The sequence below is a fragment of the Sylvia atricapilla genome, chromosome 7 (assembly GCF_009819655.1).
Source record: "Sylvia atricapilla isolate bSylAtr1 chromosome 7, bSylAtr1.pri, whole genome shotgun sequence".
NCBI lineage: Eukaryota > Metazoa > Chordata > Aves > Passeriformes > Sylviidae > Sylvia > Sylvia atricapilla.
In genome coordinates, this window is record NC_089146.1 from 18,286,586 (window position 1) to 18,391,065 (window position 104,480).

Below are 104,480 nucleotides of genomic sequence, written 5' to 3' on the forward strand. Positions count from 1 at the left end.
ACCCTCAGGGGCACGGCTGCATCTGTAAGGCCAGAAATGAGATTCAGAAGCATTTAGAAGGGCTCAGTTCTGCACGGTGGAGGTGGAACCAGCAGTCCCCCGGGCAGGACCCACACCCGCCCCGCCGGTGTCTCGGCGGGCCGGACGCGGACGGCGCTCCCGGGGCTGGGGCGGGGCAGGGCGCTGTCCCCACAGCGCTGCGCTCGGGCGGCGGCTGCTGCGGCGGCGCGGCGGGCGGGCGGCTCCTCCTCCTCCTCCTCGGCGGGCGCAGCATGGCGGTCAAGGTGACTCTCCTACCCGCCGCTGGTGGCAGGAGGAGCCGGGCGGATCCCGCGCGGGCCCGGGGGCAGGCGGCCGCCGCGGGATTGCCGCGGGGGCCGGGGAGCGGCGCCGACGGGCGCGGCGATGGCGGGGCGGCCCCGGCGGAGCGGCAGCGCAGCCCCCGCCCGCCGGAGTGCCCCGGGGGCCGCGGGCCGGGGTCCCCGGGGCGGCGGGGCTGTGCTGTGGGGCCGGGGCTCGGCGGCGCTCGCAGCAGCCCGGTGCTGACAGCTGTCACCGGCGCGGAGCCCTGTGCCGTCCCGCGGCGGCACGGCGCGGTCATGGCTGAGGCTGGGCCTGTTGGGCTGACAGGGACCCCGGATTGCCTTTGGCCGGCGCGGCGGGGTGTATCTGCGCTCTGACAGTAGCCCGAATAAGCATTAATTTCCTTGTGTTTGCAGGTGCATTCAACCAAAAGAGCGGATCCCGCTGAACTACGAAATATTTTTTTGCAGGTAAAAGGAGCTAATGTTGTTTGAGTGTCAGACGTCTGTGTTTTGCCGTTCCAGCAGTTTGCCTGGCATCAAACGCATGTCGTGCTGGTGGGACACTTAAAAGTTCACTTTGCAGGGACACTGTATTAAAGGGGCTGTCAGGCATTGAGGAGAAACTGCTGCTGGCACAAATTGTGATAACCATTTCCAAATTATAATATTAAATAAGTTCCTGAACCATTTTCTGATTTTCTATAAGGCAAATAATTATAACAAAGTACTGCTGGTTTTTTTCTAAGTACACCTTTGTAGAATTCAAAAACATTCTTCTTCCATGGCTGCATGTTGTGTCCTTGGGATTTATATGTTTTCTTACAAATGATTGGGCCACTGGCAATGTTTTTAGAACATGAAATTGATTTGTCAAGATTTAAATATTTCATAATATTGTCTCTTGCAGGCCCTTAGAATTGACATATAGGCATAATAGTATGAAGGTTTCTCCACTCCTGTAGTTTTAGTAAAGCATGATCAGAAAGGAAAATCCAGTCTATCCTAAAACTTTGATGATAAGGTTTGAATCAGACATATGGAATAAGAGGAACAAGAGCTTTGGTTTAGGTCCATAATAGGGCCCCCAGTATTTCAAAATTACTAACATTTTTTTTTTTTTCTGCTAATGTTGAGTGTTAAACAGTATATTTAAGAAGCTTTTCACTATTTAAAAATTAAGAGTATAAAATTAGAGCTAGTACTGTGAATAATGAAACCTATTATTTAACTATTTATACCTATCTTTTGATTCTACTATACCATCTGACAGTTTCCATAAGTGATAAGTAGTCAGAGAGACTTTTTTGCCTGAGAGAGAGGAGTTATATCCCAGCCATAATTTTCATGGCCTTTTCTTACTGGATTACACTGTAACATTGCTGGAGTGCAAAAACTTAGAATGCTGGCATCAAACTGTGGAAGCTCAACATTTAGTTTCTAGTATAAAATACTCCAGCACAGGTTCATTTTTGATTGACGGGGCATTCAGCTTTTGTAGATAAAGATTACAGTAGAGCATGTTCATAAAATTAGAAACATCAAAATATAATTTTTAAAACATATATTAATACAGTATAAAAATGTGATTCTAGAATGTATTTTCCCAACTTTTTGCAAGATACTTTTGTGCATTTGAATGAAAAAAAGGTTAAATGAGGTGTCAAAACACTCTAATCAATTGTAAAAGTGAACTCTGTATGATTCTTGACATCCAATGAGTGGAAGGTCTTGCTTCTGGATATAAGCTGTTGAGGTTCTTGGTAGTGGTCATACAGAGAGCAGTGGAGAGGAAGAACATTGTACCACTGGATGCTGACATTTTCTTCCTGACAGTATTTGTTTTATTGACCTAAAATGCAGTCTGTTTTTTAAAATTGGCTTTTTGGTCTTCCCCAAAGTATGTCTGTCTTGTTTTCTTCGGAGAAATGTGCAAGTGAAGTTGTGGATTGTTTGGTGCTCTGGGGAATGAAAAATAGGAGAGCTCTCCTCTCTCCCTTTGAGTATCTGAGATTTGGCAGTTAAGAAAAAAAAAAAAAAGTTTAGAAAAAGAGCTTGTGTTTCTTTTGCATTCTGTTGAGTTTGAAATTGTATTTTTGTTTGATGCTTAGAAATCGAACTTAGTTGCAAGCTTTAAATCAAGAGAATCATTCTTTTCAAGACTAAGTTGCAGAAAGTCTTGTTACGAAATATTGCAGGTGTTTAGGGGTCAGATATGTTGTACTCTTTGCTGAGAGCGCTGGCCTCTTCTGTGAGCCTCAGCTAAAGGTCGTGCATTCCTTCCTAAATTTGGCTTCCCTTGGAAATGGTTAGAAGGGAAGATGTGAGCTCTAGGTCTTGTCACCATCCACCTTAATCATAGAGCCTACTTAAATTTCCTTCTGTACTTGCATGTCTTCTAATGTTATACCTGCCTCTCACTCTGCAGTTTATGTTGTATCTTAAAGGATATTTAATATAGACCTTTCTCTTCAGAATTTCTGAAGTGTGCTGTCTGCTTCTTCTAAGTGTTTTAAACTATAAAAAGATGAAGTTTGACTTGCATTAAAAAGATGTGCTATTTCTCTAAGTCCTGTAACTATGAAATGCATGCATTGAAATGTCATGTCTGTGCACCATCTAATAAGTTATCTCTTAGGTGTTTGCTAACCACAGGCTTCAGAAACAACCATCAAAGGACAAATGTTGTAACAAATTATCACAGAAGGATAAAAGTGTTGGGTGGAAAAACAGTTACCAGATTTCTTAGTGAATCTTCATTATTTTTCTTAGACAGGACACAGTCAGCCTTTAGAAAATATTGTTGAATTATTCCCTGCCCATTAAATTCAAGTGTAACCTGTTCAAGCAAGGTGGAGAAGGAAACAAAAAGAGATTTCCAAAGCATTGTTTCTGAAAGTGTGGTGTTACATAGCACCAGTTTATAAACGAAACTAGGGGGGTTGTATGTTTGTCTTATGTGAGGATGTTTTAAAAGTCTCATGGGAATTCATCAAGTGCTTACCTGAGGCAATCTACAAATGTATACTAAAATTTTGTGTTATAAAGTATCAGATTTCAAGACTGAGAAAACCACAGATTTAATCGATGTGTAATGTTTTATATTCAAATTAGGGTATAATTTAAAATTGGGCTAGAAGATTCCTGGCTTAAGTTATCTGGTGCGAGCATGGGACTAATGTATGTACATGTTTAGCTACTTTGTCAGGCCTTAATTTATTGACTTGCTGCCAAACACTTCCAAAATGCCATGACCTTCTCATATGGAGCTCAAAGTATCTGTCAGTTAATTATTTTGTCTCAAAATCTTTAAACAAAACTTCCCCCGAACAGTTTTTATAGTGGAGGGTGTTATTATAAATTATTATTTATGATAAACTCAGAGAAATTAGTGTCTGGAGAAAAAACGATGATGTTTAGGTTTTGACTGTTTTCGACACGCACTCTACTGTCATGCAGTTGATTTCATTGGTTCTTGAAGATATGCTCCATGCTCTGCATGTTTGATGACCTTCATACATAACCTTTTCTTTGGATTTCATGTCTTGCAGCAGAATTGTGCTTCGTAAGGCATTTTTCAGTCACCTGTGTGTACACCTGAGAAGAGAACCTTTCAGAGTTGATTCAAGGAAGCCACAGTTCCGCTGTGCTGTCATATTGGCAGTAGTGCTGAATTAAGGGATTCCTGTCCACTGCTTTGTGTTCCTGTTTTAGTGAAAATACTCGATTTTAGTTCTCCATAAATTCAGCAGTCTGGTTTAAAGTCCAGTCTTGCAAACAGCTGTCATCACAGCTGTAGGGTGGAAGAGGAAGAGGTGATGAGGTGATGTGAGGAGCTAATATTGTGGAAGAGATACGTGAGATGCTCAAACAAGCACTGTCTGTGTCAATTTTTCCTTAAAAACATTAGTTTCAGGATAAAAATTAATCTGAACGTTTATTTCTCACAAAAAGAGAAAAATAATTTATGTTTTCCAAAATTAATATAGTAAAGATCAGGAGCAATTGTTCAGAAGATACCTACCTCTAGAAATTGTAAGAAAATTTACGTGCTGTGTTTTCAGTGTAGCTGCAAATGGAATGCTGTAGCATGGTTGTAATTTTTATAGATTTTTGCAATTACCTGACAGTTTCTGAAATATGTAGTTGTCTTCTAATTAGAAGATACTGGTCATTATGTGAACACAACTACTGTACAGGGAAATCTGACTGTTGGCAGTATAAAACTAATACAGTAATGCCTTTCGTTTAATCCAGCCCTTTAATTTCAGAGCAGTTATGTGCAGAGAGTTGTGCACCACTTTAAGTTATATTCAGTAAAGGTACTAATTTGGTCATCACTGATAACTAGCATCTAAATGGATTAATTTTTGTTTGTGTGGCTTTGGTTTTTTATTTTTACTCTAGTATGCCAGTGTTGAGAAGGATGGCGAGCATTACATGACCCCAGAGGATTTCGTGCAGAAATACCTGGGACTTCATACAGATCCTCATCACAATCCTAAAACAGTGCAGCTGTTGGCTGGAGTGGCAGATCAGACTAAGGATGGGTGAGAATTTTGCTTTCCATGTGAAACTTGTAGTGCATTGTTAAATGTGTGAGTGCATGAGTTTGATAACTTCATCTTCTAAAATGCATTATTGATTTTATTACGCTTTAGGCTTATTTAAATGAAAACCTTTTCACAAGTACAATAGACTATAAATTTGTGAAAGCTGAGAAAAAGTTACGGTGTTTAGCACGGATATTTTTTAAAGCTAAGATTTATTTTGATGATATTTTGTAAAATTCTACAAAAGCTGAGGAAGTTGAGCAGCAGGTAAGTTAAGTGTAGTATAGTTGCCTTAGAAAAGTTTTTTTCTGTATGTCTGCATCCATCGTCAGGTGCTTTGTAGGGTCTTCAGTACCTGTAATTAAACACAAAAATATGGAAGAGCTTTCTTATTTCTGTAGTGTGCAATTCAAATCCAACCACTGAGGTATTTTGAAAAGTGCTGACTATTAGAAAAGAGACCCACTAGTGACTTTATGAAGGAAGAAGTTGTTTGACTAGTGAAGATCAGGTCACACCACATAAAACTTTTCCAGCTGTGCTTACTGATGCTCCTGCTTGCTTTCAGACAATTCCCTGAAACCAATTTACAGAATGCCTGCTCTGCTGAGGTAGTGCCCTCTAACTCATTTGTCTTCCAAGGAGCCTTCTCTTTTACTGTATGTAGGCTTCTAGTTTTGGCCTTGGATTGAAGTAGGAGGCCTGGACATTGTTAAAGTAAAGTGAGAAGGTTAAGATGGATCAGAGAAGAGGTCAAGAATGCAGAAGTGAGTGGTTATTTTTTTGAGAAGAAAATGCTGTTAAAATAGTGTAGAATACATTTGTAAATAGGTAAATATAACTTACTTTAAGTTGAAAGCTCCTTTATTTCCTTGGTTACTTAAATTCTGGCTTTGTTTTCCTGCATTCTGCTGTAGAACATTTTATTCATTTGCTTAGTATCCTGGGGGGCTGGCATAGTATCTGTGCTATGGAGCTGAAGTTGTATGTGCTGTGTACATCTTAATCTAAATGACAAATACAGGATTTCCTGTTTGATGTAATGGTATATGATTTTTCTTTTCATAAGGCTGCAGCACTTTGATAATATATTTGATAAATCTTAGTAACCTGTCTCTGTTTCCAATACATGGCTGCAGTTGTTGCTTTATTATGGATTTAAAAGGTAATTTTGTATGTATGTGTTCAAATAATAGTTTAATTGATGAAGTAAACCAACATGCTTAGCATATTGTTTCTTTGGAAGCTGTTGGTTATCTTTTATGGTGTGCATTTCTTTAGAAAATGTCTTATAAAGGGGTCTTTCTTACAGTAGGAAAGCAGTTTGTTTTAATGCAACAACAGAACTTTTAGGCATTACTTTTTGTTACTTTCTCTGTGAATAAGATTTTTGTTCTTTTTGATTTTTTGGTGTTTTTTTTTTAATTTGGGTAAAATTTGAAGTGAGGTAATCAAGTGTAGGTAAGTGTGCTTTACCACCTTCTTTATGGGAAGAGTGAATTTTTATTTTGCACTGCCATATAGTTCAAAGTGTAGAATGTTTATGTGTTTGAATACTTGTCTGAAACTTATTTCTAAATGTTTTAATCTATATTTATATTTAAATTTAATCTATATTTCATGTGAAGAATTTGTTATAGCCCCATTATCAACATCAGGAGTTTTTTACATTCATATTCTTTCATTTCTAGTGAGCTGTAATATGTCAAAATCCAGACTCTAATAACATGAATAACTATTGTAGTCTTCAACTGAATTCCAGGATTCGTTGCTTCTTTACAAGGACTTAGTTTTGAAGTCCAAGGAAGCATCAGCAGTCCTGTTCTGTACATACACTTTACATTAAATGGCAGTCCAGTGTTGTGCAGCAAGTCATTGAGAAGCTTTGGGTCTGTTACAAAATTTCATTCCTGCTATCATATTCTCTTAGCCTTGCTTGCCCTTGAAATAAATACTCCAGTGTTGATGGTTGCTTCCATTGTTAATATTTTTTATTTCTTTTAGGTTTAAGTTTGGCACTTTACAGAAACAGCACATTTTGGAACTGGCACTCTGTAGGCATGTGTTTAAAAAGTGTTTTTTACTTTTTTCTAATGGTCACTTGATCCTTATTTAACTGTTCCAGAGCACTGTTGCCTTCTCCCATTACTGCTGTACAAGACTGGTTTGCTTTAGTGGAACTCACTAAGGTAGTTCTTAAAACAGATGACTGTTCACTTTCAAAATGTTTATTTCTCATTGTTACAAGTTCATGTTCTTAGAAATTTATGTGATGCCCTCTAAATTTGAATTTGGTTTAAACTTGCCTGTTATCTATATGTACTGTTATCTACTACAATAGGATTTCACTGATGCTGAAAGCACTCCTGTGTCTTCAGGCTGCAGGCACTGGTTTTGAAATTAAGATAAATTCCCTCTCTGAAGAATGTACTTACATACATATATATGCTAAAATCAGCTAAAATATTTTCTTCCCCCTTCAACCCTTCAGAATTTCACAATAGTAATTCAGAATTGTTCATTTCAACTGCTTGTTTCTGGGTACTCTTTTAATCAGCTTATCATTCTTAAATCTGAAATGTGTTCTTAAGTGAAGTCCCCAAGAAAGAGTTGATATTTCACCTAATGTAGAGTCACAACAGAGCTATACATAATGTCTAAAAAACTATGTTGTGTGGGGAAAAATTAGAAAATACTTGTAGTAGGAAGAAAGGAAATATGGAGAAGAATTGCAAACACATGGTTTACTTTGTGTGCTTTTGAAGGGTAGCAGTACAGAAGAAATCAGAGGAAAATAAAATTCGTAAAATGTTACAGATAAAATGAAAGGTGAATGATTTTATATTATTATGGACTCTGTAATGCAGTGGGTTCACTGGATGATTCTTGAGTAGTGATTGAGTGGGAAGCTCCATCACTGTTTAATCCAGCTCCTGTTATCTCTGCCCTAGTGGCTAATGGAGGATCACAGAGGCAATCCCTGCTCTTAGGCATTGTAAGTTGGATAGGTGGAAAGGAAATTGGATGTGTCTATCTCCTTTTGCTGTAGGCCCTGCTGTAGTGAGACTGCTGAAGGCATCTTCTCTCAGGTTCAGGCTTCTACAAATGCATTTTGCAGAGATCAGCACTTGATTTTGTCAGTTATAAAGCTTCCTGGTTAGAAGTTAATTTGTGTGTCAGCTTTATGCATGTATGTGAGATGTATTTTGAAATGATTGTATTTACAATTATTTTAAAGGAACATTTGTTTCTTTGATACTAACCCTTTATTTATCAAGATCATCCTTTGGATGAAAATGACTTTGCACGTGAAGAGCCTTTCTCATATCTCTGATTTTTCTGGCTAAAATGTGGTAAATATGATGATTTTGTGTTTTCAGTATCTTAATTATTTTCAAAGTCACTAGGTTTTTTCCTGTGTTTCTTTTGCAGTGCATATATACAAGAATGTTAATATATTTAACCTTTTTAAAGTGTCTCAATTCTGCTTCATGTGTACTTAGAGAAAGACTAGATACAGTAATGAACAGTGTGAATATTTTGATTTTTCTTCTCTTTTTTTTTTTTCCTGTGGTGACAGACTTTGTACTTGGCTCTTTAGCAGTGAGCAGTAATGTTTGAAGTAATTACTATGAGCTAATGATCTCATATGATGAGTACTAAGTTGAGATCAATTATGTACATTTTCTAGGAAAATTTCTAGGAATCGGTGATATTCTCTGCTTTAACAGCATTTACTGATACATAGTAAATTTTTTGTTTAATATAAAAGATGTAATTGAAATTCTTATTCCCACTGATTATTTAATGCTAAAATATATATCCTGTCATTTATCCCTTTATTTTCTTGTGCCGACATTATCCCTTATCTACACTTAGTAAGATAATCTTAATCAAGTTTATCTTTCTGCAGCTTTTCATACATACAGCATTAGGATGCTTTCTGAAGGGTTTTTTATGTTAGTCAGAATAAGCAGCGTTCCTCTAGAAAAGTTACTTATTATCCTAATAAGAATCCTGTGCATACGTTTAAGTCTGAGTTAATATGTGGTGACCACAAGGAGTTGGATTTACCAATGCATCCTGAGTTGTGCACAGTGACTGCATACACAGCTCAGAATGTTGTGATCTGCTGTTACACTCACATCCTTCCTGCCTTGTCATGTCTGTCCTTGTTTTATGTTTGGCCCTTAATGATTTGGCCATTAATGTTATTTTTGGAGTGTAGTATTCTTTCATTATGCGTGTGTAACTTTTTCTGAACCTCTTTGGTTTTCATAAATGTTGCGTATTGTTTTAAGAAAATCTATGTTTTGTAGTGTATTTCTGTACTTGCATTACAGTATCTTTCCTTAGTAGATTTACTTACGTAGTAATGCAATAACAGACCTGTAAATTTAATGTTAGAATTTTTGTGGTATTTTTATGTCTTAATTTTCAGATGCTGATTACATTTATAATTAAAAAGTAATAACCTGTAGGTGTTTTGTAAGAATTCAGTGGCTTCATAGAGGAAGAAACTGAGTTGCATAATTGTTAACTTTTAAAATGTAACATACTTTCTAGAGTGTTAATTATTTTAAATCAAAATTTTATTTACTATTTGTATCACTTTTTTTGAGAGTATCAAATGCAGATTATCATTGGTATTATGAACAATTTAAAAAAAATCTTTATAACTTTCTGTTTTTCTTTCTAGGTTAATTTCCTTCCAAGAATTTTTGGCATTTGAATCTGTTTTGTGTACTCCAGATGCAATATTCATTGTTGCTTTTCAGTTATTTGACAGGAATGGCACTGGAGAAGTAACATTTGGTAAGAATACCTAAAGAAAAACAGTTTTAAGAAAGTGATTATAATAGTACCTGTCATAATAATGGTTCATGACCACATGTGCATAGAAATGCATTTTGTGCAGTACTGTACTGTTTCCCTAAGACTCTGCGTGAGTAGAACTTCTTTTTCTCTCTCAATTCAAACTTAAGAAGTATACAGAGACAAAATAAGTTTTTCTCTGTCTTCTTGAATCAAAGTTTTTCATTTTCCTGAAGTAGTAAATACAGTGATGTTCAGTGTCATCCTGAGTAAAATTCTATATCCTGGACTTCAAACTCCTTCAGCCATTGAGGGACTTTTAAGACATGGTATGGGTGAATCTTCACATACCTTTGAAAAACTGTCATTTCATACAGTAAGAGCTCAATACAGAAATTAGGGAGATCTGATAACTTGATTTCCTGTGGTAATGTTCTTTTTCTTGAGGAGCAAATCTTACTTTAATGTTTTAAGTGTAACTTATTACTTGATCATATATTTGCAAAATTAGGAAGAAATCTGGCCTTTGTTTTGTTACCTAATCACGTATGTTAGTAATTAGACCAAAGTCTTGAGGCTAACTATACTGCTTTGTGATCTTGCTAAATAAGTGTTACTAACAATGCAGTTTAAGGAGGATTAGGCTTTATTTTTAAATCTTCATGTTTATGAAAATTAGATAAATCAATGGTAAGAATTTTAATAAAATGGAATGAGAATTAAATGTTATTTCTATCCAAAATAATAAAGTACTCAATAAAGAAAATACAAACTATGCTTGGATTTGTAACCACTTGGTGTTTGTACTATTTCATTATTATGAAAATTGCTGTAACTTCTTGGGGAAAAAAGGCAAAGTCTTTTTATGGAAACAAATTGTTTGACTTACGATTCCTGTTAAATTACATCAGTAACTGAAGAGTCAGGTACTAAGCAGTTTGGGTGCACAACATCTTGAAAAGAAAATCTTAAAACTTAAATAAAGTCAGTAAATGCAGTCATTAGGAACTGGACAAACTACTACAACCAGTGTGACCATGTTAACAATGGTTTACTTAATAATACAACAATGGGGGTTTAAACTTGGTAGCTCTCATGAACATACTTGAAATAGCTGGTTCCATGACTGAACAATAAGCCATTTCAGGTAGTATACATATTCCTCAGTTAGAGTGAGGATTGTTATTTTTATATAATTTAAGTCTAAAAGAAAACACAAACGAGAAATTGTAAAATAGAAAATTGGTGTTTTTTTTCTGTATCTTCCTTGCTGATTTTTTTGTTAGGCTGATAAATCCTGAAAAGGAAATTCTTGAGGGAATTTTAAATTCACTACTGGTTTATTGGATTTTTTTACAAAATTAATTGCAATTATTACTGTATTTAACATTATGCTATTAACATAGTACATATTTTTTGTGCTACAGTTCACACATTCACTGCTGCTTTTTTGTCTTTGTTTGTTTGTAACATGTGCTACTTACTTTTACTTCAAACACATATCATACATATTAATACAACTGTGGAAAATGTGAATGATGATCTGTGACATCTTCAGAATGCAGTAACGCTGCAGTTAATTCCCAAGTCAGTCCTATGGGTGTTTTATAAATGCACCCTTTCATTTTCATACCACATAAGCAGCAAGGCACAGGGTTTAGTTTCATGTGAAAACAGGACAATATAGAAACATAAGTTTTAAAGTTAAAAGTTTTAGTAAATTATTGGAGCTGTACTGAAATGGAGTAAGTTTAGCCAATTGGTGTGAGAATCACTATCAGACAAGTCAGGTCTTCTATAGACTGTGTACCATATGCAGTCTGCACATAAACTCTGTTGGTTATGAGAGCAAATGCAAGTCAAGATTTTCTAGCTCAGATGAAATGCTCTGTGGATTTGATTGCATTGATGCCAAAGCCATCTCAAACAGTAAGTCTTGCCAGAAGCAACATGGATTTACTGAGGTTTTTCTGCACTGTGCATCCAGAGCAAGGGGTGGAATCAACTGGTGTCTGTTAGACCAGTTACTAGAACCAACACTGGCCTTGTGTGAGATAACATGTTCTCAAAAAATACTCTCTACTCAAATTTTCAGTTTTCTGGGGGAAGTTAAGTATGCTTGTTGAATTTTAGAACTGCCTCTGTTTTTGAAAGCAAGCTGCTGTAAGTGGGTCCACTTCTGTATAGGATTTATTTACTGACATGATTTTGAACCATTCTCAAACACTTCAGCATTTTACAGTCATCTTGACCCTCAGTCTGCTACTTGTCTCTTAAAACACTTAGCTTCCAGCTGTCCAGTGATGAAACTGTTGTGTCACAGAAGAACTGCCTTAAAAGAAGACTTCAGACACAATTTTGTAGAAATACTTACACATTAAGTTAATCGCTGTCTTTGTCTGCCATATCATATGTTGAAACATGAAGCCTTCTATCACTTTAATGTCATCTACTATTTTCTTACTGCTTTGGGACACTTTTCCAGGAACTTTGGATATCCAGAAGTCCTGTATGAATGACTGCCATAAAAGTGTAATTGGTATTCTGCAACATTTGTAAAGTAGATCCATTGCAAGAACAGGAAACGGGACCTTCTTTGCCCTAGCAAACTGCACAGCATGCTCAGTACTCTCTGTGTTACAGCTGCACTGGACTTGCTGTCAGCTTGGTGAATAAAAAGCAGTAAAATGACTATTTTAGTAACCCATTGATACAAGTGACAGTGTGGTTTAAACATGTTTTTAATCATGGAGAAATAGAGAAAAAGCATGTATTCCTAACCAAGTGCTCCTGCATCTTCATCAGTGCTTCCATGGTGAATATTTTATGCTAAATGTGTTGCTGCTGAGGCCTTACAATACTGCATTATCCATAAAATATTTAAATGCTAACAGCTAAAGCTGATGAAGACAAGTGGGGTTTTTTTTTTCAGGTTGTTGTCTGTAGCCAGAGAAGACTGACAAGCGCTTTGCTCCTTTGATTATGGGATGTATTGACTGTGGTACTTAACAGGAGTGAAATATTCAAAAACACTCCATAAAATTAACACTATTGTGCTAAGGAATATTATTTTTATTTCTTTTCTCTGCAGATCGTCTGACCTGAATTCAGGTTAAAGCAAACCTGAATATTAAATCTGCTGAAGCTCTTTGTTTTTTTCTTATGTTGAAGCAGATAATCTTTACTGTGTTTAAAAGGTGAAGTCTGTGATTATCTGCGAAACTTCTCTGAAAAATAAGTTGTCCAACTGGAAGTAAAAGGATTCTTTGTAATTTATCTCTCTGGCACACCATAGAATGATCTGGACTGCATCACTTTTAATTGGAATATACAATTTCTAGGCATTTTCCAGCTGTTCTTCCTTGTAGAGTCACCACAAAGAAAGCCATTCTCTGATGAACTAGAGAGTTTCACAGATGCTTTTTCAGTTAAATACACATGCTGGTATGGATAGAAAGATAGAGCTAAAATAGGTTTGTGATTATTCTGCATTCAGAATTATTTTGGAGATAATTGGAAAATATTTATGGAACTGAATTTAAGGCTTTTAAAAACATGCTGCACTCAAAATCTAATTACAAATATTTTGCAGGGTATAACATCTTCTTCAAAGGCATTGGGGAGAGGAAGGCGATCAGATGCCTCATAATGCAGCTATGAGAAAATTGTACAGTATTGGTGAACTGAAATAATAAACATCAATTTAATAGTTTCAGTATTTGAGTATCAGGGATAGTGAAGTTTTTGCCCAATCTGTTTTTAAGAAAAGTTTTAATCTGAGAGAGAAAATTCAGGTTTCCCTTAATCGGGACACAGAGTTTGAGAACACTGCAAGAAGATGAGCAAGAACAAAAGAAAGGAGTTGAATCGGTATTTATGCTTTGCTTATGAGTATTATTTCTCAGGGAACAGGGATCGGTTCTAGTACTCACTCCTTCACCATATCTAAAAGGGCAGTTGGGTTGAAAATGCTAGGATCTGGATTTAATCTTAAAAATTCTGCTTTCAAAAGTACTACTGGCAACCATAAAGACTGGAAATATATTCTAAAATACAAACAGAAAAATACAGTCACATGATTACAGACATGAGGACAGCATAGGAAAATCCATGTGTTCATCAAGTACTGTAAACCAGAACTGCTATTTTTTTTGGCCTCCTATGAGTTCTGCATTACATTCTGCTACATTTGTTGCCTGTTTTCAAAGTGTCTTTTGCATATAATGCAGATAATGTAGGAATATCACTGTTTAGACTTTTTTTTCCTTTTATTTTGTGTTACGTGATTTTTTTCAGGCTTCAAGTACAGTTTTGAATGCTTGTTTGCAATGCAGAACGGGAACCCCTCTTACTACTGCTACTACTACTACTAATTTTTTTTTCAAAACCATAGTTCAACAAGAGGGAACAGAAAAGGAGAACCTCCATGTTAAAATTATATGTATTGACAGCTTTTTATTATGGCTGTCATTCATCTTTCAATAGAATCAGTAATCTTTTTGAAATAAGAGTAGAAATAAAATGTAACTCTTTCTATTTAAACTTTCTCATGTAAAAGTAATTGTTGTATTACATTGCATCAAGTGCTACAAAAATGTCTTTTTGCCCTTAACTGTGGTTCCTTATTTTGTCCTTCAAAGTGAAAATATGCGCTTATCATAAATAGTGTACAATAGCAACATATAAATGTTAAAATTCATTTTGTACATTAGACGTGAATATGCAAAAATTGGACAGTAGATTACTGAGTAGGCAGATTTAAAGAAACCCAAAACAATCCTGTTAAACAAATCTTTACCATACTTATGCTGCTGCTTAAAGCTTACCACTTCTCTATTTTTGTGTCTCTAAGAAGTGTGATTGCTTTTTATCACTGATGTGAGGGAATGGCAAACTGTTAACAGGTTGATGGCACTAGAATTGTATGAGCTTTCCACTCTGCTTCTCGGGGAGCTGATAAGTCAAAATAAATAATAGGTACTGCCACGAGGTTTACTTGGAGTATTGAGCTCATCCCCACAGTGGGCCACCAACAAGACCTCATAGTGTTTATAATTTAAAGTATTCTTCCTCCTTATATGAAATTGATTATTGCCTGGAATCTTTGGGGTTTTGTATCGTTTTTCTGAGCCTGATAGGTAACAGTGTTTGATGGAAGTTGAGCCAGTCATGTGTGTGCTGCCTGCAGATAGCTGCTCCAAGCATCTATAATTTGTTTAAAATGATTGGGTGGGGAAATTCTGAAGCAATCTTGTGAGAATGTGTGTCGCCTTGGAGGTAATGTACTAGTACACTAGAGTAGTAGGTTTATTGTTCCTGGGGCTGATGGTAAGTTGAGTATGTCATCAGGCTTCTGACTTGTGTGCCTATCTGTGAAGAAAATGCATTACTATAAGCCTGGAAAGAAAGTTATCAGCTCAGTAGGAAAGAATTCCGCTACAGAAAGGTGAGCAAAGAGTAGAAGACATTAGTAAATGAGCAACATGTATTGACAGGGACAATGAATGCGTTCTGTAAAATGTCCTACTAAAATGAAAGGCTTGAAAAATAATTTGCTGTTTGCCCCCTGCAGAATAGCTCTGTTGGAAATTTGAAACACTTGTAGTTTATCTTAATTTAGAAGCATTACTAGGTTTTGACTGAGAAAGATGAAAAAAAAAAAGCAAAGCCAGCATCTGTACATTAATGTTGCCTCTTTTCTTTGTTGTCAGTGCTTTGCTTCCACTGTGAAAAAAAAATTAAAAATTGAACATTTGTTGATAATTCAGAATGGGAAAATGTAGGTGATGATCACATTGTGTATAATTTCGACATTGGCTGTTTGCTGCTTCTCGTCACACAAGTTGTTAGCTGTGGTGATGGCTGTTTCTGTTAATGTAATAGAAGAGCCAGCAGAATTGGATTATAAAGGTGTTGTTGGCATATTGTGAGGAAAGCACCGCTATTTGTGGGTAGCCGTAGTCAGTTTTAGCACCAAACAAGAGATGTTTGGGAATCACAGGTGGCTTTGGTAAATTGTTCAGTGTTTCCATGGGTTTAACTGGATCAGTTACCTTGGGTGGCGAGGCACTGGCATAGGTTTCTGAGAGAAGCTGTGAATGCCCCGTTCCTGGTAGTGCTGAAGGTCAGGTTGGATGGAGCTCTGAGCAACCTGGTCTAGTGGAACGTGCCCCTGCCCATGTCTGGGGGCTGGAACTGGGGGATCTTTAAGGTTCCTTCCACCTCCAGCCATTCCGTGGCTCAGTGATTTTCATAACAAGCACAGTTTTGCCTCTGTACCCCCAAGTGTTTCATAAACCAACCCAACTTGGAAGTAATGAAGCACTATATAGCAGTGTATATCTTCAAACCCACACTAATTTAATACATGCAGAATATACTGAGTGTGAGAAATTGCTGGAAAAGAGAAGTGAGTAAGGCACCTCAGTTTTCAGAGAGGCAGCAAGCTAGTTTGGATACTGTTCATTATAGCTAGTTTAGCCATTTCTGGAATTCATCAAGTACCAATACACTTAACTATTGAATATAAATTTATTAATTAATTAACTGTTATTTTTATATACTGAAGAATCTTGACTTGAGATATGTTGATGAGTAGTTGTAGATGTTTTTATGAAGAAAAAGATTGAGTGTAGGAAATTGATTCTTCGTTTTTTTAAGTAGTATACAGTTAAATGCTTGAGAGTTATGAAAACACCAGGGGCTTAAGTCTCACTAAAAACAAATGAAAATCTGTATCAGTGAACATGGATGAATAAGAAAATATAATTTTAAAGAAAAAAGTGAGGCTTTTTTATCTTTCTCTAAAGTTAAGAGAAGCAATTGTTGGAAACAAGTGAAAATAAGATTTAAATTTTCTGACTGCTTTAGCACATTCTTTTCTGGGTTTTCATTCATGGAGCTCAGTGTGTATTAGAAGTCAGTTTTACATACATGTAAGGAGTAGCCAGTTGGCACCGTGTCTCTACATTAGTAGCCAAGCCAGTAGAGTTGGCCTGTCTTCTGCTCTGTTTGAGCTTCATTGCCGTTTTGCAGGCTCCATAATGAGCTGCACTGATCTGTTTGTGTTTGTAGTACATGGAGACTAGCTTGGCCAGAAGCTGCAGTGAATTAGTGCTAAAGGGGAATTTAAATATGCATTTGCATTTCTTGATCTGCAACAGTAAATCTGCAACAGAACTTTCAGAGGAGGTATGGCAAAATAGAATAGTTTGGCACTGTGTGTTTGGTGCTTCTTTTTTTTCTTAACCCTCACCTTGCACATTGATACTGGTGAGTAGGCATGAGTAGACAGTTACAAACAGAATAGTTTTTTAGGTTCTTGTTGACCCTTAACAAGTCCTTTAGCCTAACTTGTGGTGGAAACTGGTTTAAACTGTAGGGTGTTGAATCTTGTGTTTGACCTTTACGTAAGGATTTATCACTAGCCATAATCTGCCCTTTGAATGTGTAATCTCAGTGTAACTGTGAAGGAGGTGATCTAGCCAAGGAATCCAACTGTATACCCCTGGTTTGAGACATATATTCTAGGCATGTCCTTTCCTTTTTTCACTGAAAAGATGAAAGCATATAATGGATTTCATAGATCTGCTCTAGAACTAATAGACTACAGAACTGGCACTATGAATGAATCAAGTAGTCCTTAAGCATAGAGAAATCAATGCATTTACTTCAAATAAATATGACTTGATTGAGTTATCAAATGATAAGTTCTTCTTTCTCATTGCGTTTTGTCTGGCAAAACTTTAAACATATAAAAGGTGTGTTATCAGCTAAATATTTTGTATTTTGTTTTAGGTTTTAATTTTATGCCACATTTTATTTTGTTGTTAGCAGATTCTAGGTTGGCAAACCATTTCAGTTACTGTGAGGGAGATCTTGGAAAGTGTTCATGTGCTATGGGTAGATGTCCTGTTATACAGTTCATGTGTTTGATAATCTGCACAAAAAGCAAGTTTGTTTTGCAGCATGGCAGTGCTGTGTATGAATAATGCATGGTGGTTTTCAGATGAGGTTTTTGCCTGAATTCAGATAATATGTTTCGCATTGAGATTTCAGTTGTACAGTATACATGTGGAGAATTTCATAATCTGAAATGACAGGTTTTTTCTTCATTTAAAGGAGGATATCTCCATCTTCACTTATCTTAAAACATTTTAATAACTGAGACCACCAATTATGTTTTATAGGATTGGATTTTTGTGCTAGGGCCCTATCAAAAGCATCTAATAACGTGCTTTCTGCTGAGTTAATGATATGTTTTAGATGTCATTTCTTATACCTATCTTCAATAGCCATATTCAGACAGTGTGATTGTAATAATCAAGTTTCAATCAAACCATACTTAGTATGACAAATATTGCCTGAGATTGTAGTGCAGGTATTTCTGCTCTTGATAAAGGGCTTAATTTGACTCCTGGCAGAGACAGAGAACCACTATTGATTCTTATAACAGAATGCAAAATAGTTTTTATTTGTCATGTATGAGGGAAATTGCTTCTTAATTAAAACTAAATAAAACGCTCACTCCATGTTTTTATGCAGTAATACAAAATGTATCATTTGTGTCTCAAATGTGTTCTTTTACAGGTCTGTAATGGTTTAGTTAGCAATTATTCTTAAGCTAAAAACACTTCTTAAACGGCTGCTGATGTAATATTTTTTTTGTCCTCCTGGAATGTTTGTAGATTTACTGTACCCCAAGGCTCACCTGTTGTTTTTCCCTCCCCAAAGCAAATGTCAAAGAAATATTTGAACAAACTCTTATTCATCTTCAAATCCCGTTCAACTGGGACTGTGAGTTTATTCGACTGCATTTTGGACATAACAGGAAGAAGCATCTTAACTATGCAGAGTTCACTCAGTTTCTTCAGGTCAGTTATTAACCTTGTTCCAAAGTTGGAACTGAAATTCATTTAACTTTTAATAATACACTAATACCATTAAAAAGTTTGAGTTTATTCTGGTAGTGATAATACTTATCTGATATTAATCCTGGCAGCTAATGATGAACTGTTACTTCTCCATACCAGTTTTGTAAGCAGTGTGTACTCATTGTGCTGTAACTTGAATACCATCCTTTAAAAGAATGGGACAAAACATACTGTTTATGAAGTTAACCATTTTACTGATTGTCATTAAACTGAGTTGAGGGTCTGCTTTTTCTGTGATAGGAATTCAGTAGCAAAGCTAAGCTCTACCAGAGAAAGTTAATGTTCTTAATACAGCCAGTTATTATTGACCATAAAAACTCCCCTGCAGAAGTTTTAGCTTCTGTAACATTTCTTTAGTTTTATAAACATTCTAATACTTATCACTTTTTTTCTCTCACTGGCATGCATGCTACCACACACATACTGTGAGTTCAGTCTTAAATGCAGCCAGCTAGCAGAAAGTAAATCTGGTTTCCTGTGATGTTGCTGAACTACCCTTTAGGGATTGGGCTTTAAAGAATTTAACTTCTTAAACTGTACTTTGTGATAAGCCAAAAAATTATAGTTAAAACATATTATGAATTGAACATTATACTAGAAGGTAGGAAGGGGAAATGTCATCTATAAAGGATGGAGAAAGAGCAAAGTGGGAGAAATCTACATTGTAATTCATGGAAAGGAGGTTCACAGAGTTGTTGGTAATTGCACTGAATTCCATAAATTAACATACAATGACCAACTTGTGATATAACTTAAAATTGCGTGTCTAGTTGACATGAAGAAAAATAGATTATGCCCTTCTAGAGCTGCCTTTGATGCAAGAAAAGTTTTGTATGTACTATCTTAAATGTAAGGAGTGATAGATGTGCCTTGACATAATTTGTAATTATTCTTCAAGATAAAAATACCTCATAGGATCACAGAATATTTTGGGTTGTAAGGGACCTTTAAAGGTCGTCTAGTCCAACCCCCCTGCAATCTGCAGGGATGTTTTCAAGTAGATCAGGTTGCTCAGAGCTCTCTGACCTTGAGTGTTTCTAGGGATAAAACATCTACTACTTCTCTGGGCAACCTGTTCCAGTGCTTTGCCACCCTTATTTTGTTTAAAATCATTATCCATTGTCACAGCAAGCCCTACTAAAAAGTCTGTCACCATCTTTCTGATAAGCCCTCCATAAGTATTGAAAGGCCCCAGTAAGGTCTCCCAGGAGCCTTCTGTTTTCTTTTTCTCTCCAGGCTGAACAGCCCCAGCTTGGAGCCTTTTCTCATGGTGGAGGTGCTCCAGTCCTCTATCATTTTTATGGCCCTCCTCTGCACCTGCTTCCAAAATGATTTGTTGGGAAGTCAGAGCAGAGTTATAAATGTCTATTCTGGTTTTATGTTTGTTTTTCCAAGATACTGCCATGTAAGATACAGTAGCCTCTTACTGTCATCATATAATAAAAACCTTTAGTAGAGGAGGCTGGTATGGGTTGTAGTAATTTCAGTATTTACGCTATTTGGATACTTTTGTCCCTCCTTTTTTATATAAGATTGTTTTCCTCTTTTGGTCTCACACTGTCTTTCATGGTTTGGGACTTTATTCAGAGTGGGTTTGTTGTACCCTGATCTAGAAAATGTTGTTCATGACATTATGAGAGTTGAGAAATTACTGTAAAGGTGATACAAGCTAGGTGGTTTGCCCTCTTCTTACTGTCTGTCAGAACATGGTTATTTTTTAGTGGCTTCTAGAAGTCTGAATGACAGCTGAATGGGCTTTATTGTTTGCTTGAATAGAAGGAAACAACTTTTTCTGGACATAGAACTTACAACTATCATTATTATCTTGAGGTTAGGTTACCACAGTGATCTTTGTATGAAGGTTTTTATAGTTTGTATAGGAGTTTTAAATTGTCTCAAATGAGTGACCATTTGTGACATTATGGGAGATAGCTGTTTGGGGCAATCTAAATCCATATTATATAATTTTCACTGTCCTCCTGTTTATTTTCAAATACTTTCCACTGAGTTAGTATATAATAGCCTAGTCATATTTCATCTTGGATATGTAAGAGATCAGCTCATTTTATGTCTTCAAGATCAGTACCAGAAGTTTTTCTAGCACTTAAGTGTTTAATTAAGGAATAGATAGCAGGCTGGACATGGGTTTATGAAGTTAATTTCTTAAATAATTTAGTGAAGGTGCGTATTTCCTTACAGTTGATTTGAGGCTTTTCTTTGACCGAGAAATGAATCTGGATAAAATCAGTATGCAGATTTCTTATTTTAGTTGAGCTGGTCTTGAATTTTATGCTGTATGCCACTGTCTATATGTCTGTTGTCTATTTTCAACAGGTCTGTACCTGATGGAGCATAAGAATATGAAATTAGTGAAAGTTTTGTGAACAGTGGGTTACAGCATTTGTTTCTAATCTGCTATCTCTGAATATTCATTCTAGGAGCTGCAATCAGAACATGCAAGACAGGCATTTGCATTGAAGGACAAAAGTAAAAGTGGTCTGATAACTGGGCTGGACTTCAATGAGATCATGGTTACCATTCGCTCCCATATGCTAACTCCATTTGTGGAAGAAAATTTAGTTTCAGTAAGTGTTAACAAAAAATGCCTTGAATTCAGTGTTTAATGGCTGTGATGTTAGAAGGTGGCACTGCTTCTCTTTGTCTTCTACCTGCTTATCACTCACTGCCTTGGTGCTAGAGATTATCAGCTTCATGACAGTGTGGGCAGGGTGAAACATGGGAGCATTCCTTGGCTGCAGTAGTGAAGAGGTTGGCAGTCTGGTTTCCATGTTTAAAGTGCCATTGGAAGAAGTTTGAGTTAGTCTGCTGTGCTTTCCACTAGAGCAGGGCAAACCACTTGGTACAGAAGGAATCATAGAATTGTAGAACCGTATTGGAAAAGACCCTTAAAATCATCAAATCCAGTGGAAGTTATTTAGGACAAAAGCATCTGGGTTTTATATTTGAATATATGACATCTCAGGAACTGGAGACTACTTGAAATTTTGTCCTTTTGTGTACTCTTGCATTCTTTTCTTTTTCAGATCAGAATTTGGAAAATCAGTGTGTAGATATAGAGGTAGACTGGTTACAGCCCTGATAGTTTGGCAAGATCTGTAGGTAAAGTAATAACATACAAGTTACAATCTGAAAGCATGTAGTATGAATATTACATAAGAATGAAATTTATATAAAAGATAAAGTAATAACTTCTATCTTACTATCTTACCTATAAATCTTGCCTTGCCTTACTCATTAGGCATACTGTCTTCTGTAAAATTTAGAGTATCTACTAACTTTGGACTTTGAAGTAAATGGTCACTGATGTATGTGATGCAAGAAATAAGTTAGTGCCTTTATCTAAAGGCATTTGCTTGCATTTCTCTTTCAGAAGACTACTCAGTGACACTTCTAATGTGTCTATCAGATAACTTGAATAATAATCTACTTATATGATTATTTCTTAATTGTTTCCTAGTGTTCAATCTTTACCACAAAAATAGTATCCTGTCTAATAATTCTCCTCTCATGTTTCTATTAAAAATACCTTAAAATTACAGTAATAGAAAGATATTTTAATTCCCTCATAATTTGCTCAAATGAATGTTTCTGTAATTGTAATAAGATGTTGTAAAATTGCTTAAGGCACTTAACTGTTTTAATTTAATTTTCAAAGGTAGCTGGTGGAACTGTATCGCATCAGGTCAGCTTCTCCTTTTTCAATGCATTTAATGCCCTTTTGAATAACATGGATCTTGTTAGGAAGATATACAGTAATATAGCAGGTACAAGAAGAGATGTTGAAGTCACAAAAGGTAAGATATATTTCCTACAATTTTTTTTTTTATTCTGTTCATTTTGTAATTGGGGTTAAGATGAGTCAGAAGTGAGTTTATTGCCACTGAGAAAGTGGTTTTTTAGCTGTGGGTGAAGATTTTCATTCTCACAGGTTAGTAAGTATTTTCAGTTAGCTCATTAAGGAGAAGAGGATTCTGGCAGGAGTTGTATTGGCCTTATTGTTTGAATGACTAACTGCAAGTCAGTATAATACTGAGGATTTTACAGCTCCATGCAAGAGATGCATTATTGCTTAGAGAAGTTCCTAGGGAATGTGGTGGAATGGCTTAAGTTTGAAAATCCATGACTGGTTTTTATATATAGATTATGCCAGGTAGTACCTAACAAAGACCTGTGCATATGGAAGGTTGCCTTATTTCGGTCTTGTCACAGATGTAAGCAGATTGCTTTTGTAGCCATTTTATGACAGATTTTATCACCAGTTTTACTATGTGTATGGATGGAACCAGCTAAACCATTGTGTGGTAAAAAGCATGCCAAGTTCTTTTTATTATTTTTCTTCTTCTTTGTTTAGCTTATATTCATATGTTCTGCATAATTTTCCTTGAAGGAAAGCATAACATGCTTGTTCTCATCCTCCAAATTGTCCTAATGAAGCGCCTAGCAATGTTTTTTGGTATAGATGCATAAGTACCTCTTGCTTGGATTTGTATTGAGAAAAAGGGCTACTGTGTTTTCACTGCTCAGACTTGTTAACTGCAGCTTGCCAAGTATGTCATAAATATGTTGTGTAATTTGGCCAGATGGATACCTAAGCTGGAGTCATTCAGAGATATGAGAGGAAGAAGTCTGGACATAAGGGGAATAGATGAGTCAGTTGCCCCTAAAGCTGTGAATAATGGACCATTCTTCTGTTTTGTTCTGTTTTGCAGAACTTCAGAAGCAAGAATCACAAATTGTGGGTGTTGTCTTATTAAGCTTCCTAATTAGAGGATTTTTGTTGTCTTTGGTGAATACTTACCATAAGTCGGAGTTGTGAGGTCAGACATGGTCTGTGTTGGGAAGGCCTGTTTCAGGATAGGTGTTCTCCTATAGATGCCTTTTCCCTTTGCATTATGGATTTTGCTTCTTGGTGATAGACTTCATTTTTATGATACTAAAGTTATTTGAAAGGATTGAAAGAGGATAATTACAAATAACACAAACGTTGTATTTCTTTTTCCCTTTTAAATCCAGAGGAATTTGCACACTCTGCAATCCACTTTGGACAAATTACACCGCTGGAAATAGATATTCTCTACCAACTTACAGACTTATACAGTGTTACTGGGTAACATAATAATGAATTTTATCATTTTGCAATCATAATTTTTGTGTTTCCTTTGTGACCTCTTGTTTTTGTCCTAATTTTAAAAGGGTTTGTGTTCCATTATATTTTGTTACAGTAATTATTTAAATGTAAACTGATTTTACTGTGTGCATGGGTTTTTTAAGTGAATTGTGTATGTCAAGCACAATTATTAATTGTTGTATTATAGGTATACATATGAAGTAGCAAAATACAATACTCCCAAAAGGCTGCAATGCACTGGTTGGTGTTTTGCATGGATCTTTAATGCATGCAAATTTTATGTTTAAATAGCTAGAAATGGTTTAATTTGTGTATTATATTCCTTATTGAAGTAATGAAGAACTTGCTTCTGAATAATCTGTGTTCCCTTCATCTCTAAGCATTCTTTAATGCAGTGTGGCAGACTTCTTAGGTCTGCATTAAGATATGACAGGTGTCTTTTTTTAAACTCTGATGTACTTTGTGGGGTGTGCCTGAGAATACTGTACTGAGTGTGTTTGTTGCTTTATCTAACCATAATTTGCTCTTTTCTGCCTTCCGTAAAGGCGCTTGACTTTGGCAGATATTGAGAGAATAGCACCACTGGCTGAAGGTGCATTACCTTACAACCTGGCAGAGCTCCAGAGGCAGGTAGGTGGAAAAAAAAAGTTGAAATTCAGTGAATGTTAACATGTACTTGCAAATGAAAAATAAGAGTAATGCACTTTAAATAGATTTCCTGACAAATGGAACATGCTGTGTGTATTGCTGTAAGGATAGAAATGGGGCAGGCTGTTAGATACTGTATGTGTCTAGACAAGGTATGCAGATGTCAAAGTGGCCTGTTTACATATAAGCATATATGGATACTTGGATTCCTTACAGTGAATACCTTTGTTCACTCCTGGAAAGGCTTTTCACAGGACACAGCCCTCCATAAACTTCTCTAGTGTGAGAAGTTCCACAGATTCTTCCTGTGGAACCCAGTTCTTTACAAACTCCTCCAGTGTGTGTCCCTTCCACATGGTGCAGTCTTTCAGGAATAGATTCACATGGGTTCTCCATGCAGTTACAGCCTCCTTGGGGTGCATCCACCTGTTCCTTGTGGGGGGTCCTAGAGGGTCTGCAGGGGAATCTCTACTCCAGTGCCTGGAGCACCTCCTCCTGCTCCTTGACTGACCTTTGCACCAGCAGAATTGTTTTGCTCATATTCTCACTCCTCTTATCACCTGCCCTTGCACAGGATTTGTTCCCCCTTCTTAAGTGCATTATCCCAGAGGTGCTACCACTGACACTGATGGACTTGGCCTTGGCCAGCAGTTGGTGTTGGCTCTGTCAGACATCAGGGAGGCTTCTGGCAGCTTCTCACAAAGCCACCCTTGTATCCCCACCTCCAGCTTTGCCCCACTACTCAATATAGGCAGTAAAAAATACGAATATTAAATGTAAAGCTTATAAATGTGTTCTTTTTTGAAAAATGGGATGAAATTATTGGCTTACCCATTTACCTAATATGATACTTGAGTTTTACTGTACTTGCTGTCTATCCAATCTAAACCATAGAATGGAACTTCAAGTATATTTGGATTGATGAAAAGGGTAGAATCAGAAGATGAAAATATTGTAATAGAATGTCAACTTTTTATTTCACCAGAGGTTTACATTTATGTTTGCTAGCTATGCTTTTATCATAATTTCCTAAATAAACATTACACATGTATAGTACAGCATAGGAGTTCCAGGCTGTGCAGTTGGATGTTGAATATAAGTTGTTTCTTACTTCGGTGGCTCTTTTTACAACAGTAAGGGCTGAAGATGTAGGACCAAAGATTGTACAGGTGTTTAACTTATGTTGTTTTAGTTACTGTTATTAGAGCAGAATTTGATAATTTGGTACTCTTTCAAACGTATTAGTCTGAAGCAGTGTTTGCTCAGACTAATACGTTTGAACTAACTGTTCCTGATGTTAGTTTGAACTAACTGTTCCTGATGTTACCCTTCCAATGTCCTTGGTTGTCCTTAGGTAGTTAGATATATCTGAGCCAATACATGTCCAAAACCTGCTTAGGGGTAACAGTCTTCTGTGGATTCCTGATGGCAAGAATGATGGAATGGAATGCCTCGTTGTAGATACAGTGTTTGTCCAGGCTAGTCAATATTTTTAAAGAAGTTTTGTAATGACATTCCACTGCCAGCTTTGGTTTTAATCAGTGTTTTCGTACTTAACTCTCTGAGTGGACAAAATACTAACTAACTTCCCTTTTCAGAACTACCTTTTAGCTTGGCACTCTTTTAAATCGTGCTCACTGGTGAAAGTTTCCCTCATCACTAGAAGAGAATATACTCTTCATACTCTTGAAGTAGTAGATAGATAATATTTCCATCTTATTCTACATTCTGTGTTAAAACCAGGCACCAGAAAGCAAAATAATTCCATTTTATTTAGTTTATAAGGAACAATCTTTTATTAGACTTTATCCTAAGTGTAAGTTAAGTATATTGACAAAATGAAAGATATCCATTCATGAAGAGCAAATATCATCTCATTGTGGTCCAGCTGTCCCTGGGAAGTGAAACCAATTCTGTAATCAGTTTTATATGATTTAAAAATCCCTTTGTAAAGAAAATCTAAATTTTTACAGAAAATCACTCTATATAGATCTGGTAGAAATGAAAATTAGCCTGCTTTCAACCATGTTTACTTTATTGTCAATTTTTTTTCATTGTGTAAGATTTTTTAAAGCTTAGCAGCTGAATATCCTATGGGGATGACAGCTACAGTAATTTTCTCTTTATAAATATTCATGATTTGAAAGCTATAGCATTAATTACATTCATTTACATATCCATCTGAACACACAAGCAAACTGAAAACTTTTTGAACACTTATTTAATAATATAAAAGTGACATTTCCTTCAGAAAGAATTTGATTTTTAATGTTCAGTGATGCTTTCACTAAGATTAATGTCTAAATGCAGTGATTGGATTTTGATGAGAACCGTGTGAAGCTTTGAAAAAAAAAAAGAATAATCTTAAACAAGCTGAAAGGCAGCAGGTGTGCTAAACTAGGAGAAAATTTCAGTGGAATGAAGAACTAGTTCTGGGTCTAAGGCTTTCTGGGGTATATTATTGCATGTGTCTTTTATTTACATGAATCAAAAGAAATATATCTGAATTTTACAATTTATTTTTGTGGGTTTTTTTTATTTTATTATCCTTTGGGAGGTTTTGTATGTGTAGGGGTTTTTTTGTTTTTTTTAAGAATAAGAAATCATAGTGGTTTTACTATCATGAGGACATTCTTTGGATTTATCGCATCTATTACTTGTAAAGGCAGTACATTTGACTTATGCTTTTTTATGCTGGTCTGCGTGTGCAGTGTGTAATTTTGGTACTACCTGGAATTTCTCTATTCTTCTCTTAAGCTGTATTGTGGGGGAGGAGAATGTCTTGTGGAGGGAAGCGGTCTTAGCTGTACCTTTTTGTTCTGTGGAAAAATGGTATAAAATATAATGCATGGTTTTTTACAGGTAACAATCTCATCTTGACCTCATAGGCTTTTGTCCTACATTGAGTATATCTATACCATGTAGCACCTTATGCAATGCAGGCAGGCTTTTGCACATCCAGTGTAACACCAGCCCAAAGAGAGCAGCTTGTGCTCAGGCAGACACTGTCTTTCTGTGGTGCTTCAGTGAGCTGAGAGTACCCTGGCTGGGCAGCCTTGGAGAGGGAGCTGAGAAGTGTGTGGTAATCTTTGTGAAAAATCCTAATATGCTCCAGTCTGGGGTCTGTGGACATTCCAGCTGTGTGACAGGAGCACATCTGCTAACAATACAGGCTACTTTGAGGAAAAACAGGTTTGTGTTTGGAAAGTGGACTTTAGTATCTGCTTTACTATGGAATTTAACAGTTAATATCTTGGCCCTTTATATAGCCCAAACAAATTGTACTGCATATTATTAGTTCTTCTCTAATCGTCTTATTTATGTTTGGATGAAAAGTTGGCCTGTCTTAGGTACTTGATGGTGCAAGTTTGTGAACACGTCTTGTTAATCAGTTACCTTGTTTCTAATAGCCATTTAATAACAACATAATTATGAGTCCCTGCAGTTATTTTCTGTGCAGACTGTATTACTTAGAATACATAACACATTTATAATAGTGTATGTAATTGAAAGGACTGAGGTCAGCATTGCTCTGTAAAATAGCAACTGCCTGAAAACATCTTGTGGAGAATACTTGTAGGAATAATTGACTTTTTACTTGTTTTGAAGACATGAAATCTCATGTTTGTGCTATGTGTTAATGAATATGTAATCTTAAAGTATGGTCTGTGCTTATAGAGTCTGTCTGTAAGATATTCCGTAAATTCCTTTTGAAATATGAATTTTGTTTGAGTCAAAAGGGAGTTCCATGCCTTGCAGATTCAAAGGCAACAGAATAGAAAATAACAAAGTTCTTTATAGAGTTTCTGTCTTCTTTTTCTTGAGCATCATTGTTTTGGTTATACCAGTGTACTGGTTTGGCACAACCAGGAATATGTAAGGATTTTTTTCTAAAAGGAGTATTTGGAAAATGGGCTTCATCCAGTAGGCACAACAGACATTTTTTTCTTCCTCCTCCTGAACAGAAAGCCACTAATTTTTCTCAGATTCTGTACCATCGTAAAAGCAATTCACAGATGCCTTTGCTTTCCTGTGCAGATTTTCAAGCTCTTTTTCATTTCTTTTTCCCTCACACAGCAATCTTTTGGAGAATTAGGCAGACCTATTTGGCTCCAGATAGCTGAGTCAGCTTACAGGTTCACTTTGGGCTCAATAGCTGGAGGTGAGTAATATTTCTGCTTTCTGTTTCTAAGCTTGGGTTAATTTAACACTGTTTTACCAGACTACTTGATCTCATCTAAGGTAGATGTTTTGGTTATACATGTGTAAAATCAGATGTTGGAACCATTTTGGTTGTGCTGCTTCCTTTTTTTCCTTTTGGGATCTAGAATCCCTCTGTAGTCCTTTGAAATGATGCAAGAAACAAATTTCCTTAGTGGTGATGCAGCTAGGTGCTCTTCATTCTCCACACCTTGTTTTATGTAACAGTGTCATCCATTCTCCTTGAGATGTTTTTCCTAGACCTTCATTGTTGTTCTTTCTTACCTCCAAGTTACCAGAGGTCTTACCAACTTATATATTCTTTGTGTTTAAAGAAATGCTGTAGAAAATAATCACAATAATCATATACTCCACCAACAATGACATTGCAGAAATAATATTCTAGGTGCTTTCTTGCAGCTGTTGGTGCTACTGCAGTGTATCCCATAGACCTGGTGAAAACTCGGATGCAGAATCAGCGCACCACAGGTTCAGTCGTAGGAGAGTTGATGTATAAAAACAGCTTTGACTGCTTTAAAAAGGTTTTGCGTTTTGAAGGCTTTTTTGGTCTCTACAGAGGTAAGTGAATTTAAATATATATATATACATCAAGTCAGTAATTTTCTGACCCCCTTTTGTTATTTTAATACCTCAACAGCTAGTTTCCTATGGGAGAATTAGAATACTTTATATCATGTCTAATTTTGCTTTCATTTCTGAGCTCAGTATTTATCTTCCATTGCACACCCTTCATCAAAAACAGTTGCTGGGAAAAACTGGGGTTATTTTGTTGTTGTTGTTAGTGATTTTCTCCTTGCTGCTTAAGTAATTTAAGGACCTAATTTTTGGGGTGTAATTGTTGAGGATATAATTGTAATCTCACAAATTGAGGATTGCAGCTTTTGGCTGGGGTCAGACATCAGGAGCAGAGCAGCGTCTGAGGAATAAAGATTGGTTTTACAGCAGGTATTTTTTTGTCAAGAGACAAAAGACAGTAACTTGGAAATGTATCTGTAAACTGGATGCAAGATCTTATGCCTCACACTTTTGAATTTTTTTAGTGGGACTACTTTTATAATTTTATCTGCTGAATGGAAGTCGCATTCTGGTGTTGAATTATGTTGCTCTGTTTTACTTTAACGTATTAGCAGTGAAACTCAAGAAATTGTAATTTTGAAAAAGATAAAACTCTAAGATACAGGTTAAGAATTCAGCTTTTTATCAGTTAGACTGAGTTTTGTACACATTGGTAAGGTGACTTACGAACAGGGCACGTGCTTGACAGCCCTCTGAACAGATACTTAGTTGAATTCTCTATTTTTAATTGTAATTTCCCATAACTTTATGAAGTTCACAATTTTCATAAGGATCAGCAAGGTATTCATTAATTTGCACACCTGTTTCTTTAGCTGCAGCAAACTCACATGACGGCTACAGCATTTTGTTCTGCTTTTGTGATGTGTTCAGGCAGTGGAGACACTGGACAGTGTCCTTTATGGGCAGTATCTAAGAAGTTTTCACATGTGAAAGTCTGTGTTCTAAAGAGTGTTTTGTGGTCTTTCAGGATTTTGCTATGCAAGTATGAGAAGGAATATGTTGGTGCAAAGTTAATGAAAGAGCTGTAGTCTGTGTAAATTACGTCTTAGTGGTAAATAGTTTTCATTTTTTGATGCTAAATCATTCATAAAAGCAAATACTTGAGTTACATCTATGAGACTGATTCTTCAGTGCTGTTCTACAGTACTGTTTTCTTTTTCTTGCCCCCCACCCCTATTTTTGCACAGCAGCATCTAAAATAATTTGCTATTTTAGTTTTATTTTCTGACCTTACTCAAACACTTTGAATTCAAGGATGATTCCATTGATGAGTTAAAAGCAGTGTTTTACATTTGAAAAAAATGTTCTTGTTTGAAAGAATGTCAGTTTGTTACACTTTTTAATAGTCTATTTAATAATTTCTCTAAGATTATTTAGGATAAGAAGTTCATGTAGTTGTTTTGAAACTGTTGCAGTTAATGGTCAGCATGTTGCTGAGATTTGGACTCAGAGATTTACATGTTTTGTTGGAAGTATGTTAAACTAAACAGCAGAAACACTTACGGAGTTGACTGTGGGTCTGTTACTGGGTTCTTACATTCCTTAGCTGGATTATCCTAATTGTATTGTAATATAACAGTACATCTATACCATAATATAATGGTATAATGTATTTGTTTCCTGCAGTTTAAAAAATAAAACTGAACACAAACTGGAAATGTTAAAATTCTAAAGAAAAACTTACTATTTTTGGTCAAGAAAATAAAGACACCTTTGCTTCTTGGCATCCAACCTTTAAGTTTCTTCTCAGGTCCTTCACTAGACCATGCAGTGTTCCAGGCTCTCTGGCACACCAAATGTGTGTGCCCAGTGAGTTCAGCTCCATTAAAAAGCAGAGTTGAGGGATTGTCTTGCAGTGTTTGGTCTGGTGGTTTTGTTTTTTTTTTTTTTAAGTATAGGCATTGCAGAACTGGATTGTCTTGTCAGAAGATCACAAATTCAGGCTGGGATGGCACCTTTTTTTTTTTTTACTGTCAACCTTTCTTTGTGTTTAATAGCTACCTTCCCTCAGCATAGTGAGTCTGTAGATGGCACAGAAAGTACTATGTTGGAAGAAAACACTACACTGGATATATTAACTGCCTCACTTTCTATTAAGGCACCTTTGTTCTGAGCTTTCTTTTAAGGAAGTAGTATAAAAATTCTGCAGAAGGAGTACTTCTGGGAATTTTGAACATTGAACATTTTAGCTATGATTTCTCTATACTTAACAAATAGTGGAAGGTGGCATCAATACAGGCAAACATATTTAACAAAATGATACTCCATAACCGTGGAATAGCATTAGGAAGTGACCATATCTAATAAAAGCAACTTTCTTTTAATTTTTATGATCTATACCTATGCGAAAATGATTGTGGAGAAAATGGATTTAAAAATAACAGATGCTATGATAGTGTGTTACGTTAGAAAGTTAAGACTGCCATCTACTGATTTTTGTCTTAAAACCTATTAGTTCCTAGAAAAGTGTATGTGCATTTTTCAAATGACAGTTCATTTTGATAGTAGCTATTTTCCAGGAGCAAGGGCCTTGCCAAAATCACTTTCTGTCCACTAATACCTCCTCTTAGTAAAATAAAAAATGCTTATTATTAGTAGGTTTTAAATTTATTTTAGTTTAAATTTATTGAGGTTTAAATTTTTAGGTTTAAATTTATTTAGTTTATTATGTTGAACTGAATAAAAGAAAATCCTTTATACCCCTTAGTTGACTTGAGTCTTCAGAAAACTCAGGTTAGTGAGGCAAGAAGAAGTGAGTTAATAATTTATCATAGTCATGTGTATATCACACAATTACTGTCCCACTTTAAAAAGTGATTGCAAGCTTTATAGGAAAATTATGCTAAGGGGCTAAAAAAGTCAAGCAAACTTTTACGTAATAGAAATAGCCCAGGTATATGTTTGGTCCTTAAACTTTTTTCCTTCTGTACAGCAACAGCATCAGGCTTGACTTGGCCGAGGAAGGCAGATCTGGTCACATGTTTCATTATAATTTTCAACAAAAATTATAATATAAAATTATACTGGTATGAATATGCAGTGCTCTAGCAGCATCTCATACTTAAATGCCATCCACCTCAAAGGATAGTCCCTGTGCAAAAAGGCATTTCTGTACAGCACTGATAAAATACTATTTTCTCTATTAGGAAGATAATGTTGCCTTATGATGTCTTTGTTTCTATAGGCTTGTTACCACAGCTGATAGGTGTTGCTCCAGAAAAGGCTATTAAGCTAACTGTACGTATCTTTTTTTTTTTCTTTCCTCCCTGGCTTGCTTCTGTTTGTTAACATGCACAGGATTTATTTTCTAAAATGTGTGAAAGATGACCACTTACAAACATTCTAATGTATATGGCTACAGATGTACTTGATGTATACTAATAAGGAGGAAAAAGAACTTAAAATAGTATGTAATATATTGTATCTTTATTAGGTTAATGACTTTGTCAGAGACAAATTTACTAAGAAAGATGGTTCCATTCCACTTCCTGCAGAGGTCCTTGCTGGAGGCTGTGTAAGTATTTGTCCAGTATTACTAAGAAAAATTGATTCTCAGTCATGTTCAGAATAGTTGGAATGACAGTTAATGGGTGTGCTTTGTCAATTTGAACAGGAGTGCTCTTTTTTCTCCCTGTCACAAGAACTTAAAAAAGGATTTTTTCTGTTTGGAAAGCTTAACATATCTCTGAGTTAAGTTCTCTTGAGATGGTGTGCTTAAACAACTTGTTTTGGCCCAGTTTGTAGCTTTCAGTTTCAGCGAAAGCTGAAATAAAACTTCGAAAGATGTCAATAAAACTTTGGTTTTCTTCACAAAGTCCCAAGAGGAAGGTGTCCTATTCTCCCTTGCCATATGTTCTATGGGCTTGCCATTCATCATTTGGGAAGATACAGGTATTCCTTGAGAATGGATTATAGGCATGATTAAGTTTCTTTCAGGGGAGGGATGGAGATGTTTAGAATGGTTTAAGAAAATCGAATTTTTGCCAAAGATTTTAAGAAGGAAAAGAAATACACTCTTCAACTTGCTGTTTGTGAAATTTTTACTGTTGTGAAAATATGGAAAAAAAACCCAACGTAGCCTTACCTTTCAGGTAACATGTATGAGTGAATTGTCTGTTTAAATGACTTGGTGTAAAATGCAGCTATGTTACTCCAGATGCTAATTACATCCCTCATCCAAATACAGTTAAAAAACAAACCATGTTTTTGTTGAAATGAGGGCTGTAATTCAGTGGATGTTTTAGCAATCTGTAAGTGGTTTGAATAGATATTGATGATAGATTTCTTTTGGTTTTGCACATTGGCTAATTTCATTTGTGGGATTCCCCGACAGTTGTTAACCCTATAATATGTTTAAGGCTTGAGTTGGGTTTCTTTTGTAGCAGAGAACACTAATGACTTCCAGTTGAGTAGGCTGACAGGCTGGTATAAAACCTCCTTGGCTTACAACAAAACCTGGGGCAGAAAGGTTGTTGACCTCTGCAAACTTTTAATTCAAAGAAACAGCCCTGGAGGGAGACTGCTTAAAGTTCTGCCTGATTGAATTTGGCAGCCTGGTACATGCTTGAGTCTTCACCTGTCAGTGTACAAAGTTTATTTTCTGAGAAATGTGAGAAAGCAGCTCTAATGTGTAGCTAGCAGAAGACTAACCTTTTTCTAGAAAGCTCAGTAACACAGAAAGCAAATACAGGTCATCTGTAATGGCAGAGAATACAATTCATTTGTGTTTGTGTTGTGCTTAAATTGATAATTAAAATCAAACATCTGATAGTGAAATTTATTATTTTATATTATTTTGTACTGAAATAGATAATACTTAATTCAATCTACATTAGAGCCTTTTCAATTTACTGGGTACTCAGTTTTCAAAATAACTTCATTGTCTTACTGTGAACATGCAAAAATGGGGGAAAAAATTGAGTTTCGGATAAGCTTTCAGAGATCTGGGTGTTTTTCCAAAGATGAGCAAATCTGTACTCTGTCTAAACACAACACCTTCTAGCTGACTGTCTGAACTGGTATTTTCATCTCCTTTTTCAAGACAGTAATCTCACTCAATCTGGGAGGCTGTTGAACAAAATTATAGAAGAAGTGTTGGTCACAGTTCAGCAGCCTGAGGGGTGTTTCTTTTTAGCTTCCTCTGGATCATATGATATCTTACCAGTTGAAGACTTTTTTTTTTTTGTCTCTACTGCTGCTTAGTTCTATTTTAGCAATTCCACTTCTTCCTAAATAGCAGCATCTTTGTTAGCAAGCCTATAAGGTTAGGAGTCTGAAGGTATCAGCTGGCTAAAGCAGGGGCAGTTAGATATTAATCTTTCTCTTTTTTTCATCCTTTCAAGCTTTGTGTTTGAGCGTGTTTCATTTTTCCTTTATTCTCTTCCTTCTGTCTCTGTTAGTACAAAATGATGGGCTTATGTGGGAATGGTTGGATTTTATATATGCCAAAATTATTTTCAGCATGTGGATTAGGGTAACTCAGTTTTTTGTGGCTTTTTGTTACTGTTCAACACTTAAATATTTTGCTAATAGTATACTATAAATATAGGCTAAAATTAAAACACACTTTTTTACGTTGTCATAATATCAGAAGAAATAGCTATATGCCCACATGTATGTGGGCACAGATGGACTTACTCAGAGATGGACTTACTAGTGTCTCTGACCCTCACTTACCTGTGTTTAGTGTTGGACGATCTCCTCATTAACAGGAATAATGCAGTTTTTGATCATTTCTGGTATGGAAATGCTGGTGGATGAACAAGATAAGCAAGGCTTATGTTTGTCCAGTCATTTTACAGAGTTTACAGCAGATACCTTTCATACTTTTAAAAGCTTTCCCTCTTTCAAGACATGCAAAAGCACATCATGCATGCCACAGTCCTCAAACAGCAGTCAAGAGTTCTTGTGAGGAAGTGGTGGCAGCTTGGCAAAGTTCCAGCAGACATGGCAAATTCTCCTCTCTGGATGGCAGTGCTGTATCAAAGCTTAGGTGTGGTGTTACAGTCTTCTAAGACCCACACATAAGGACAGGTGAAACCTTTGACATTAGGACAGTGGTGGTTCAGGAGACCCTGTGTAGGCTGGTCTGTGTCCTCAGCTCTGGAGCTCTAGAAGCATTGCTGTACTGTCCAGCAAAGGAGCTGCTCACAGCGGGCTGCTCACATCCCTCCTCCAGAAATACTAACCCTGAGAGACTGAACCACTTTGGCCAAAATTTTATTTCTCAGGCTCCTATCATTCTCAGTTTCTGTAAGCTTATGGAGTAAAGTCGCATTCCCAGTAAGAAGAAACCCCTTCATTCTCACAGCAGTTACCAGAGTTCTGCCCAGGCAGTGCCTGTTGCTATGGTCAGCTGCCTGTCTCTTGTATTTCCTTCCTTACTGCAGGGCAGGGACCTCCCGCAGGCAGCCCGTGCCCTCTGCTCCTTTAAACCTACCTGCTGGCTGCTGGGCAGTGTAAATGTCACTGGGAAGTGCAGGGTCTGCTCTGTCAGAGCCCAAATATTCCCAGCTGCTCTCAAGCTGTAGCTGTATTTGAAAACTGCAGAGTAGCTGTGTGGGGCAGCTCGGTTACAGCAGTCAGGTCACACCTGTCAATGAAAGAGCTCTTGTCCTTGATGGATGAAACTGAAATCCCATCTTCCTACCTGCCTGAAGTATGCTGGTTTGTTAATCATTAACAGCACTATCCATATTTACACAACAACTTCTTTCCCTACTGTTACTGTAATTAATTGAATTACATTTCATTGTAATTCAGTGATTAACCTGCATTCCTGCCTTTGAAGTTTTCAGCTACCATTAGCTTTGAGTTGCAGGGAAACTGTGAGGCTTTGGCAATAGTTCCCTCTATCCCAACAGAGGCCTGGGAAGCAGAGGGCACATGCCTGATATGGACAGTGCTTCCCACAGGAGCTCACACACATGACTCATGTGAGTACATTGTGAAAGCCAAGGTGCTGTAGGGAATCACTCATCCTCACCTGGCAAGCAATGTTGAAGTAGGCACCTAACGCTGTGTGAGGGATTCATGGTTACAGTAGACAAAGATACTGGGATTTTAGGCTGTAATTCCTATGAGTTACACTGGAAGAAATGGGTTCTTCTCATCCTGTGCGTGGTGCTTAGCATTTCAAATGGATGAATTATGTTTCTTCAGAAAGATGTTTTTGCTTTATGCTGTAGGAAGAAGGATGATGTGGGGTGCCAGGCAGAAAGGGTCTTGGGAACCTTTGGAGATGTAGGCAATGCATCTGTTCATAATTAGAGGTTGGGACGTGTGTGTGTATGTTTGTGTTTGCACATACATACATACATACACAGAAAGGGTCAAATTTACCACTGATTTTGAAGTTTTCATAAATGTAAATCTAAGATTCAGTCTATATTTTTTTGGTATAGTTATAAGAAATATTTTCTCTACAAATTTTGCAAATATACATACTTACATACAAAAATGCATATAGGTTTATCAGGCAAATAGGAATGTGTCAAATATTTAGTTTGGAAAGAATAATGTAAAATGTTAACTTTTTTTAAAACAAGCACAAAAATATAGAATTATAGCTGTCAGACTGCTTTTCCTTCAAAACCCTGAAGATACGTTACTTCTTTTATTATGCTTTAAAAAAATAAGGTTAGTAACAGAATTAAATTTACTACTTTACCCTGATTGTGGACATTTAAAATCAGAGAGAAAATGATTGTTTAATAAAAGAGACAGTAACTCACTCTAGGTTCATGAACAATGTCAGCTTTGCCTAGAGAAAGAAATCCAAGTTCTTTTGATGTTTTTAAACAAGACTGTTTAAAGTAACATCTTATTTTAGCTGCTTCTGTGGGACATAGTTGTGGTCCAGGATGTGGTGGTTTCTAAAAGGAAGGAAGGAAGGGCTTGAAGTAGGGCTCTCCCCTTTGGAGCATATGCCTCTCGGGTGGAATTGGAAAGGGCAAGAGGTCTCATGTTGCAGGGTCATTTGTGTATTTCCTTCAGCCTTTGGCATGTCATGGGGCGTTTGCTGTGGGATCTCAAACTACATCTTTTCTCTCATAACCTTTGCTGTCAGATTTAGTTCCTTTACTTGCTCCTTGTAGAGTTATTTTACATGACATTAAGGTTAAGTAGAAGCTTTTATTACTGGTATTTTTGATGTGTATGAATAACCTCCATTCAGAAACAAATTTGTCAACCTTTTTTAAAGTGTCTGTTGCAATTTATGTGTGAAGCGAGGATTTATGAGAGAGAAATCTAGATTTACTGCACCATCTCCAAAAGCAATTCAGGGACTGCAATGTATACCTCTGTGTGCATATACACGTGCACATGGATTTAACACACATAGCTGACAGCTGAAGTAAGAGACTTTGAAAAAAGAATGATGCTGATTGCTAATGATTTGCACAGGAGCGTGGAGATCTGTACTGCAAACCTACTTGCTTCTAGTTCATTTTTGTTTGGAGATCCTTTGTGTCATTCTCCTCTGCATCCTTTTCTGCAGTGCTCTTCTGCTTCCCAAGGCAGCACTCTCCTCTGCCTCACATGTTCTTTGTCAGATAGATAGCCAGCCACCTTTTACTTAAATAGAAAACACAGACAAACTAAAAAACCACCCTTGCATTCATTCTTTAGACAATACACAGTGAAAAAGTGAGTTTTCTTGTGCTACATGTTCTGTATTAAAGTTAATGCTTGTCCTGTCTGTACTAGTGATCTGTTGAGGGAGCTAACTCATTTGTGCCACTCCACTGAATGCAGCTCCTCTTTGTGTGAATCAAATCACTGCTGGGCAGGAAAGTTTGCCAAGCTCCAAGTAAAACAGTATAAGTCAAGACTTGGATAGGACATACTCATAATAGGAGTATTTCACTGCGTATCTAGGTAGTTACAGGTCTTTTTGAGGAAGCTGCCTTGAGAAGTCTCTCAGCACTGTAAATATTCAATGTTCATAGTGTTGATGTAATTAAAGAGCTTTTCAATGGGTTTTCTGCTGATAATATAAGCATAGGGTTTTTCTTGTATTTTATTTTGCTTAATAACCTGACCACCAAATCATCTAATACTGTTGGAATACATAATTCTGTATTAACTATATAGAATTTGTAACACTGTATTTCCAGTTAGTGTTGCTACTAAATTATTAAGATGTGTTTTGTTCAGAGTCTTTTGCTTTCTGTATCAGAAGAGGGCTGTGGCTGATACTAACAGAAAGGTAGGCAGCTGTGCACCTAGGAGGGGAAAATGATAATTGCAGGAAGATTGAATTCAGGGTAGAAAATAGAAATGTTTACAAATTGGCCTATTTTGTGTTTCTGTGGTGGGTGTTAGGCAAATAGGAAAAGTTATTTTGGCTGCTCTGCAGGGTGTGCTAATTTTTAACATTAAAAATAAAAAATGGAATTTCACATACACATGTAAGCAAATAATACATATTTAATAGGCAGGTAGCTGGTAATTGTCTAGAAGAAGTGAATTTCTAGCTTAGTGTTGCAGCCTAAAGTTACTTGAATTTTTTGTGTGGTCTCTTGTATTATGTAGCCAGAACACACTGCTTAACATTTTATCTACCAAAATAATTTTTTAAATTATACAGGGAAATGCGAGACATTTGAAATTTTTATGCTTAGTGCAATACAAACAAAACCAAAAAGTTTAACAGAATTCGCCAGATGCAAATTTTATGAATTTTATTTAGATCGGAACTTTTCCTAGCAAGACAGCCATTTTATCTTGCAGGCATAGGTGTGTATGAACTGGAAAAGGTGAGATGAGGAGTAAAGAGTCTAAACAATGCCTTTGGACATAGGAGTAGTGTCAGAAACACACGGTGTGAGTAAACACAATGCAGTAAGTCCTAGGAACAGAGAAGATGGGAATCCCTTTGGCTGGTCTGGGAGTTTTTGTGATCTTCCTGATGGTTGCAACAAATGTCCACAAAAGCATAGGCTTTGATTTGTCTCAGGAGAGGTAAAGAATTGAGGGAATAAAATTAACTGTATAGATTGATTATTTGAGTAGGAAGTGTTAAAGACAGTAATTACTACAATAGAGATAATTAATCAAAAGCAGCGGTTGATCTCCCACTGTTTGGGTCAAGGTGCTTCAGTAAAGTTGTGGCAGTGATGATTTTAAATGTCAGTATTGAGTGAATTAATAAACAGAGCTTGCAATGAAAGGCTTTCAGTGCTCAGTAAAGTGTGGGATGCTTGGTCAGTGAAGGTGTTGATGCTTCTTGCCCCCAGCCCGTAGATGCTGCTCAAGTGCTGGGTCATTCTCAGTAAGAACCAAGGTTGCAATGCTCTTCTGTCTCTAGGCTAGAATAATTCAGATTGCCAGCTTCTAAACTGTGCATCAGGGCTGATCTCAGATTTATTCTGCCTGCTGCTGGAGAGAGGAAGATTGTGCTGTATGCAGAAAGGATGAGTTTTCATTTGTCAGTCAGTTAGCAGAGAACACCATGCAGGCTGTCCAGGAGATGCTGTATCAGACTATTGGTTTTACTGCACCACACCCCCCTCCCAACCTCCCAGCATCACAAAAAGAGTTTACTGCTTTAGAATTTAGAATTTAGAAGTGGTAAAAACTTTTAACTGCAGATGTTCTGCATCTCTTTACGTCACTAAAATCTGATGGGTTGGAGGAATCAATCAAAATTAAGAGGGGCTTTTTATATTGTGCAAGAAATGCTTTTTATAGTTGGCTGTATTCAAGTGGTTAAAAGGCCACAATTTTTAAGGAAGTGGGTTTAATTTTTAAATGAAAAAAGGTGGCTTAGGAAGAGAGGAGAATAACAAGCTTAGTAAAATATAGCTGGATTGTGATGAACCACAAACTTCTTCAGAAGTGAATGGTAGTACCTACAGCAAACCAGGGAGAAATCTAAACATGTCATTTAAAACAGGTTTAAAAAGTCTGAAACCGAACTGTCACATTGAATCTCTCTCAAACCTGGGACACAGTTCTTTGAAAGCCTTTGGCTAAAGTGCAGAATCAGAAGCAGCTTTACAGCGCTACTGCTAGGAAGTTTGCAAGACAGTCCGTCAGCACTGCCAACAGAGTATTTCCTGCAAGTAAAATCTGTCTTGCTCAGCTCAGAGATCCAACTCCTGTTTCTATCTAACATCATATTTTGAAATGTTAGTCTTCCTATTTAAATTTTATATTTTGTTTCCACTTAGGACTATTACAGGCTGCTAAACAAAACTCCAAACACCTTTTCTAATAATTTAAAATTACACTGTTAAATGCAAATTTACCTTTTAAACAGCATCACTTCTAAATGCAAATAGCATGTCTACACACTTGTGATGGATTATTATTGAATAAACATAAGGTCTTCTTTATGTGTATTTGATGCTCTAGTAGCACAAGTCTAATGATTATTTAAGTTTGGTATTTCCTGTAATATCTGATAGACTTCTAAACACAGCAGTGACTTCTAGAAAGTGATATCGAAGAGAGAAGCAGAGATAAACCAAATTAATTCACCTCAGGGGGCTATAAAAATACAAATGTAAAAATCTATTTTTACAAACCCATGATTTCTGATCTGAGGCTTTTGACTTCAGACAGGTGCTTTATTAAAACTCTCTCATATATTTTTACATGAGAATATCCACCAATGCAATGAGAAGTGAAGGCACTCATCACCTTGCAAAAGTCAATATGTCACCACATGGTCTGGTAATGCAATTTACTTTCTTTTTCCTTGGATTTGCAGGCAGGAGGTTCCCAGGTCATCTTCACTAATCCTCTGGAGATTGTAAAGATTCGGTTGCAGGTAGCAGGAGAAATTACTACAGGACCCAGAGTCAGTGCCCTCTCTGTTATAAAAGATTTAGGCTTTCTTGGTCTTTATAAGGTATGTACTTCTGCTTTGAGTGCCTTCATCCTTTTATGCTAAACTTCTATATTGTTGAAACAAAAACTGTTAAAAACAAAGACATCTTTTGAATTTAAGAGCAATCTCTTCCTGCAGGGCAGCCCCACAGTGGAAAACTGAAGAAAACTCACTTCTATATTAATGGCAGTGGGATACAAAAAAATACTCCTCCATTCTATCCTTTGGGCTTTTATGCCAAGCTACAGGGAGTCCTGTATTGCAGACCTGCTGGCTTCTGGCACTGCTCATTTCATTTGGTGGGGTTTAGTGAAAAGTTTCTTTAGCTTTCCCTGTGCGTTGTTCTTATATTTATTTTGAATCTCGGTATCTCTATTGTTATCTTTGCAGCAGGATATTCTCTTTGTCTTAATAAATTGATGGCAGTGAAACAGCAGTGAAGTTTAGTAGGATTCAGATTTTTAAGAAGTTAAGTGGTGGGATTTGTCAATAAATTCCACTGAAAAAAGCCTGTTCTGTATGGTACTTCAGCAGAATGCCAGTCAACAGATTCCTTCCCTGCAGGTATACTTACTGCCATCATTACAGATCAGGTGTAATGGAGCAGAAGCTATTAGTTTCCTTAAACAAGGAAGAGTGTTTCTTCCTGTATCTTCTGCCAGTGCAAGGGGTAATACGTAAATTCAGCAGTTACATTAGCTGTGCACTTACAAAACATTGCTTTATGTGATTTGCCCATAGACCTGCAATAATACTATAAAAATGTGCACATTTACTTTTAGAGCTGAAGCTTTTGTTTTGAATTTGGTAGATGAGATTCGTGACTGTTGTGTTTCCTTATTAAACTGCACCAAATTTGCAGCATTTTTTTCTCTTTTTGCTTATCTTCCAGTGCAGCTTCCCTGGTCAAACAGATGATGATCAGTGTGAGGTCTTACAGTGCTCACTGGTATTTTAGTAGTGCCTTTGTGTTTGGTAGAAAAAAGGCTGGCAGGGGCTTGTCTTCCTGCTTCCCTGGTTTTCAGAAAGACATAAAGACTGATCTTTGTCACTTCTTTCATTGCCTTTGGACGCACAGTGTGTAGAAAGTATTTATCCTAAGTACTGATGTCAGGATTGATGTCATGTATAACTTCCAAACTGATACATGAGCCTTCGATCTTCCTCATTCCAGACACTTAGTTTAGATATGCTTTATTCTTATTTTCAAATTCCCTGTATCATATGTTTCCTGAGACATTTTATTTTCTGTGTTATTTATGTGGTAGATCAAATGAGTTTGTACTTTCAGGGCTCAAGCTGCTTACTGGATATCAATTTTAGCCTCATTTACAGAATTTATTTGCATTATGTCTCTTTGCTCTGTGTCAGGGTGCCAAAGCATGTTTCCTCAGAGACATTCCCTTTTCTGCAATCTACTTTCCGGTTTATGCTCATAGTAAACTGATGTTTGCTGATGAAAGTGGCCATGTGGGAGGGCTTAATCTCCTTGCAGCTGGAGCCATTGCAGGTAATTTTGCAGAATGTTTCCTAAAAGTAATTTTTTTTTGTGAGTAATATTTAATATTCATTTGGTAGCCCCATAAAAAGGAAGGGTACTGTACCATTGTATCTGATTTAATCTAAATTTGATCACTTTTATCCTTAGTGGGAGGCGATGTAATTTTGATGAGAGCTAATTACATTTGCATAATGTGGATAAACAGCGTAATGCAGCTCAGCAACTTGTAGTCAAATTTGATCTGTCTGTCTCAATGGGGTTTTACTTGTTACTGAGCTCTCAGAGTTGAAGGCTAATTTGAATCTTTGATGAACATAAAATGAGACATCATAAGAGCTAAGAAGAAAATGACTTATCCAGGTTTGGATTCTGGAATAACTGAAAAGAAACTTTGTTCAGATGAAATTGCTGAACATAGGGCATTAGTTTGTAAAGAAGTTGAAGTACCATACTCTGAAATTTAAAGTATTTTACAGCATCTCAAACAAGTTTAGTATAAAGACAATATTCAGCTGTGATAAAAAGCTGTTTTTACTAAACACAAGGGGTACAAAGGACTAGATGGAGGAACTGTAATGGTGGATATTTAAAACATGCAGATAGAGCTGGCCAAATTCTGCACTGCCAAGGATGAGCTCAGCAGATGAAAACCAGGTATCTGTACACAGCCTCGCAAGTGGGAATGATTCAGTGTCAGAATCTGCAGTTCAGAGTTCAGAAACACCATTGGGCTGAGCAAAACCCTTTGCTACTTGTTACAGTTATAAGGGATCACTATAGAGATATATATGTCAATTGTGAGTGCTGTGTGAGAACAGCAGTTTCCCATATCAGACTTGACATATAGCTTGGCTGCGCCTTCTCGGTGCCAGTTGGCGTGTTCCTTGTGCCAGAGGGAAGGGAGACCACTTAGAAAACATCTAACAGATTTGTAGCCCTGTTCATTCTTTAGTATTGCAGAGCGGCCAGAAATGGAAAATTATTTAGCTTATTATACACATACAATACTCATATATAATATACTTTTAATTTGTGTTTCCTATAAGAGTTTTTAGACTGCAACTTCACAGTTTCTCTTTGTTTCATTAGTGTTTCTGTGTTGCTCATACTAAGGATGAATCCCTATTAAAAATGTACGTAAATCTCATAGGCCTGGTTTTACAGCATGTACAGGAATCTGCCTCTCTGAATTGCAAATTTCACATTCTCAATTGCTCACTCAAACCCGGTTACTCGTGCGCAGCAGGCAAGAATACAGTCTGAAGGGATCTGCCTGTAAGGAAAATCTGCATATGATTGCTGTCTGTGTATGCTCACAGGCTCAACTGCAGTGCTTGTGTTTTCCTTTAAAACCTCCTGAACTGGTCAGTGACACTTCAGAGTTTGTCATCACCTATGCAATCAGTGACTTGTTATCCATTTTTAATTCAGTATTAACCAATTGTAAAAGTTTAACAGAAGTCAAAATTAATTTCATGATTTTAAGTCAGAAGATGGTTCCTCTTTGTAGGGAGATGAAGTTTTTATAGTATTCAGAAGTATTCAGAAATATCTCAGATAACACAGTTATACACTGTGGAGTACATTTCTGAAAACTTTCTCCTTTCCTTTGACTAGAAAGCCGAGAGTGGTGCCTTGGAAGTGGAGATTTGTTCTTCCATCACTGTTGGCTAATATCACGCTGTTGGTACTAAGCAGACTTGTAAAACACCTTCATTGTCCTCAGTCTTTTTATGGCTTGCCTACTGAAGTAAGCAGCATCTATTCTCCTACAGAACAGTCCAAACAGCAGTTTAGACATATTTCTGTAGAGATGGGGTTTTAAGCAGTAGTTTTTCTCATCAACACCTTTAACAAATGGATGCATAGAATTCAATTTCCAAATCAATCATCTATGTAATTTGCAAAATATGTTGTAGAGTACAAATACAGTCAATTTGCACAACTAATTTTTATGTATTACATATATTGCCAGTTTTATTACCTTGTTTCAAACTACTGCTACGGCCAGACCACTAAAAGATGCTGAGAATGGGTTTTGATAGTTTATTTCCTTTACTACCAGTTTCAGCCTTTAAATTTAGAAGAAAGTCAGAACGATTATCTCAGGCACAACAGTTTATATGAGCATCAAGTAAGAACCTGCATTTTTTTTTTTGTAATGTCTAGCCCTTGTAAAAAATACGAAAGTTTGCACTTGTATTTTTCAGTTGTAAGTGTTTCATCTTTTACAAGATCCTTTGTGCAAATTAAATGTGGTTTTCTTCTAAAAGGTGTGCCTGCTGCTTCTTTGGTAACCCCTGCTGATGTCATCAAGACAAGACTGCAAGTGGCAGCTCGCGCTGGCCAGACAACATACAGTGGAGTTGTTGACTGCTTCAGAAAGATTCTAAGGGAAGAAGGCCCTTCAGCTTTGTGGAAGGGAGCTGGAGGTGAGAAAAAAAATTAAGGCTGACCCCAAACCTGCAAATTAGCACTTGCTTTGTTAAGGACTCAAATCAGAGCGGTATTTACAAGGTCTGATTGTGAAAAATGTAACACCTTGTTAAAAATGTTTAGCTTCTCTCCTGAGGAATTGCTCTATTTGTTTAACACTATGATTTGTAATATTTAACAGCTCGTGTGTTCAGATCTTCACCCCAGTTTGGTGTTACTTTGGTCACTTATGAACTTCTGCAGAGATGGTTATATGTTGATTTTGGAGGCCAGTAAGTCAAGTATTTGCTGTTTAGCTTGCACAAAATAACTGCCAAATTTAAAGAAAAAAACCCAAAGTTTTTCATGCATGCAGCCCATTAAAACTAGTTGACTTTGAGCACCTGTACTTAAAATTGCAGCATGTAAAAAAATTCCCCCCCCCCCCCCCCCCCCCCCCCGTCCTTATAATTGAGGGAAACTTGCATGCCACTTCTAATCAGATGAGGAGATAAAGAGCCATTTCACATTTATTTCAGTATGCTGATTTGTATTTCCATTGTCGCAAGATAGTTTTGTCCATTTTCCTCGTGACACTGGAAGCTAAAAGAATTTACAAAAGTATCAGTAAAAACGTAACTTCATTTTTGGGTTCGATGTAAAATTAAGTAGTGATCTGACCTCATGCGTTTCACCACAGGAGTCAATTAATTAGGGTCAGCTTTAACAGTCTTCCATATTCAGACAAAAGACTTAAGTATTTAAGCCTGAATATGTCTATTTAAAGTCCTTTCTTATAAAATCTAGACTAACAAAATGACCTTTTTTTTTTGTCCAAACAGCAAACCCGCTGGATCAGAATCTACCCCCAAAACACGAATTTCAGATCTTCCTCCTGTTAACCCTGCACATATAGGAGGATACAGACTTGCTACAGCTACGTTTGCTGGTATAGAAAATAAATTTGGTTTATATCTTCCAAAGTTTCGAGCTCCTGCCACCACCTCAGCTCAAGCACACAGTAGCAGCTGAGTCCAGAAAAGATGTTTCAAATCAACAAAGTGATGCCGTGGAAAGAGTTCACAAGAGTACTGCTGTATTTTTTTCCAGTCAGCTGCATGCGTTCTAGCTGAACTGAGCTTGCAAATCTAATTGCTCCTTTCAAATATTCATACATACCTGCATTTATTTATTTCCACACAAGGAACTGATTGAAGCTGTGGTTCTCTGCCTCGTTTTAACCACTGGCATGAAGCTGTAGCCTAGACATTGCCTTGCACAGCTTGCATTTAATGTTACTGTACATATTGTACATCTTTGTACAGAGACATCAGGGCATCTATACACGTACGTTTATATAATGGGTATTGCAGTTCAAAATAGTTTGAAATGTACAGATGTTTTGAAGGTGTTTTGTTAACAGTCGTGACAATAAAATGTTTAAAAATGCTTGTGTCAGTTTGTTTTTTTGAATTCATAGGAAGTTGTCCAGTATGATTGTTTTTCCGTCCACAGAGGAAATGTGAAGATCAGATGCACAGATGCATTTAATGAATGGACAGGACAGGACAGAGCCTCTGCAGGAGTGCCCTTCACTGCTAGTTACAGCAAAGGAATTGAAATGCAATGTGCTGGCTCGTAAGTGTTAGAGAACACAGTAATTAGATGAGCACATGTCAAAATTTTATTTTGCAGCACTACTTTGTGACACGGAATTCCCTCACAATACACGGCAATACTAAACGTGTACTAGATATTACTTCTATGGTAGCATATTCAAAACACAGTGAGAGATTTGCCAGTTACTAATATTCTCAAGAATTTTTACAGGGCTTATTACTCAGAGTGCCTTTTTTCCTGAATAGAAAATGTATAAAATTGAAAGCATTCTCTCTGTTTCTAGATTTACCATGTGTTACCATGAGATTTGGTTAGTTGGGGGGGAGAGGGAAGGCAACCTACTTTTGTATTATTTTTATATGCAAAACTGATTGTTTTTATTTACAGGTGAGTGGAAGTAAAAGGAGAAGAGAAAGTGAAAGTTTGAACTATTTCTGGCTTAGTGTCTGCCAAAAGTTTCCCCGGTGTAATATTTAAATGCAAAAATGGCAAAGGAAATAGGGGAGTTTAGATTTCTGCTGTGGAGGAAAATGAGTCACACCGTCTTTGCAACCAGAGATGAGATGGGTGGTTTCCAGCCTTGCTTACTGAAGTTTTACATGTTTATGTCCTGGAATAGAGCATATCCAAGTGGTACAAACTGATTTCAGGTTCTGTTTTCTTACTTGGGTGACAGCAGGCTCATGAGGGATTAAGTCAATTTATGTACAAATGGCTTCTTAAGAACTGAACACTACACAGACCAGCCCTTTTCCAGCTCTAGCCTCTAAGGAAGATAAAAATTATTGTGGTGCTGAATAATGTTTAGTGAGCCAGAGGTTACAAGACACTGACCCTGGAAGTTTGATCACTGTTCTGCAATATGAATATAGATAACCCCATTGGAAGGCTTCCTTCTTTATTTATTGTATTGTGTTGAAGTTATTTTTTGTTCTGTACTGTTTTCTGGATAGAGACAGGCTTCCAGAACTCTCTCCTGGATCTATGAATTTTGTCTTGTGCTTTTCTAAATAGACAAAAATGGTGGGGACTCACTGGCATTTAATTTTAGTCACAGCTTGTTGACTGCCTTGATCAAGGCCTTAGGAGATTTGACAATGCACAACAGCATTTGTATTTCTTGCAGCTCCAAAACTGGACAGTTTGGCTTCCAGAATCCTCATTTACAACATCTAGCATCACTTTTAGTCTCAACATTGCAGGTATGGCTTTTACAACATTTTTAATCTGTACTCAGCTATTCTGTGAGTGAGGAGCACAAGCAGGAATAAAGACGGAATAGTAATAAATTTAATAATTGAAAATTATTTTAAAGTTGAAACTATACAAAATTAGTGCCATATGACCTACATGTGTGCAAAAGAAAGGCTTACCTACTGGATTTCTGAACACAGAAGTGTGAGGGAAATGTATTATTCAAGGAAAAGTAATGTCAATAAAAAACCCCACAAGAACAACCAACCAAAAACCCAAGCACCCCTCCCTCCAAAACCATCAAACCAAGAGACCTTCTGCTTGTTAAGAATTATTCTGCCTAAAGGTACAAACCATCCCCTGGTGTGCCTGTCCTTACACAGTTCACGTGCTTCTCCGCTGAGCAGAGCTGCTGTTGTAAGGCTGAGAACACACAGGACAAATGAGCAGCATGGCTGTGTTGAAAAGGGAGGGACACACACTTGAAATGCTAACACCAACAGAAGCCTAAACACATTTCACTTCCAAAATGTCCAAAAGACAAAACTTTCTGAAGAAAGAACTGCTGTGTCTCTACAAGCTGCTCATAATAACAGAACTAAGGTAAGGAGAAAGAGAAAAAACCTCAAACTAAACAGAAAAATTAAACAATGAAGAAACAGTGACAATACTCCTGGACATGAAAGTGATTAAGGAATAGAAACCTATTTTTAAGCATATAAAACCAGCTCTTCTGGCAAAATAATAAGCTTGTAACAGATTAAGAACAAATGTAGAGTGCTAAATTAAAGGCTACAAAACTGATTTAGTGCCTACTTAGTAAAACTCACAGTATTTATTAAAAAAACAACCCTGCAACCTGTCTTGTAGAAAACTTCATAATGTGCTAAGAAAGAAAAATAGTAACCTTTAACAGAAATTCCAACTGTTTTGTTTCAAGCTATTAAGAAGTTTTGTTTAAATAAAAATGTTAAAGATCAATAATAATAATAATCTTAGTACAGAAAACTAGTAGCAAGTCTGTAGTTAACAGAATGAAAATCATCATGCTATAGAAATCAAGTTTAAGTCTAGTTCCTTATCCTTTGGAAAAGAAAAATTTGATAGCTATGACCAATTATCATGGCAGTAAGGGATGGGTGGGGGTAGAAAACAAGCCTGTGATGTGTCTAAAACAAAAGGATCAGCTCCCAGAAACTTTAAACTACTGCAGGGACACAGATTAGAGCTCAGGGCAGCTGACAAGTGCTCGTATAGTATTTATTTATGAATCAGCCTCACCTTTTAATGCACCAGTTCAAACAAAAGGAAATTGGTATTAAATATGTATTTCATTAATTCAGGTCTGATTATCACGTAAGTTTGTAACTACAGACAAAGTTTTATTCACATATATTACCCACTACCAGAGTCTGAGGCATATCTATATATAAACAATGAAACTTGGAACGTATGCATGCATATCATGGGTAATTTGAAGAGTTCAAATTTAAAGAATGCTTCAGAGATTACTACCTATTGAAGGTTAGTCTGTAATACAGAAAGTTTAAGGAGCAGAACTTTTACTTTTCAGAAAGATACTGTTTCAGATTGGACTTTACAGAAGCCAAGTAGCAAATTTGTACCAGGTTAGTGTTTCAGCAAAAGAAGATCCTTGCAAGGTCAAAGTTAACTGTATTAAAAGTTACACAAATCCAAGAATGTGCTTGTAATTTATATATAAAACATAACAATGCAAGATCTGATTTTCAGTGATCATAATACATTTGAAGTCCATTGCTGAATCCATATATGCCTCCCCCAAGCTATGATTAGCACTGACACTGCAGGATTTCATCCCATCACTCCCAGGTGTGGCCCTGCAGCCCGCTGGGGGGGCTCTATGTGGGGATGCGGGTCGCAGCCTCCTCCTCGGCGTCGGCTCTGTTGGCGTTGATTTCCGCCAGCGTCCGGCCAAAGCGAGTCCACTCATCCCCGCGCGGGACGGCGATTTGCTGTGACACAGACAGCGTTACTCAAACCTCCTGATGGATAAAGCTCTGAGCTGCACAGCACTTCAGTAATGTGCAGAAGACGTGCCAGTAGATAAGCTTGCCTTTATTTTAGTGTAAGCAGCAAAAGCTCTAACTAATAAAAGAAGCAGTGAAGTATAAAATGGTATTATAACCTTGTGCTATGTAGCTCCACCTGAGAAACTGCCTTCAAAGGGAATACTAATGCTATGTCCTCATCCCATCAATTAGTCATTTACTACTGCAATACACATACTTGCAGTAGCAACAGCTTCCCTGTAAGAAGAAAATCAAGGCTGCTCCACTGCAAAATTTTTTGTTCGGCACTTCTCAAGCTAGGATCAGAATTCACATATGCCACGGTTACACAGAAGATAAAATTTCTAGGAAAAAAAAACATCGATTCTTATTTCACCAGCCTTACAGTAAAGCTTTTCCTTTTTGACTAGGTGACAGCATGCTAAAAAGTTATGCTAGAACACCTTAAAAAAAGCACTCCTAGGAAATAGATTTCAATTCAAAATTCTAATTCAAATTCTAATTCAAAAATATAAATTAAACCTAATCACTATTCCTCTAATGACAGGAGAATAAAGTGAAAGGCAAGCTGCTAAATAAATAAGCCCAAGTGTTTTGCAATATACTTCGCACAATACACAACATACATACCTCTCCCACGTCATATATAACTATTTGTCCCTCTGAATCGCCTACAGCAATCTCTCTCCCAGAATGTGTCCATCTCACACGGTTCAGAGCGGGATTGCCCTCCACGGTGATGCTTGCAGTAGGCACCTGTACCAATTTGAAACACATTGCTAAAAATGCATCAGGTTTCCATGAGCTAGAGATTACAGAACATTCCTAGGCCATCAAAGGAAGTGCCCGACACTTCAGCTGGTGCATGGAACACAGATCAAAGACATTGTTCACAATACAAAGGCCTCAGTGGCCTGAAGCTAGTGACATGTCCACCAGTGACATGACCAAAACAACACATGGCCACAGTACAAACATCTGCTATCAAAAAGCACATCTGCACTCTTATGGGACAGGAGGCACAGACACACTTTCAGGCAGTGACGAGGCACCCTGGGATCTCAGGAAGATGATGACAGAGGGCAGGGATGAAATCAGCTGCTTTGGCAGGTCAAGCCCTGCCCAAAAGGCTAGAACAGGTAATTCCAATTTAAAGTCAAAGGCTGACATATGGTCCTACAACTTCCTTCTATATGTAGTTTTCAGGTGGTGAAATTTAGGTACTAAGTATCTGTCAGGTTCCCCCTCTGATCTACCTCCAGCAAATCTTGGAAAAGGTTTCTACTGTAATGAAGTTGATAACCCACACCAGAAAACTGAACGTTCCATCACTAAGTTAGAAACAAATGGCACTTTCACTGCAGTATTACTGTGGCAACAGGAACACAGCGGTATGTGCTAACAGGTTTGTTCACACTGTTAAGCTGTAGGCTGACAAGGCCTCAGGGTGGGAGGTCTGTAATCACTTTCACAATATGGATCAGTGTTACACCAAAAGTCGTTTTGCTGTCTTGTTATAGGTAAAACCATTTAATTACTGCTGTTATTCATTAAGAGGAGCTATTTGTAACCCTGTAATCAAAGAATGCTATCTACTACACAGAAACTACTGGAACTGCAGAATATTTAAAAACAACAACAAAAAAAACAAGCTATGGTTAAAAAAAAAACCAAACTATGGTAAACATCTGACTTTTTTTAACAGTACAAACAATTTTCCAGCTACATTTGCCTGTTAACCTGACTTCTCACCTCAGTATCATTGTTGAGATTCCACAGGTCAAGCCTGCCCATCCCATCCACACAGGCAAACAAGGCAGGGTGAGTTGGAGACCACATCACATCATAAACATAATCCGAGTTGTCTTCAAAGGAGTAAAGAGGTTTATTATTCTGAAAAGCAAAGATAACAATGAGATACCCAAACCCTGCATTTCCAAATTATAAAACTAACAGGTAAAGCAAAATACAGAACTTCAACAGTATTACCAGCAGCAAGTAAAAAGTGATCTGCTTTAAAAAAATGCCACTGCAAAAATCAGCCAAAACCAAATGCTTTTTATTATTAAAGGTATGCTGTCCAAAGCATGCAGCCATTTTGCTGGCTGCTACTATAAAAAAATCAATAGCAAGTCAATTGTAAATTGTAAATTTAATGCTTTAAGAATCTTGTAAATCAAGCCAATGATAATTCAGTAGCTATTACTCAGAGATTTTAACTCTGCTTCTTCTGGTTTGCATTCATCAGGGCATGAGTCTAACAGAGCAAGAAGCAATTCTGGCAATGGACATGGAAATGACAGACATTTCAACTGTGAGCCTCATCAAGTTTAACTGACATTAGTTTTGGTGCTGTCCCTTAGTCCTCCACAAAATTGTAGCAAAACATTTGACTTATGAATATATGAGGTAACTGACTTTATAACATGATTTACATTTGATTACATTGTAATCATTGTTGAAAACAAAGGGCAAAAGGTTGATAAGAATGGATCAGAGATATACAAATGATGTACAGGCTGAAAGCAAAGTTTTATGCTGTTAATCTTAGTTCTGCTCATCAGCTGTCTCCTCTTTGCAGGACTGCAGCTAAGAATCTTTGCAGTATTGTAGCCAAGCACCTCAGAACTTCATACAGTTTAACTCCAGGTTTGGGAACTTCCTTAAGTAGCTTAAATTATAGCACCACCTTGTGTCAAGGGCTATGAAGAAAACCACTGAACTATCTAAGTTACCTTCGTTGTCCAAAGCTTTACTGTCCAGTCAAAAGAAGAGGTGACAAAAAGATGTGAGAAGTCTACAGGCCCAACTGCTGCATGGCAGTTGATACCTGTGATTGGTCCCTGGTGTCCTTCAAACATCTCACTGATTCCAGCTTTGCTGTTTCAGAATATACAACCAAGGTTAATTGATTTGGAAACCAAACACTGAAATGCAATTTAAATACAGCCATAAGGTTTTGCTGCCTTATATAGATATTACCCCACTGCAAAAGGCTTCACCACAGCAGGATCACAGAAGACCAGGCTTGAAAACAGACCTTATGGTCAACGTGTATTTTCTACTAACTGTAAGTGCCAAAATATATCCTAGGGACAGGAGACTCATCCAGGTACCAGTCCACACATTTAAGTACACTGTCCTCCAAGCAACAGCTACAACTTCAATTCATACAAAGAACAAAATCCAGTCTCAGAAATGAACATAAAACTCCCATTAAATTAAGAGAAGTTGCATATACTTCAAGGGCACCAGGTTCAGACATAAACCAGTAACAATATATCCTAATAGCCTCCTATCAGGGGTGATGAAAAAGGAGGGAAACAGATGGGAAGGATGTTACACAAAAGTGATACAATTTTGGGTATTTTGGAACCAAAAAGCTGTGCAGCAAGGTGATGTGTATTTGAGATGAAACCTGGGCACTGAATTGTATTTAAGAAAGCAATTGATAAGATACAGTCAGACAATTTCAAAATAGATTGAACAGCAGGAGAACAGCTAGCCAATTTAAGATTTGTGCGTGATGTTACTGTACAATTATCTACAAAACAGATACGAAGTTTGGAATGTTCTGCTACAATTCAAATGAATAAAACCACAGTGACCTACGCTGTGCTCATCAACACAAACTCATAATACTAATTCAATATTCCAACCATTTCTGCTTTTAATGAAGCTCTTTATCAGGAAAAAGTGCACTGGAATTCAGACAGAGATACTCTGACCTCCTTTGGTGCAAAGGAGAAAGTATGAAGTTTAAAAAAGTTTGAGTGTAAAGCATACAGGAACTCATCCTTTCACTATTTTTATTTCATTGGAAAAATTAAGGTTTGTATTCACCTGCCATGACGGCATGCAGTGTACACTGAGCCTTCTTCACTGCCAACAACAAAGTTGTTGACATCTCCAATAGGGAAAGACATGCAGGTAACGGCCACAGCCTTGGATTGCTTGTGAACTAGCTCCATGCTATCCTGTAGTGAAAAGAAAAATAGCAGCAACTTACTTCATAAAAGAAATATTAACACCTACAAAATCTAGATTTCACAACAGAAGGTTTTTCTTTTTATTTTAATTGGATAGATTGGGCAGGAACAAGAAAGTTTTCTTATTACATTTGTTTTCACCACTAACACAAATACACCAAAAGTGTACAAAGGAAACAACAGAAAATACTTGATTCCACAGGTGGGGAAAGATTTTATCAAATATCAAGCTACCTTAATTCTATGTGTTGGGAAAATGTTGATTAATGTTTATTAGATCAACTGATGTTTTTAAAAAAATATTAATCTAGAATAGTTATATCTATCTATCTATAGATATAGATATATCTCAAAAGTTATCTTACCTGTGGTTGGGAAAGCATATCCAGACTCCAAGAGCATATTTTCCCATCAGTTGAGATACTAATCAAATTATGAGCATTCTGGGTCCCAACAACATTTACGCAGTACACTGGGTGCTAAGAAACAAAACATTATCAGAAAAGAATTTAGAATTAATAACCAGTTCTGATATAATTAATGTACAGTACGATATACAACTTCACCATTTAACAAAGAACAAAATATGATTTTTGATTCCAATCAAAAGTACAAATGATACTCCCCTATAAAACTGATACTTGTTTTTTCTGACATTCTGATTTTTATGAATAGCCTGGTTCCTAAGTGTCAAAATACGGACACAGACATTTAAGCACTGCCGATCAAGTGCACTGGACAGAATTTCCTAGACGTTAAACACATCTCAACAGGGCACAGTCCTTGAAGATATTTCACCTCCTACCGTGTGAGCAGCAGCTGAAAGTGGCGTTCTCTGCACTGGGGTTCTCTTATTGCTGCGATTATCCCACAGCACTATCTGGCCCGAGTACGTGCCACCAACCACCAGATTGGGATGAAATTTTGCAAATGTAGCTGACATCACTGCAGACTGAAGGGAAGAAAAACAAACAACGAAATATAAGAACTATCATTCCTTAATCTAAAACTAAAGGAAATGAGGCCAAATATCAGAACAACTCCTTTGCCAAAATTTATTCAGTACATTATTTCATTGCCCAATTACTTAAGGATTCACTCACCCTTTGTAACCCCTCAACAGTCTTTTTGTTTCAATTTATAGTTAAAAAAGGAAGTTTTCCTCCACTTTTCTTTCACATGCATACATCTGTATTCCTCCTAGCATAGTTTATTAGCAAAGGAAGGCCCAGTAACATACAAGATTTTTAATAATGTTTTGCCATATTCTGTAGTGATTACTTCTTAGAGAATGTAGAAATACATTTTGATATAACAGAGTTACTTTTGCAATATGGGCTTTGACAGTAATGTGACAACATGAGGTTAAATTTTGATTCAACTGTGTAATTTTCCAAAATGATGGGAAAAATGCGGATATCTTGGGCTTGGCATAATGGAAGAGATTTGCATGTTTTTACCCTTCAGAAAACTACTAGAAAACCTCCATCTGCCTTTTTCTTGATGCATATGTATCTAGTTTTCATCCTTGTTCCATTTCCTCATGCTGTCCTCAATGTATTCAGTAAACTAAGCTGTAGCATGCAATCCCACTCAAGCCCCTAACATACAAACCTTTGTAGTTCAACCATTAAACAAGAAACTTTTCCTGTTTTTTAAATAGAAAAGGAGTTCTCAAACAAGACTGAATTCTGAATGGTGTCAGAAATTCTGAAACAGAATAGTATTTCTCTGCTGAAGTCTCTAGCTATCAACATCTGTTGGCAAATAAATGAGGTTAAAGCGAATGCCAGCCCAATGAAATTATATTGACAAATGTAAGGAAGGTACTTGTCCAAATTCATCAGCATAAAATCCCTCCCAAGACAGAATCATACCTGGCAGTGAAAGACATACTCTGGGGTAGTTTTCTTGTACTTCATATTCCATACAAGGGCCACCCCATCAGGCTCATGAGGCGCATCCTCATTGTTGTTGTAAGAGGCTACAAGTAATTCTGGATACTGCATGGTAAGAGAAAAAGATTCAAAGTAAGCAAGATGACTGGCTAATGGTCCAGATAATCACAGAATCTTTGTTTTCTTTTGCCAAAATAGGGTTAAAAACACCTGGCATTATAAAAGCGAAAAATTGTCAGTTAGAACTGCAGTGGTTGCTAATTTAGCTCCTAAACCAGCATTAACACACACATTAGTTGGGTTCTCTCCTCATAACTTTCTTCCAACTCTAAAAGCCAGTACTTTTAAGTGAGCTTTCTTCTTAGTGAAGCTGAGCTGCCTCTACAAAGCAGTCCATAAACCAAAACCAACCTTCTTCACAATACAAACCTTTTGCTACCTTTCACAAAAGATTAACAGCTCTGTCTCCTTTTTGCAAACCATGAAGCACTTAAGGAACACATTTAGAAATACAGCCTGTATCAACTATGCTTTTATGGGAATCAAATGCACAGAACTACAACAATTTACAGAGTCAACTGTTTACTTGATGCATTATGTTTTACCTGAGATGACCAGTCCAGACAACTGACAACACGATGCTTTGACCAACGTTCATCAAAAAACTGCCTATTTAAGGACAGTTTTGCTCCTGCTTGAATCTCTCTATAAAGACAATTAGGAGATATTAATCTTAGATCTTTTTCAATTAAAAGTATTGGAAATTCACAGAAAAGTATTTAACATTCACATTACCCTTCTTTGTCCTCTAGGTCTCTTCCACTGTAGTCAAAGAAAATGTTGATTTGCTCAGAAAGGGCTCTTTCAACAATCCTTGTGGAGTGGTCAAAAAAACTTAAAAATTCTTCAGAATGCAAAATTTGTTGCTTTTCCTCCTCTGTGAGTTCATGAGGGGCAGCTGAAAAAAAATTTATACAGACATTTTCTAGACTGCACGCTTTTCACCATTTCTTTTCAAGAAAGAACAGTATCACGATTTTTAATAATTTTTGCATTTTATGTTTTGCTGGCTAATTAGCACTTAGCAATAAAATTTTTTAAATTACTAGAACAAAAAGTTAAAAAACTTATTGATGGCTTTTCCTTACAGCACACTCAGAATGTTTTGAGGTTTTGAGGTAAACAGTACCTTCTTCCTCTTCCTCCTTTTTTAGTGTTTTTTCTTCCTCAGGTTCAACTAATGGTTTTGGTGCAACCACATCATCTTCCTCTTCCTCATCTAAGGAGAAACATTATGGTGAGACTGTCAGTGTTTCTAAAGGGAATAGTAAGGTTCTATATGAATCTCAAATAAGCTGATGTAAAATGATATAATGTAGCTTAAAATGGTTGCATTTTCAAAATGTAGTCCCAAGGATAACATTATCACAAAGCAAAATATCATTGGAACACTGTCTCCACCTCAGTATCAGTTGCACTGAGTTATGTAGTTGCATAAACTGAAATAAGACACGCAGGAAATTTTAAAGAATCCAAAGTGGAAATCTGTCTTACAGGCATTTATGATTCCACACAGAACCATGCGGTGCATGCATGTTCTGTGTAACACACTGACACATTAATGCTGCGGAATAAAGAAAAATCAAATGTCTAAAACAGTCTACAGAGCAGCTGCTTACTTGTGATCTGAAAGCATCAGTCTAATGGGTCTGCACATGGCATGAAGATGGCTTACATTAGCTTTCAGGTTGCTATTCTGAGAGGCAAATTTTGCTAAAGATAATAGCGGAGAGATTACATTTTTTCTGTCATTTTAGATGCAAGTCTCATTATCTGTATCATGTTTGGCAATGAGAACTTTACAGGAAAATGTGTTTTCCCTAATTGCAATGAATAACATAAAATGTTAATGTTCAGGAATACTGACAAGTCTTACAACACTTTCTGCATTTCTACATTTTATTCTTTGAATACTGTAAACCAGAAAATACCTTTAAATTACTTAGAATTGTGGGATATGCTGGCTTTTCTTCATCCACTTTCTAGAATAAGCTTCTGAAAAGACTTGTTTTTATTGGTTAAACAGCTACGTCATCTGCTTATAAGGGAATGGCAGCAGGAGACTGCTGCATGCCCCATCACAAGTAATGAGACAGTATTCAACAGGGACTAGGCTTGTTTGTTGCAGCCATCTCCCTGACTCATGTTCAAAGTTATCTAACACAAAAAGTGAAAAAAACCCCAAAATCCACATGCATGCACACAAAAAGAGTAAAAACAAAAAAAAGAGGTGGTCAAGGGATGGGAAGCAGCTGCCAAGCCATGGTCCCAGCAGCCAGGCCAGCTGACTAGATAGCAACAACCAGATGGTACTGCAAGGATTGTCTCTCTGCTATGAGGTGGCAATGGGATGGCACAACATTTTTCTGCCTGACTGCTTCCAATCATGTCTTTCCCCAATGGCAAGCCTGTGCAATTACCAGCACTCCAGGAGGTCTACAGACAAGCCTTTACCCTGCAAACAAAATACAGCTTGTAGGCCATACCAGCTGCCAAACCACACACATAGTGATAGGTTTAAAGAGGTCTGAAAATCTTTCTAACTCCATAGTATAGGCAATAAAAATATAACTGTACCTGCAGGAAAGAAAGCTTTAAATGACACTGTATAATGCACACAATAATACAAACTCCAACTTAATCAAAATGATAATGACGTATGCCAATCCTGCATTACTTGAAATTGAGCGATTTTTATGTTCTGACAAGTTTACAGAACTAGGATAAATGGCATGAATGATTTCAATATATGCTCATACTTTTGAACCAAATGGTGAAGGTTAAAATCTTTCCTTTCAAGGGCCTCAATCAGCCACAAAGGAAAACAGTAATCACTGTCTTTTCAGCCAGCCCAACTGCATTTGTCAGCCCTTTCTCCGTCAATGCAGCCAGAGCAATCAACCTGCCAAACATTCAGAATGGAAAAACAATCTGAAAATACAGGGTATAATGCACCTGCCAGTGAAAATGGCCATTTCAAGAAAAGCTAGTGATCTCAGTGACCCTGCTGAGGAGGCGGTGGTGCAAAGGGGAAAGAACCCGTAAAAGAATTCTTAGTGATCTCCACTCTCTTGCACATTGACACTTCCTTACAAAGCATGCCAATTACAGCTTTTGTGCTACTTAAAAAAAAATGAAAGCTTTTTTGGGCAAAATAATCACGCTAAGAAACAGAAAGACACTGCTCCTTTTTCGATGGACTCGCATGCACAGCAGACTTGTAACCTGAAAACTGGATAACTTGTGGCCATTCCAAATAAGGGAATTCTTAATGTCAAATAACTACAGGTGTGAACAATGATTAATCAAAAAATGTAATATGAGTTAACACACATAACTTGGAGAACAACACATACGGGATCACATATTCAAATTACAACCACTTGGATAAAAATCCCCCTCTTTTTCACTATGCCAATCAATCTTGCAGAATTAAATGATGCCTTCAAATTTAGAAATCTGCTTTTGGGTCACCCTGGATACATTATTCTAGCTTTGAAAGTCCCAAATTAGAAATTTCAGCCCAACCCCCCATTAGTCATACTACACTGATTCTAAGTACCATTTTCAGTGACAGGAGTCAAATTCTTGTCAAATGTAGATGGTCAACCCCTTAGTGCTATATGACCTTCTAATCTACATATTTTATTCAGAAGATCATATAGTTGATTGCTCCTGCCTTTTAATGTTTGAAACATAAATGGCATATATTATACAGAGCTCTAAATTCCTTCATAGTACTTTCACTGCATACAGCCAGCTGATATTACTGCATTTAAATGCAGGATATAGCACTTATTTTAATATTCTCGAAGTATCAGACTTGAAATTGAACATGTCATCTCACTGATTTATCTGTAACTGCATAAATCTAAAACCTTCTCTCTAAAGAAGAGTCATATGTGAACTTTCTTATTAAGAGATCTGGAGAAAAAAAACCAAACCCAACCAAAATAAATTAAAATATCCCCACATATACAAGTTCTTCACCTCATTTTCAAATAATAGGACACTTTCTATTCCAAACCCAGGAAGCATTCTCACAGTTCATAAAAAAGGCCCCATTAAGCTGCTTGACTAAAAAGCAAGGTAAGTAATGTTTGTTTTAATTACTTTTCCTGTCTCTTCTTCATCTTGAGTTTATTTAATAGCAGGCCAGATGCCAGAAGTTAGGCCAGATGCCAGAATTGCAAGGAGTTAGTGTAACAATAATACAGCACCCAGCAAACACTGTAACACTGGACATACTATTTCTGAAAAAGTTCCAGTCTAGTAAGTCAAGAACCCACCATACTGTCATGCACTGCATTTATCTCAGGTCAGCTACCTAAATTTGAAACATTAAGGGCACTCCCTAACTGCACCCACCTTATTCATTATTGACTGTACCTACTGGCATTTTAAGCCACTTCAATTGTCAGTGTACCAAATATGATTTCAAATTTTAAAAAGGCTGCAAAAACTTGGAAAAGTCACAGGGCCACGGAGACATGAACTGGGACTCCATGTCACATCAACATATCGATGAATATTCATTATAATATGCCAAAGGATTAACTCCATGTTGTTTCTGACAGGCAATCAGGGGATCTAAGGTTACAAACTGAGCAGTAAAGTAGCTGCTATTTTTATGCAACCTTTAATAGCAACAAATGTCTTGCCAATGAATGCTAAAACAGATTTAATGAACCACTGAATTTTTACTTTGAGTTAACATCAAAATTGTGATATATTTTGGCATGACAGAAAGAAAAGCAGTGCTGTAAATTAGGCTGCACCTAGCAATAACATTGTAGAGTGTAGTTCCAGTTGTCTGAGCAATCTGTTGCTGCAGAGTAGGTTAATCAAAGTTTAATCATCTGTGAAATGGGTGGCTTTTGTTAAGCCGAATGTCTTTACATCCAGTTTTCCTATCTGTATTTCTGTACATTTAAGGCACGTACTAGATAATATAGAACCACAGAATATTCTGAGTTAGAAGGGACTCACAAGGATCATACATGAATATACAATGGTCTGTTATTTCTTTAAAAATATTAAAATGCATAAATCTTGCACTGACTGTAACAGCATCCAAGAAGCAAATCCATCGTATTTTTACTACTCTGCTTAATAATTTAATTCTGTGTCCTGGAGATGTTGGCAGATAATTATTCCTCAAAGAGTGGAGTTAATGCAGTAATACTGTCTGCAGTCAGCTGTGACTGCATATGCACAGTATTGTACAACAGCATTAAGTAGCAAGTACCCAGTTAGTCCTGGAAAGCCTTAACTGTGACAGCTGAGCAAAATCACATTCCCCTATACGCCCATCTTTCTTTGCATTAACTGATTTCTAGGAGAGATCCCGATTTTCTTGTTTTATAATATATAAGAATGAATCTTCTAAGGCAGTTTCTCAAATACTCTGAGGTCATAATAAATCAACATATTAGTACTGCAATAAAATAATGGAAGTTGTGAGAACTGTTAGAACACTAAATGCTTCATCTCCTAAAGAAGCTGCAACATTTCAAACTTAATTTAACTGTTACATGAATCCAAAACAGGTATTTCCAAATGCCAAGTTTCATTTAAGGACATGAAGTCTCTCTTATTTAACTCACTTAGTATGTGTTGCCATAAATATTTCCATAATAACTGGAAATGGTTTTAATCTAAAACTAGTTTACTTCTACTTCCTATCTGTCCCACCAGGCAGACTGGCTGTAGTTTGAATGTTTCCTAGTTCAGCTTACAGTGCAACTACATAACCACTGTAGCACACAGATTTGGAACAAAGAGAGCTATTTAGTTTGGTGATTTGGTTTTATTTCACGTGCTCTCCTCTCCCACCAAATCAAGTGTTAACATAAGTGGACCTGAAGAAGCAGAATGACTGCAGAGCATATCTAAAAAAAATGCTTCTATTTTTCCTTATTCAAAAGCACAGCCCCAACAGCATTTTAAAGTCTCAAAATGTATTATGAAGGGTCCAGTTGACTTCACTTTATAAGAAGCTGTGAACACTGAGCTAACCCAGCTCAATTGCAACTTGCTGCTGGATAAGGGAGCTACTGCAGGTTTAAGTTCAGTTGCAAGCTTCACTTTCAAGTGTACTTCACAAGGTTATCTTTCTTTACAGTATATGCACTCAGATAAGCACAACTCAGACTGTGAGAAGAAATAAGAATCAATAACATATATTTTGCAGAATTAAAATGTATCTAATTTCACCCTGTAAATTCAGCATGTTGCTTTTGTCAATTGTTTTAAAAGAGTTTTAAAATTTTCTTTTCCCAAGAAAAATCTCTTACCTAGTGACTCCTTTTTTGTATGCAGCATGATTTTTTTAAACCTACACCCTATTTCAGATATCATTGTAAAATGGGAACACAGACCTTTGTTATTAATGTATTTAGGTGGTCTTAAGATAAACCTTAAAAACATCTTCAACACTGAAATGATGAAAAGACACTTCTGAATTTTGTGAAGCACATGAAGTAAATATATTTTTAAAAATTATGATGGCTCTCAAGAAATCAGTATTTGTAAGGTGGAAGGCATCAGGAGACAATACATGCACTGAGACTGCTTTCTGGTAAATGCAGAAATAGAGATGACCACTGTCCCACTCCACTACAGCAAACCTCAACTACAGCCTATCTACTGTGAAACTCAGATCATACAATCCCAAGCAATTTCCACTGTCAGCAGGCAACAGAAGTAGAACTCTTGAAGTGCATAAACTGTGACCTAAGTCTTCAGATTCCATGAGTCTGACAGAGGGGAGGAAAAAAGACCTGAGGGATTAGAGAAAGGGAATGTTGAGGGCATGGGAGAAATGAAAGCAGGAAAACCCCAAACACCTACTTGTGCAGAGATACAGATAAAAAGAAGAACAGAGAAGAAACAAAGAGAAAAATCGTATCCTCTGACTCACTGAATAATTAAGTTTGAAAGATATATCCTTGCATAAACACCCAAAAGTTCACATACCAAAGAGCAGGAAAATGCAAAATTATGAATGTAGAAGTAGGTCCTAAAATTGCTAAAATAGACACATACTCGAAGTCAGTCATAATAAACAACCGAGAGATTTTGTTGTAGAACTACACACAAGCTATGTCAAGACTAATACTTTCATTTGCAGATAAATTCAAGTGTATCAAGCACTGAAAAGCAAATCTGCTAGCTAACCATATTTTCTTTGGAAATATTTATTGTTTGAAAAGCAAACAAGTCATGACTGAAAGAAAGCCTCTGTTCAATGGCTGAAAACAGAATCTGTGTAAGTTATAAATTAGTCCCTTCTTTCAAAACTCAAAGTAAGCTTCAAGTATAAAAATTTAAATTATTAAGTAGTAAGGGGGTTAATTGCTAAGTTTGTTGTAGGATACAGAATCTTCAAGTAAGTTCATAGAATGTTAGGGGTTGGAAGGGACTTGAAAGATGATCTAGTTCCAATCCCCCTCCCATGGGCAGGGCTACCTGCCACTAGATCAGACTGCTCAAAGCCCCATCCTGGCCTTGAACTCATGCAGGGATGGGTGACCACAGCTTCTCTGGGCAACCTGTTCAGTGCCTCACCATCCACAAAGCAAAGAATTTCCTCCTGATATCTAATCTAATCTCTTCCGGTTTAAAGCCACTGCCCCTTGTCCAGTCACCACATGCCCTTGTGCAAGGTCCCTCTCCAGAGGTGGATGCAGCACTCTAGGAGCAGAGAAGAGGGGCAGGGTCACCTCCCTTGACCTGCTGGGGATGCTGCTGAAGATGCAGCCCAGGATATGTTTGGCTTTCTTTTGGGCCACTTCTTGAGCTTGTCCAGGTCCCTCTGGGTGGCATCCCATCCTTCAGGCATGTTAACCACCCCACTCAGCTGGGTGTCACTGCAGATGTGCTGAGGGTGCACTCGATCCCTCTGTATGTATGAAGATAATAAATAACACTGGTCCCAGTATGGACCCCGAGGGACACCACTTGTCACTGATGTACATCAGGACTCTGAGCCACTGACCTCTGGATGCAACCATTCAACCAGTTCCTGATCCACCCAACAGTCTACCCATCAAATCCATCTCTGTCCAACTTAGAGAGAGGGATGTTGGAGGGGGATCATGTCAAAGGCTTTACAGAAATCCAAACAGACATTGTGTACACTTCCCTTGTCCACTGATACAGTCACTCCATTGTAGAAGGCCACTGGGTTGGTCAGGCAGGAGTTGCCCTTGTTAAAGCCATGCCAGTTACCTCAAATCACCTCCCTGTCCTCCATGTGCCAAGTTATGTGTGGATTCTTAAATGTCACAAATGCAAAAAATATCCCATTTATTTATCAGATGTCAGCTAATTAAGCAACTCCGTGTTTAATCTAAACATGTACTAGGAGTGCATAGCAAGAATGATGTTAACAGAGATACAGAATGACAGTAACAGTTAAGCAAAACAGATAAAAGTTTAGTAATAGAATTCCTACAAATTATCTCACATATCAACTTTCATTTACCTTATTAAGTTACAAGATCACAAGTGCTGGTTCTAATTCAGCCAGTCATCATTAGCATATTAAAAAAAAAAACAAAAAACAAAAAACCAAAAATAACTTAATAGTAAGAAATTAACCATTCACCTTCCTTGGGCTGAGTCATAACAGGTGTTTGCGTCTCCTTTGTGTAGGTAACAATTTCTCGAGGAGGAAAGTCAACTTGTGTAATTTTGGCCATTCCAAGTTTAACAGGTCCACGTCTAAATAAAATTAATTTAAAAATCAGAGAAAAACATTTCATTTTATTATTTCACATTTTGCCTAGAATAATACCCAAGCCATTATGTCACAGCACTGTTTAGACAAATGTAAATCAAAGTGGCAACTTTGAACAAGTCACACAATTATGACTACTATTTTATCATTATTATTTTAAATCAGCAACTATTTATAAATCTGTGACCAAAAGGAAGATGTGCACATATAAATATCTGGACATTGGGATATAATTTTAAATTTTTGCTCTTTGTGCTTGATCAGAATACTGCCACATATATAATACACCTGTATTACCAGGAGTACAGATTTACTCACAGGTCATGCTTGTACAGCAACAGCTCTAGGATTATACAGTTTGAAAACCAACTCAGTTATATTGAAGGAAAAAGCACCTCCAAGTATTTTAACTTTGCTGCCTTTTCTTGCCCACCTCTAAAATACTGTCTAGAATGCAGAACTGCCAGGCTGACCTGGAGCTCACACTGACAAATGGTTTATCCATAATACATTGTTTCAGAGCACAATACTGAAAACCTCTGAGCTTTCTTTCTGACTTTAAAAAAGGTAGATATAGCTAGCATCATTCAACACATAATATATTCCAAAACCTGCACAACATTAATTCAATCATTGTAGCCTTCTGTAAAATCTAATTGCAGTATGCACTGTAATAACATGCAATGATCCAACAATTTACCTATATCAGATTTACTTTCTTATTATCCACACCTCTCCCAAGATAAAAGCAGAAGAGTAACTCCTTTTGAGAGGTTTTGGTGGGCAGAATCATAATTCTTAGCACACAATACAGGTTTTAATTAGTGCTCATAATGAGCTACAGCTTTTATAAACATATTTGTAACAAAAGATGAGAGTTGCTCGGTTTTTAAATACACTCATGCTGTTTTATTTTAAATAAATGATTTCCTAAAGTTTACATTTTGTCGAAGAAAGGCTCTAAGAAAACAAAACTTATTTGTGTTTATTAGAAATAAGTATCTACTGTACATTAAACTATATTAAAACTTCCCATTGCAAGCAAACTACACTGAGTCTAGGGACAGCGAATTTCTATTACTTACAAAACAGTTTCTTAACAACAACAACTACAAGTCTTAAAGGAAAAAATGCTCATACTTATTATCCATAAGCACATGAAAGAGGGAATATAAGAAATCTATGCAATACCCCAGATCGGAATCAGAGTGGAGCTGAAGAACTGATGGATCAGTATCCCAATGCAGCGTCCTGGTACCCCAGGTTGAACAATCATGCAGCATTAGCAAAAAAGGCCAGAGATTAGTGAAGCAAATATACACTATGAACTTCTAAAGTTACAGCAAGCTTATAGTTATTTCATTGTTCATAAGAAACAAGGCAATGCAACATCAGTTAAGGGAAATTCAGCAAACATTCAGTGCAATAATACATGCAGTAAATACAAAAGTTAAGAAGCAAACAGAATTCAGAGCTATTAGCAAAGAATTAAATTATTTTAAAGGTTGAAAATTAAAGGCCTGCAAACAAATGTTGCCTTAATGAAAGGCAAATAAATAAAAAGTATTTTAAATACTGATAAGAACCACTAAAAACTTGAAATTAATTTTAAAATATGTTCAGATTTGTTCAAGTTACATGAAGATAGATTTTTTAACAAAACACAAACTTGCCCAGAGCAGTAAATATGTGGAGGAAACTGTCATATTGGTAAAGGAAATGAGTCAACACATAAGCCCTTTGGTAGTGGGGCAAAAAAAGCATTTCCACTGGGATAGAGAACTGCTAGAGTTTCCAAGATGTGACATTGCAGTAATTATGGGTTAAGCACTGCCTCGGGCTTGTAAGTGTCATCTGAGTTAGAGCCAACTCCATCTAAGACACTTAAAATCCCTTATAAATTGTGGGCTTTATATTAATAACATGTTTCAAAGTCATGTGGAATAACAAACAGAATGGATCCATTTCAAGTTGTACTAGAAGAAATAGGAAGGAGGAAATCAATATTCCCTCTACCTTCCTCTTAGCCTTCATCCCTTCCTCAGATATTTTCACATAGTCTCCTGGCGATCAGGCTTAGGCAGAATTTTAGAAACATACTTGTAAGAGATTAGCAGATCAACCTGCATGGCTTTTTTCTGACATTCTCACGTTATCTGTATTTTTTAAAATAATGTTTCTGAATAAAAAAATTAAGAATATGCAATATTTTACTATGATAAGTCAATAAAGGACAATTTTACATTTTCATACCATACATGGTAAGTTTTCTATTAACCAGGCGCAGAATTCCTAATGTTAAAGCTGAACCGAAAATTATACACACAGTGCCATCAAAGCTCATAAATATGGGTGTGCCATGCACTACCTTGTTCTAATGGAAAGTATGCATTAGGACTATAAATCATAATTTAATTAGGAATCACAAATCCACCATCTTCATATATAGCCAATCAACTGCATCCACAGCAATAGCTTAATATCCAAATCTCAAAAATCTTTTCATATCTTTTGTGCATCAGAGGACACATCACTTTAGCCTAAAGTTAATTACTTTGAGCATACTTTTTCATTAGATCTCTGCTATCTTTCTTGACCAAAGAGATTTAAGCTTAAGAGTTTAATTTGGTCCCTGAGAATTGAAGCTGAGTATTGCTTATATGTTGTTCAGTCATAAGCAAAACCAAACCACCACCCCAGCCTTCATGTTGCAAAGAACACCTTAGCTTCAGATACAGATGCTGCACCATCACAATACCTGTCAAGTATTTTCTCAACCTTTTCAATTGTGTTTGAGAGGAACTTGGGGCAAAGACAGATGAAGCAACAGCAGGAGCACAGTCTGAACACTGCCCTACCTACTTACTAAAGAATTACTGACAAGGTTCAGCATCCCAGAGGAGGCTTTATAACACATCTCATATTGGTAGGTGTTGCCTATGAAATGCCACTGTCACACCAAGGGATATCATACAGTCCTACTTTGATGTTCAAGATGTTTGAACTTGTATTAATAAACCAGGACATAGGCACCTTTTTACTGGGGGAAGAATCCACTGGTGGGAGAACAAGCAAAGGGACCCAACAGCGATTCCATAATACCTTCCAATTTGGCTGCATATTTCTACCTCCATGCTTTAAATTTGTCTCAGGGTTGGGATCTTTAAAGTTTGAAAATGCATTGAGCTTTTGAGACTCAGGATATGGATTTTCTCAAGGCTTCATAAGAAAATGCATGCATACAACACTGCATTACTATGTTTGAGAACACACAATCAGAGTGCAGTGCACTGATGAGGTGGAAATAAATTTAGTACACAGAGTGGCATTCCATTACAGGTATGTGGTCTATACATATTGTTTCATATTGAATTTAAATGAGATGTGAATGGAAAGAAAGTATTTTCTTTTAAAAAGTTATCATCAAATACTTCTTGGTTTTTTTTCCTTCTGGTGAACATAAATACATATATAAATATATGTTTTTAAAAGACCATTTAGTAAGCAACAAATAATTTAAAATAACTAAAACTTGCTTTCTACTCAATTAAGGAACAATTATATTGGTTAATTAACATGACAGGCAACCAAGATCATACCTGAGCACTGTTAAAAAAAAGTTTGGGCTCACATCTGCTGTATTCTCTGTTTTAACTTAGTGATTTCTAGTTAGAAATAGGCACCACCTTTGTTCAGGTCATTATTACCTTGAATATTTTCAGGTTAAGATGCATATAGTTATGTATGCATAATCCCCACACATACAAGATGTTTCTGCAGTCTTTTAAAAAGATGTTTCAAAGAGGTCTAACCTTTGACTGCTTTTCCAAATAAACTATCATACAACAACAGTAACTGATAACTGCTGCAGTTACTGTGCTTTAAATAAACTTCATCCACAATGTAAACTTACTAAATTTAAAGGATACAAGCCTCACTTGCTGAGAATATCTTATCAATATTAACAGGAAGCTACTGCTCTTATTTGCAGACTGTGCATGAGAAACAGTAGAAATACCCTTTGGAAGTAGTGTTTTCCCACCTTATCAGCCATCACCACTCGGAATATTTAACAGAAATATTTATCTGACTCTTCTTTAGAGAAGCATGTCTGAAACCACCATGCTCAAAGAAATGGTCAAACAGTTGTGACAAGTACTGGCACTGAAGAAAGACAAACAATTCTGGGTGTAGTAAGATAAAGCTATATTTTGACAAAATAAGAAATTGCAAGTGCTGTAGTTGTGCTACACAGATGAAATAAAATAATGAGAAATATGGTTCTGAGTAAGGGAAAAACAAAATCAGAAGTAATGCAAAGTTTGTAGACAATATATTTTATTAGATCAACTAGAGATGGGAAAAAGCAAATAGCCTATCATCCATAGCCATCATCCTTTAGAAAAAGCTGGGAAGAGCACGGAAGTTAGACTTTTTGAGTTTGTTATTGTCCGAAGACATTCATTTTACTTCAAACTTGCAAGCTTAAACAACTCCACATTAATGCTGGCAACTTCAAATCAGGAAGTACAGCTGCACTTCAAATTTTAAAGTAAAGCATTTCTGCTAAACAGCCGCTTTTGACAGATTCAACACTGTAACCCCATATTATTATAATCAAGCAATTAACCTTGATTTCTTCTAAAGCTTAATTATTCAGAAAGCAAGCACTGAGAAAGGAACATGGCAAGCGAAGTGTCATACCTGGATCCAACAGCACCATCCCCGGAGTCCTGGCTCCCGGCCTCGCTTGGCGTACTCACGGATTTGGAGGACGGAGAGGTAGGAGGAGGGACTAAATAGTGAAACAGACAGGTATCCGCTGTTACTACTCGCAGAGGTTGCACAGCTTAGGATGTTTTCAAATCAATTAAAAATGAAGGATTAAAAAAAAAAAAAAAAAAAAAAGTGATGGCAAACAAAAAAATAAATGGATGAAAATGAACAGTAGAAAGAGAGGGGAAAAGACAATGTTAACAATTCATGCTGGACTTTCATGCAGTTGTTTGGTATTTATGCATCTGAAGCATACAAAAAGACATGGAGGGGAAGACATTGAGGAGAAAAGGAACTGAAAAAATATTTTTAAACTGAACTTTTGACAAATGATGACACTGATTTTCAAAGGGTAATTTCCAGTGACTCATGTTGCTTAAACACAGAAAAGACAATTGTTAATACAGCTCTGACGTTAGTCTTTTTTAAAGATTAGACAATGAAAGTGTTTAACTAGCAATGTTATTTCAAAACACATAATCACCGAACTGTGGACCAAAACAGTGGCTGTGTCATATAGCATCCTGTTATTTTTTTCTAGTTTGAATCAAATCAACATAAATTTTGTGTATTACAAAGTTTCTAGTATTAGGTCTGGAGAATTACCCCCTTTTTTTTTTTTTTTTTCTTGACAGTACACAGTCTAGTACCACTGTATTTAAACTTCTTAAGAGTCAGTTCATTTTCTGTTTGTACACGAAGACTGCATTTACCATTTGAAAAGTCACATGCTTTCTGGAAGTGATTCATAGTGAATGACATCATGCAATCTGATACAAATACAAAGCTACTTTGGTATTTCTTTAAACTTTTCATTTTAGAAACGGTCATTTTAAAATGAAACTTAGGGTTTGAACACAAGAATCAACAGGTGTTTTGAAGGTCCTTACATGCTTCATTTTTCAACAACATGCAAAGTATTCACTTCTTAGTAACCCTTAAAAAAACCCTTGAATGAACTGAGCACAAATCATTTACATAAACTGCTGTCTACTCTGTCAGCAGCTAAGCATGGGAGAACTCAGAATTTAGGTCTGCAAGATTTCTACATAATTTCTTGAAATCACAAGTATATTCTGAATTCTAAAGAATTTTTCTACCCCATCTCAAAAGAGTGACATGGTCCTGATTGACGAAAATTCTCCCTTAGTTTTACCAAAGTAACAGTGAATTCTTCAATTTACTAGAATTTCATTCCTCCGAGGGGAGAGACCTTTTTTATAGTCTTGAGCTGTATTACATAAATTCATACTACACGCATTTAGACCTTATACTTATCTAACTGGGGGGGGCATGTAAGAATCTATAAATTGTTCAACTCATCCTCGCCATGCACTGGTCAGTGCGGAGCAAAGGAGCCGGCCCAGCCCTTCCCTTGGCCGTCTGTGCATTTTGAGGACACGGCGACACCGCGGCCCCAGCGCCACCGGCGGGGCGCAGCGCTGATGCTGCAGCGCTCTCTTGTGGGGAAAGCGATTCTTGGGAAACCCTTCCCAAAACTGAGCCGAGTCCCTCTGAAAGACCAATAGTCTTACGAAAAGACCGGATGGAATCTCACCTACCCCAGAGGATTAAACTATAAAATCTTTCCGAAAATCATTCTGGTTCACTAACTTAAGGCTTCTTATATAGTAAGTATGGCAGATATCAAAAACATACTAACGCTGATACAGTCCCTTCTCCCACAAAAGAATTCTCTCTCTAGCAGTTAACAGCACAGGAATTGCCTTAGGAATTAACACAATTTTCTAGGAGAGAATCTAACATCAAGCAACCCCCCTCCACTGACAGCCCAAGCCACCTCAGCTGCACACCAAGCAGCTCAGCCATGAGTTAGCACCAGCTCAGGCACACAATCACTGTATCTGCCAGCACCCAGTCAGCAGGAAAGGAGCCTGTGCCTTAGGGATGCTAACTGCAGGCAGCAAGCAGGACATTTGAACTTGATCAAGGATCCGTATCAGGTCTGGTTGTCTCAAAAAGAAACAGAATGAATTCCCTGTGTACACTCAAGGGTGTGATTAAGGAGCAGCTCAGTGGCATCAAACACAACATGCAGGGTGTGCCCCACTCTTGCAGGTCAGCACCTCTGAGTTTTTCATGAACACCTACTCTAAGTATACACATTTACTTGCTTTCAGGACTGGATACTCTGTGGCTTTTAGATTCTTTGCCAGACGTGAAAAAAGCAACAACCACAAACATTCCTACAAAAATTTCATCAACTGCCTTGGGACAGTATCATGCAAGGGAAGTGTTCAAGTATTAGTCTACCAAAGAAAAAACTGTAGCAGGCCAGCACTGATCACTTAAACAGCTGCACACTGGTGCCAGCACAGCCAAATGGAGTGTCTCAACTATTAAAACAGCTTGAATTAACAAAAAATGACTGCTGGGGCTTTTGGAATGTGAGCAGATGGAATGGTGTTTTCACTTTTGAAAACTTGAGGATTATACAAAAGCAATTAGGAAAATATAATCATATCTATATCTCTAGGAAATTATTATTACTTTTTTTAAAAAGAAGCCCATTGAATAGACCCTCACCAAGAAGCCAAACTGACAAACTTTGAACCCCTTTGATTTCAGAGATGGAGACAAAAAGCAGAATTGCATCATCATGTTCCTTGCTTTCATCTTCCATAGGGACCTGCCTAAATAAAGGCAAAAAAGCAAGAACCAAGATGCCAACACATCCAAGAGCTGCACAGATACCAACCATCACCCTTGGAAGCTAATTTTTATACTTAGTGCTGCTATTGCTCCAACGAAGTTAGCCAGGTATTTGAGATAAGAAAAACGAGGGTGCAAAAGATGCAGAAAAGAAACAAGCCAACTCCATACAAAAATATCAGCATTAAAATTTGGCATTGTGGAAAAGAGTAAAGAAAAAAAAATACATGAGAATAATGGGCATGAGAAACAGGGTGGGGAAGAGAATGCATAGATGATACTTACATACTTTAACTAATATACTTCTAATAATCCACTAAGTGTAAATGGTGTTATTTTATAAAATAATGTTATGTAATGTGTACTGAAGCACATAATTTGACATTCATAAGAGATCATGAAGGACAAAAGAGTGTAAAACCCAGACATGTATAACACCCCAAAAGTGGCCAGATAATTATTATGTTAGTTACACAAATACCTCAATCCTAACAAAAAACAAACCACCACCACAAAAAAACCCCACAAAAACAACAACAAAACCAAAAACCCCCAACAAACCCCAACACAAATCCCAAAACCCACTTTAACCCCCCCCAAAAAAGACTACACTAAAAAAGACTAAACTAAAGACTAAAAATCTCCCAAACATTTATTTCAAACAAATAGTAACATTCCTACCAACAGGTGACTCAGGTGTCAACCCCATACTCTGAAGTAATGCTTCAGCTTCTCTTCTCTTCTTTTCAAGATCAGATTCTTCTTGTACTGGAAGAACATCTTTCTTCTGGTCAGTCTAAAAATTATTGAATTATTAAGTTACAGCATTTAACCTTTCATTTATTTTGAGATTTCACAGGGTTTTTTGTAATACTGAAATCTATGATCAAGTAGGTTAGATATTCCATTTCAATAATTCTGATGGTTCTTTTTTGGAGATAAACAGACAGGAATAACATGTTCCAAAGCTTTGGTACTGTTTTTAAAGGATATATATATAAACATGCAAAAAGTGTCTGCATATTTACCAAAAGGACTAACACTTCATAAGATTTAGAAGTGTTATTTTTTTTTACACTAATCCTTAACACTGGAAAATGCAGAGTGAAAAAAAATCCTGTACATGGGTATAAATGTATTTTAGAGATAGTCACATAGTTCCTATTTTTAAATGACAATAACTGTGCCAAAGAAAAGTAGTTTTCTTTAAGTTGTGTGATATGCTAGATATAAAAAAGTACACCCCCCCACCCTCTTTCAGTTAGAAATAGTGCAAGCTCTATTGCAAAAGATGCTGAATACGCCATATCTTTGTACTCTTAGTCAGCTGCTTTTTTAAAAAAAGCAATTCTGGCAATACACTGCTACAAGATCATTAGGACATAATTGGAGCTATTTCTTTCTCCTTTTTGTCTGAATCGTGTAGTTGGCAGCTGCCCAGTCTTCAGTCATATGCTGATTTAGAACACCAACTACATCATAACCAAAACACAGAGAAGTAATGAAAATAAACCCCAAAACATACTAGCAAAAGTGTCTTATATGAGATACAATTCGCATTCAGGAGAAACAGTAATCTGGCTCTGATCGTCCCATACTTGAGCAGTGAGAAATGCAGAAGACTGTTAACAAACTACATGTAACACACAAGTACCATATCCATCCTGAGTATTGCTCTGATTTTAAAATTCAGCCTATACATAGGCCAAAGAGCAGAACACAGCACATTGTTTGTACAGTGATAATGCTGACAGTCAGGTAAATCCTACAGACATCCTCAGAACTGTACTTCAGAAATGAGTTCTTTAAATAACACCAATCACAACTCATTAAGCAGAGCTTTCATGCAATAGATCAGTGATTCGATTAATGATGTCACATGCACACAGATAGTTCCAGAAATCTGACTTTATGCTGGTGTAAGATACTAACTATTTTTTTTTAATCCATCTTATTATACAGACAATTGAGAACAGTAGGTTTTTGTATTATCAGAAAATGAAAGTTCTACATTTATATTAGCACCAAGCATTAAATAGACACTCCCTGAACAGGACACCGAAAATGATTATGTGAACCTCCTCTTAAGTTCTGGGCCAGTTACATATGCAAGTCAATTTTCAAAGTGAAAATTATTTCTTACTTCTTTCTTCTTCCTTTCTTCCTCCTTTCTCTTCTTCTCCTCTCTAATTTGAGCTAATCGTTGTTTCTTGCGCTCCAACTCCGCCTTCAGCTCACTTTTGTCAGACATGGCTGAAACACTGAGCAACAGAAATCATGTCACAGTTTGCCTTTTTGATTTCTTCGGGTTGGTTTGGGACGTTTTTTTGGTTCAAAGTAAAGATTTATTAAAACATTTAGTAGAATTACTATAAATTATAAGGCAATGTAAGTACAAGCGTGGTGGTCAAAGAAAACTGTAAAACACATGCATTGTAATTTTTCTCTCAAAACTGTTACACTGCTAATAAATTGGTGGATCATTTAAAGACAAAAATGCCACAATAAGTTTTGCTATGCAACTAACTCAAATACAAACAAGAAGGTCAAAAGCAAAAGGTGGAATCCCTGTAAGTTTAGAACTTCACAAAAATTTAGAACACAGGTAAGGAAAACTGTGTGAAAGGGCTAGGTGAAGAAGAACTTAATTTTACTGTTTTTAAGCCAAGTCAAGTCAGCAAAGAAAACGCACAAGTGGTCCTACAACAAATGAGGACACTATAAATGCTTTTACAATAAGCTTTACAATAAGGATACAAGATTAAGCGTTAGTAATATGACTACGTGCTAATTCACGATAAAGAATACTTCCAAGTGTTCGCAAAGCACAGCTAAGCACAGAAAGGGATGCAAAAATGCTGCAAGCCTCATATATCTAACCCCACATCCTAGTAATACATATACTGGAGCAAATGTATGCATTCCTTCATGTCGCCTGCTAGCACTAATCATTTATAATAATCTAAATAACCTACAGTCAGCATTCTCAAATGGCATTCCCATGTCCCTTTAAAACAGCACTAGGAAAGCGCCTTGTCACACCATGGACTGCCGCCCGTCCAGTGCCGGCCCGCAGAGGCGAAGCAGCACAAACCGAGCGAACCCGAGGGGACGGGAGCCCAGCCCACCCTGTCTGGAAATGACCGCGGTACGATCCTGGCGCCACCAGAATCAAAGTCCCCACCCAAATCCCACGGGGGCCGTCCCGGGGACAGCCCCCGGCAGCCCGGACGGGGTCGCACCACGCCCCGCGGCCCGGGAGAAGGCGGCACTCCCAGCCTCTCCCACTCGGTGAGCCCCGGCGCGGGCTGCCCCCGGCCCCACCCTGCTACCGCAGCCCTCTCGCTGCAAAGGGCGAGAGCGAATGAAGGCGAGTTCCCAGCGGCGGCAGCAGCGCTGGGCGCGGCTCGGGCCCCTGCGCACCTGTCCGCGGCTCCTGCCCTGTGCCCGCCGCCCTCGGCCCCGCGCCCCTTCCGCCGCCGCACAAAGGCGCCGACAGCTGGCAGGCGGCTGCCGACGGCAGACGCCGAGGGTCAAACCAGCTCCGAAGACGTTGCGGAATTCGCAGAAATCTACGGGAAGTGCGGTAGGACACGGAGATCTGTGCGATAAAACACTCAATGTCCCACGCGTCTACACTGTCAAGGCCGGCAATCGGAAAGGAATTAACACGGCGGACAAGCGCAAAGCGACGCGGAGACGGGGCGGTTCCCTAGGCCCGTCGCCACACCCCTCCCGCGGGGAGCTGGCTGGCGAAGCCGCTTAGAGAACAACGACACCCAGCATGCAGCGCGCACCGCTGGATGGGCCTCGTCGCCGGCGCTCTCCGAGCGTGGGCGCGGCGCGGCCGTGCCTTGCATGATGGGAGCCGTAGTCTTCCGGAGTGGCGACACACCCGCAGCCCGCGCTCGGCGCCCGCGGGGAGCGAGCGCCGCCGCCTGCCGTGGAGTGCGCGCGCGCATGCGCGGCGTGTCCTCGTTGACTGATGGCGGGGCCGCGGGGGTCTCCTCAGGGAGGCCTCGGCAGCGGCCCCGGCAGGGCAGGGCAGGACAGGGCAGGGCAGGGCAGGGCAGGGCAGGACAGGGCAGGGGAGGGGAGAGCAGGGCGGGCCGAGGCGGGATCCTGTGTGGGACAGCGTCCCTCGCCTCTGCCTTGGTTTCTGGGCAGTGAGGGACCATCCACGTTAGGGCCCTCCCGCAACTGAGCTTGAAAAGCAGTCCTCTCTGTGCGGACGCTGATTGAATTTATGGCTTTAACCCTGGGGCCCACGAGCGGCCGGTAGCCATAATCCCTCCCGTGACCCGGGGATAACGAGTATAAAAGCCTGATGGGGTGTGCGCGTCAGGCCGGTGGCAAGATGGCCACCGCCGGTGGTGCTGGGCTGTCCTGCGGCACGGCACTTCCCATCGCAGGCGTCCTGCAGGAATGATGTTACACTGCTCGTTTTGATACAGCTCCAAACTGGTGGCAAGTGACTTTTCTGCTTCCCACTCGTCCTAAACATATATTGCCATTTGTATCCTGTGGAAACTTGGTATAAAAATCCTGTACCTGTTTTGGTAACTGCTGGGCTGGCGCTACTGACTTCAGAAGACCATACAAGTTTTCTTAAATATCAAACAGCATTCAGAAGCAAGCATTTTAAGTGAAGGCAAGTTCTAAATTTTTGAAGTTAAAACATGACCTCCATAGGGTGGAAATTTTTATGGGCCATCATTTGAACTCCTGGTATGCACTAAAGCAAATTTCATATTTTTTTCCATTCGGAAGGCAAACCACTTTTCATAGAAAAGGATCAAAGGCATCAGAGTGCATATGGTATGTTAATAATAGGAGGTGGGACAGTGAGGGTGGAAGAACTGATGGGACACTTACGGTTCAAAGAATTCAGCATTTTTCATTTATGCTGGAAAAAATGTAAATTACGTCACCCTCGCCTCCTAGTGCAAAGTTATCAGACAGACAATCACTAAGTGATACCACTGACATTAAAATGGCAGAAATGTTATTTACTTCTATTTATTTCTTTTGGAAAGCCTACCATATCTTATTGCAAATGAAACAAAAATTCACACATAATGGTGTAAGAAACAAAGGTTTTTCTGTACTTTCAATGGTGGATTATTGTTCCATCTCAAAGCTAATTGAAATCCAAGATGTTTGTATCAAAGCTGTAATGAGACACTGACAAATGCCTTTCTGCCCCAGTGGAAATGTAATCTTTCTATTGAACATCTTGTCCTGGTAAATTCCATCTGCAATAGGCACAGGCATTTTGCATTTGAATCAAGAAGGTCACTCCTTTGGATCAGATGATATAGTGTACACTCCACTTGCCTTTAGATGAAATTGATCCTTTACTGCACTGAACATAAGAATGTGCATTTTTTACACCTAATTATCTTATTGTTTCACCTAAATGAATTTAGAATGCTAACTCTGCCACCCCTTTTTGATCTTTGCACATATCAGTGAGACAATTCTCTGAAAAGCCTTATTTCTTAGACAGGAATACTTTAAAAATACTCAGTTGCATTTCTTTGCTAAATAAACCAGAATAAAATCAGTGTTTCATTTATTGCTAGAATTGAATCTTTCACAACGTTTTCCTCACTTTTGCAGCAGTAACGCCATAGTTCTACATATAATTACTCAAACTTGTTTATCTTCTTAGCATCTAGTAATTAAACTACCTATTCCACATTTTGGTTGTTTTACTTGTAAATAATGCCATTAACTTCAGTGAAGTGAGGCACCATAAAACTGAATGTGTTCACATTTACGAGGCACCATAAAACTGAATGTGAACACTGTTGCACTGTGTTCACTCTTCAGTGTGAAAATTTTCATTACCTTTGGAAATGTGACTTTTTTTTTTTTAATATAAAGTAAATTGTACTGAGTGTATGCACAGAAGAGTGTAGACTATTTGTACAGAAACAGAGGGAAGAAATCTCTAGCTATGGAAGGAAGGGCTACTGTGAAATGCATAAATAGCAGCTAGGTCTCTGCAGGTATGAACCTGTTCTTATTTAAATCAATGGAAATTTCACTGCTGACTGCAGTAAATGCTGCATCAAGACCTCAGCTCTTTCCAAAAATCAATTAGACACATTCTTAATAGGCTTTCATGCCTTTGAAAATCTTTCTTTTAATTATGGATGGAAACCAATCTATTAGACCTTAGAGTTCATTTTATTACGATAAATCCCACAATATTGGGCAAAATGAAATATAATGCTTAAATGTAGTGACTTTTATTTATCCAGAAAGATTAAGCAATATCTGTGATTGTCAAAACACCTTGTTTTATTTGCTAGAATATGTAGGACTCAACAGAATACTGACGTGATTCTGTGTTTTGAATTGGTTTTGCACTGTGAAGAACAGTGGAAGTTGAGCAATGAGAAATTGCTCTGTCTGGACATGGACTAAAGTTAATTTTAAATTGACATTAATGTGATACTGTAGCAATTGAAAATTCTGATTCAGTATCTGCTAAGAAAATGTTGGAAATGCTTTTAGAATTTTCTTAACCAACTAAAGTTCAGTAATAGTGGATACCAAAAATATAATTATTAAGGAAGATTTAACAGTATTTAGTGTAAAGATTGTGGCTTGTCCTGATTTGTATTTGTTTTGAATCTTTCATTGTTCACAGGAGATCCAGTGATGGCTGAAGAGATGACACAAGCTGGCAGTTGCTACAGCATAAGGTTTGCATAAAGCTGATTTTTCCATTTCTCCCATCTTCATCTGCTGTCATTCAGATGCCATAACCTGTTTCCTTAAACTGCGTTATTGTTAAATGTGTATATATCTTTATCACCACGAGGTCATAATGTTGTGTGCTTCACTGTCCTCTATTTACTTAGAATGTGTTCTTTTGAAAGCTTAGCTAGTTATACTTCTTCTATAGATTCAAAATTACAACATGAACATCTCTTTTATGTTTTGTACTGTGTAATTAAGCTGTATTTTACCTAGGTATGAGACAGCATATTTATTATTACAATTGTTTTATAAACTAAAATTATGTAATGTAGGTAACATAGCAATATGTGCATATAGTATACATGTTGCCTTATGCATAGTTCTTATAGTAAGGATATTGAGTTTATTATTCATTTAATTTAATAAATTCAGATACCAAGTCAAGTAAAAAGATGCTCTAAATACCTTAGAACTGTTACAAAACCAGAGAGAAGATCAACTAAAGGAGGAATTAAAAAAAAATTAGAAGTGGTGTTTGAGGTGCTGTTATATCTTATTTACTTAAAATTAGGAGAGAAAATATTTTAAAAGGAATAAAAATAAGGAACTACTGCATTTGGTAAATATTTAATGAAACCAACTGTATCTGTATATACTTGACATTCTGATCCTCACAAACCACTGAGTGATTCTCTTCAAACTAAAAATGGAAAAAATGTGACTGTTAGCCTGAGAACAAGCATGGTAAGTATTGGTCTAGAGATAATTGCTTTGAAAAGTTATTTTAGGCTAATGAGAAGTTCCTAAAAGAAAAGTGCCATTTCAACCAAATAAGTGTAACAGTATCAGCTAATGTGGAAACACATTCTGGGAAGAAAAAAAAAGCATTGCAAAACCTGGAATGGCCAGTATGGAATACAGAAATGTATCCAAGTGAGTAAGCATCAAATGAAGGATTATCCCTACTTGTGGAGAATCCATTCCAGCAAGAAATTGAACCATGGACTACTGCCTCTGAAATTTGTAGGACTCCCTAGAGAGCTGAAAGGGACTCTGCAGATTCTGTCATCATCAGTATGCCAGGGATCTCTGCTCTGTACTGTAGTGCTCAAAAGTGAGTGTCCCCCAGATTTCCATTTTTAAAGGACTTCTCTCAGAATACTGATCAACTTCGGTGTTCTGGGTTTTTTAAGGTACAGTGAAGTTCTCTTTGCTGTTGTTTTGCGTGTGAATATAAGAAAGAAGTTCTGATTAAGGTTCTAAAATTGGAGCAAAAATGTTATGTTCTGAAATCACTTGAATGGTAAATGGAGTGCTACCAAGTGTGCAGTCTAACCACAGAAAAAGAGAGAGGATGAGCATTTAAAGAGAAATATTTTATTCTGTAGCTTGCCATGAAAAGAGACTGTGCCAAGCAAACAGAAAGACAGCCAGATGTGCAAAACTAGGTGATAGGAGATGGGGAAAGTGTGTGGGATGAAGCTTCAGAGACTTCTAAATAAAGATGTTAGATATAAATTAGATTTTGTACTGAAGGGTCTGCCAAAACAATGATGCTAGAATATATTGGTGCAGAAACATCCTACATTTGAGATATATTGCATATATCTTAAACAACTTCTAGAACATCGTGCTAGACCACACATCTGTCTTTTACTGGGATGCCTGTTTTGTTTGGAAAAGGATTGCTTTATGAGATTCTGTCTCTGAACTCAAGAGGTAATGTCATCTGTGGAATCAATACTACAGAAGACTTTACAAGACTTGACTGGCTGTTTTGGGGTTTTGTTTGTTTGTTTGGTTTGGTTTGGTTTGGTTGGTGTTTTTTTGGTTTTTTTGTGGTTTTTTTTGGTATTTTGGTATTTTGGTGTTTTTGTTTTTGTTTTTTTTTTACACTTTGTGTTTTGTATTTTTCCTAGCACACATTCAGGTGGAAGGCATACTACAGTGTGTTACACTTCTCATATCATCAGGAAACCTGTGACACATTTTTGAATTTGTTCTAGAAACACAGTGACTCAGTTCTCTCAAACACTGATCACTGATTCATTCTGCAAGCTTTCTTAACTTGATTTTGGTTGGTCCTGTGTACGGCTGCATAAAGACCATGGATTAGAGTTTATTATACACAAAACTATTCTGAAGAATCAAGGGATTTTAGCAGAATCTGCCAGCAACCAGAACTGTGCAGCCAAGTACAGTTAAGATATGGTTAAATACTTTTTGCCAACCTTGAATAAAAAATAATGTTGTAAAACTGACAACAACAGCTAAGAAACATAAGTACATATTTAAGTCAATGAAAACTAGTTGGATGAGCTTTCTGACATAAATTCTATGTGATTTGGTTGTATATCCAGAAAGGAAGCTTCATGTGTATGAATGCTGCGTTTCAAGTGACATTGTAATGAATTGCAGCACATCTCTGCCAGCACTTCTTGACCTAGTCAAACATAAAAGATTTTTCATTTTGTTTATTCTATAATAAATGTCTGCACGTGTATGATAGCACTGTATAAACAGCAATAAACAGCACTGACTTGTGGAATGTTAAGCACACTTTCTAGATAAGATTTTTTCCTTATTTCAAGCAACAAAGAAGTATTCATAATTTTATCTTTGGGTGGATTTACAGTCACTTCTATTACAGGAATGTAGACTTAGACCTGTCTTCCAGTTATTGAATTTAAACTTCTAGACCAAGTAAATGATTTTTCTTTTTTGCTCAATTATGTTCTTTAATTTTATTTATTAGATGTATATTATTTAATTAGAAAAATAACTAAAATAAATCAAATTACCTGTTAATAATTACATTTGAAAACCTGTACCCTCTCAATGCCAAAATCCCTCTAACTGCCTTCTGCCATCAGTATTTATTAAGTGCTTACCATGGAGTCTTGCCTTGCTTGGCAAGTTCCCTGCATTTTGATGCAAACTTTTTTCAATATCTTAAAAAAAATGCATTTTCCATGGGCACTGTAGGTTAACGGAAGACAACTGTCTGCCAACTGGCTGTAAATGATTTCAAGTTGGAAAAAATCTTTAGCTGTTTAAATGTCCAGAGAATGTAATTAAAAACTGAAGAATGTGCAAAAGACCATACAGAAAATGAATTGCTGAAATAATTGTAATGATGCAGAGTTCTACAGTCACCCTTTTCTCTCTGCTGAAGGACCCTGTGTAGGAGGCAAATCTCTGCCTGACAGAGTCTGATGAGAGTTTTTGTTAATTACACTCACGTTAGAAGGGGCACTATGTCTGTTCTATATAAAAACAGTGCACTGCTTCCATTACAGTTGGACATTTGCAAGAAACCACAAATAGTTTCCTTGCTTATCCTTGTTCCTGGCTTGAGACCAGTAGCTTTCTTGCCTTTTATTAGTTGCAACAGAATCTAAAATAGAGGATGAATAAAATAATTGACCAAGAATATAGCTTCAGATGTTACTGTCTATGTGCCTCACTCTGTCTTTCCCTTTTCTGCCTCTCCCTAGGGGAAAAGCAGTTACCTTCCTTATGCTAAATCCAGTTCTTATCCACAGCAATCATGTAAATCTTGGCATCAGTCTCACAGCAGAAAAAAAAGTCAAATCAGCAGGATGCTTCCACATAAGAGCAACAGGCAGCTCCAGAAGGAAGAAAAAAAAGCCTACCAAAAAAAAATCTTTTCAAACTCTTCCATTTATTTTCTTTCAAAAATAAAGGGTTCTACTCATTAGAAACCCTCAGGTTTTCTTGTCTTTTTAAAGATAATATGCCTTCAAAGAATAACAACTCATTATTCAGCCAGCCTTTCAAAGCCTTCTATTTCAAAGCTTCTTCTGAATAAACAAATCTATAAAGAGAACAAATTGAAGTTTCTGCTTTCCCTAGTGTTTTACATAGAGGCTACACAAGCTGTCTTCTCTCAAAATGAGTCAGACCTGAAATTACAAAGCAACCAAAAATTACTGGATGTAGCTGATGGAATTATTTTATGTATTTTACCTACAGACTGGCTCTAAAGCTACAAAAATATTTTAAGTGAAAATTCAATATTTTAGATCAAAACCCCAAGGTATTTCTTTTTATTGTTATTATTTGCCTAGGGATGTTTTAAATATTTAGAGATAGGCAAAGGAGGACTAAGTATAATACAAATAACCATCATAAACATGGCAACAACATAATAAAGCTACAAGTAAGGTCTATGATATAATTTGAATTTGTACTTACTGGACTGATGTATACAAAATGTCTTGGTATCTTAGTTATTACATTCCACAAGAGCTTAGTTCAGAGTGAATTAGTCCTTTAATAAACTGAGTTACCTGCCCCAGGATGAGAAATTGATTAGGTTTTAAACCAGAAAAAACGTACTGAGAAATATAAAGATTGTGTTGCTAGAGCAGAGATTCAGGGAAGACAAAGATAGGAGAAAACTGTCCTCGGAAGAACTGGAGAAAGGCGCTTAGAATAAGAAGGAAATGTTAATTAGTGAATGGAGCACATGTAACTCAAGGGCTTGGAAAGCATAACATTAGTAAGTGCAAAATAATACAATTTATAGAAAAAATGTGGAGAAATGTCTGAACTCTTACAGGATTGTAGTCACCTCTGCACTTAGGAATAAGACTGAGGCATTGCTGTGATGAGCTCAAACCATGTGTAGATTCCTTGATAGAGTTTCCAATAGTTATTGAAAATAAAATAAATAAATATTGAAAATAAAAAATAGGTTCAAGCATGACTCCATGATGGCTGACAGCCTTGCAAAACAAGAAGTCAAAAGAAGCACTCTGTGGGATTCTGTGCCAGAATATTTGACTTCATGTTAAAAGCAGGTACAAATGGAGTACAAGTGCAGTCAGAGACTGCATTACAGGAGTAACAGGGAACTCTCCTGTCCCTGAAGTCAGCTCAAACTTCTGGAAGCAATTCTTACCTTTTTTTTCAAAGTGAAGTAACTCTGTGGAGGGGGGTTGAACAGCTGCTGAATGTGGGAATTGCTGCCTGCCTGTATTGCCTGTGAATTTTCTTTCATTTATTGGAGGAGAGGAGAGCAGTGCTTAGGTCCATATGCAAACTTATTCACTCAAATAGTGCTTGTGGTTATACAGTTGCAGTCTCATGGATAGGCAAATTCTTCCCAGGCTTTTGCAGTGCCCTCGTCAGGTTTCTGCTGCTTGGTAGCAGAGAAGAGTTCTTGGTAGCAGAGAAGAGTTCATCCAAATTTGTGTATAACAGTGCCTTTTTTCAGAGTTGCAGACTTTTTTTCCAGTCACCAGGTGCATAATTGTCAGTACAGAGCAAGGAGCTCGGAAAGCTTCTACTGCAGCATTTTGAGATCTGCTGCAGTTGTGTTTTGCTAGGCTCGTGCAACTTCTGCGTACGGTATGCAATGAAGTGAGGACAAGATTTATCTCTGATTTCACATTGCTGCAGGTTTTAAAGTAACCATACTTTTCTACATGGAAATGGATGTTTTGTGCTGCTAATCTTGTTAGGTATGGAGACCTGTGAAATGATGGTATCATTCAGTATAATTGGAAATGCAGAAACAAAAGGTATTTCATTGTTGTTGAGTAACTATCTGGCAAACTTCTTTGTTCACTCCGTGCACCTCATCCATAATTTGTAGATTATAACTAAAATGTAATTTTAAGGCTTTAAAAGCACAGTATTTCCATAAAACAATATGTAGAGAAGAAATGGTTATAAATGGGGAAGCCACTGCCTGTCTACTGCAGATACTTCATGAAGACCGATGTCCCCAGTTCAGAGTACAGGCTGAACACACAAGATCGCTGGCAGAGTGCAGTGCCGAATGGCCACCAGCAGGGCAAGCACGAATTGCAGGAAATGGCAACCAGGTTCAGCTGCTGAAGCAGGTTAACAGTTATGCTGGAAAGTCAATCCACAGATCATAACTCGACCTACTGTGGGCCAGAATCCTGTGGTCACTAGGTCCAGGGTGATGGGACCAGGCAGAAATCAGGCCAGGAAGTCAGGCCCAAGGGGCTGCAGGCAAGTGCTGAAACACCCACGTGGAGCGGGATTAAAGGCCCTGGACTCAGGAGCAGCAGTGTGGGGAGGCTCCCAGGTGAGGCTGATCAGGGCCATTAAGAGCTATTATTGTGTTCAGGGTCGTTATTATCCATTGGTAGTCTTGTATTTGAAACAGACTAAAATGATTACAGAGGCTGTGCCTGACTGGACTTCTCTTCGAATTCCTCATTACAGATGCAGTAATCACTGCAATGAATAGTCATGTAAATTTTCTTGTATTTTTAATCTTGTTCTCTACATCTGATCAGAAACAGGAGCCAGACAGCATTAGTGCTCCCATTGCCACAGTGATGTACGAGCTATTCCTTAACTGCAACAGCAGTTGCTGTTTTTAACAAAAAGATCAAGCTGAATTGCTAGGGTATTTTAAACTAGTATTTTAACCAGATACAATAGTCATAACAATAATGGGAGCAATGTCCTGGGGAATCAGAATTATATGAATTTTGCCACTTCGTTGACCTAAATGTGAATAGCAAGCTTTGTGAAAAACCACAGTGCCTTGTGTACTAGTTAGCCAGTACTAGTTAGCCAGTACTAGTACTAGTACTATCAGTACTAGTTAGCCATAGGAGACAAAATAACTTCCAGTGTAGACTGAGTGAATGGGTAAGTAAGTAAGATCAAGCAATAGCACTAGCATACCATGTAAAAAACAGCTTTCAGTAGTACTGAAACTAGTCTGTTCAGTGGAATAGATCAGAAAACATCACCAGAAAACAAGCTAGTATTCACAGAGAGATTGAATTAAGAACAGAAGCTGTTAGCATGTATCAAATGGCAGAAGTGTGCTTTTTTGTTATTTGAAATTGGCACTCATGTTTACTTTTTCAGGATCTTTTTTTTTTTTCTTTTTTTTTAATGTACTGCAAGGTCAAATGGTAAAATTACTGAAGTTCCTGGGTTTTTCCTAATTTTTGCTACTTTCTTATCTTGTACATGAGCTTATCCCTAAACTTTCAGGCTTTTCTGCTCTTGTTGTGTTCTTTAACCAAGCTTGTATTTGCATAAAAGTTACAAACAGAAATTTATGAGCTCTGAGGTAGAGCACAATAAAGAACAATTTCCAACATCAGGGATGAGTTGGGCCCCCATTCTGAGTGGGCCCTTTAAAAGAAAAGAGAAGTGAATATATAAATTCGGAATGACTGTGTGTTTTATGACTACTAAACTGGCGATTTTGTTTTGAGGCAGATGACTCATCCTATTCTATCACCTAAAAGGAGGGCTGGTCTAACCTCTGCCAAAGGCCGGTTTGGTAGTGCTTGCCACCTAGTGATCACTGCTTGTATACACATATAAGCAGGATCATCTGCCACAAAAATATTTGTCCACCACAGTATTCATCACACTAATATTTAATTATATCCTGCAGAATTTGAGTACTACTCAATGGATTTTTATTTTGTTAGAATGAAATGCTTGTGAAAATTGAACTACAAACTGCAAATATTTTCAAAACTTTTGTCCATTTTCTGACAGCTGTATTTGTAACTGTGACATGACTTGGTGACCAGCAAGATATGTGTCGGGGGGGTTTCCTCACCCGAGCTTTAGGTGGTTTAAAGTCCTTGGCCCTCTAAAAAGCCCCAAGTCGCGTCCTTGTAAAAAAGCAGAGTCGTCAAGGTTTGTTTTCAGGTTTCTCGTGTTGTTTATTATTTGGTATCTCAAAATTTTCTCTGCTCCCAGCTGAGCTCTGGACAGTAGCTGGGACACGAGGCAACTGCCCCACAGATGGGATGTCCCCTAACATTTATACAGATAATTACATACTAGTTATTTACTATTTTGTGCCAATGCCCAGTGCCCACACCAGAAGTGACATTCTACTTTGGTGCGATCCACTCTAACTACTTTGTGCCATCACCACCCCAAAAAATGGAGGACGAGGGAGAAGGAGAAGTACATAAGGTACCACCCAAATTCCACCATCTTGTCCCCATTTACTTCTATTCTAAAAATTCTAAAACTATTAAATTCTACATCATCTACTGTGCTAAACTACAATTTTCACATCCTGGAAGTTTGTAATTACTTCTGCAATGTTGAAAGCTTTTCCCATGGATTAAAATCAAACCCGGTGTCTTCCTGGGCTCTGTGCCAAGGTCTCCGAGCCCCCTCGACCGTCTCCACACCCCCTGTCCAGGGCTCAAACTCCTTTCCTCAGGTCCCAGGCCATCCAAGGGGATGTCCTGGACTCCAACAGATATGGAATTTGGGAGCCCATGAATAGTCAGTGTATGTGGCCATGGACTCAGCTGTAAATGCAAGCCCCACACTAACCTGTTCGCTGGGGCTCTGTGATGAGAACATTTGGTGAACATAACTGAGCTCCTTGAAATTGATGCCCATTGTTTCTGCTTCTCCTGTAAGAGTTAGCTGGGCCCCTGTCATTGTTTCAGATTTCTGGTTTGTATGCAGTAGTAAATGGATTTTCTCAACATTATCTCTTCTTTTCCCTTAGCTGAATTGCCTGGAATGGTTGTCATTCATTTTGCTGACCTGGACTTGAATTTCTGTCTGACTAATAGTTTACCCCTCATTTGTGCCCACTAGTCTTACAGAGATCATGAGTGTTGCTCATACCATAACACAACACAAATATTTGTATTGTAAATTACAAGGGTTCCATCAACTACTTCCAAAAACAATTTTTCCACACAAGTGTAGTCCTCCTGCCTAAATTTGAGTCTCCTGTTTCAGTTTTGAATACAACTGAGGTTTTACTGAATTTAATAACATATTTTAAAAACATGGACTATTTTACCAGAATTTCCCCCAACACATCCAGCCTACAGGCAACAGTTAAAAGGAGTTATCAAGAACAGGGAATTGTCAGGTTTGAATGCAACAGGTTTTCTGCTACACTGATGTTTGTAATAGTATTTCTTATTATTCCATTATGATGAAATTGTTGGAAAATTTTAGCCAACAGTTATATGGTGTTTATAAATTATCAATTTATGCTGTACACTTCCAGGAGAATTTCCAGTTAAACTTACTAAACACAAGAATACCTTAATTCTTAGTTGTTATGGATAGGTTCACATGGATGATTTTACTTTCATAGCAGTTTATGATCATTAACCTATTTGTGAGTAACTTGATATGCAGATATTGAATTGGGTCAGAAGATTCCATGGGGTCTGTGCTTAGTGTGGCTGTTACTTATCTGAGGGTATTCCAATCTTACAGTGCATTATGTTACCATTGTATATCACAATTCATGATCTTCCCCTAATTGCGAGCACATTCTCATGACAGGATCGTTTTGGTTTGTTTTTTCCCTCCCTCAAACAACTGCTATAAGGAATTTCTATGAAATATGAATTGCTTATACAGTGAATTCTTTCACTTTCCACTGTACAACTGTCCTCCTCTTTTCAAAAAGTAATTTAGGAATAATTTGACCTTTATCCAAATTTAGAAACTTATATTTTAGTAGCATAATGAAATCTGTACTCAGTAGTATCACAAGCTCAAAAAATCATCTTTATTAATATATAAAAAAGAATAAGGAAAACATACATTGTAATTAAATATTTGCTCTCATCTACAAATAAGTACACTGGATAATAAAATATTTTTTTAGGTTCCTGTGAACAGTTAAGAATGGAGGAAGGAATTTTCTGAAATAAAAGCAAAAGAAAGAAACTTCTGAAATAGAAAATATTTGGCAATATCTCTTAGCCACTCAAAATATCCATGTAAACAAGTAATCCATATTTACAATATCATATGCAATATTCTTGGTTACATGTAGTAAGAAGTACACATGTAATTACATTCAATTTTAGAATCCAATTTGCACCATCATTTGTCAGTTTCATCAATGTTAGAAAAAACCACTCTTCATAGAGCTACATGACAAAAAGTAAATACAATATATTTTTCCCAGGCATCTTAAAATAGATAGCACTTTCAATGTTAGGTTTTGTAACTTCCTGGCTTTTTATAGGAATCCAAACCTGGAATGTAAGCTCTACAATCATGTTCCTGTAAAAACAACCATGTATATGATTTCCAAACATGCAGAAAAATCCTGATGACCTGATGAAAAAGCTAAATTTCTACCTTCCATTTGTATCTTTGAAAATACACTTTTTTTTTCATTTCCTATGCTGCTACTGTATTTATATTACTCATAAATACAGGTAAGAAAATTTGCATGGAAGGAAAGTTAATGAAAGGCCACTTTTTTCAAGGATACTTAGAGGCCTTTTTAATCAGTTTAGAATTAAGCCAAAAGTCTATAGTATATTTTGTCAGTTTTATATTGCACACACCAAGGTCGATCAAAGTTTAGGAGCTCACAGCTTCTGCATCTCATGGGGTCTTTCCAAAGATCAGCAGCCAGAATCCCACAGTTCATGCACATGAGATATCACTGATTATAAATTCCCCAAATGGAATCTTCCAGTTTCTGCTGAGTTTCTACTATCTTGTTTAACTCAGTTGAAAACCAAAATTATGTTCTGGGAGGCTCCCCTCAAAAGGTTGCTAGTCCTTGATTTCCAGTTAGTTTTAAATCACAAATTCACAGAATGGTTGGAATTGGAAGGGACCCAGAAGGACCATCAAGTCCAGCCCTTAAGCAAATGGCCCTTATGGGGTTTGAACCCACAATTTTGGTGTTACTCATACATTGCTCCTCATGAGAATAGAGAAGTAAAGAAATGCCACCATTCTTTTTTCAAGAAGCATTCCCCTTGAACAGTACATGGAATACAATGGAAACCAGGAGGCATACTGGTTATTATAGCTTAATTTTAACAGCATATAGAACCAGCTACCTAAAAGTTGTTCATGTCAATACATTCAACTCAGTGCTGTAACAAAAGAAGTCATAGATTTTGTGGGTTTTCCCACTACACTGTACAGTTTCTTCCAGAACAATCCCTGGGCAACTGACTACCTTCCATACAAACATGTGCTTTTATTATGTGACCTAGTCCTATGCAAGGATTGAGTGAGCTCATTTTCACAGGTGGATGAAACACAGTAACAGGCCAATACATAACAATTTAAAATGCTGTTGCCTCTGTGAGTGCAGTAGAGAAAGCTGTATAGTAAATTACTGCAAGTGAGCATATTTATTCACTTCCCCTGTCATGCTTCACTGTTTGATTCATTGTACATAGTGGTACTGGAGAAGTGCTCACAAAATAGTTTAGTAGTTTAGGTTACTGTTCCTTCTGTCATACCTGAATTGTACATTAAAAGCAGGTATTTTCTACAGTGTAAAAATACACCAATGTGAAGTTGGTCCCAGTCATCCACAACTTTAAGAGAACACATAGAACTCTGGAATGTAGATCTTGAGTACCAAATGGTACAGCAGAAAAGTTTTTAAAATATTTTATTATGCTAGTTTTCTGTACTGCATTCACCAAATAACAAGATATTATTACAAATCAAATAGCAGGAACTGAATTGCTTCTTGTCAGAGAAGACCCAAATAACTCATGTCCAAAATAGTTTGTACTAACACACAGTGAACTAGAAAAATGGTGCATTTGTTGAAAAGAAATATATTAAAATGTTTCTAAAAGCTGAAGTAGGTAAAAATCTATGTAGTATTTAAAACTAGGAAATTATATGCTGTCTGAAACTATCTATATTTCAACATGAACAGGCGTAAATTTGTATTTCTAGTGGGCTCTGCAGCTTTTACAAGAGATAATAGAATGGCTCATCATTTTGGACATCTGCAACCCAAATAATCTACTATAATTATTATTCTATAGTAGTAAAAGTATAAATATTGTTTGTATCTGTGAAATGAATGAATGAGCATAATACATTCATACTTCAATTACTAGAAAGAGCTATTAAAGTAAAATGCCAGTAGGGACTCTTCATTATTTAGAGAAAACTGCGTTATTAAAAACTGTAATTTCAAATTAAAAAGTCATAGAGTTTGTACAGATTGCATATAGACTAAAGCATGTCTTCATGCCTATGATAATAATGCTTTTGATGTCAGTGTGGAGATACCCAAATTTGCTTTCAGTTAATAGGTAGCATTTTATTCAAAAAGCAAAGCTCACCTGTGTCTTGAAGAAATCGTTTCCCACTTGAAGCTATTTTATTCATGTGAGACTGACAGCAGATTTTTTCTGGTTTCTAACCTCTTAATTTCTAGTCTAGTACCATAAATAACAAATAAAGATACTAAAATGCTGCCTTGTGGGATAAAAGGAAGACTTAGTTTAAGTGATAAATTTTTCTAAGTGTGTTTCTATAGCTTTTCAAATAAGACAAATTCTTCATTTGGTTGTCTCAAAATTTCCTTAGATTTCAGTAATCATTGCACATAATTCAAAGCTGAATATTATACAATATGTTTGTTAGGATTTGTTAAAATGTCAACAGATGCATTCTGATTTAAAAAAACAGGACCAAATACCTCCAGAAGTTTCTTCAGGAAAAATAACATTTGATGAAGATATCACGCTTTTCTTTAATTAAAAATTTTAGAATAAACATTTTTATCAAGCAACTCTGTAAAGTGCAGAATGACCTCAAATCCCATCGAATGTAGCAGCTGGTAAGGGAGTTAATCAGCTAGAGATTAAAAATGTGTTCATTTAAAAAAGTGAACATTACCAGAAAATTGATGTGTGACAAACTAAATTATTCTGTCTGGTCTACTTCATGGCTGATTCATAACCTGCAAAATCACTCAAGAGCAAAATTTAGTCTGAATCTTATTAAATTTTTCATGACTATAGGAGATAAAAGCATCAAATTAAGAAATTATATGGAAAACAGTTTCCTATTATGTGATTTTCCCATTATGTGATGCCATTCATGCTCTTGCTTTTTTAAACAAGGCATGGACTAGTCATGGACCAATAAAATATGTTTGGGACTTACAGGAATTTAAATCCATATGCAGAAAACTTGAGTAGCTTTCAGCAAGCCATACTTAAATTGAACCCCCAGCCTACTTACATATGCATATAACTAAATTAGAAGGACCCTCACCATGGGGAGTTTGGAGGCATAATGGTACTTTTTATATTGTGTATTTTCTTTACATAGTTGATCTTTGTCCTGCTTCATCAAATTTGATGTTTTCTTTTCTGGCTGCTTCAGTACTGCTCCTGGGATCAGATTTATCTGCGTTACCACTGTTTGTCATTGTGGATTCTGCTTCTGTGCCTTCAGGGGTTGCTCCAACGGGGCTCAGAATTTTAGCATTCTCTTCTGGGGGCCGCTTCCAGTGGGGTCTGCTTGCCATCCACAAAATAATTAAACCAAATATGACAAGCAAGACACCAAGACAGTTGACCAAAGTTGCTTCTGGTGGAGACTGAGTGTATGAAAAATTTGGCCTTTGAAAGGGGAAAAAGAAAGAACATGTCAAAAAATTTGTTGTAAAGACAATCCTGGTCCAAAAACAGAAGTCTGCTAGGTAGGTCTTTTTAATACAAACAGAAAAAAACAAAACAGTGTCCCAATACTGGATGTTTATTATTCTGGGCAAATGGAAGTATATTTGCAATGAATAACCTTAATAAACAAGTGGACACAAATACTTACAATGCAAATAGAAGCTTTTCTGTGATTCCCATGAGAGCTGTTGCAATCACAGTTCCAAAGATGGTGAGACCTGAATAAACATGAATTGGCATGAGAGCTGCGCGGAGACGAACCGGAGCAAACGGGAGCAGAAAGACAGCAACACCGCTGAAAAGCTAAAACCAAAACAGATTCATAGTTAAGGACAGATGGAAAACAAGCTGCATTTCTCAAGCAGAATAAAAATAATCATTAAAATTCCATTCTGAAATGTCTTCAGGTAAAAATTTGAAAAGAATTGGCATTTCTGTTTTTGAATGTGTTTCCTGTCAAAACCAAAGCAAAATTCTGGATTAGCACTTGAGAAGCAGACATTAAATATTTTATAAATCATCCTACCTAATACTGGCGTCCAAACTTACTGATGATGCTAAAACTCCAACCAAAGTAAGTACTGGAAACACAAGTTTTCACTAATTCACTAATATAGTAAAGGTGTGAGGAGCCACACTTTTATAGTCTCATCAAGTCCTGTTCTCTGCTCCTGATGCAGATTTGCACGTAAATGAACATCAGAAGACAAGTCTAACCTGACTTGAGTGGATTAAATAATTTTATCTTGTTAGAATTTCAGTTAAATTTAAGTGCCTATATTTAGAAGGTCTCTCAATATATCAATCACGTGGCATCTACAGAATGAAGACATATATGGGTGGCATCAAGCTATTCAGGGGACACTAGTCCTCCTATTAGCACTAATTTTGTGATGGAAAATAACCCATCATATCCCATGCTTGCATCCACAAGCTTGCCCAGTCATGTTGAAGTTGCAACTCTTCTTTAGTTTGTTCTACCGTTGCTCACCCTTGCTGCTAAATTAGACACAGTGCATGAATTTGTATTTCATCCTGCTTTAACTCTGTCTTACTCCTTGTTTTATCATTCCATATTGGATTAGAGAGCCTTAGAGACGTTTTCTCCCTGGGAAGCTTTTTAGTACACCATAATCAAATCATCTCTTAATCTCTAGATCTGCTAAACAGCTGGAGTTTTTTAATTCTTGTCCTGGAAGATAGCTTTTCCAGGCCTCAAATTACTTTTCCAGAATTCCTTTCAGTTTATTGCTTTTTATTTTTCTGATCATTCTTTTATATATTTTTAAAAATCCATAGTATTTCATATTAGTTTCACTAATGCCATCTTTTTCCTGTTGTCACAGCATTGTGAGAATTCATTTAGAGCTTCATGTAATTTTTGAGTACTTCTTTCTGGAGACATCATTTTCCGAGAGACAGTCTCATTTTACCTTTTCGCCCTATTGTTAAATTTATGTCAGTGTGCTATGCTGTACTGACCTACGTTTGGCTTAGTTACAATATAGTTACAATATAGTTACAATATAGTTACAATATTGTAGGCAGAGTGTTATGTGAGTGTACGACTGACATGCTCCTTCTTCTCTATTGACAAAGGCACTGCTTTATGACAATTTTTTTGTAGTGCTCGGTCACATAGCAAACATCAGTCTCTGACTGGAGGCTTACATCCCAGATTGGAGGAAGGAACACCAAGGATCTTCTTATGTGACAGGCAAGGCATTAACTGCCACTGATCATGTTTATGGTAGCAAAATGAAAACTAGAGCTAAGATTTTAGTCCCAATTCTTTGTTTAACCATTAGAAAAAATACTCATACTCAGTGTAGTGGCAGCACAGACTTCCTTGAAATAGCTGTATTATTAGGACAAACCTAATTTTAACAGTGTTCTTTATTATTCATTAATATTCATTCTTTTTAATTTGTTCAGTTACAGAGAATATACTCAACAATGCTGCAATATGCTTTCTTTTTTACTAAATGTTAAAAACACTATTTCAACACTGTTTCCTGTACCTCTTGGCGTGAACAGTAAAGGGTTAAGTCCAGAAACCAAATCCCTCAGCTGAGGCTTTTCTGTGCTTGATCATAGATAATTAAGTCTTTTTTTTTTTTTTTTTTTAGTGCATTGGGGAAAAAATATTTGAAGGAACAAAATTAAGTTCCATAGTGTAATAACACAATATAGGGAGTTCAGGATGTATATGCAGAAGCATCTGTATGTGTTCTGTAAGTTTCAGGACATGGTTCCTCTTCTTCGCCAAATGCAAAACACACTAAATTAGTTCATTTCACATTACAATAATGCTAATTCTCTGCCAAGAGGAGCAGCTAAAAGCATGCCCAGGAACATCTATCAAAGTTCTTTCTGCTGATTCAGGAAAACTGGTTAGCCAGCTCAGTCAGATGTCAGATCCTTTACATCTTGACTGCTCCCTGATGCACTTGTTCTGCTGATTAACAAAAGTTTTGAGGCCAAGAAGTGACTGTTTAAAGTTATAATAGCTGAAAAAAAAAAGGGGGGGAAAAGCTGTTACTTTATTTGAGACTTCCTTAATAAATGCTCTAACTATTTAAATATGGTGCCAACAAACCAGCTAACTTACAGTAAGTTCAGGAGTTAATAGCGCTTAGAAACACACTACTGTGTAATTGCATTGTAAGATAATGGCCATTATGCCAGCAAATAAACAAAATATGCTTAAAAATGCATTTTTTTCAAAGTCAGTGATCCAATATTCATACATTTACATGGTAATTTGCCATAACAGAGTGTAAAATGGCTATCTCAGTAGTTACAATCTACTAGCAAGAGTCTATTGTGCCTGAATTACTCAAAACATTCTTCAAATTTACAACCAGTTTATAAATACATTTAGAGATTCTGACCTGGAGGCAGTACAATATAACAACAGTCAGCCCAATCCAGCTGTGCAGACTGTACATGTTGGGACTGTTGCTGGCATTGTGGAAATCAAACGCGGATACTATGGCAACAATTGCAAGAATCAGAGCTATGGTATTTAATCCAGCATGTATGAACTTCATCAGGAGTTTGCTGCACTTCCAGGTCCAGGGCAATCTGTACACAATAATAGCTGACAAAAGAAGAGAAACAAGATTTTAGGCTTTAGGATAATTTCTTTCAGATGTTAATAATTATGCATGATTCACATAGTTACATTGTAAATTACAGCAAAATTCAACCTTAAGTCTTCTAAAATATCTATTAAAAGGCTTTTTCTCAAAGACTTAGCATAGCAGACTCTGAAAATACAACTTGAGGCTTAAATATAGCTTTCAAGGGATTTTTTTGTCAATTATAAAAAAATACCACAAACTTAAGTATGTTTCAAAAACAACCCCAGTAAATAACTTGGTGTCATCTTCTCCTCAGTCATTAGATTGATCCAACAAGGATTTGGCATAGGATTTTGATTTTCTGCTACTAGTCAGATTGGAGCAATATACTCTGATTCTTGTGTTGAGAAGATCACTTGTTGAGAAAGTGTGGATTGTTTTATAATATTTACTCTCTTTGCCAACTTTGGATAATGCTATTCTCTAATTGCATAGATACTATATAGATAGAATATAACTATTACATTGATATGAGTAAGACCACTTGGAATGGGACAATGCTCTTCAGCATAAGGGAATCATAATCTGACTTTAGAAACAGAAGCATTTAACAAATACAAGTCTTCCACCACTGCTAGATGAATGTAGGGAAGTTTTGCCTATACTTGGATTAATGACTCTAGCAGACAGTGTTTTGTTCAGTCTGAACAAAGCAGTAATACCCATTGATCTAACTCCAGATGGTCCATAAGAATAACTTAACCTAGAGCTGCTTCTTGACGAGTTTTCTCTAAGATCCCCGCTGCCCCTATCCTGGCACAGCTGTCCCCTGTTACATGATCCAGATGCTTTCCACACGGGACACAAACAGGCCAGATCTGATCTCCAGGTACATCTGATTACAAATTAGATAGTAATTCTGGATGTGTGACAGCACAGAAGTTTATTCAGCTAACAGGGAACAAATGTTTATGAAGACAACTGATGATTTGACCAATAAAGACTAATGACACCATCTATAATGTCTTGCCTGAGCAAAGTCTGAGCTCCACTCAGTGACTCATCACATCCAAATTTAAAGCTTCTGCTTATGAAATTACAGTGAAAAATTTATATATATTTAGCTATAATAAAGCAAAGGAATAATAATAATATATGTAGTTTTTAAAAAAATCCGGTTCCAAACATTAATAAATAGAAAAGTATTACCTGATAAATGCAAAGACTAGAAATTTACTTAAGTGATTCTCACGTGCCCAACTCATTTATTACTTCTACATAACCCTTGCATTTTAGGTAAAATATTTAAAATTCACTTTTTTAAAACTTGCATGCATTTCAGTAAATACAGTACTACACTAAATAATTCACAAAGAAAACAGTTTACAAGTCAAATTTCCATGTTACGATCAGATTTTAAATCAACGTATGCTTTTACATACTGTGTAAAAATATAATACTGGAATGAAAGCATTCCTTAGAATATTTAAATATATACAACATTTAGGTCGTTGTTGGTTACTACTTCAAAAAGCAACAGCAGTAAATCCTTCAAAAGGAAGATAGAAACCTTGTTTTAAAGATAATTTGACTATCTTAAAGCAATCTATTACATAAATATGATTCCATACCAAGCTTATCACCTCCAAGAGTTCCCCAAAGTGACATTACATGATGTTAGAATCATACAATCCTAGAATTAGTAAGGTTAGAATATACCTTTCAGACAACTGAGTTTGACCATCAACCTATCACTGCCATGTCTACAGTAAACCATGTCCTGAGCACCACATTTATGATTTTTGAACACTTCAGGGACAGTGATTTCATCAGTTTTCTGCGCAACCATTTCAATACCTGACCACTATTTCAGTGAAGAAATTTTTTCAAATATCCAATCTTAACGTCCCCTGGTGCAACAAGAGGAGGCCATTTCCTCTTGTTCTACCACTTGTTAATGATTGATCCCCACTTGCTATACCATCCTTTCAGGCAGTTCTAGAGAGCAATAAGGTCCCCCCTGAGCCTCCTCTTCTTCAGGTTAAACACCCCCAGCTCACTCAGCTGCTTCTCTTCAGACTTGTGGTCCACACCCTTCACCAGCTTTCTTGCCCTTCTCTGGACACACTCCAGCACCTCAGTGTCCATCTTGTATTGAGAGGCCCAGAACAAGATTTGAGGTGTGGCTTCATCAGTACTGGGTACAGGGGGCACCATCGCTGCCCTGGCCCTGCTGGCCGCACAATTTCTGATACAGGCCAGGATTCTCTTGGCCTTCTTGGCCACCTGGGCACACACTGGCTCATGTTCAGCCAGCTGGCAATAATATCCTGCATTAGACTATTATTAATCAACTTAGTACTAATGATGACTTCTAATTTTGTAAAGCAAATGTGTCAAAAGGCCTCAAAACAGGCTGCAACATCCCATGAGGATATTCCCAGTAAATCCCCCTTACCATATGTCCCACATTATTGTCAATAATGTATTTACAGCGCAGCAGAGTACTGGGCTCTGTGTGAAGAAAATTTAATGAGCATAGGTCCTGGTCTCAGTTTTTAGTCTTTGTCTCAGAGGGTCAAGTCTGGGCTAAACTTTTTATATAGTATTTTCTTGTTGTCATCTAACTGACTTAACTTCCAAAAGCACTGTCAAACTCCCTGGTCACTCTTCCACATAGGCCCAATCTCTGGGCCTTGAATTTTCTAAGTTGTTTCCCATAAACATGACAATAGAAAACCAAGGAATAACTGACTAATCGTTTGGCCAGTTGTTATCAATACCATTCGTTACCATGTTACATGCCACAGCCCAGGCCATATGCATGATATTACAGTTTGGTTTAATCATCTTTCTGTGAGGGCCTTGTGTGAATTTACACATTGCACTTTCAGCAGATTTGTTTATCACTGTGAAAAGACACGGTTTTATTTCCCCATCACCACTTCTGTGTGACTCTCCCTGCCTTTCTCATAACAGGTGCTTTTCTGATCTGCAGGAGGAAAGAAGACAATCTGGGGGACATAGGGGAGAGAGGGAAGATTCACCTTTCAGTGAGTACAAGCTCTTAAAAACTTACTCAGATGCAATGTGTAATTTCATGTCAAAATTAAAACAGCCTAGGGCATAGGCACATACAAAATGAGAATGTTTGGCAATGACATGGTAAAGCAGCCTTGTGAAGAGTTTTCTCAAGGCAGAACATTTCTAGTAATGTTAAGAAATCTGGCAGCCTAGGCACACCTTTTTGGCTCAGATCTTACCCCTGATTTGAACTATGATTTTAAAACACATCACAAAGGGCAGACTTATCTTGCAGTATTTTTATATGGCATGGGACATCTGTCCTTTTACAAAAGTACAGGGCAAAGTTCTAGAGTTATTGACCAATAATTCAACATTTCCATCTTTTAGATTGTAGACTAATAAACTCAAGAAACAATTGGTTTAATTATTGTTTAAAATCCTCTAATCAAATTTAACCAAGATTTTTTATAGCTACACCTTTCTACTTTTAACTACTTAAAGACTTCTTTTACATGTATATGTCCAAAGAAGTATCTGATTTTCCACTCTCATCCAAATTGTTTTGAATTCAGTGGCAGACTTCCATTAGCCAAACTGGAATCAGATTCACAGTGATATCTTAAATGTTGATATTTCATCTGATTTACTACAATATCCCTTCAGTCTCCAACTTTGCTTTTCCTGTTATGTAAAAGGACTTCCTCCCTAAATGATTCTGTATTATTAGTAAATAGCTTGTATGCGTGCGGTTTCCTAGCTATGGTAAACTTCCATTTACTTTACATATATTCTTATCTGTACAGGGCTTGGGGCAACCCTGTTTCTCTGTGACACAGGAAAAAAAAAAGAGTTTCAGAGGAAAAAAAATCGAAAATACATGGGAACAAGCTGCAGAAAGCCTCTCCCTATTTTCTTCAAAAGTTCTATGCTTATATAAAAAAATAGGTTGGGCACACAGCATAGAGCTTAGTGAAGTCAACAGGTGGTTTTCATTGCTTATTTATAGCCTGAAATTACACTTCAGATTGAGCAATGTTATGTAAAACAACTTCAAAAAATGGTTTATTGCTCAATGGTATTTGGCAGCTTGAAGCCACAAGAAAGCTGAGAACAGTCCCACTCCCACTGAAAATCAAAAATTTACTGTGTATGTTCAAATCACAACATTCTCTTCACAGCCAGAACTAGACAGCCTTCGGATTGTCCAGCCTTTTGGCTGGTTCAAAGTGTAATGGGAAAATGTTAGTCCACAACTGAACTCTATGAAATTCAAAATTCATACAATCTTTTAAAAAAAAAAAGAGGGGGGGGGGGGGGCAGAAGCAACCCTGCATCTTAATAATTATATGTTACTTAAGCAACAGAATAAATTATTAATTTAAGAGATATAATTTACAAAACAATTCATCCTAAGTATAGCCTGAACAACGGCATTTTCATAGTGCTTGTGGTGCTACATTTTGTCTGGCTCCATTTTCCCTGCTCCTGGATCAAGCTTCTGTGGTACTGAACTTTCCTTTCTCTTCTTGGGACATGGAAGACAGCCAAAAGAGAAACTTTCCTAGGGCAGCATTTCTGGCATTTCGATTTTTAACTTGCATAAATTCCAGCTACCTAGGAAAAACACACCTTACAAGCATTACTCAAAAGTGCATGGCAACCCACGGGCCAGGATAAACAAGTACTTGAAGAACGAAAAACCCCAAAACAACCCAAACCCTATATGTAGCAATTTTGGCTTATTACAAGGGACTCTTTGTCCCTTCTCCGAGAATGCTGGCTTCCCTAATCCACGGACCGACTGCTGCGCTCCCGCTGTCACCCGCTACCGGCCCCGGGCCGCCCCGGCGGCTCCGCCCGGAGCTTCCCGCCGCCCCGGCCCCGGGCAGACCGGCTCCCCCGCAGCTCCGTGCCCACCCGGGCCCCCGACGCACCGATGCCCTGGATGAAGACGAAGCCCATGACGATGAGGATGGGGTGCCAGTTGAATTCCCTCGAGCTGCCGTCCCAGCTCAGCCCCCCGCGGTACTGGAAGACCCAGACGAGGGAGAGGACGACCGACACGAAGCCGACCAGCAGCGCAGAGACCAGCAGCGCCAAGAATCGCCCGTAGTCCTCCATCTTTCGAGCTCCGTGTGCTGCAGCGAGAACCGCGAGGGGGTAGCGAGCCGGCGGCCGGGCGGGGTCTGACTCGTCCGCGGGCTCGGGCCCGGCGGGGACGGGACGGGACAGGACACGGCAGGGGCGGGAGCAGGGCGGCACTCCGCGCTCCTCCGCGCCCCTCCACCCTGCCCCTCCGAGCGTCCCGTCGCATTCAGAACTCCGCCTTAGAAAAGAATCTTCTGTGTCAGCCTGTCCCGTGCCGTGGTGGCAGTCCGATTGCCCTCCCCCGGCAGCCGAGGAAGGGAGCTGGTGGTCACGGGTTTTGAGCCGAGAGGCTCTTGTGGAGGTTGAGGAGCTCACTGACCCGCCGTAAAGATAAGCCGCCACAGTCATAAGCGCTCATAGTTAAAGCAGGAGCGCTGTTAGGATGAGGAGACAGCGCATACAGAAAATGCAGAGGAGCAGAAACGCACTTAAAGACATTGATGTACTTACCTGAAGCACAGTCTTGCCATCGTGATTCCCCCGCTTCTCGCTGGATTCTATATTGAGTGCTGCAATATAGAACAGATTACAGGTTCGTGTGTGGAATCCGGCCTAAGTATGCAGGAAGATCTGGACCTTGTTCTGTTATCCACTGGCAAAGAAGTATCCACTAGCAAAGAAAAGGAATGCATAAAACTAGTTAAAATTAAAGGAAACAGTTCTATGAAACTTAAAATAGTTTCAGTAAAATACTACCTATTCAAACACCATACTTACTAAAGTGTTGGAAATATCTACATAGAGACATGAAGACCAAGCCAAATTGCAGGGCAATGCAAATACATTTCTTCATTATTGTCTTTAATCTCATAAAAATAGATGCTGACGTTTTAAAGAAAAGCTTGGCTTGAGCAGCACTTGTATAAAGATATTAAGCTTTAGTTTGCATGGATTTGGTGTGACCTGCCCTCAGGATTTAACTGGTTGCTCATTCTACTCACAATGGTAAGTAGAACACTTGTTGAATTTCACAAGTCACAGTGAGACATTAATTTTGAAGATTTAAGGACTTTAGTTAAACTAGATATTGCTGAGGTAGATAGATAAACTTCCCTTTGTTAACAGAAGCCAGATTCAAGGAACTGATAAATCATGAGGCCTGTCAACTTATGTTTGTGTTTTCTGACTAATCAGTAGACTCCAAGGATACAATATAATCATAAACCAAAACAGTCCTGGAAAAACAGGATTCAGTTGTCATGCATTCACCTTTTTAACACTAAAAGGTTAAAAAGTCAAAGCGAAGAAGACCCATCTTATTTCATCATTTCGAGACCCCGCCCCAAAAGAAGGACCACCAACCCATTTCAAAGAACAAACTATGCATGCTTAATGGCTTTTTTGCTAATTACCATATGAAGCGGAGAATGGGATGGACCAAAGTTATGGATATGCATTTGTGTTTTGGGTATTCCATACTCCTATACATAAATAGACCCTGTGATCATCTCTGAATGGCATGTGTGTATTTGGGAGCCATCCCGCACGCTGCCGGGCATCGTAATAAACATACGCTTTCTAACTTTAAACTGTTAGAGAGTCTTTGTCCATCGTAGCTGGATATCGGTATTAGATCAATATCCATATTTTTTAAATAATTCAACAGCATCTACGAGAAGATCTAAGCCCTAAATCTTCTGATAAATGCACTGATGCATAATTTTGCAAGGGTGCCAGATTGTCATTAGCTTATGAGGCACACAGGTCATCTCAATATTATGGTCAGAAAAATTTTACTTTCATCTCTGTAAAGCCTAAAAACTGACATAGATCTTTCTTTTAATTTGCCTCCTATGAACCTGAATCTCCCAATTGCAAAATGCTTCCCGTTCCCACTGATTTCAACAAGCTTTGATTGCATCCAGGATCCCAACAGTCCCATTTAGGAATCTTCTACTCAAGTGGATTTTATTTAAGCTAAAATTATATCTCTCAGAGGACTTCCATGAATTCCTATAGCTCAAACTGGTTTACCCTGTTAAAGCAGCAAATAACAAGAGCAGTCACAAAATTCTGTTGAACTCAATATGAAGTCTAGTTTAAACAAGTAATGATGAACAAATTTTTTTAAAAAATAGAATTGAAGAAATTCTAAAGCTTAGAGATTGTTAAATAAACCAAACCAGAATAAAGTGCAAAATAAATTCTTAGATAAAGTGAAATGTTCTTTATAAACACGAAGAACATCTGTAATGCTGAAGAGATTTCAGGCATCACCATTAGTAACTTTGGCCTGTATGTCTCTACATTTCCTGCTGTGCACCTCTTCTTGCCCACCTGGTGCAAATATCAGATTGCTACGGAATCAGAAGCAATGCTTAGCACAGCTTCTATGTCCCAGTGAATTTCGTGTTTACTTGGGGGTGGGAGCTCAACACGATACAGTTGACTGCTGAGGGCTGAATGACGCACTTGATAATCTGAAAAATAAACCCCCACTGGCATAAAAATGAAACTATCCTGTATAGGGCTTTCATAGTGCTTGGATCAATGAACACCTGCTTTTGTTAACCATTACTGTGGATAGGTTCTTCAGCAGTTCATAATTTCTGTTCTTTTCCAGAGCTTCTGTCTCCTAGAGACAATGATATTTTTCTAGTATATTACCAACTCTGTCACTGTGTGTTCCCTTTTAGCAGGTCTATTGGGACATGATCTAACATGCACTTCTTTCTTTGGGTTGCTGCATTGTCAGATGTAGGATAACTGTGACTTCAGACCTGGAAGAACTTCAAAGCAGATGCACAAAATAAGACCTATGAAACAGACAGATTCACAGATTATTTTGTAGAGGTAGCAATGGATTTCTGCCAGTATTACATGTGTGGTACTTGGTGACTGTAGTCATCATTGCTATACCATTCATACATTTTTAGAGCAGCAGCCTAAACATAAGTGTACATAAATGCCTATCTAAACAACACACCATGTCACCATAGGCTATTTTTTTGTGCTGCCGATGCAACTTTTTTAATACAGGAAGTGTTTGTAGTTTCACGTGACCGGTAACTGACTTGTCAGAGCTGCACTTAGAATAAGATTAGAGTCTCTTTTACAAGCTACAACTTTATCTCTTTTTTGCATGCTGGACAAGTTATTTAAGATCTAAACCTTAGACCTGGATATTCCAGATAAGTTAGAGTATCCTTTAAAGCATTTGCATGAGTTTTTCAGAAACCTGATGGCTGTTCCTTTTGCAAACAAACAAAAATGCTGAGATTGTCCAGTCAGCTTTGTTCGGGCAGCTAATTTAGCTGACTGTTGTGGAAGCCTTAGAAATATCTCTGTAGAAGTTATCTTACCAGGAGTAATACAGACAAAGGAGTTCAAGTAATTAGTGTTTGAATGGCACAAACAAATCAGAATGATCCTTTTACTCTTCTTGGAAAAAAAAAGAGATCCATGCCTAAGCAACAGAACCCTTTGACCTTTGCTACTGAGAACCTCACTAATTTGTCCTTGCAAATTGTGACTGTGGAACAAAAATCTTCCAATAAATTTTTTACTCATTCTCTACCCTAGAAAGAGCTTTTACTGAGATAAAATAAGGCACCTTTGGTCCAGAATGCTATACTGGTTATAGGACAGTCATTGTTACTTGTGCAATGAAACTCTCTATTGATTTTCAAGCTATAAACATTTTACTTCTGTGAGTTGTGGGATATTTTTCTAATAATTATTTGTAGAAGCTTTTTGAAATTGTGGAACTGTGGGACAATAGTTGGAATTGTCAAAGCAAGACTATAAAGTTTTATAGCTTTCAGTTTTTGTTTGAGTTGCCCTTTCTTATTTTCTTCCCTGCCACTCATCAGCCTTGCCAGTGAGTATGTATGCAAATGACAAGAGAAAGGCAGGATGTGCACTCTTTTTATGCTCAAAGCAAATCTTATCAAGAGAAGTCACTCCTTCATATCTTATAAGTTTCTAGGCTGGGAAATTCCACCTGGGTCTCTAAACAGCTGTCTAGCACCTTCGGGATTCCATTTTTGCTTCTTTGTCCTGAGCCAATCACCGAGATGTCACGGTGAAGTGGAAAATAAAAAGTGATTTTGTTGAAGCAGAAATGCTGGAAGTATGCTGCTTTGGTCCACAAAACAA

At 37.4% G+C, this 104,480-nt stretch overlaps 3 protein-coding genes across 5 annotated transcripts; 1 reads left to right on the forward strand and 2 right to left on the reverse strand.

The window, feature by feature from the left end:
• Window positions 1-212: 212 nt before the first annotated feature.
• SLC25A12 (solute carrier family 25 member 12) lies at window positions 213-46,401 on the forward strand. Of its 2 annotated transcripts, XM_066322831.1 has the most exons (18): window positions 213-284; window positions 720-773; window positions 4,710-4,852; window positions 9,555-9,670; window positions 18,404-18,543; window positions 21,042-21,188; window positions 22,280-22,418; window positions 23,638-23,731; window positions 24,298-24,382; window positions 28,478-28,562; window positions 29,021-29,179; window positions 32,382-32,434; window positions 32,631-32,711; window positions 40,917-41,057; window positions 42,408-42,546; window positions 44,811-44,969; window positions 45,155-45,245; window positions 45,795-46,401. In XM_066322831.1, exons 1-18 carry the CDS (start codon window positions 273-275, stop codon window positions 45,982-45,984), a joined length of 2,028 nt encoding a protein of 675 aa, XP_066178928.1. In that variant the 5' UTR covers window positions 213-272; the 3' UTR covers window positions 45,985-46,401. The 2 variants fall into 2 exon arrangements, with proteins under 2 accessions (XP_066178928.1, XP_066178929.1); XM_066322832.1 differs by lacking the exon at window positions 45,155-45,245.
• Window positions 46,402-49,012: 2,611 nt separating this feature from the next.
• DYNC1I2 (dynein cytoplasmic 1 intermediate chain 2) lies at window positions 49,013-74,211 on the reverse strand. Of its 2 annotated transcripts, XM_066322833.1 has the most exons (16): window positions 74,100-74,211; window positions 72,638-72,752; window positions 69,212-69,302; window positions 65,699-65,758; window positions 64,376-64,491; window positions 56,894-56,983; window positions 56,500-56,662; window positions 56,310-56,409; window positions 55,684-55,809; window positions 54,612-54,758; window positions 54,172-54,285; window positions 53,661-53,794; window positions 52,553-52,697; window positions 51,570-51,710; window positions 50,448-50,573; window positions 49,013-49,760 (listed from the first exon to the last, which is right to left on the reverse strand). In XM_066322833.1, the coding sequence occupies exons 1-16, from the start codon at window positions 74,205-74,207 to the stop codon at window positions 49,647-49,649; spliced, it is 1,890 nt and encodes a 629-aa protein (XP_066178930.1). In that variant the 5' UTR covers window positions 74,208-74,211; the 3' UTR covers window positions 49,013-49,646. The 2 variants fall into 2 exon arrangements, with proteins under 2 accessions (XP_066178930.1, XP_066178931.1); XM_066322834.1 differs by lacking the exon at window positions 65,699-65,758.
• A 13,979-nt stretch (window positions 74,212-88,190) lies between these two features.
• On the reverse strand, window positions 88,191-101,005 carry CYBRD1 (cytochrome b reductase 1). The gene is made up of 4 exons (XM_066322823.1): window positions 100,169-101,005; window positions 95,016-95,224; window positions 92,270-92,424; window positions 88,191-92,061 (listed from the first exon to the last, which is right to left on the reverse strand). The coding sequence occupies exons 1-4, from the start codon at window positions 100,728-100,730 to the stop codon at window positions 91,761-91,763; spliced, it is 1,227 nt and encodes a 408-aa protein (XP_066178920.1). The 5' UTR covers window positions 100,731-101,005; the 3' UTR covers window positions 88,191-91,760.
• Between the last annotated feature and the right edge of the window lie 3,475 nt (window positions 101,006-104,480).

Bases quoted from the DNA above. Each gene is read 5' to 3' on its own strand.
- SLC25A12 (XM_066322831.1), top strand. The intron at 22,419-23,637 runs GTAAGATATATT...TTTTAAATCCAG, and splicing joins AGATGTTGAAGTCACAAAAG to AGGAATTTGCACACTCTGCA. The intron at 28,563-29,020 runs GTGAGTAATATT...GCTTTCTTGCAG, and splicing joins TTTGGGCTCAATAGCTGGAG to CTGTTGGTGCTACTGCAGTG.
- DYNC1I2 (XM_066322833.1), bottom strand. From the start codon at position 74,207: ATGTCTGACAAAAGTGAGCTGAAGGCGGAGTTGGAGCGCAAGAAACAA. The intron at 56,984-64,375 runs GTGAATGGTTAA...GTTTCTCCTTAG, and splicing joins TATGACTCAGCCCAAGGAAG to ATGAGGAAGAGGAAGATGAT. The intron at 54,759-55,683 runs GTATGATTCTGT...TCTTCCCTTCAG, and splicing joins AGTATGTCTTTCACTGCCAG to TCTGCAGTGATGTCAGCTAC.
- CYBRD1 (XM_066322823.1), bottom strand. From the start codon at position 100,730: ATGACTGTGGCGGCTTATCTTTACGGCGGGTCAGTGAGCTCCTCAACC. The intron at 95,225-100,168 runs GTGCGTCGGGGG...TTCTTTTGTCAG, and splicing joins CGTCTTCATCCAGGGCATCG to CTATTATTGTGTACAGATTG. The intron at 92,425-95,015 runs GTCAGAATCTCT...TTTTGGTTTTAG, and splicing joins TTATATTGTACTGCCTCCAG to CTTTTCAGCGGTGTTGCTGT.